Genomic DNA, 144,179 nt, shown 5'->3' on the forward strand with positions numbered 1-144,179 from the left:
AGTACAGAGGCATCAAACTCCTACCACTTTGCATGAAAGTTCTGGAGAGGGTGATTGATAAATGAATATGCAGAGTAGTAGAATGTAAGATGGGAGATGAGCAGTTTGGATTCAGATCAGGATGCAGCACAACTGGCCTGATGTTTGCAGTGAGACAGATACTTGAGCAGAAGCTAGAGATGAGAAAGTCCAACTGGGCATTCCTAGATTTGGAGAAAGCATATCACAGGGTCTCAAGAAAGCTGATCTGGGCAGTACTGTGGTGGTTCAAAGTCCCAGAAACATTGGTAGAATTAGTGCAGGCTATGTACAAGGACCCAGTGACTCAAGTACAAACAGTGTTCGGCATCACAGAGGGGTTCCCAGTGGGAGTGGGCGTATACCAGGGTTCAGCTCTGAGCCCACTGCTGTTGATACTGGTGATGGACTACAGTAGCAAACAGGTTGGAGGGAACAGATCAACAAAGCTGCTGTATGCAAACAATGTGGCATTACAGGCAGACTCTGAGCTAGACCTTCAGCAAAGGATAGGAGAATGGAATGCAAAACTGAAGGCACATGGGATGGAACTAAGTACAGATAAGACTATGGTAATGTCAGGAAATTAGGGAAATTAGAACAAGCTGAGAATAGAGATAGAAGGGTAGATAGTGGAACAGGTAAACATTTTCAAGTATCTGTGAGTGGTGGTTGAGGAGAAGGGTAGTCTGAATGAAGCGGTGAAAGCTAGAATAAGAGGGGCTGCAGCCAACTGGCATAGAGTATCAGGTGTAGTCTATGACAGAAAAATGCAAAAGAAGCTGAAAAGTATGGTGTACAAGACAGTGGTGAGACCAGTACTACTGTATGGTACAGAAACCTGGGCAGTAAAGGCAGAATAGTTGAAGAAGCTAGAGGTGATTGAAATGCAGTGTCTGACAAAGGTGGTAGGATGCACACTGTGGGACAGATGAAGAAAAGAGGACATAAGAGCAGAAGCCAAAGTAGCTCCAATTGCAGAAAAGATCAAAGAAAACAGATTATGGTGGCTTGGGCATGTGTGAAGAAAAGCAGAAGACAATATGGTGAGGAAGATTTGTGACAGACAGGAAGAAGGCAAGAGGAAACAAGGATGTCCAGCAAAGAGGTGGATGGATTGTGTGAAAGAAGATCTGTGACAGTCTGGGATGAGTGTTGTAAAAGGCAAGAGTGTGGCACTGAATCAAGAGAGTTGACAACAGTTAACACGATACCCAGACCCCATGTATCAAAAATGTGAAAAAGGGGGCTGATGATGTTGATGATAAATAATAACCCTTCAAGTAAATATGATAAAAACGCTAATACTCCAATCTTCAAAACAAACTACTTCATCACTAAGGTAGAGGATATTGCCTTGGAAGTTCTTACACAGAACCTTTATCACACCACATAAAGTTGAATTGATGTATAATAAAGACACAGGATGCTGGAGATATAAACTAAATGTTAAAGCTGACTGGCAGCATATGTTTTATAACTGTATAAAACTTAAAATGTATTGGGATAATATGAATTCTCTCTTACAGTCTGTTTTTAAAGATAAATGTATGCTGACTAAATTTAATACAACTCTTCCCGCTTGTGTCATAAAAATAAAATACCCTATCCTGTGGAGTATCTTAACATTAGCAAGAAAAGTCATCACCAAGAACTGGTAGACTCAGACTACCCCTACTATGAAGGTATTTGTACACTGGGCAACTGAAGTCTGTCATCCTGAACTTATCATGATCAAGACAAGAACATGTAGAGTCACCTCTTCATATAATATATTGTTGAAAATATGAAATTCAAAGAACTGATGGGTAAACAGACTTTAATAATTAACTCACAACTACCTATCACATTTCTTTTTCAATTTAAAATCTTTGTTTTATAGTAGACACCAATGTAGTTATTTGAGTTGTTGTGTATTATTGTTTTTTTAGATGTGCATATTTGTTTTATAATATTTCTGTTATCATATATTAATGCTTTGTTGTTAAAATGTTCAATAAAAACAATTGAGAAACTAATGGTATCCTGTTCTAAGCTAATATATTTGACTTGGTCGATTACAGTTAAAAGCTTTGCAGTTAACCTCCAGATGTTCTTGCAAGTAAAAAATAAGAATAAATTACTGAAAACAAAGTTCTGGTAGTTAGAATAATCATTTTCGACTCATATCAAATTGTTTATATTGAGCACTCCTGGAGAGATAACCTCCTTCTCCAAAAACTTTATAAATTGACAGAGAGCCAGCAGTCAGATGGTCCTGAAGCTCAGAATCTCCTGCTGAAAATTATAGTGTATCAAACATTTCTGATGCACTATGTGTTTGAAGGGCACCTAATATGTTTTATTTATTTATTTATTTATTTATTTTACATTTGTTGAATGGGAGAGTCTGTCTGGGTGTGAGCCCATTTTCAGTAGAGGCCCAGGGAGAAAAGCTCCAATAAAACAAGAACAACATTAACAGGTACAGTGTCATTTTTAAATAGAATTTAGCAGAAATATCTAGAGACAATAAAGTATAATATACAATAGGCACTTAGTGAAAAGGAGAAAGTTATTACAATATTGCAAAGTTTTATATATATGTATATATATATATATGTATATATATATATATATATATATATATATATATATATATATATATATATATATATATATTTTTTTTTTTTTTTTTTTTTGAGGGCAGGGGTCCATCTTTAGTTGATCATTTGAGTATGTTGATCATTTGAGTATCCTTTAATACGTGTACATATGTATACCCTTACAAAAAAAAAAAGGAATTATACTTTTATTGTAGGTAGCTGATAGGTGGTGTTAACAAGTGGGAGTGGGGTATACATGGAGACTATAAAATTTAGGGGATGAAATTTGACATGGGCTTATGTGGTATTAGCTTAGCTTGGTGCAGGAGCAGAGCTAGTTGTTAGTGAGGTGGTCTTTAAACAGAGTTTTGAATGTGCTCTAGAAACTACCCTGTACAGTCACACACAAATTGCAGCATATTCCTACCAGGGACAAAGTACATTTAACAATTGTATCAGACCCAGTGATATACCAACTTCTTTCTAATGCTGTGAACTCTCATCTAATTTCAATGTAATAAGTGGTTGTGAGATTTAATGATGCACCCTAAGAACTTTAATTTATAACAAATTCTGATATGATTTAGCACAGCAGTTGAAATTTAGGGTGAGGGGCTTATTGGTGAACTTGATGAATTCTAATCGTACCTCACAAACTCTTATTGCAAGAAATCTGGGCAAAGCCTAAATTAATGGGCTGATGAAGACCCAAAAATAGGGACAGATTTTAATTATTGCTCTTATAAACTTAGAAAATTGCTAAAATTACAAATTTGAGTTAGCATGTATTTTCTGAAAATTATAAAGTGTGAAATTCAAATGTATTCCATTATTTAGTGGCTTCAATCATCAGTGATTTCCCAGAAACCCACATGTTTTATGAGGAACAGACTAAAAAAATGAGGCAAAAATCTAAACATTCTGCAAAAATCTGGACAGTTGAGAGGTATAATTCTAGTCCATATATGGACATTGAGCTGTCTAAATCCTACCCATTAACTTCTGTTTGGTGAACTTTGCAAAAAAGCAAACATTGTACCCAACACATCTTCAATGCATACTACTCAGCTTCAGTATTCAAAACGTATTCTTCATGCTTCAACAATGTAAAAGCATAAGCTTCTTACTTATTAACCAGTGACAGAATCAAGAGTCACTTGAGATTTATCTATCTTTTTTTGAATATGCTGAACGTCTGTGTAAACATGGAGCACAATCTAATGACACTAGTGGTCTCTTTATCTGGTATGGCAACCTCAAGACAGCATGCCTAACGAAGAGATCTACCTCCAATTCCAAAATGAGGTAAGCTTTACGCAAAATGCTACACAGACCTGCTCTCACTGTAAGAATTCTGACAATTTTGTTCTAGGCATTTGTCTTTTTTCAGTCTGGTGCTAATATTCTGAAGTACTTTCACTTCAAGTCTGTTCACCTAGCTAATAATGATACAGCTTGCACTCTGCCTTTGTTTTCTTTCTGCCTCTCCTATGTATGTTTACAGCCATCAAGCTATCTGTGAAACAAAAGTAAGATGGGTCAGCATACTTATGTGTTGTTGAATCCAGGCTAAAATTAAAATGGCTGTTCTGCAGGAGCTCCTTTTGTTGAAGTAACATTTAAAACTGCAAAGCTGGCAAAACAATTGTCACCTCATGAGTTATACATTAATTTTAAAACTATCAGAGAAAAACTCAAGAATAGAAAACTTGATATAAATCTGTCAGGTTCTTTACTGAACTTTTGCTTATTATTAAGATCCATATTTAATGACGTAGTTGTCTATTTCAGCAAGCTTCTCTGACTATTGTTATTAATACACAGACCTTCATCAGCTTCTTCTCTGACTGTCACATTGCTGAGCAGATGGAAATTAATTTCACTAGTTTGTTTTAATTCTTCATATTAAAGTTTTGAAAATAATTTCCATAATGAGCATTTAAATATATTAAACATTTAAAAAGAAAATGGAACCTTGAAGTTAAATTCATATGCACTCAGAAATTCAGATTTTTGCTAAGGATAACCTACAAAATGAGGCATGCATTCCATCCAATAAAATACCCACTACTAATTGTTAATTAATTACTACTAATCTGTAACAGTTCATGATATTACATTGCTTCACACAAAATTTCTTGTTTTGTATCTCTTGAACTTTGCTTTTCATGCTTTTATCTTTTATAATCCTTGAAAACAGTACGATGCATTTCAATTTAAAAGTTACACAGATTCTGGAGCAGTATGATAATTTATTCATATCACAGCACAAGATTCTGTGATGGCAGTTAATGTGATAAGTTGTAAAATAAAATAAATAGCTCCAGAACAGATGAATAAGTCTGACAGATGGATGTTGAGAGGCTTATACAATACATCCAATGGAAAATGGATCATATCCTAGACAGAGACGGTAACTGAGAGGGACTGTGGGAAGGTCCTGCACAGCAGGGAAAGAGAGAGAGAGAGAAAAATGAAGAGAATGTTGTAAGGGTATTGTATGAGGTGATGAATATTTTCCATACAATTAATGAGGTATCAGGCCTAGTATATAATATAATTAAGTCATCATAGAGGCCTTAGGGATCCATTCTTTGCCAAAACCCTGATATCTGGGTTTGCAGCTTAGTTATTTGCTATCTGCTACAATGGATGCACATCTAAAAAACCTTATGACTACTATAGTTGGTTTGCTTCTCAAGGCACAACTGCTTAATACCAATTCAGGGAAAACAAAAGCTACCCATGTCATGATAATGCCTCATGTATTGAACATTTGTCAAGGTATTCCTATTACAGTTAATAACCCAGTGGTGATCTGAATGCAGGAGTTGATAGTCACAAGTGTGCTGGGAGAAGGGGATAGAAGAATTTCTTCCAATGTGACATATTTAACAAGTTGCATGAGAGGATTGGGCTTACCAAATATAACTAGATATGTTGTGTTTTTTAAAATAAACCACATATGGTCTATTTAATTTAACAAAAGTGAATGTTCCATTTGGAAGGTCAAGGATGTAACTTTGCTTCCCCAGGATTGGGTTATTCAGGAGAGTTTGGAGATGGGAAGCGCTGCATGGGGTAAAGGATGTACAACCTCTATATGGTTATACCCAAAGGCAACAGAGATAATAAGGATATTGTGCGTATTGTTGGTGGGGCTAGAGAGAAGTGCAGATGGATTAGATTGTAGTAGAGGAGAGGACTGATTGAATGCACTGTGTGTTGAATTGGGTGGCTATGGGGTCTGTGTCATTGTTTGTGGTTGCAGATGGGGTTGTATTTTGATCAGGGTGTGATGCCCCAGCACTGACCCAGTAATCAAGGAGCCTCAATCCTCACCATTGGCAACAGTGGGTAATGTACACACTGGGAGGATGACAAGTACACACATAGCAAAGTGCAATTTCCCTTAAGAGAACACAGAGATCAGAGTCAGTCTGGGGCTGGTTTCTCCCTCTTTCTCCAGATCCCCAATAAGACTCCCTACTGGCACAACAATAGGGTTGAGATCTCAGCCAAATGGCCAAACCAAAATCTCCAGTACCCTCTCTGTCCAACCAGTGCTTTGTCCCTGCCCAAGCAGCTGACACACACTATCTGAGATTTTATTTATACACACACACACACACACACACACACACACACACACACACACACACACACACCTGGGAAAGGCTGGCACAGGTTTACTAGCTATCCCCCCTTCTGCCCAGACTATAAGGTAGTTCCAGCTGCCACCAGCCACTACTTATCAGCTACTTTAAGGCCCATAACAAAGGGTGTCCAATCCTACTGTTTAATATTACTATTAATCCGAATGGTAGTCTGAGCAAGAGCAAGGCCATTTAGGAGTGGCCTGTACAGTGTCACCATATAAATATGTGTGAAACCCCTGCACTGGTCCAGTAATCAAGGAGCCTCAATCCTCACCACTAACACCAGTGAGAGACAGGAACATTGGTGGGATGACAAGTACACACACAGTAAAGTACAATTTCCCTTAAAAGCACACAGAGATCAGAGTCAGTCTGGGGCTGGTTTCTCTTTCTCTCACCAGATCCCCAATAAGACTCCCCACTGGCACAACTATAAGGTTAAGATCTCAGACGAGTATCACACCAAAACCTCCAGCACCCTCTCTGTCCAACCAGTGGTTCGTGTCTCTGCCCAAGTAGCTGACACAGACACACACACACACACACACACACACACACACACACACACACACACACACACACAGTTTGAGATTTGATTTATATACAAACACACAGATACTCCTGGGGAAGTCTGACATAGGTTCACTAGCTATGCCTCCTTCTGCCCAGACTATATGGTAGTACCACCTGCCACCAACTATTACTTATCAGCTACCATAAGGCCCTTACAAAGAGTGACCAATTCTACTGTGCAATGTAACTATTATCCAAATGGTAAATGTGTCCAAGACTTGAAGGCTATTTAGGAGTGGCCATTACAGTGTTACCAAATACATGCAAGTACTCTAGGAGCTTAAATATCTCTAAACAAAACCAGCCACAATTAACACTTTTAAATGTATTTAATAATAAATAATAAAAGAACAAGACAATACTTAATAACTCAACACAGTGACAGCAGAGCTCAAAATCACAGGAAATACTTTAAAACAACATTGCAAGACATTCTCACATAAATACAGAAAACATCTAGACTGATCTTATTATTTTCCTGTCTATCTCTAAGAGAGATACTATGATCTAAATCTTACTTACAGAGCAAAAATAAGTGCTGGTGAGAGGATGTTTACAGGTCCAGAACAAAGATACAAAATACACAGACTTTCTTTCTGAGATAGTTGGGTTAGCTAGATGGCATCACTTATTGACACCTGCAACTAGTTCCCAGGCTAAACAGATACCAACAGAATTTAACATCTCTCTATGAAAAATACTTATCTCTTAGAAGCTGACACTTATCTCTTAGAAGCTTGCCTGAAACTGGAAGTCATAAAACAATTAAGACCTTTACAATTTAAACCTAGTAATTATTTCTGTATTAAGAAAATAGAAAGAAACTCTAGCTGCAGCTGTTCTGTCTTCTAGCTGTGGCAAACACAAACATAAAACTCTTTACTTATTTTCATAGAGTTTGCAAGTTAACTCTGTATGTTCCAACTTCTACTATGAAAACATGCATTGCACAGGCATATAGTCCATATATATTTCTGATCTTTGCTGATCTTTTTCAGCAGGGTGCATTGTGATTACATTTTTATAACTCAGCACATAACATAGTTTAACACACATAACATATAGTTGTCTTACATTTGTAAAACAAGCCTGTGGATCATATTCATATTTACAAATGGCATATAATTATTTACAAAATTCTAGCTAGCTGGGCTGGCAGCCTTCACAATATGCAAGTACTCTAAGTGCTTAAATATGTCTCACAGATATCAGCCACAAAGATAGGTTTAAATATATTTAATAATTAATAAAAGAACAAGACACTACTCAGTAAGTAATCAGTCACATCAGAGTTCAAAATCACAGTAAATATTTAAAATAACGTTGCAGGACAGTCTCAAATAGATAAAGAAACATATAAGCTATACTTTACTATATTCCTATCTGTATCTAAAAGAGTTACTATGCCCTAAATATATACTTACCACAAGGCAAGTGCAGATGTGGTGATGAGTGGATGTTCTTGTTAGGCCAAAGACAAAATATAAAATGCCCAGTCTCTCTGAGAGAGTTCTTAAATTAATATCAAATATTACTGCTGGGTTAGCTTGGATGGCATCCCCTTTTGTCACCTGACATTAGTTACCAAGCTAAACCCCCAGTGTCAGAAACTACCCACATTTAACATCTCTCTGTGAAAAAACATAGCCTTTAGATCTTTGCAACTGCTGGAAGACATAAATCAATTAAAAACTTACAAAACAACACAGAGAGTCCCCTAGTGTAGACATCCTGTCGTCTGTTGACTGAAAGTGAATGATAACATTTACAGCACAATCATAAGACAATTTAATTTCAACTTAGTTTCTTGAAGGTTTGCAAGGTAACCCTCTATGTCCTAGTTTATATTAAACATATACATCTAGACAGTCACAATAGCACAGGCACATTCCTGTTCTATTCCAAAAAGGCCTGCTATAGTTAGATTTTAGCTCAGTACTTTACACACACTTCTGTATAAATCATATCAATGTTCACAAATTACATAGAATTATTTACAAAATTCCAGATAGCTGAGCTGGCAATATTTCCTTTTGTGACATTTCTCAACCCCCCCCCAAAAAAAAAAAACTCAAGCTAGTTTTTCAAGTGACGCTTGAGAAACTCTGCTTGAGAGGGTTGAGCCTATCTGGGAATACCTTACCCCATTCCTTGTCTTGAGAGCCCATCTGCATTGGCATTGCTAACTCCACTGCAGTGCTGCATAGTAACTTGAAATTTTTCTGGCTGGCTCAATGTAGCCTTGTTAAGGGATTGTGGTCTGTAACTACAGTGAATTTTCTTCCATACAGACAAGACTGACGTTTCTGCAGTGCCCACACTATAGCTAGACATTTCTTTTCTACACCTTAATAGCATTACTTCCTGTGCTGAAGCATACAACTGAGATATACCACTGGGTGCTCTTCTCCCTCTGAGAAGACCTGCCAGAGTACAGCCCCCATCCCAAGGTTTGAAGCACCCACCTGCACAGCAAATTATTTGTTGTAATCTGGACTTGCTAACACAGGAGGGTCCTCCCAAAGCTCCTTTAAGCTTCTGGAATGTCTGCTCACATGCTGGGGTCCACATTACCTTATCTGGCTTGTTTTCCCTTGTCAGGTCTGTGAGGGGAGCAGCTATGGTACTATAATTGGGAACAAACTTTCTGTAGTACCCTGCTGTCCCTAAACATGCCCTCACCTTCTTTTTGGTAACAGGGGCAGGCCATGCTTGAATGGCTTCCACTTTGGCAGGTTCTGGCCTGATCTTACCACTCCCTACTCTATGTCTCATGTAGGAGACCTCTGCCATACCCACCTGACATTTGCTGGGCTTAATGGTCAACCCTGTCCTCTGTAGTCTGCCAAGCACCTCCCTGACATGTTGAAAGTTCTCTTGCCAGGAATAGCTGTAGATGACAATATCATCCAGGTAAGCAAGGGCAAAATCTCCTGCTCCTACTAGGATGTGATTTACCAACCTGTGGAAAGTCATTGGGGTATTTTTCATCCCAAAGGGCACCTTTGTGACTCATACATCCCAAAAGGAGTCACAAAAGCTGATTTATCTCTAGTGCTGGGAGTGAAAGGCACCTGCCAGCAACCCTTGGTAAGATCAATAGTGGCAAGATACTTAGCCCCACCCAGCTGTTCTATGGCTTCATCTGTTCTAGGCATGGGGTAAGCATCTGACTCTGTATGACTATTTAATTTCCTTTAGTCCACAAAGAACCTGGTGCTGCCATCCTTCTTTAGTACCATCACCCCTGGGGAGGCCCAAGGACTGCTGGACTCCTGGATTACCCCTAGTTCCAACATTTCCTGTATCTCCTCACTCAGTGTCCATTTGACTCTCTCAGGTACCCTATAAGGGGTCTGCTTAATAGGCCTTTGGGGTTCTGTATCCATATGGTGCTGCACCAGGTGGGAGCACCCTGGTTTCCCCATGAACATGTCCCCAAACTCTTGTAACACTCCTCAGATTTCTTGAACCTGGGTAGGGGATAGCAGTTGGGACATTGCTACCCCTTCCACTTAGGTGTTAGTCCGAGCCACACTGATGAGATCAGTCACCAGATACTCCTCAGACTCCTCCTGCCATCCACTGCAAATACTTATCATAAGGCCCTCCTTATCATGGTAACGTTTCATCATGTTAACATGGTACAGTTTATGCCCCTGCCTCCTACCTAGCAGTTCTACCATGTAATTAACATCACTGACCTTCCTTACCACCTTGTAGGGTCTCTCCCAGGCCGCCTGCAGCTTTTTCTGTCTGACAGGAATGAGAGTCATTACCTACTGCTCTACAGCACACTCTCTAGCGTGAGCATTCCTGTCATACCAGATATTTTTCTGCTGTTGGGCTTCTGCCAAGTTTTCCTAGGCCATACCAATGAGTTCTCTGAGCCTTGTCCTGAGGTTTAGGAAATATACCACTACAGACTTCTTGTGGGGTTCACACTCACCCTCCCACTCATCTCAAATCAAATCTAGGGGTCCCCTCACCCTATGACCGTAGAGCAACTCAAACAGTGAAAAACCTGTGGATTCCTGGTGAACCTCTCTGTAAGCAAACCACAGATGGGGCTAATATTTGTCCCAGTCACTATTGAACTGGTCTGTAAATGTCCATAGTATGGGCTTGCGAGTATAGTTTAACCTCTCAACAAGACCATTAGTCTGGGGATGGTAAGAGTGGCCTTTAGGTGCTTCACCTCACAGTGCTTCACCAGACAAGGTAGCAGGTATGACATGAAATTGGCACCTCTGTCAGTCAGTATTTATTTTGGGAAACTTGCCCTGCTGAAAATCTCTAACATAGCATTTGCCACCTTTTCTGCCTCAATAGAGGATAGAGCCACCACCACATAGTATCTGGTAGCACTAGGATATACTTTTTCCCTGTGGAACTTGGGGTACTCCGGGGTCGGACACTATACATAACTTCCCTCTGAAATGGCTCCTCAATCACAGGCAAAGGCATCAAAGGAGCTTTCACCTTGTCTCCTGCCATGCCTACCTTTTTGCACTGGTCGCAGGTCCTGCAGTACCCTGTTAACATCTCTGGAAATCCCAGGCCAATAAAAATTTTGCATAATATGTCTCTTTGTATGTTTTATGCCCATATGACCTGCAAAGGGAATATCATGGGCCATGGGTAGTAGTGCCAGATGGTAGGCTCTGGGCACTACCAACTGCTGTATTCTCTCACCCTCTAGCCTTCCCTCAGGGTTCCACTCTCTATATAGTAACCCTTTCTCCCAGTATACAGATTACCCCTTCCCTTGAAAATCAGGTGCCTCACTAGCTACCTTCGTTAGGTCTTGTAATGTAGAGTCTGAGAGCTGACCCTGTGTCAACTCTCTCTTAGTCACCCTTCCCAGCTCCCCTTCCACAGGAAGTCTGGTATCCTCTGACAGTGGTGCCTCACTGTCAGCCTGGGTACTACTACTCACCTCTGCCCTTGCAGTCACTCTGTCCAAGGGAACATCAGTACCCACAAGCAACTGTGGCTCACCTTCAGTCTCACTGCTGTAGAATAGCTCCCTCAATGATGTAACCACCTCACCAGTCCTGGCTGTAAGTGTGCAGTCTGTCTGGGTCTCTCCCAGGCTACCAGATGCTTGTCTCTGGGTCTATATCACATAATCAAAATTCCAAAATAAGCTCAAACATGGAATTTCGAACTGTGATAACATCGAACACTCAGAATAGCAATTTATTTCCCAGGGAAAAAAGTTGCTGTTCCGAGAAACATACACACAACACAAGCACACCAAAATAAATAATCCACACACATACACTTAACAAAACCCTACTTCTAACCCTAAACTAAACTGTACATACATTCCTATCTATCCACTAACCTTAATCCGCACTCTAACCCTAACGCCTGTAACTATCGCACACTTACCCTAAGAAACTATACACAAACAAACTAATTAATGCACACACATACACTTAACAAAACCCTACTTCTAACCCTACACTAAACCATACATACATTCCTACCTATCCACTTATCTTAACCCGCACCCTCACCCTCACCCTAAGGTCTGTAACTATTGCACCACAGTGGAGGAAATAGCGAAGCCACAGAACGGCCCACCGAAATCTTGCCCTAGGTAAGAATTCGATGTTCCATGGCTTCACTATTTTCAGCCTTCAATGTAGTTGTTTCGATATTATAACATTCTAAGTTTTGCAACTTCGATGTTATAATATAGATTCTTGTCTCCAAGCCTGACTGCATGTAACTGCATACACACAAGGTACTGCATTACCAAAACCATTCCCTATCAGGACATCTGCAGGGGTATCCTCAAACACACCTACTTGCTAACTTCCCTTTCTACCCTCCTAGTCAAAGTGAACCCTAGCCAAAGGTACTTGTAATGGGGTCCATCCTAAAGCTCTGACTGGAGTAGACTGCCCAGGCAAGTAGTGTTCCTCTTTAACTATTGCAGGCCTCACAATGGTTAGGACAGAGGCTGTGTCTCTCTTAACAATAGCCTCTTTCCCATTTACTAAGATAGGATATAATCAATTGTGGTAGTTTAGTACCCTTGTTATCTAGAGACAACTTACTGCTGGCATTTTGTCATTCCCACTTACTGGCTCTCCCATCTTTTGTTCCTTACTTTGCCTCTGTGGACATCTATAGGCTACATGGCCCCACTGGTTGCATTTAATAGATTAACCCTTGGCCTTGGTCATGTACCTGGACTAGTGGCTTCCCCTGCTACTTGTGGACTCTGTTGGTACAGTTTAGGCTGCCCACCATGGGTTTCCTTAGACTCATGAGCAGCACTGGGTATCTCTTTCATGTGCAGTGATGCCCTGCTTGCTAGGTATAGGTCTTTTTTCTTCTCCAACCCATCTGCAGTATTGCATTGCCTATCAGCTAAGCAGATTCTCATGTCCTCAGGGAAAGTGCTAAGGGCTTGTTCCCTCACCAGAAGGTCTGCCAGTCCTTCAAAAGTGGTGACCTGACATCCACTCACCCACCTATGAAAATAAGTGCTTAGCTCAGCAATATATTCACACACACTTTCATCTGCCTTGCATCTATACTCACAAAACTTTTTTCTATAAGCTTTAGGTATTAGCTTAAAACATTCTAAAAGACAATTGTTCACAGTATTATAATTTAAGCAATCAGTATCAGACAATTTAGAAATAGCAGTTACAGCTTTACCATGGAGTAAGGGGGTCAGGAACCGTACCCAGATCCCTTGGTCAGCATTATACTGTTTACATACCCTTTCAAACATATGAATGAAACTATCGAAATGATCACCCTCTGTAAATTGTGGAAGAAATGTATTGACCTTTGTTGCTTCTGGGGCTCAGTTAGTCCCTTCCACATTACCTCCATGACCCTGGCAAAGAGTCAGCATCTCGTTCATAGAGAGATGTTCATAGATTAGTACTAAGCTAACTGCCCTTGCGAACCATTTTAAGCCTAGCCAATTATCCCTTGTGAGACTCAAGCACTGCACCTTATGCTTGCAAGGCAAACACCTTAACCATTAAGCCATCCTCCCAACCCTTTAGGGCATCCTCCCAACCTTTCATGTTGCCTTTTCCACTCATTTTCCTCAGCCTCCAGATGTCGCAGTTTCTCATTTTCCTCAGCCTTCAGATGTCACAGTTTCTCTGCTGCTTCTGTTTCCAAATACTTGGCCTCCAGCTCAAGTCTCTTTAACTCCAGATGAATTTTTAAGTCCTCTGTGGAAGGGTTGAACTGTCCATTTTCTGAGAGTTGTACATCTCCAAGTCTATCCTGGTTGTCTTCCTGATTGCTGGTCTGCGATGCAGCTGTTCCTAAGGCTTCTTTTTCCAAATGCTTGGCCTCCAGCTCAAGTCTCTTTAACTCCAGATGGATTTTTTAGTCCTCTGTGGAAAGGTTGAACTGTCAATTTTCTGAGAGGTGTACATCTCTATGAACAGTCTGATTGTCCTCCTGGTTGCTATTCTGTAATGCAGCTGTGACTAAAGCTGCAATCATGTCTGCTTTAGTCAGGTTGTCATGCACCAGCCCTTTAGCCTGGCATATCCCAGTCAACTGGCTCCTTGTCACCTTGCCAGACTCCTTTGATGATATGCTTGTCTGCTCTCCCTGACTAAGTTAACAAAATAAATAAATAAATTGATTATGATATGAAACTCTGAATGTTCACTGTGTGGCTGATTCAGAGTACAAACACTTTCCTTAGTGACTACTCTTTACAGGCTACAGGAATTCAATATACACACCACTACAAGCCAATTAATATGTGATGTGGATATCCCACCACTGCCAACCAATTAATATGTGATGTCCCAGCACAGCCCAATTATCAAGGAGCCTCAATCCTCACCACTGATAACAGTGGTGAATGTAAACACTGGGAGGATGGCAAGTACACACACAGTAAAGTGCAATTTCCCTTAAGAGCACACATAGATCACAATCAGTCTGGGATTGGTTTCTCCTTCTTTCTCCATATCCCCAATAAGACTCCCCACTCACACAGCTATAGGGTTGAAATCTCAGCTGAGTGGCCAAGCCAAGATCTCCAGTACCCTCTCTGTCCAACCAGTGCTTCATGTCTCTGTCCAAGTAGCTGACACACACATTATGTGAGATTTGAGTTATATGCAAACACACACACACCTGGGAAAGACTGGCACAGGTTTACTAGCTATGCCCCTTTCTGCCCAGAATATAAGGTCATTCCAGCTGCCACCAGCCACTACTCATCAGCTACTTTAAGGCCCTTAACAAAGGGTGTCCATTCCTACTGTGTAATGTTACTATTAATCCAAATGGTAGTCTGAACAAGAGCAAGGCTATTTAGGAGTGGCCTGTACAGTGTCACCATATAGATATGCAAGTACTCTAACAGGTTAAATATGTTGCAGAAATATCAGCCACAAAGGTAGGTTTAAATATATTTAATAATAAATAATAAAAGAACAAAACAATACTCAGATCAGTTATATCAGAGTTCTGAATCACAGGAAATATTTAAAACAACATTGCAGGACAGTCTCAAATAAATAAAGAAAACATCTAAGCTATACTTTACTATATTCCTATCTGAATCTAAAAGAGTTAATATGCCCTAAAAACTTACTTACAGCAAGGCACGTGCAGATGTGATGAGTGGATGTTCTTGTTAGGTCAAAGACAAAATACAAAATGTCCAGTCTCTCTCTGAGAGAGTTCTTAAATTGATATCAAATATTACTACTGGGTTAGCTTGGATGACATCACCTTTTGCCACCTGAAATTAGTTCCCAAGCTAAACCCCCAGTGTCAGAAACTACCCACATTTAACATCTCTATGTGAAACTATATAGCTTTCAGATCTTTGCAAATGCTGGAAGACATAAAACAATAAAACACTTACAAAACAGCAAAGAGAGTCCCCTAGTGTACACATTCGGTCATCTGTTAACCAAAACTGAAAGATAACTTTTATAGCACAATCACAAAACAATTTAATTTCAACTTATTTTCTTGAAGTTTTGCAAGTTAACCCTCTATGTTCTAGTTTCTATTAAACGTATACATTTAAACAGTCACAATAGTGCATTAACATTCCTGTTCTATTCCAATAGGGCTTGTTGTGGTTGCATTTTAGCACAGTACTTTACACACACCTCAGTATAAATCATATCAATATTCACAAATGACATAGAATTATTTACAAAATTCCAGATAGCTGGGCTGGCAATAGTTCCTTTGTGACACAGGGTATAATATATATATATTTTTTATGGTTGTCCAGAATTGTTTGGGATCGTGGTAATATTTGCCTTGAAGTGAGTAAAAAAAATGCAGTTTTGTCTAGTTTTTCCTGTTGTTTACATTGATTTATAAGTTGTCTAAAAATGTTCCACTTTCGTTGTGTTTTATCTTTATACCATGTCTTCCAGACTTCATCTCTATTTAGGATGAGCTCTTTGGTTTCTTTGTTGAGCCATGGAACTTTTGGTTCTTTTTGTTCTTATGGGTGCCAACTCATTTAGTATGTTAAGGAATGTGTTACTGAAATGGGTAACAGTTTTTCTAGTGGTAGTTTTTTCAGAGTATTCCTGTTGTATTGGGAAAGGTAACAAAAATGTCTTTGTTATTAGAGAAGAGTCTATGTACTCATTTTAATATTGTATGTTTGGTGGTGTGATTAATTTGCCTTGTAATAAATGTGGTGAGATGGCCACTGATGTCTGGGAGACAGCCAAAGGTGTTTGAGGGGGAGGTGGTAAGGATGCAGTCTAGTGGTGAGCACTTGTTGTTATGTTTGTCAGTTCGAGTAGGTGAAGGGATTACATGAGTAAAACTGAATATGTTAATAGAGAGGGTAAGGGTGTCATTGTTTACAAGTAAATAGTCTATATTCACATCCCAAGTATAATAGTTTCTGCATTTTCATAACTAGAAAACCATTGAAGGATGTCTTTGAGAATGGAAATGGAACCTTGGGGAATATATATGGCAACAATGCAAATAGTTTTGTGCTTGTTCAGGTATAGGAGGGTAACAGATATTTCTGTTTTTAGATCGTTGGGGGGGATGACTCAATGGATATGAAAGAATTGATTGACACTGTACTATACTGGAATTAACTGGAAACAACTGAAATGAGACCAGAACGAAAGTCTTTATCTGTTAATTACCTAAATTTGTGCTGAACAGGTGCCAGTCTCTTTTATGGGCCTGGTCTTCTGTACTTTTTAGAATGAATTCTCCAAACACTGTAATTCATTTAATAAGGCTTTATTAGATGTTTACAATATCCAAATACTGCCTTCATTAACAGTGCTGATAAACAATAACAGTCTGTAGAAATGCTGGTTAGTAATAACAGTGCTACTAAATATATCCAAAGTTTCTGCACATATATTCTGACTGTCCTGAATGATGTAAACTGAAACAGTCTTTATTTGACCTGTCTTCTGTACTCAGGCCCAAGTGTCCGTATTGTAGCTTTCTTATTTAATCTTTTCTGTATGTCAGGCCACACTAACTAAATGACTTTCCTAACTGTATCTGAAGCCTATTTTAATAATACCAAAACCCTGTAATACTTTACACACCTCCTTAGCCTTGGTGCTCAAGCCTTATATTGTTTTGCAGCCTTGCAACATTCCCTTGATTCTTTCCTTGAGAAAGATAACAGAAAAAGAACAGTCTGTAGCCTTCCCTTGGGAACTGTTATCTCTCATGCTTGACCAGCAAGGTTGTTCTTTCCTTCTGCTTGACTGTCTTTTCTAAAATGTATGCATAAATGAAACACAATGCTGACACTACGTTTAATAACTACTTTAAAATGGAAGTCCCTAATCTTACAGTTGCCCTTGAAGTCCCTAATGAACATTTTACAGGGACCTACTTTTGCAGTTACTTTATATTTGTACTGCTAATTACAGTATACAGCTTTATGGTATTTGACTTATAATTTGAAAATATATTTTTTTATTTGGTAAATAAACTTGCAATTTTAATTTTGACCAGTAGGTGTTACTTGAGCATTTATGGCCTGTTTAGATTGAAAATGTTCAACTTTATGCCTTAATTATACTAGGCTTGAAGTTTGTTGATTTTATGATTTAATTTTTATATTACTTACTTACTTAGGTTATAGTCTTTAGAGATTTATACTCTTTAGAGTTTTTAAGTTTAAGTTTTGATGTATGAGTGATGTATTTAAAATCTGTACATTATTCTGAAAATGAGTGTTTTTTAATTTTGTGTTTTTTAAAGCTGCTTAGAAAATGTTTTTGTAAATTTTTATTTAAGTTAAACAGAGTAAGAACTGTTAACTTTGCCTGTTTTTTTTTTATTTTTGTATGCTGTAATTGTAAAATTACACTGTTTATTGCCTAAGTTTTTTACCTTATGAACTGCTGCCTTAGTGTATTATGATTTTTATAGCAAATTAAACCTTTTTCTGTTGTTTGTAGATTAAAATTTTTAAACATTGTATTGTTTTTTTATTGTATAGCTTATTAAGCATGATAGCTATTTTTTGAAGACTAATTGAAATTGGCACTAAAGACATTAACTTTATCACAGATTTTGAACTATAATTACTATATACTGTATTAACTTTTGTCTATAAAATGTTATTTATATTTGTTAATAATGTTATTTCCTTTTTTAACTTTTATGTGCTATAATAGACGTCTGCCTTTTAAATTTGTGTTTGAAATATTTTATAAATATTTATGAGCTATAATAGTTTACTACAACTTATGCTTTCTGTGTTTTAGGTTTATACGTTTTTATTTGCTGTTACCCCTGGATTTAACAAAATCTGTGCAAGAATAAGACTATTCTTGCACAAAGTGGTTCATGTCCATTTAGCACATCAGCGTGCCTTGAATATTCATGAAGACACGCTGCTGTACTCACTATATGGACATGGACCGTGAATGAGTGCAGGGGGTGTGTCCAAGTAGTGCGCAGACACTGAACATGTCCCCTGCACTCAGAAAGTGCCTTACTGCACTTTCTATGCTGAACTGGCATAATATTAGAAATTTACTCAATATTATTCCAGTATTTCAGTATCTGTGGGCATTGAAATGAGATAATGATCATTTCAGTGTCTGCAGACACTGAAAGAAACATCAGCATGAAGAAAGCAATGCAGGGGGTGTGTGACAGGTTCTGTGACACACCCTCTGCATTACTAAAGTGCCGTACAACACTTCTGCAACCTGCTAAAGCAGGAAATCTGTGCAAATGCACATGTGATGGGGGGGCGAATCCCCAAAAAGTGACAAAACACACATATAGCCCTCAAAGACAAAAAAGGTTGATAGAGAGAAGGTCATGCATTAGCTTGAATTACGGAAGGGTAGAAGTATGAAAGTAAATGTATGCCAATATGCCCTTACACCAGTGCATGTTGACAAAGGCACAAATGACAGGGTGAATAAATAATAATGAAAAAAACCATCGAACAGCAAATTCAAACCAACCAAAACAGAAACTGGAAAAGCTGCAACAATTTTATTCCGGTACCTTGGCTGAATGCCTAAAGGAATAAACACACAAGTACTTGCTGTATCTTATATACTATGCATCACACCAAACAATTAATTAATTAATCAATTACAAAAAGTTAATAGACCCAGAAAATTAAAGAAACATTACATGTATAAATGCATGTATAAATAAATACATATATAAATATATACATATAAATAAATACAGGAAAAGATTAACTAGAGGAACATCAAGAAACAATAATACTATACTTATTAATATTGCAGAAATAACTTAATCAAATGGTAAGATTCACTTCTAAATTCATACCCCTTGGTTTCAAAGTGCCAAATTTCAAACTTAATCTGCTTTCCAGATTTAACAGATTTTGTAAATAATTACCAGCATTACATGATTCAGGTTTGGCTAAGGCACAAAAAAATAAGGAATCTATCATTCCATTGTGAACTGTATTAAAATGTTCAGATATTGGGCTATCCATCCTGACATTACGAACATCGCCCATGTGTTCCAAAATTCGTATTTTTAATTGGCGTTTAGTTTGTCCTATGTAGTATTTAGGTGGAACACAATCACAGCCAATAATGTACACTACCCCACATGATTTACAATTAAAATTGTTATAGGTAGTATATTTTACCCCATTAATAATACTACCTGATAAATTTTTAACTTTTTGGCAAATTTTGCATTTGCCACACCTAAACATACCATGTGGCAAAGTGACACTACCAGAACTAGCAAAATCACAAAAGTTAAATTTAAATTTCAAAATTTCCTTAAGATTAGCATATCTTTCATAGGAAAAAGAAACACGATTTGGAAACAAATGACCTATCTCCTCATTTTTATAAACAATTGGCCATAAAAAAATTTTGGAACACATGGGCGATGTTCGTAATGTCAGGATGGATAGCCCGATCTCTGAACATTTTATTTACAAAATCTGTTAAATCTGGAAAGCAGATTAATTTATACATGTAATGTTTCTTTAATTTTCTGGGTCTATTAACTTTTTGTAATTGATTAATTAATTAATTGTTTGGTGTGATGCATAGTATATAAGATGCAGCAAGTACTTGTGTGTTTATTCCTTTGAAGGCATTCAGCCGAGGTACCGGAATAAAATTGTTGCAGCTTTTCCAGTTTCTGTTTTGGTTGGTTTGAATAAATAATAAATTAGGGACACACCTGAAAAATTGCCATCACACACTTAGAAATTTGATAAAAAACAGGATATGTATTAGCAGGGGTCCCTGAAGGATAGAAGCCTGAAAGCCAAAGGAATGCCATTATTTCATGATTGCAATCCTCAATGAGTTGTCAAAACACCACAAGACTCAATTATATAACATAATCATATAATAATAATATAAAATGTTTTTTTCTTCAAGCCTAAGGAATGTTTAAGAGTAGCTAAGTGGGTGTGTTGCTATGGCCATCCGCTTACCATAGCTTAAATACCCCAGAGGAGATAAATGCAAATATAAAAATGAAATTTCCAAGCTGAGATAGTGCAGTGGTTAGAGTCCTGGCTTTACATACAGACATTCACAGTTAAGTATCAAGACAGGCAACTTATTTTTCTATTGGAAAGTACTGTTAAAATTATTTTTGCAAACTTAAATTATGGAGCAACTGTTTTTTTTTTATCTCAACCAGGGTAGTGTAGCAGGTCCAAAAGTTAGATGTCAGTCTGAAAAAGATGTGAAACCCTGATATAAACACAAGTGCCCCATACAGTATAGTCACACAAGAATATAATTTAATGAAAGCACATAGGGGGGATGTCATGGAAGGTAAATATAAAATTATAATATGTCACTAATGATGAATCAATCAAGCACTTAGAACTGCTTAAAAGTGCCTTAATCACTCTGTATCCATCAGACTTTGTTCTGCCCAGAAACAAAATGGTCAGCTCTACCAAGTCTCACAGCCAGGATGCTGTGCTTTACCATCATAGCAACATACCTCTATACCATCTGAGCTATGAGGATCTGTAATGCTTTAGCAAACATATCATGCAATCTGGTCATTTAACATTAAGGGGAAAAAAAACATCTGTCCCAAGTCTCAAACACATGACCCTATACACTATAGTTAGGGAAATGTACTACTACATCATCTGAGCTATAGGAATTAATGATGCTTTTTTAAACATATCATGCAATAGAGGCATACAGCATTAGGGGGAAAGCTCCGTGGAATCATTCATGTTTTGTATATAGACATGTACACATATTTTATATATATATATATATATATATATATATATATATATATATATATATATATATAGATGTGTGTATATATATATATATATATATATATATATATATATATATATATATATATATATATATATATATGGGTCTACCTGATAACACCGATATGCTAAAACACTGACAACGAAATCACCGACATCACAAAACCAAAAGTTCAAAAACACGAAACTTCACATGCCTGACAAACTGCAATCCCGACAGTCAACAAACAAAACAAATCCCCTGTCCAGAAAGCACACCCACAACACAAGCACACCAAAAACCTTACAAACCTACACTAAACCTTACATACACAACTATCTATGCACTAACCTTAACCCAAACCCTAACCTTAAGATCCGTCACTATTGCACACTCACCTAACCCATGCCCTAACCCTAATTCACTTAACCCACCCCTAACCCTGCAGTCTGTCACTATCGCACACTCAACTGACCTGTGCCCTAACCCTAACTTACTTAATCCGCCTCTAACCCTACAGTCCATCACTATCTCACACTTAACTTAACATGTCGGTGTTCTCAGCATTGGGATTTTCAACTGTTGATCATCTCCGTTGTTGATCTTCCGGTGACGGTGTTGTCGTCATCAGCGTTGTGGACTTTTGCCGTTTTCAGGCAGGCCTATATATATATATATATATATATATATATATATATATATATATATATATATATATATATATATATATATATATATATATATATATATATATATATATATATATATATATATATATATATATATATATATATATATATATATATATATATATATATATATATATATATATATATATATATATATATATATATATATATATATATACACACACACACACACACACACACACACACACACACACACACACACACACACACACACACACACACACACACACACACATATATATATATATATATATATATATATATATATATATATATATATATATATATGTTGAAATATATATATATATATATGAAATAGTGGATAAATGATATAGATATACTTATATAAATATATAAAGAAAGGGAAATATATATATATATATATATATATATATATATATATATATATATATATATATATATGCGTGTGTGTGTGTGTACATAACATGCAGTGCGGTTAGACCTCAGAACCATCCCTCTCAACCTCTTAGTGCGAGACACCTGTACAAAGGCTGTAAAAGTGGGGGAAATGGGCCAGATATAGGGACATATTTCAACTATCACTGTTAGGAACCAATACATTTGCTACAGCAACAGGGTGCATTTCAGCAGACAATTACTGAAGGATATGAGGATGTAAACTGAAATGTTATGTCATTATTTACTGACATAAATCCTTGGATCATCACAGTGATTTACCAGACAAATACAAATAAATTGTGGAGCAGAACAAAAGTATGGGCCAAACATCTGGACATTCTGTGAAAATCATGCAGTGGAGAGGTATGCTCAGAACCCCTTAGTGCAATGAGTCTGGACCAAGCATGACAAAGTGGGGGGACAAAGGCATGAAATTAGGAACATATCCAAAATACGTGAGTAGATAAGCTGAGAAAGTTGATGTAGTAACACTGTATGTCCTAACATATATTGACTGAAATATCACAAGTCTGTGACTCAATTGATTCCCATTAGTTAGGGACCTCAATCTCCACATCATCCCACTGATGTGTCAGGAATACATAACAGTTATTGGGACCCGACCAATAATATCGGCCAGACAACAGGGCATCCCATGAATGTGGGGACATAACACAACATTAGGGAAACTACACTCTGCTAACAAGCAAAATCCAAACTACAGATAGAAAGGGCCCATGACACTCACATATACCCCGCTCCCTACACAGCCGAAATAATATGTACACATTACACTGCTACACAGTCCTGACAGTCTGTTAACAATCTGCAGATATACACAGACTTCTCAAATGTACAGTTTCCCACAGAATGTATAGGCACAGGACTCATATCTATGGTGACTTCCTTGTTACATGTCTGGGGGTCTATGACATCACTGGGATGGTAGCAGAAATGAAGGCAATACATAATGATATTACATACCTCTGAACCTCTTAGTACATGACATCTGAAAAAAGCCTGAAAGAATTGTGGGACAGAGGACCAAAGACAGGGGCATATTTGAAATATTGCTGTTATAAACTGAGAAAGTTGCTGATGTAACAGGGCTAGTTGTAGTATATCTTTTCTGAGAGATGTGAAGGCAGAAGCACAAATGGATGTTAGCAGTTATTGACTGCAATCCCCAGAGAATGCTACTGATTTTCCAAAGACAAAAAATGTCTGAGGAACACACCAAACATAGGAGTCCAAACTCTGGCCATTCTGCAGATAGCCCTACAGTTGAGAGTTATGTCAAACACATAACACTGTCAGAGTTAAACTCATGCAGAAACTTCATGTTCACACAAACCTTGTTAGACTAGGATTAATCCAAATGCATAACAGCAATACTTACACTCTGTCTCTATGTCTGGAGCATTCTCCCCCATTTTGTTGGCATTCTCCCCCTTTTTGTTGGCTTGTCTCCACAGTTTTGGTTGCAAGAGGTATTTCCAAATACCCTCTATGATGCTGTTGTTCACATCTCCATGAAGTCCTCCTCACTGGCAAGAAAAAGGGCCAATGCCCACATAAAGTATTCAATTATAGGAGTGTGTTGTCATGCCACTGACTATATGAATAACAACACAGCAGTTCTGCATGAAATTAGTAAGTGGGGAACATCAACTGGTGCACAGGCCATCCGCTGCTCATAAGCATTACCTGCAAAAGACAAGCTGCTGCCTATGCAAAACAGATGTACACCCTACATCCATGAGAGAGAAAGAGAGAGAGAGAAAGAGAGAAATAGTGAAAGAAAAAAAAAAACAACAGGATATAACCACCTACACTTGGGGAAAAAAGTTATATCAAACAAGTAAGCATGTAATGGACTGCAGTAGGTGGTATGTAAGAATGGGAAATAGGAAGTTTAACATATATGTGTCAATACTTGCTGTACTGATAAATTGCTGATCAGAACTGATGGCCATTGCATCTGGGTATGTCTGCAGTGACATAGATCATAGGTCATGCCCCTGAGTCACCCTAGAAAAGGATGCCTCACATATGACTACTACTGGAGTCTGTGTTGAACAATACTGACTGTGACAATGTTAGCGCAGGTCCTGGAATGTCATACATATCCATATCTTACTTGTGAATACAGGTATGATATACTTGTTTGTCTTAGATATGTGAGAGACCTGTACATGGTATCTGCATAGTAAAGTACTGTTGCAAATGTGTGTGTTGAACTGCATGTGATATACTGAGCTAATACCATGTACATGTCCAGTGTTATGCACACTGGCCATATGTGTGCGACATATTTGTAGTCATTTACTGATAGAGTTGTTTTATGTCTGGCAAATCCTTGGCAAATCTATGAAAGCTGACATTACATCTCATTCTTTTTCCTTTGGCTGTTCCCATTAGGGATCACCACAGTGGGATCATCTGTTGCCTTTTCTGCCTGTCCCCAGCATCTTGCTCTGTCACACCAACCACCTGCATGTCCTCTCTCACCACTTCCAGAACCTTATCTGAGGCCTTCCTCCTTTCTTCTTACCTGGCAGCTACATCCTTACCATCCTTTTCCCAATATATTCAGCATCCCTCCTCAGCACATGTCCAAACTGATGTGATCTTGCCTCTCCGGCTTTGCCTCAAAACCATCCAACATGGGCTGACCCTCTCATATAGACATTGCTAATCTTGTGCACTGTTGTCACACCCAGTGCAAATCCTAACATCTTAACTCTGCCACATCTAGCTCTGACTCCTGCCTTTTTGTCAATGCCATTGTCTCCAACCAATATAACATAGCTGGTCTCACTACCCTTTTGTAGACCTTCCCTTTCACTTTCACGTTTACTGGTACTCGTCTGTCACAAATCACTACTGACACTCTTCTCCACCCTCTCCATCCTGCCTGTACTCTGTTCTTCACCTGTCCTCCACAGTCATCATTACTCTGAAATGTTGATCCCAATCATTTCAACACATCCACCTTAGCCAACTCTATTCCCTGGATCCTCATCATTCCACTAACCTCCCTCTCATTCACACACAGATATGCTGTCATAGTCCTGCTGACCTTCATTCCTCTCCTCTCTAGTGCATATCCCCACCTCTCCAGGTTCTCTTAAATCTGTTCCCTACTTTCAATACAGTTCACAATGTCATCTGCAAACATCATAGTCAACAGGGATTCCTGTATGATCTTGTTTGTCAACCTGTACATCACCATTGCAAATAAGAAAGGGCTCACAGCTGATCCTGATGTCATCCCACCTCCACCTAAAATGCATCCATCACTCCCAATGCAGACCTCACCACTGTCACACCACCCTTGTACATATCCTATACTCCTCTTACATATATTTCTGCCACTCATGACTTCCTCATACAATACCACAATTCCTCTCTAGGCACCCTGTCTTACGCTTTCAATAAAAGTCCAGAAAGACACAAAGCAACTCCCGACCTCCTCTGTACTTCTCCATCAACACTCTTAGAGCAAACATCACATCTGTAGTGCTCTTTCCTGGTATGACACCATACTGCTGACCACTACTCATCACCTCCCTACTTAACCTACCTGCAACTACTCTTTCCCATAACTTCATGCTGTGACTGATCAATGTTATCATTCTGTAGTTACTACAGCTCTGCACATCAACCCCATTCTTAAAATGGTACCCAAATACTTTCTCTCCATTCCTCATGCAACCTCTCACTTTCCAATATATCAATAAACATCCTGGTTAAAAACACCACTGCTATTTCCCCTAAACACTTTCAGGCTTCCATAGGTATGTCATGTGGACCAACAGGCTTTCCAGCATTCATCCTTTCATAGCTATCCTTACTTCCTCCTTGGTAAGCCGTTACATTTTCGGATTCACCATACCCACATCATCCAACCTTCTCTGTCTCATTCTCTTCATTCATCAGCCTCTCAAAGTACTCTGTCCATCTGCTCAACACACTACCCTCCCTTGTGAGTATGTTTCCCTCATTATCATTTATCACCCTTATCTGCTGTACATCTTCCTTAGCTCAGGCCCTCTGTCTAGTCAATTGGTACAAGTCCTTTGATCCATCCTTAGTGTCCACCCTGTCATACAACTCTTCATATGCCTCATCCTTAGCATTTGCCATCTCTCTCTTTGCCATGCTCCTCATCTCCTTATACTCCTGTCTACTTTCCTCATCTTTCTGACAATCCCACTCCTTCTTCCTCTACCTCTTTTTCTGTATACTGTCCTGTACTTTCTCAGTCCACCACTAGGTCTCCTTGTACTCCTTCCTCCATTCACATGTCACACCAAGAACCTTTCTAGCTGTCTCCATTACTAGCTCTGCTATACTTACCCAGATATTTGGTAAATCACCACTGCCACCCAGTGCCTGTCTTAACTCTTCCCTGAACTCCACCTCATAAATACCCTTTTCCATTTCCCACCATTTGATCCTTGGTGCTGCTCTCACACTCCTCCTCTTCTTGATCACCAACGTCATCTTACAGACCAACATTCTATGCTGCCTAAATACACTTTCCACTGTCACCACTTTACAGTCTCTAATCTCCTTCAAACTGACCCTCTTACATTGGATAAATTGCACCTGTGTGCATCTTCCTCCACTCTTGTATGTCACCCTATGCTCCTACCTCATGTTATAATATGTATTCACCACAGCCATGTCCATCCTTTTTGCAAACTCCACTACCATCTCACCATCTGTATTCCTTTGCTTAACACCATACATAACCATCACTTCCTCATCCCCCCCTGTTCCCTTCACCAACATGCCCATTGAAATCTGCTGCAATCACCACTCTGTTACCCTTGGGTACAGTCATCACCATGTCATCCAACTGACTTCACATTTCACTCTCTCATCTGTTGCACAACCAACTTGCATAGCATATGCACTTACAACAGTCATTATTACACCATCAGTTTCCAGCTTCATAAACATCACTCTATCAAACACTCATTTCATCCTCCAAAAAACACTCTTGGCATACTGTTCCTTCAGGATAACCCCTACCCCCTTTCTCATCCCATCCACACCATGATAGCACAGTTGTGACCTGCCTCCCATACACCTTGCTGTACTCCCCCTCCATTTGGTATTTTGCACACACAATATATCAACCTTCCCCTGGCCATCATATCAGATACCTCTGTCCCTATACCAGTCTTACTGCCAACATTAAAAGTTTTTACTCTCACTACCACACTCCTAGCCTTTCTCCTCTCTTCCTGCCATATGAGTGTTGTACATCCTCCAGGGTATGCCTGTCAATGCAAAGGCTACTGTGCTATCGAATGACTCAAATGTTTTACAGCAATATTAAGACAGTATCACTAATTTTGTCCCAATGCCCCCCATGTATGTGTGGCATCCTACAGATGTCCTGCTCTAACTGGTTGAAAGGGATGACTGGGCAGCAAGAGTGTGAATACAGTGTCTCATACTGACATAAAACAGAAATGTATATCAGGTATTACCTGTGCAATTTCAGTATGAGTAGGTGTATGTGGCTGCCTCATAACAACAGACATGGGATGCAAGATGTCAGTTAATTAAGCTGCATATGTTGTACATGTGTGTAATCTTAGTTACCATACATCCAACAGAGTGACATGTCTACAGCTACTGGTTGTTGCATTACCCTGACACAGCCATTGGTACTCCAATAAGCATGATTATCAGTTTGAAATTGGAGAGTTGTCCAACTGTATTATGAATTTGTGTCCATGCCTACTACAAACAGCTATATGAACACCTACACAGCTGTATGGACTCAGCAGTACCTTACTTGGAAAACCTGCCTAAACCAAAGTAGAGTAATCTCCTTTGCTGGTCAGAAGCAATACACAAACCACAGACTTGGCCCCTATATTGGCTGTACAGGGCAAAGTAGGAGCAGGCACCAACCTGGCATTAAGTCAGCCGTTGTCTGAACAAGCATATAAGGTAACAGGTGGATTGCTGTAAGACTAACTATGAATACAAATTGGACACATCCACCAAGGCCATTTACAAGGTCATCTTCCCATATGTCTAAAATCTCAGAGGCAACAAGCCTACCCAACCTGTAATTGTGGTCAATCAGACCAACCACATACACACACAGCATAGCTATAGCCAACCTGCTGCAAATAGTTTTAGGGCAAACATCACCACCTTGGCTCAGCATCACTATAGGTGGACATGCACAGCACCCACACCCCTCTCCTCATTGCCAGTGAGCAGGTACATCTTGCCTAATGAAAGGCAACAAACGTGAGCATCCATGGGGCATGATAACATCCCTGTCTGCATCCTACATAAACTCAGACATATGCTCCCACCTCCATTACACATTGTAGTCACACCAAGCCTCTGCATCATCTGCACCCCATCCACATGGAAGATGGCCAATGTCATCTGTCTACACAGACCTGAATGAGAAATAGTGGATTATGCAATTAACTGGCCCTCATTTGGGGGAATATGATACATCAGGACCAGGAGTGCAATGCAAGCTGATACTGTGCTGATAGATGACAGGGGTATGGTGTGGTAGTGAGTGGTGGCTACTGGTATTCAATGCACATGTGCATGTTTTGTACATACTGTTGCCAAATGTATGAGGTCTTATGATGTGTTTCCCTGTTTATGTCTTCCAGGTGCAAAGTCACATCAGCGACAGGCAACATGTTCAGCAGCTGAAACAGCCATTATCATAGAAGCCATACTATAGCACTATGCAATAATGTTAGCCAAAGCCAGCAACATCTACAGGAGAGGACCACCCTGTAGGATGAACTTGTCCACATGGTAAATGATGTCGGCCTGCAAGCACATACATACGAGCAAGTTCGGCATCATGCAACCAACCTCATACACCATGCCCAGGAAAGGGCTACTGCTGTGGCCAGGGACCACACAGCCACAGGTGGAGGCCCAGACATGGAGCCTCCACTGACACCCACCAAGGAGCATGGGGCACACATCCCTGTACAACATCAGGGTACAGATCCCCACATGCTGGAGTTGAGTGGCACCCAGACAATGGATGAGGAGCGTGCAGGTCCCAGTGGAGATTACTAGACTAGTGTAGCAGACACACTTGTAGCTGTAGACTATTTATGTGCATGTATCAGGTCATATTGGAGTTGTGGATCGGGGATTTCTAATGGACAGAAGTGCACATCTATGGTGAAGGACAGAAAATTGCATAGTAATTGGGGGTTGTACTGTAAATGTGAAGACATTCTGCATCCATCCTGTACCAATGCCACATGTGAGTCTGCTGACAATACCTCTCTTCCACAACTATCTAGGTTCCTCGGGTCTGCATGTGGGAAACCAGCCTAAAGCTGGTGAGTATGGAATTGTTCTGTTGTGGTTTGCCAATACCCCAGGCACGTGAAGGCCATGCAATTTACCATGTGCACAACTGTCAGTCATAGTCATATTGCTTTATGCATGTTCACTTGTGGTGGGGTTAACTGCATTGCATCACAGTGGTCACCACAGGGGCCTACCCAAAGAGAATATAACATTCCTGTAGCATACCTCACAACCTGTCCATGCAAGACTTCTAGACAGAGACCAGCAACATTGGGAACAAATGGCCTAAGGTAGGGACATGTGTGATACATTACTGTTATACAGTGGATATAAACAGTTTACACACCCCTGTTACCATGCCAGGTGTGTGTGATATATACAAACTGAGACCACAATATGTCAGTCCACACATTTTCCAACCTGTAATGTGACCCATAACATGAACAATTCACTTGTAAAACCAACCAATCTGTTGGGTACCAAATATGGGGTGTACAAACCTTACAATAAGCTGAATGTATACGTGTCCACACCCCTCAGATAATATTTTATTGCAGCAGCTTGTGATTTACTGACAGCATTCAGTCTGCTTGGGTACACACCTGCCAGAAAGTAATGGCACTCTGAGTAACACCAAATAACAGTCTGCTGTCCAAGTAGGACATTCATGACATTTGCTCAGTTGCCTGCAACAGCAACAGCCATGGCTTGCAGACAGCTTACAAAGCAGCAAAGGGATCTCATATTTGAAAGGTATCACTCAGGAGTAGGGTACAACAACATTACCTCAGCATTGCATGCACCATGGAACACAGTGGAGACAGTCATCAAAAGGTTTATTGAATATGGGATGGCAGTGCTGCTGAAAAGAACTTGATGTCCCTCCAAAACTGATGAAAAGACATGTCCAAACCTGGTCAAAGGGCTGCCAGGAGATATACAGCAACACTGAGGGTGTTGCAGGAATCTCTTGCAAGTACTGGTGTTGTGTACTACATGTGAGTATAATCTCCCATATTCTGCATAAGTCTGGCCTATGGGGTAGGGTTAGAAGATGGAAGCCTTTCCCCATACCAAAAACATCCAGGGGTGGATACAACTTGCAATACAGCACATCAAGTCTCCCAACCGCATGTGTGAAAATGTGTTATAGTGTAATGAGACTATGGATCGACCTCACAGCCACAATACCAAAAGGCACATGTGGTGCACAAGCAACACCTCTATTCATCTGAAGACCACCATTACTATGGTGAATCACACTGGTGGCATTGACCTGCTGTGGGAATGCTGTTCTAAAGCCAGAACTGAGCATGTGATCACAGTGGCAATAATTCTGAACAGTTCAAAATAACACTCACATCTGGCCCACATCTATCAGGTGTCTGCAAGAATGCTGAGAATGGGGAGGGGTGTCAGCCTTCAACATGACAAAGACCGGAAGCATGCATCCAAAGCTACCTAAGAATGGCTCCAGCTGAACACACTCATGGTTATTGATTGGCCCAGCCAGAGCCTAGACCTAAACCCGATACCAAAACCCCAGTGTAACCTGATGTGTGCTGTGCACATGAGCTGCCCTTGCAATCTCACAGAGTTGGGGGACCTTTGCAAGGAAGAGTGGCCAAATAATGCCAAATCAAGATGTGCCATGCTGATAGACACCTTCCCCAAAAGAGTGAATGCTGTAAGTCACTTACTCGGTGCTTCAGAAAAGTATAATTTTAAGTGTGTGCACATTTATGTAACCACCATATTGTACATATTTCATTCATTATATTTTACACGTAATACATTTGTTTATTTATCGATTGGATTGCATGGGTCATACGTCACATAAAAGGTGGGTAAAATATTTGAATGCATTATTGTGGTCTCATCTTATATATTACAAGAACATGGCATGTTAACAGGGTTGTATACACTTATCATATCCACTGTAAGCTTAGTAGGTTGGTGGTGTAACATGATTTGTGTGACCATACATGTACTGCTGGTTTGGAGGTCTGACACTCAAATGTATGTCATTAATCAGTGATGTCACTCATCAGATCATCCCACATATGTATCAGACAAACACAGGAGTTATGAGAAATAGAGCAAACATATGAGCCAGACATCTACACATTCTGCAAGATCTGTACAGTTGTGAGGTATGTTCTGTACTAATTGCCACTGTGCCATACAGGTGAACAGCAATGATGCCGACATAGGTGCAGTCTGTGCTGGGGAAGGGCCATCACCAACTAACACTATTCACACATCCCAGAGCTCTATATTGTTAGTTACATGTAGTAAAACTGGCTGCAATGCATGATGTTGAGGGCTGTGTGTCATGCATGTCACCATGTGGGTAATGTGAAGTCTGTGTAACAGATTTGTGCCACCTCACCTGTAAGTGTGTGTGTGTGTGTGTGTGTGTGTGTGTGTGTGTGTGTGTGTGTGTGTGTGTGTGTGTGTGTGTGTGTGTGTGTGTGTGTGTGTGTGTGTGTGTGTGTGCGTGTGTGTACCAGCCAACCTCAAAGTGCAGGTATTAATGTACATATGTTGTCTTCCCCTCACAGGTGGTGATGGGGTTCGCGGTCCCTCCCACTTGGAAACTGATGTCATTGTCTCTGCAGTCTCTGACAATGATGATAGAAATAGTGAGGTACAGGTGGAGTTGTGGAGGGCTGAATCTGTGCCATTGGTTGGCATCCCACTTTTGTCCACACCATCCTCGCACACAGTGACAATGCCCACACATACCTCATCACCAGTGGCCACAGATGATGGACAGTTGGCCAGTGGTGGCATGGAAAAGGCTAGTGTGGTGACTATGGCAGGTGAGAGTGTAGACACTGGCCATAGCCAGAGTGCAGGTGAGGTCCCAAACAGGCGGATGGACAGAGCTGCTTGCATGTTCTTCAAGCCACTGTCACAAGTTCCACAGCAGGTATCACCAGATGCATGTTTCAAGCTGTCATGGATGCATAGATATGTAGTGAATGCCACACCAGACTAATAGTGTGGTGGATGCAGCTCTTTCTGATTTACGTGATGACATACAGGTCCTTGTTGAGGCCACACATCAAAATACTGAGGTCATAAATAGATGGTGGGGTGAGACCTTTGCAATCCTTGACCATGGCATGTCTGTGCTAGAATGTGTGATGGGAGATGAGCATTGGCCATGTGGATGTAGGTCAGCACCAACAGCTGAGACTCTACGGGGCCATGCACCTTCACACTCCCATAGTGGCAGTGACACCAGCACTACCAAAGGGGTTGCTGTCCACATCACACCAGAGCAGGTCATGGGCACATGGTCCTAGCCGTTCCCATCAGGGGCACAGATCCAGCAGACAGCAGTCACCATCAGGAAGCAGTACTGCATCTAGCCTTGGGCCTGGTGGTGCTAGTGATACCCCTGGTAGGACCAGTTCCCATGTTCATGGTCGGAGACAGTGAACTGGGCACCCTGCCATGTATGGTCCACATCTGTCCAACATACCCCTGTGTAGAGCAGCCACATGGCATGACTGTGTGCATACACACACACACACACACACACACACACACACACACACACACACACACACACACACACACACATCTGTATCACAGGCAAGTCACCTCCAGACACACACAACACCTCTGCACAGCCCATCTATTGGATACCCCTCAAAACACAAACACATGATGTCAACCGTATGGCCCAGCTTAGGCCTCAGGCACACTCACACCACATCCTGTGCATATGATGATACCTGTGTCACATCCCTGTCATCCATAACATTGATGCAGGGACATCCTAGTATGGGTCTGATGCACAAGGTGAATATAGTACAGTCTAGCTATGTAATGTTATATAATGTGCTGTCTGCTTCCATTTGTTATGGGTACACATACAGATGTATGTACCTTATTAGCCTTGATGCATCATTGGTGTTAGTACCACTGACAAATGTAGTATGACATGCTGTGATCTGTTTGCATTCCAGATGGCCGTGTGTCTGCAGGCTGTGGCCCTGCAGACATTCCCAAAAAGGAGTATGGCAGAGTGGGAATACACAGACTGTGTCATAGGCAAGGTACATCTTTATATGTACATGTACCAGGTTTGTTTACATGCAACAGTGTATGAGGGGCACTGTTGTCAGACAATGTGACCTTGCATACATACATACCCCTTGTCACAGACAGGTAGCCTTCAGACACATCACCTCAGTGTTGTGTAGTACCACAGGCTCATACATACAGAACAGGTTATTGCAGTACTGTCAGCAGATCCCTCACAGGCATAGCCATTACATTAACTGCAACAGATTCACCTGTCAAAACCTGTTGGCCTTGCCATTTCTTCCCCATACACTCAGCCCTGATGCAGTTGATGAGGGCATGCATGATACTCTGTATGACAGGTATGTGGTATGTATTTCTGAGTTCACCAGGTGGAACAGGGAGACAAAATGGTATATCCTTTGCATACTCGCAGTAAAAACTGACACAGAAGATGTGCATACACTAACACAAACAGATTTGCCAATAGACAGATTAGTAAAACTACATATCCACTTTGATGTACGGTAGTACTACATACTCATGACATGCCCCACATAGATTATATGCATGGGACATAACACACTACCTCTTACAACATGTACTGTTTTGAATGCCTTCATGGATGGTGGGATAACCCATCAGAAATAGCATGTGGAATGATGTATTTCTCCTACATGCCTGGACAAGTGATAGTGTAGCAGACGTTGTATCAGCATGATGTTTCAGTCAGGTATGATACCTGATGCTGACATGTGTGTCACTACTCTCACTGTGGCCAATTTGGCAACAGTAGCACATGCATGGGCATTGTTAAGGGACATAGACCATATATAGGTTGCAAACATCTGGATATTCCATAGACATCTGTACAGAGGACTGGTATGGCCTATACAATGGTTTGGTTTAACATGCTGCATGTGAGAGAGATGCAGTTATCACACTATATAAAGTAATGCCATTGGGATGTGGTAAACAGACATGGATGGAACACACATATTGATGGTGTCAGCCAAATAGGATATGATCTTCACACAGTTGGCAGTATTGAGATTTAGAACCTCTACCTATCTAGTTACTATTACTATAGTGCTAACCAGTTATCACACACGCCATGGAGCTTACATAATTTCAGCTACTCCCAAGGTACTTCTAAAGTGAATGACATCAGTAGGCCTAGTAAAGCAGGGTGATGGCAAGTGTATAGGGTGGTACACAACTAAAATGGTATAACCCACACAGTATATGATTCTCACACAAACACAAACAGTTTCCAGTATTGAGATTAGAGCCTCTACCTATCTAGTTATTTCTACTATAGTGTTACACAGTTATCAGATGTGCCACGGAGCCTATATGATTACATTTAGTCCCAAGGTACTTCTAAGGTGAATGACATCAGCAGGCACTTCTGAGGTGAATGACATCAGCAGGCCTAGTAAAGTAGGGTGATACGAAGTTTACAAAATGCTATAACGCATACACGCACACACTTACTCTAGAACCCCTACCTATCTAGTTATTTGTACTATAAAGTTACACAGTTATCGCACATGCTACAGAGCTTACTGGGCTGACAACTGGCCAAAGGAGCTGATAAGGGGCATGACATCAGCAGGACTGATAAAGTAAGGCAGATGGTGTGAAATGTATCAAAATACTTCTTCCTACAAACATACACTTACTCTCACACTTATGCCAGATCTGAGAGTAGAACCCCTGCCTATCTAGTTACTTGTACTATTATGTTATGCAGTTACCACGTGCACTACAGAGCTTACTGGACTGACAACTGGCCAAAGGTGCTGACAGCTGCGCATCTGAGGTAAACTATTACAGGTGCCAGAAAGACTGCCTTCGTTTTTTCTCTTAGATCTTGCTAGTTTTTTTCTCTCTTGCACTTCAAATAGTCTAATAGCTTTGGACTTCAACAGGTTTTTGTATCTGTTATTCTAGCAGACTTGAGAGCCGTCAGCAGTAGTCGTTCCTTACAGAATTAGCTCCAGTACTTAGTAGTTATGACCACCCCTACTAGCATGATTAAAGTGCAGTTCTCTGTGCTTTTGGCCATTAATCTGGTGCAATTGGGGATTCTGAGGCACTGTTGCAACTACTTAATGTATACACACAACCCTCTCCTCTAAACTCCCAACACTCAGACTTAGTGAGAGATACCCCTATATCACCAAATTGGAAGATATACACTCTCCAGCAAAAACCAGACTAGCTGGTCAAGAGGAGAAATGTCAATACCTGTATCACACCACATGGAACACATACCCCTCCAGAACACCCACTATCACAGCTCAGACATACAAACAAAAAACACGCAACCAACTTCACAGAGGCACTCAATAGACATTTACCCAAACAGCAGAGAGCATCAAGACAGACACCCACTAAACTACCATAACACAGCACAAACCACAGGACACAAATCTCACCTACACAGTGTGCCACTCAACCTAAGCCCCTAAGGCTAACCAATTTGCCCAATACAGTAATCATAGGTGACTCAATACTGAGGCACACAGATATCCCACTCACTAGGTTGAATATGGAGAAGGTAACAGTCAGATGTCTGTCAGGTGCCAGAATCCTGTGTGTGAATGACCTGAGATGCACCTCACTGGACTACATGAAAAGAGGCATGGAGGAGCTCTCAGATTATGTGGGCCAAGCAGGCATGATAGTAGCCCTGAGCAGTATACTACTGTCACCAGAATGATACTGCAGTACAAACAACAAATGATTGACTTCAACAATTGGCTTATGTGTCTGGTGTCAGTATCTGTCTGCTTGGGATTACATGATTGACAGACTACGATGGCTTGCCAGAGATGGCCTGCATCTGTCACCCCTAGGTTTCCAGGTACTGGCTAAGTGTCTTGTCACTCCATAGTGCCTTTTTAGGTGGTATTCCAAGTCAAATTACCACCATAACAGCTATACATAAGTGCAATCTGAGGGTCATGCCGCTTAACACTAGACATCTAAATTTCGAGATGCAGTCATTCGTAGCACTTCTCAAAATGACATTTGACATTTGTGCTGTACAGGAGACCTGGTTTACAGCAGCAGACAGCACCCCTGCACTACCAGGGTATAACTCATTCCACACCTGTCAGCCCCAAAACATGGACCACAGCTCCAAAATTGGTGGTGTCTCCATATTCATAAAGGATATGCACACCTCCAGACTAGTATCCCAGCATAATGCATCTGAGATACTTCAGGTACAACTGACATTAGGTAATAGTGTAATCCACGTCATAGCTTGCTATAGCTCCTGAGCCATGTTCCTAGACTCTCAATCCACATTCCTCAACACTCTGGAATCTATCAAGGTCCAACCCAACACTGTCATACTAGAAGATGTCAACTACCCCCATACATCAACTGGGAAAGATACTCTAGCACCAATAAACTGACCCAACTCTTCCTGGAATTCATCAGTTCCAATTCCCTAGACCAGCTCATTCTGACACCCAGTAGAAGAAGCAACATCCTTGACCTGTGTTGATTACTAACATATGGGACCGTTGCTTGACAACAGTAGTCGATCCTTACCTGGTCAGATCCAACCATAAAGTAATCACCATGGAAATCCACATCTAGCCCCCCCCCCCCGCAAAGGTAACCACCTTGAAAAACTTCTCCAAAGCTGACTTTGGACTCAAGAACAGAAGTAGCTGACTTCACAGCACCCTTGTCAATGAAAAATACCTGCATGACTGCCGAATCATGCAGACATACACTGTACAAACATGTACATAAATGCATGGAATTATCCATACCCAACAGAACCATGACACTCTCCTCCAAACACTGGAGGTCAACAGAACCATGGTACACTCCTCCAAACACAGGAGGCCAATCTGGTGGTTCCCTGCCATTAATAACCTGTACAACAGAAGGAAGAAACTGTTGCAGAAAAAGGTGGAGTCCCAAGAGTGGTAAAACCTGCTTAATAGCCTCAACAATAACTTGAGATCCCTCATGAAATCATCTAAAGCCAGTTATGATGGCAGAATTGCAGCAGACACTGACAACAATCACGATGCCTTTGATAGTTATATCAAGAACATTCACGGCAATACCTGGAAGTGCGATGAGTTACTGCACAATGCTACCTCCTATACTGTGCCAACAGATATTGCCAAGATTCTTGCCAACACATTCAGTGCCAGCTGTACCCCTCTCTCCCCCAAGGGAAAAGTCATAATGCCAGAAGAATGCCAGGCACCCAGGATTATTGCAGCCAAGGTTAAACCTGCATTGTCCATGGGCAACAATACAGCTTCCATGGGGTGCAAAAATATCCCTGGCTGTGTTCCACATGAAGTACAAAGATACTTGGCACCACATCTGTGTGTTCTGTTCATTCACAGCCTCACCTCAGCCTCTGTCCCTGCCAAATGGTGCACTGCTACAGTCATCCCTCTCCATAAAGGGGTAACAACTACAGACCCTGGGAATTGTCATCCCATTAAGCTGACGAGTCTGATATGTACAACTATGGAGTGCATCATCAGGGACCTGATCGACAAAGATATAGGTAATCTCCTTACTCTGGACCCCACACAGTTTGGCTTTGTGAAAGAGAGATCATGCCTGCTCAACATGATTGACTTCTTTGAGTCAGTCACCAGGGCTTTGTATGATGGTAAGGCATTGCTCACAGCCTACATCAATCTGGCCAAGGCTTTTGACACCATTCCTCAGTCAAGAATTATTGATAAGCCAACCAAACTAGGTATCAACCCCTATATCATAGGTGGGTTGCAAATTGGCTCACAGATAGAATACACAGTGTGAAAGTAATGAACTCCAAGTCAGACTGCCAACCAGTCATGAGTGAAGTCCCACTGGGATCACTCCTGGGTACTCTCCTGTTCAGCATCTACTTCTCAGGAGTCCAGGACAACACAAAGGAATGCTGGCTGACCAAGTTTACAGACAACTGCAAGCTGGAAGCCATCATTAACTCTGCAAGAGATGCAGACATCCTACACAAAGGCCTCACTGAGACCACTGACTGGTGTGGAAACCATGGCCTGAACGTAAAACCGCAAAATGCATCATCAGCTCCTTTGGTAAAAACTCAGTTCCCACTAAGTACCACTTTGATGGGACCCACTGAACACTGTGAGCATTATACGAGATCTGGGGACACAGGTTGACAGCACCCTTTCCTTCAAACACCACATTGCCAGTGTGGTCAGAAAATCTTTCTATGTGGCACATCTCATTGCAAAGGGTTTTGCATCCAGGAAGAAAGAGGTCATCGACTCTGTGTACTCTTCCCTCATTAGACCAATCATCAAGTATAATGGCCCATTTGGCATGTACCTCACTAGACACCTGCAACAGCTGGAGCGGCCACAGATGTACCTCTCAAAGAGGATCCTAGGCATTAAACACATGTCCTACACAGACAGAATCAAAAGACTCCAGCTATTCTCTGTTTCATACCGCATACTTAGAGGTGATATCTGCTTGACTTGCAAAGCCATGTCTGACCCAGCTCTTTTAGAAATGCTACATCTAAAAACATCCCAATCCCTCTGCATCACACACTGCAGGGACCTGGACATTACTACAATCAACACAACATGCTAGAGGGACAGGTTCTATAGTGTTATACAGTTATCACATGTGTGACAGAAATTACTAGGCTGACAACTGGCCAAACATGCTGATAAGGGGAATAACATCAGCAGGACTGATAGAGTAGGGCAGTGGGTGGGAAACTTATCAAAATACTTTTTCCTACAAACATACACACACATTTGCCAGATCTGAAAAAAGAACCCCTGCCTATCTAGCTATCTGTACTATAGTGTTACACAGTTATTGCACACATTACAGAGATCACTGGGCTGACAACTGGCCAAAGGTGCTGATAAGGGGAATTACATCAGCAGGACCGATAAAGTAGGGCAGTGGGTGGGACATTTATCAAAATACTTGAATTTACAAACATAAACACACACACACATACACACACACATACACACACACACACACACACACACACACACACACACACACACACACACACATACAACATGCAACACACATGCACACACACACGCACACACACACACACACAAACACACACACACACACACACACACACACACACACACACACACACACACACACACACACACACACACGCAGGTGATGTGATATTATAAACCCAACCACAGTACTGTTACACAATGGGGCTCACCTTGGCACATGCAACTGTTTACAACTGGCATGCCACTGCCCACAGCAGGACATCACTGTATGCTATTCACGGATACCTTGAATAGCATCATTGTTTGCTATTCAGGGCAACTGTGTGTGTGACTCACTCTGTCTTTGTCCCCCTGTGTCTCCCTCTCTCTCTATCACTGTCTGTCTCTGAGTTCCCCACATTTATGTGTGTGTATGACTGACATATGTTGCAAACTGTTGCCCAAATACAAGTGTGTGTATCTCATGCAACAGAAGCAGATATCTCACATATGGTCCACCTACAGCTAGCTGAGAGAAATCTTGTCTAATGTGTGTTTGTGTGTGGGGACAGTTGAGGTGTACATAGCTGTCTGTATGTACAGGCATATATACACAATGCAGTCATATATTCCAATGTGGGTACCGACATGTCTTCTGATTGTCTAAGTGTAGGAGCATGCCCAGTGTGACCTTCCATAGTTTGAGTGGGACTCCATTCCAGAGATAGGTGTACTCCAGTCCAGGGTTTTGTGTCCTACAGCCATACCTCTCAGGAGTACACAGGACTTTCCTCAAAATATTTGTTTTGCTTAGCAGACATTTTCTGACATATCTGTAGTGTTTAACTGCAATGCATTGAGTCATTACCTAGTGCCAGACATCTTTAGATCATCACAGTGCTTTACCAGAGGAATACTAGTCGTATGACACATAGACCAATATTATAAGGGCAGCTATGTAAATTCTTGCCCAACAAGGCCATTTGTGAGGTGTGGCTACAGCCAGTTTAGTAATGACATGGCTGTGTAAGCAGTCCAGCAACCGGTGATATACTGGCTGGGGATCTCCTGCTTGTGCGGTATATTTCTAACCTGAGATGTCATATCCTTGTGTGGGCATACCTTTCACCTGTACATTTTTTGGCAGGTTGTCCAGGTGTTTGGCTAGAGGTTTCATCCTTTCTATGTAAACGTGTGTTTTTATGGCAAGGTAGTTACATATAATTAAAGAGTGATGTTATAAAATAATGACAGACATTACTGTTTCGGACTACATAACCTTCAGACAATTTCTGCTACTGCAAACTCTTCACCCTACCAACTTTCTCAGAATGTAAGGGTGATATTTACAACACATGCCTATCATTGTGCCTTTGTTCCTTTTTTATTTTTGCCCTTGTCCTGACATCTTGCTGTCAGAGTTTGGGGGTTATGGGTGTGGGTACAGAGTGCATTGTACTGTGCAGGCATGTCCATCATATGTAAAGGCAAACATAAAAAAAAAATGATTATTGAAAACAACCACTGGCAACAGTTCCCGAAAGCACTATATTCACAAAAGCCTTAGCACCTTGGATACACAGCCTTCAAAAAGTCCATTATATGTATAGTATATTCCACATAGCACTGTGACTTCCATGTATGTCAGTGTGGCAGAGCAGTAGATGTCACTGACATGCATAATAGTTGGCACTGCAGTTATCTGCAAATGGCCCTGTCAAAGACAGCACTGTACCTAGGGCACTACAAGACAACAGCCAGCAGAATGTGCTGGCCAGATCCTGACAGTATTAACCACACATACAGATAGCTTAATGACCCCCTACATATTGTGAACAGGCAACGTGTTTTCATGTATATTGGTACAGCCCTGTCAATGTGTGTTATGCTGCTATTTCCCTGCAAACGTGCATGTTACTGCATTTGTGTGGATATATGGGGGGCACACCTGTCAACTGTGCATATTTGCACAGACTGTGCTGATATTTGCTTTACATTTTGGTTCCATTTACCACACTATTGTGCCCTGTCTTGGGGACTAGAGGCAGATAAGTAAAGGGCACAGGTCAGATTGTAATGGCATACATTTGAGTTTCAGACTTCTTATCCTTCATAGCCTTACTGCAACTGTGGGTCCTGCTGCGCTATCACTGTGTGAGTCTGTAAGTGGGTGATTCAACATTGCCAACATTTGTGTGCTTTTACCAGACATTTCTCTCTGGTGTTCTACAGCTGACTTGCTGTGTGGGTATGAGGGGTGGGTATGGGTATGGGACCCCAACACTGACATCCATGCCTGTGACCTATGACCCCCCCCCCAGTTAGTTGTCACCACACATATACTGCAGTGGAAGTTGCTACCTTGGGGTACTACTGGATAGTGTGAGGAAGCCAGTTTTGGCCAGACATTTCCTGGTGCCCCACATAGCTGTCAGTTGTGTGCTGCTATCCCAGTAGACCACCCCATTTCTTTGCATGCATGCAGCATTACCATAAATATGCTAGCAAAACATACTTCCCCATTCATTTATTGTTAAGAAGACTGACTTACCATGTGCCTGTGGGAGTTCTGAGGATGGTGCTTGAGGGCTGCCTATGTTCGATGCACACAGCACACTGCCTATACATAGTAAGTTATATGTAATGTGACATGTGTATCATCCATTTTACTGTGTGTGCATGTCAGAGAGAGGTGTCAGTCTGTGGGGTCCCTACAGTGTCAGTGTGTGTGCTATGCATTGCCTCTTTGCCAAGGCCAGGGCATACTGGGCACACCTCCATCTACCTACAGAAGCAGGCTCAGGGGCCTCCTCTTGTGAGTCTCTCTGTGCCTGTGGGGACCTTGTCAATGGTGGGGGGGGGGGCTGTGTGGCCCTTCTCCATGCTGTTCCTGCTGCAGCTGTTTCTGCAGGACCATATTGTGTAGCATGGTACATACTATGAACATGTGTGTACATGTGACTGGAGAGTACTACAAGGCTCCAGTGGGTATGTCAAGGCAGCAGAACCATGACTTGAGCATCCCAAACACATGCTCTATAATGTTCCTGGTTTGTGCGTGTGCCTCATTATGGCATTCTTGAGTGGGTGTGTGTGCATTTCTCATGGGTGTCATCATCCACGGCTCCAGTGCATAGCCAGCATCCCCCACCAGATGGCCATATGGAAAGTCCCCACTGGCAAATGCCTGGTACAGCTGTGACAAATGCCAGATGTGGGAGATGTGATAGCTTCCAGGGCTGCCAGCACACACATTCATGAAAATGCCCTGGACATTGCACACAACCTGGCAGTTGATGGAGGGGAAGCCCTTGTGGTTTATGTAGACCCTACCGTGTTCACCAAATGGTGTTTTGATGTGGATGTGCATGCAGTCTATGGCACCCAGTACCTCTGGGTATTCTGCTACATGGTGGAAGAGACGCATATTGCTGGTCCTCTCCTCATGGGTGTTGGGGAAGTAAATGTGCTCACCGGCGTGTGATAGCATGGCATCCAGGAACTGGTGGAGTACCCTGGATGCAGATGCCTGTGAGATCCTCATGATGTCCTCAGTAGATCGATGGAAAGTACCTTTAGCTAGAATTCTTAAGGCTACACATATCTTGGTATCCATTGGGATGGGTTCCCCACTGTTGGTTCTAGGTTTTAGTTGAGGCCAGCACAGCTCAATGATTTGCTAAAGGATGTCTTGGTGCATCCCTATAGCACTCTACTATTTCCAGATCATGTAGCCCCTGATAGGTAACCCTGGGTCTGAACACTCTTCTCCTCCTCCTTGGTCTGTAGTGGTTGTCAGCATTATCCTCCCCTCCGCCCTCAGCCTCTAGCACATACTGATGGATCAAAGCAATGGCAGCCCCTAACATTTTTCCAGTTAAAATTCCCCCACATGTGTACACCAATGGTGCAGAGTTTGTGGGAAAAAACAGACTGTAAGGTCTTTCCATACTTTATACTATTGTGCCACAAATGCTGCCTGTATTACTGGCTGACTATCATGCACTCCACATGCCAGCTATGTTATTTGTATTTGATTGCTTTAATTCTGCTATTTTTCCTTTTTTTTTCTTTTTCCCATTTCCTCCCCTTTTAAGCCCCAAGGCATGCCACACAAACCCAGTGTCCCACTGGGTGCGTGAAGTACAAATCTGTTTAGCTTATGTAAACAGGAAGAAATGGCCCTCCTCTGAGCACAAACACACTCCTCAGTTCATGGAATAAGACAATACAGCCTCAGACACATCCCCTTGCTTAGCTAAGCTTATCTCTGCTCCTTAGGGCTCCAATGTGCTTACAACATGCCTTACACACCCCCTTTTCATGTCTGTTGCTCCTCCTCATTACACAATTGTACTATAGCACCTACATGGTTAGGTGCAGTTTGGGACTTAAAAGATTTTTGTGATTCAGTAAATTTCCCCTCATTTGCATACCCCACTGCCTTAGTCCATAGTTACTGCACTTACACAGAGCCTTTCCCCTTGACAACCATGTTCCCTGGTATTGTTTACATCCTGCATGTAAACAAAGTCCAAAAAAGAGGCACTGGAAACACTCAGAGACTTTTATTAAAATTACAAGTTAAACTTCTGACAAAAAGTCAAAACTTTCACCATCAAGGCTTCCTCAGGTGAATACAAATCAGTTAAAAAACACACAGCTTAAATGCTTAATGTCACATGACAATCATTTAAGCCTTCTGAGGTAACACTTTCAAGTAGGGTTTTACAGTAAAATAATCATTGAGTCCAGGGAGTATGTGGGCTCTCATATGTAATATCCACTTCATCTCTTCATTTTCTGTTAAAAGTTTCATATCCCCTCCCCTCAAGGGCTTATAAATTACTTTTATGATCATAAATTTAAAACTATGTTCCTCACCTTTTTCTAATATATGCTTACTAAGTATGTTAATGGTGACTTTGTGTTTAATTTCACTAAGATGACCAGCTATATGTTCCTTGAATTTTCTGTTTGTAATTCCTACATAATAACACTCACACAATACGCACTTCACCATATAAACTAAGTTGCTTGTATTGCAATTCCCATAAGCATGTAAAATAAAATCTTTTCCTGTTACTGGATGCTTTATTGATTTATCTGTATATAGATGCGTACAATAAACACAATTATTACATCTATAAGTACAATGCTTATTCCCTATGCCATTAAAAAAATTTTTTGGTTGTTCTTTATGGCATAATGTTTGTTTCAACGTACTATTGCTTTTATAACCAAACAAAGGGGTTGTTTCAACTATATCACCTAGTCCTTGAACATCTTGTAAAATTGTCCAGTGCTTACGAATTATATTTTTAACTGCTTCAGTGTTCCTATTATATGTTAACAAACATCTTGTCTTGTTTGTTTTAAATTGTGCACTTGTATTAGACTGGTGTGTCTCACTAAAATAGGGCTACACCTCTCCTTTTAAGCTTGACTGCTTAACTTCTCTTCGTGCACTGTATACATCTCTTTTAGAGTACCCTCTATATACAAAATCTGTACTCATACGATCTAATTGATAATCTAATCTATTTTCAGTGGTATTTAATTTTGCCACCCATTGCATCTGATTTCTCACAATGTTGTTAAACATTAAAGGGGGGGTGCATACTGTTATGATGTAAATAGCTGTTACGCTTAACTTCTTTCTTATACATCTGTCTGTATTTCTCCATTCTCATGTTTGTACAATAAAACATCTAAAAATGCAATCTGATGACTTGAAACTTCATTCTTGAATTTCATAAATGAAAATGTATCATAAATAAATGAAGTGCTATTATTTATTTATGTATAGAAGTTACAAAAAGTCTCTTGACTACCTTCCCAAATTATAAAAAGGTCATCTACAAAACCCTTTTAAAATTTAATATGTTGTCTAAAGATATTAAGTACAGATAGCACATATCTCTCTTCCCACATGTACATCATGATGTTTGCATATGCATTTGCGACGGGAGTACCCATCGCTACTCCTTTCTCTTGGTGATATAACTTGATGTCAAAAATAAAAAAATTTGTTAGTTAATACTAACATCAATAAATCACATAGCTTGATTTTTTTCTGTACTATAATTAGAAAAACGTTCTAAAAAACGTTTCATACTATTCATTCCGTTATCATGGGGTATAGTGGTAAACAATGAATCTACATCCAGCATTATAAAATAAGCCCCTTTAGGCAATTTACCTGATGACTATTCATAAAGTTGCTTAAGGAAGGTTAGTATCTTTCAAAATAGTAGTAGCTTTTTCCAAAATTTGTTTTAGTTATTTTTCCAAATACTTAGACAGTGGCTCAGTGACCCACCCCCTAGCTAAGACTGTAGGTCTCATTGGTGGGTCACTGACACTTTTGTGTTACTTCGATATACCATAAATCATAGGTAATTTAGGATTTTCAACATACACATAATTAAAATATCACTCAGTGATCCACTGTCATGCATATCACATAACAACTTATTTAAATTTAAACAGAAATTATTAATCTCATTCCTCGTAGTCATTAAATATTCTCCTCCCTGTAACATAGATTGTATCTTACCAATATAAAATTCTTTATGCATTACAGCTATGCCCCCACCTTTGTCTGCACCTTTAATCACTAAATCTTATATTACTAATTATTTACTAATGAGCGTATAACTTCATATTCTTCTCTAGTCAGGTTATAGAATTTATCTACCTTGTTGTTCTCATATAAAACAATACAAATCATGCTCAACAACCTTCTCAAATATTTGCAAAGCACGACTACTTTGTGGAATGTAAATACTGCTCCATTTTAAATCATTGACCACATGTTGTATCAGCACTAGAAAAACATGCTTTCATACACAAATTTCTTATAACATATTTGACCTCAGTAAGTGTCTTAGAAATGTCTATTGTCTTTGAGGGCACAAAAGTCAAGCCCTTGTTTAAAAAAGACAATTCAAATTCACTTAAAATATAGTTAGATAAATTAAATACAAGATTTACTTGTTGATTTGGCTCCTGGTGAATGGGGGTTTGGTCATTATCTCACCACTGTGTTTCTCGGTTAAACTCTGCATCCATTTCTGCGATTTTGGCATTGGAAGTGGCTGGTTCATCAAGAAGGGAAAATCCACAGGGTCCAATGCGTGTATTTGTGTCGCATCTGCCCTCACTGTTCTCTCTCCAAAGAACCGGGTTTCTTTGCTTGTTGTTGGCGTTGATGTTACTGAAATACACTTGTTGCCCACTCGTATCGCTTGAGTTTTCGACTCAGTTGCTAACAGCTCTGCATGTCATAGACTATAATGGCAGAATGCAGATTTCCCTTAAAAGTGAGTTTTCACCTTTTTTTTTTTTTATATATTTTCCACCCTATCCCATTTGTGTGTCGCTGCCCAATGCTTAAACAACAGAGAAAGGCCAAAATAAAGTTAGATTTTTATAAAAAAGAAACAGTTTTCCATGACAATGGCCATATATTTGGCCATTGGCATGCCTAACCACTGAAATACATGCTTTTTTGAGAACTGTCATGCCTCTGTTTTGTTATTTGAAGAAATGTATTTGGTTAGAAACCAAATACATTTCTATGAATAACACTGTTCCTGCATAGATACCTGGCTGCGTTGTGAATTGCTAATTCACCTCATTTGTATGGTTTTCATCAGCGAATGAGGTAATTAGCATTCTGCAGCCATACCCATGCAGAAACAGTGTAGGCACACTTGTGCTTGCCAGATCAGCTGTTTGCTGGATCACACAGTGGCCATATTCCATACAGGAATGGCTACACAGTTCCTGCACAGAGATTTCAGCTTCCTGAATCCTGGGGCTAGTGGGTTTTTTTTCAATTTTTTGACTAACGTACAACAATTATGTAAAGTGCACTGCAATCTGTAAATTAATTAAAAAATTAAGTCTGCCTTGTTATGCCTTGAGTATATTGAATAATTATTACTACTTATTATTTAGATAAATTATTTTAATAAGCCTGTAATACATAATTCTGTCACTTTACCCTTAACTAATGACTGAATAATGTGAAGGATGATGTAGTAGAAATGTATGATGCAATAAGCCTGTTACAAATAAGTCTGTTATTTCACCCTTAACTAAAGACTAAATAATGTAATTTTGTTACTTTACTTTTAAAACTAATTGAATAATGTGAAGCAACTGAATATTATTTTATATTTTGAAATTTAACTGAAATGTACTGTACTGAACATGTATAACTGAGTATGAATGTTATATTCTGAATTTTAACTGACATTTATTTTAGTGTGATACATATTTATATTGAACATTTAAAATAGCTGTGTATATTCTGGAAATTAACTAAACTAATATTAAAAGAATGTGTTTTGCCAGTGTTAACTGAACACAGATAAAAGCATAACTGAAAATGGTAAATGTTATCTTTTGAAAATTAAACTATTAGTACCTTTTTCTGTTAGTATTGTTTGAACATAGATAAACTAAAAATGAATACTGTTGTATAATTGTCTGAAAACATGAGAACATTTTGACAGTGTTACCTGAACACAGATAAAAATGAATTTAAATTTGTATTGTTATATTCTGGAGACTAAACTATTAATATTTTTTGTCAGTATTGTCTGAACATAGATAAAAACAAACTGAAACTAGTACTGTTATATAACTGAAATATACATACTTGCTTTAACTTATACATTTTAACTTTAAACAAACATTGAAGAAATAACTGAAACACATAGACAGTCAAATTCTGCACCACAGGTCTTGTCAAATTTTACTTTGCATTGTTCTAGTCACTGATGAGGTATCGGAAGGCCTGCTTTAATGTTTAAGTGTAGTTAGGCATTTTAAACTTTCTTTGTACAAGGCTGGGTGCCTAAAGTTTTTGATTGTATTTAGTATCAGGTCTTTAAAATAAAATTTGCATTTTAACAATTATAAATGGATAGCATTGCTTGTTGCCTTGACTTTATTTACATTTTTCTGCAGGAAATAAACATTTGCAGCTTTAACAATTATAAACTGATAACATTGCTTGTTGCCCTGACTTTATTTGCACTTTTCTGCATGAAAAAACATTTGTACCTTTAATAATTTTACAGTGATAGCACTGCTTGTTGCCTTAACTTTATTTACATTTTTCTACATGAAACAAATATTTGCTGCTAATAAACATTTGCAAGTGTGAAATGTGCAACATCGACTTGGAAAGGCTGTAACTTTATTATTAAATTAAACTGAAATTTTAGTGACTTTTTTGTTATAACCCTAAATGAAATTAAAGTAGTAATTTAACACTGTGAATTTTTGCACTTGTATAAAATTATTTACTTTTGTGACCCTTAGATTTTAACATAGTGTTCTGTGAGTGAAACTCTACCTACTGTCTCACTATAACCATTTTTTAGCTGATTTCACTTAACCTTTTAGTACTACTGAATGCTGCAAGAATTTATTATTACTGTTTACAATGTTTTGGATAAATAGTAAAAACTGTAAATCCATTAAATTGATTTTACCATACTGCCTTACGGCATATAGTATTGTTTTTAATTCAGTTTGCTAACCTGGCTGTAATTTGATTTGATATGCTTGGTAAACTGCAATTTCTGTATGAAATGTATACAATGTTAAACTGATTACATAAATACATTTATTACCAGATTTAAACTGATTAGATTTTGGAAGTTTATTTGTTTACTTTTTATGACATAAGAGTTGAAACTGTGGCTTTATTGACACATAATATTTATGATGTACTGTTTTTAAAATGTAGCATTGACTTTTACATTCTGTAAACTAACAAAACATTATTTAATATTTGTGAATGTTTTTTTGTATCTGTCTGTATTAAGATATCATTTATGCATTGCAATACTTTAATACAAAGCTGATATATGGGTATGGTCATTCTGCTTGATGTAGCTGTAACTGAAGAGTGCCTGATTTCCTTAGTACCTACCTATGAACCTAGTACCTACTTATGAACCTATACATAATTCTCTTGGGTGGCAAAAGCCAGGGTGCCTTTTTGGCTGGGCTTGTATAGGCCCTAGGGTTGATAGCCTAGTACCTACCTATGAACATATAAACCTATGAGACTGTGTAATTTTGCAGTTGATGGGTGGGTGTTTGTTGACTAGAGTTTTTGAAGAAAATAGATTGATGGGGAGGGGAGTGTGGTAGGATGTGGCAATGGTGAGTATGCTTAGTATAATTGTGAGAGTCGACTAGAGGAGTAGCATATTATACTTAAGTAAGGGGAAGGTAGAGTTAGCTGGGTGGAAGTGTTATGCTATTTATGTTGGAGTAGACTGGGAAAAGTGAGTTAGGTGGATCTGTGATATGAACTTGCAAGTTGTAAAACTAGGCCAATTGAATGTCTCAGTGACTTTGGTTGGTTGTTTTGTTGTAGGGTGTGGGGATAGAATATTATAAGTTTAGATTAAGTAGTGGTTGTAATAGGGCATAGGGTAGGGTAGCAGAATTCACCCAAATGTAGCAAAGGTGAAGGGAGTGGGCTGAGAAGGTGGTACAGCTACTATGATGAAAAGAAAAAAACTGCCTGTAAGGGTGAAAGTTATATGGGAATGGGCAATACAACTGTATTAAAGTATTGAGGTGAAAGAAGAGATTTAAATAGGTGTCTGAGATAAGCAGTAGACTGAAATTGGAAAAAGAAAGTTTGGAAAAATGAGAAAATAACTTTTGCTTAACTACTTTTAAAGCTAACCACGTTTAATCCTCAAAGCAGAAGTTGTTTGTTCATTAGTTAGCAACAACATCATGGCAGGGAAGAGGGAAGATGCAGAGCAACACAGAAAGTACAGTTGTGTAAAATGTTACCATACCAGCATAGGTCCTTATCTTCACTGTTGCAGTTTTCTTGAAAGAAGGGATGTCCTGTCCTGGGCAGCCCATTGCACGACCAGTATTGAAAAGCTTGAAAAGGATCTTGTTTGTGCTGTATGCCCTATTTATGCTCTTTGCACAAAATAGAATCCAGCTGAAACTTCTTGGCCTTCTTCTTATCACGCAGAAGTTAAAGGATTCTGCCATGCTGCTCTGGGCTAACTGTCTAAGCTATAGATTTTCAAGATAAATGGCCAGGGAAGACAAACATGCTCTGAGTTTCTTAAGCACAAATGCCTTACATATATTACAGGACGTATGGTTGTGGGAAGCAAAAGACACTGATTATAATAATCCTTATGGGGAATCTGCCTCTCACATTGACATTTTCCCCTCTTGGATGACATGAACTTTGGGTAGAGATAAAAATCCAAGATCATGAAGGAAAATTTTAAAAATTAAAATAAAAAGAAAAAATAACCCAAACAGGGCACTTATCTGGAGTACTAAGAGGTCAAAACAGCAACAAAACATTCAAAACAACTGGCAACGACTGTGTTAGAAATGGCAGCAAAAGAAGTTCTGAGTAATTGCATCTGTATGTCCTTTTTATGCCTTATGAGTTGTGAGAGGATCGTAAATAGGATGTATTTTTGTAAACAAGATCCTTTTCAAGTTTTTCAATACTGGCCGGATGACAGGCTGCCCAGGACAAAACATCCCTTCTTTTAAGAATACTGCAACAATGATATAGAAGGACATCTGCCTATGCAGGCAAACAGGGAGAGTCTCAAATGCCATAGCTGGAAAGAGAAATTAAGAAAGTGCAGGCTGCCAGCAGGAGTAGGGTGCAGCTCATCAAATAGAAGGAAGGGGAGGGGAAAGATTAAGGGGTAGTGGAGGCTATTTTTGACTCTAGTTAAAACAGCCAGAAACAGACCACTAAGTACTGGGCAATAAGAGAAGAGACATTAAACTTGGTACCATTTTGAACAGAGCATGACTAGGATTACAGAGCAAACAAGTAAATTCTCCTTGCACTGAATAAAAGACAAGTCTGTATGCTGTATTTATTCTGCTGTAGTCTTTGGGGTGGGGGAGGTGCAGTCCACAATGATATTCTTTAATCCAGGAGCATTCTACCTAATTTCTCACAAGAATGGGAAATCCTCTTCAAGCAGCCGTGAACATGTAGGATAGCTGTAGAATACTTTTGTTTACAGGTGACAGACCCATATGGAACAGTTCACAAGATATTTCAGCACTGCTGGACTGTATAGTAGTATTGGGGTGGCTGATGGCAAAGGGTTTATAGAAAGGGTATGTTGGTGCAGTTTCTTTTTTTCTCTTTGTTTTGCTTGTTCACATAGTAATTGTGAGTGTTGTGTCAGTTGTTGGTTTATGTACTGTTTCTGTTTTTCTTTCAATAAAAGAAATGGAATACAGTTGAATAAAAGAGAGAAATTAAAGTCACGGAGTGAGAAACAGGAAGTGAGAGAGAGAGAGAGAGAGAGACAGAGAGAGAGTGGAAACAAAGCTGTGGTAGTTGGGGGTGGGGGGTAGGGAAAGGCAAAAAACAGAACGAGATGTGAGCAGCTGAACATACTAAGCTTGACAGATGATAGGAAATGTAAAGGTATGGAGAGTTCAGGTAACATGAGAAAAGCAAATGCAGGTGGATCTTACCAAACAACCAATTGCAAGTCAGAAAAAGGAGGTGAAGAAAGTAGAAATATGAAGATAAGGTAACAGATGGCAGAGCACAATAGTGGGTTATGGTGCAATGCGCAGAGCAGTAGACATGACAAGTCAAGAAGAATGCAAAATACCTGCTCTACCTCAAGTATACCCTACCTCCACTCTCCACATGGGGAAGTCATTAAACAAATAAAATACATATTATATTACAACTTGTACAACCAACACTTATAACCTTAACTGAATTACACTCTAATCCTCATAATGTTTAATTAAATCATGCTTGCCCTGCAATGCCTCTACCAAAAGCCACCATATTCTCTTTACTCATGCTCCTAGATCTTACTCGTTTAGTACAAAGCACAAACTATCACACACCACTAAACAAATCTTTAATTTCAACTCACGTAACACCCCAAGAATGATGCTTACAAGTATCACCATAACCTTGGTGACCAACACATTTCTTGTAATATTATTGCCAACCATTTCATAATCAAACTTGCATACATAAATTATGTCTTAAGGAAAAAGGAATTAAAGCTACTAGAAAATCTAAGATCATCACTATTGCATAAACTCTCATCAACACACATTGATCTACTCCTGTGTGGTGACCTCCAATCAAATCCAACTCCATATTTCCAAAACTCATCCTGGTATAATATTGACCTTTAAATAGAAATAAAAAATATGCCACATAAATGCCAGGAGTATCTGCAATAATATCACTAAACCTCAAAGGGTCTGTTACAGAGTCTCACATTTTTGAGGTTAGAACTTGATGATCCTTAACAAAACATTCAGAATGCCTAAAGACAAACTACATGGATGGAATGGCAAGGTTGCTGAGATTCAGAAATGGGTAAGTATAGAATAAATGATGCCATGACATTGTTTGCACTCTTTAATTTTCTGCAGAACAGTGACTACATGTTGGAATTTTGCCAAACTGGTGGCTAGCCTGTTGAAGAATATTCATCAGAACTATCACTGGACATAGGATAGGAGGCAGGTTCTAGAGAACCTGCCCATATGGTCATAGCTTCTGTACAAGTAGAATGAGGAATCTTTCTAGCAAGATCATTGGATAACTAGTAGAGCTGTAAACAGATGCAGCTAGAGCAATGAGGGTAGGAGAATACTTTAGTAGGTAATGATGGCTGAGTTCTGGGGTAGTGTAGTTTGTTGGAATCTGACTTTCCCTGAGAGTATGCCAATTTGAGGAGTTACATTGTTCTGGGTGCTTGACATTTCTAACAAGAGAATTACATTTTACTCTAAAAATGTATTGCTGTTACATTGACCTAAAGGACCACAAACTGAGAAAAAGCATAGGACTTGTTGATAGCTTTATTTTTCCATGTTTTCAAGACTAAAGTCTTTTTTAAGATTAAAAAGGTGGCTGGTAGCCTTTCCCAATTACATCTACATGAATTCCAAGCACTGGCTCCAGCAATATTGCTGTATTAAAGAAGATACCAAATTAAGTCTGGAAAATCAAAGGCTAGCACATTAATTGATGAGGGAGTCTTTAGCTCCTAGTAAGAGGATGGGTTACACTGAAGCTTGTAGAGCATTTGAGTCCTCTCTAAGATCTTTTACCATTTAAGATAGATCCCCTAATGTCAGTTTGGTACTAAGATCTGCAGCACACAGGTGAAAGTTAGTGGATGCCATTACAACCATTAGGATTCATATGGTGGTATTACAAGTTAGTTGCCAGAGGTGTGGACATCCTGAATTTGCCAAACACTGGGTATTTAGGAGGTTGCTTAAGGGATGTGGAACAACTGAGGTGTACAGGGCAAATCAAAGACTGTCATTATGCATGGAGGTAATGCCTATGTTTATAAAAGGGTGGCAAAAGGTTAGCCTCAGCTATGTGATGCATGCTATCTTTGGATGGGATAGCACTATTTTTGTACTAAGGTGCATTTAGAATTGAAGCAGTGTTAGACAATGTGTGTGGTGGAGTCTAGTGGTGTTTCACTCAGGAGAACATTTGTATTACAAACAACTTGTTCTACAGTGCAAAGGAGCAAAGACTGATCATATGTTTAGGGGATACGAGGTGCAAGTAAAGGAGGCAAAGTTACCAACATCCATAGAGTAGGAGATCATAGCATTCGTTGTGTTAAAACTCCATCAATTTTGTCACCTTTATCAAGCCCCTTGCAAAGTACCGGTCTAGCAACATTTTGCTTCTGTAACTGGGTGCCATCCAGAAAAAAAGTCAGTTCTGTAGCTGGGTGCCTTCCAGAAAAAGATTATTTCTATTATTCATGCTCTCCATACTGTTTAAAATATAGTGTAAGATTTGAAAATACTGTAATGTACCTTAATTTGCTGGAAACACTGTATGCAATGAGACTGAGAAATGAAAGTCTTAATTACCCAAGCTTGTGCTTCAATAGGTGTCAGTCTCTTCCTTATGAACCAAGTCTTGTGCACTGTTCAGCATAAAGTTTCCAAACACTGTAGTTCATTTAATAAGGTTTTATTAGATGTTTACAATATCCAAAATACTGTCTCCATTAACAGTTCTGATAAACAATTCAAGTTGCTGTACAGCATTCTGATTGTCCTGAACAATGTAAACTTACCTAGTCTCTAGATGACCTGCCTTCTGTACTCATGCTTGAGTGTTAGACATCTTCTCTGAAGTAACAGGTCAAAATGAACTTATTAACCTTAACTGCCTGCTATCCTGTACACAGCATATTATATTCTCCTTTTCAGTAATTTTCCTCTATTGACTATATCCATCCATAAACATTGATCCTTAGACTACGTCTTGTTTTTAGCTTAACTTAACTCTTGATTCTTTCCTTGAGAAAAGAACATAACAAGTACTCTCTGCAATCTTCCCTTGACAAACTGTTATTTCAGCAAGGTCAGCATTCAGTGGAGGAGTCTTTGTTTTTGCTTTTTAAAATGTATACATAAATAAAACACTACTTCCTAATCAGCAAGGTCAGTGAAAGATTCTTTGTTTCTGCTTTCTAAAATGTATGCACAAATGAAACACCATTTTTAGCTTATTTTATTCTTTAGCCTGTCTGTAAAATGAAAATGACCAATCTAACAGTTGTCCCTGAGGTCCCTTGATGAAAGTCTACTGGGACCTACTTCGGTAGTTACCTTACATTTATATTTCTAACTACTGTATTTAGCATTTATGCTGCTTGATTTATAATCTGAAAATAAAATAAAATTAAAAAAAATTGGTAAACCTGCAATTTTAATTTTGACCACCAAGTGTCACTTGATTATTTATGCCCTGTTTGGATTGAAGTCTTTTAACTTTATGATTTGAATAAACTTGCAGTTTTAAATTTGACCACTAGGTGTCACGTGAGCATCTATGGCCTGTTTGGATTGAAGTGTCTTATCTTTATGATTTGATCTCATATTACCTAGATTTATAGTCTGTAGGATGAGGTCTTGAAAAATTTATTTGTATTCTGTACCATGCTTTTTTCTGAAACTGGCCCCTCTCTTTAACTGAGGTTTTCTTAACATAGGGTTAGTCTGCAGAAATATTATACAGTCCTCTTGAATTTTTTTTACTTTTACTTACTTTTTTTATTTAAAACTTATACTTAAGGGCCCCTTGTAATGTATTATACACATACAGCCTTACTCCAGGGACTGGACTGGTAACTTTGCATTGTGCCCTTTTATTAGCATTTTTCTGCATGTCTTAGATCTTTGCCAGATTTGCTTCAACTGTTGAGCCCACTTGGCTCACCTTTGTTATACCTTTTTACCTTAATCTTTTTTTACTGCATTGGATGTATAGGAATCCCCTCCTTGGCAGTTTTTTCTGCCACATATTGTATAGCCTATCAAGCATGATGGCTATTATCTGAAGACTAATTGAAATCTGCACTAAAACGATAACTTTATAAATGGTCTTGAAGCATCATAACCATATTCTGTATTAACTTGTGACTATACATTTTATTTAAATTTATTTTATAATTCTACTTACCATTTTTAACTTTTATGAATATTTATAAGCTATAATAGTTTACTAAAACCTATACTTTCTGTATTTTAAGTCTATACCTTTGCATTGTCTGTTAGTGTCCTTAATTCCTGACTAATGTAAAGTGCACTGTAATCTGCAAACTAATTAACATATTAAGCCTGCCCTGTTATCTCTTGAGTGCATTGAATAACTATAATAAGCCTGTAAAAACAATTCTGTTACTTTACCCTTAACTAATGACTTAATAATGTGAAGTATTTTGAAATTTGACTGAAATGTACAATGGCTTGACTATTGCTATTACTATCTATTATTTAAATAATAAGCCTTTAACAAAAATAATTCTGTTACTTTACCCTTAACTGATGATTGAATAATGTACAAATAAGTCTGTCACGTTACCCTTAACTAATGACTGAATAACGTGAAGTATTTTGAGATTTGACTGAAATGTACTATACTGAACACTTAGCTGAATATGAATGCCATATTCTGAAACTTGACTAATATTTACATTAGCATTTACTGAACATTTAAAAATACCTGTGCATATTCTAGAAACTAACTAAACCAAAAGAATATCTTTTGCCACTGTTAGCTAAACACAGATAAAAACATAACTGAATCTGGTACGTGCTATATCCTAACTAATAATATTGTTTGAAACATGGGAACTTTTTGACAGCGTTACCTGAACACAAATAAACTGAAATCCATTTTAACACAGGCTGAAAACTATTACTAAAACATGAGAACATTGTCTAAAAACATAACACAATGTCTGAAACATAAAAACATTTTTAAAAGGCATTGAAAAAATAAATGAAACATAGACAGTCAATTTCTGTCTCACGGTTCTTTGCCAAATTTTGCTTTGCATTGTTCCAGTCATTGATGAAGTGAAGCAAAGCCTGCTTTAATGCTGAAGTGTCCTTTTTACAGTTAGGCCTTTTAAACCTCTTCTTTTCATTTCTTGTTTGATTGTATTTAGTATCAGGTCCTTAAAATAAGATTTGCATCTTTAACAATTATAATCTGATAGCATTGCTTATTGCCCTAACTATATTTACATTTTCTGCATGAAATGCAGCTTTAACAACTATAAACTGGCAGCATTGCTTGTTGTGCTAACTTTAATTACATTTTTTCTGCATGAAAATAAACATTTGTTGCTAATAAGCTCTTGCAAGTCTGTAAATACAGCACTTAATTTTGACAATGTCAAAATGGTACTGTCACAATGGGAATGTAACAAAAATTCTGCGGTTATTTTCTTCCCAGGCTGATTGGTTTTACTTAAAATTCCAAACTCCAAAGGCTTGCTATTATCTGCAGTCACCTTTGACCTTTTGAACACTGATAGCATGAAAACGGTCATGAGTAATGAACTGTATGGTCTGCCATCCTTTTTATTAACCTGAGCTACAGCGTATTTTTGTCTTATCTTTTGGGCTTGAACTTTGTACATTACTTATGCCATTTGCCCAGTCATCAACCATAGTGGGTTGCCTTGTATTTGAAAAACTAATAATACTTAAATCAGTAACATGTTTTGCTTTATTGGAAACAACTGGAACTAAGTATCATCTTTTATATGCTTGTGTTTTCATGTCCAGTATTAACTGCTGGGATTTACTGCTGCAAAATCAGTATTCAAATCTGTTTCTGTCTCATCACTAGAATGGACAGCTTTTCTAAGGTCTTGGCTGTAGCAATTGCATGTAACTTGATAGTTATAAATGAAAATAATTTAACACTGTGCAGTTTGCACCTATACAATCAGTTTTAGCTGTTGAACTTTTTTACATTTTGTCTTGTGACCCTTAGATTTTAACATACTGTTTGGTGAGTGAAACTCCACCCACTGTTTCACCATAACCGTTTCTTTAGGTGACGTCATTTAACTTTTTCTTACTACTGAATGCTGCAAGAATGTGTTATCAAAATGAAGGCCATATAACATAATTCAGCTTGCTAGCTGACTGTAATCTGAACTCATGCTTGGCAAGCTGCCATTACTGTATGAAACATACAGTCTGAAACTGATTACACAATGTACTCTTTTATACATAGGATCTGAATTTTTAACTGTGTTGGTATTTTTACAATGTAAATTTAAATTTTACATTTTGTATATTAGCAAACATTACGTTGTCTCTGTCTATATTACAATGTTGTTTATGCATTGCAACACTTTAATACAAAGCTCTTAAACAAAACAATAATACAAAAAAAAATTATTTGATAACTGTAACTGCAATACCCTTTACTTTGCTAATTAATTTGACTGTTATATACCTTAAAACATTTACCCTTTTTCCTTGACTGACCACACCCAATATGTCGGGTGACACTATGCCAGGGTAATACTATGGTTAGACTTGTAAAGACCCCAGGGCCATTAGCCTAGTACACACTTATGAACCTATGAACACTTCTACTGCATAAGCTGAACTGGAATTTATTTTATCTTTAACCCATAAATCTGCATGTTTCTGTCATAACCAATTCTTTAAAATCTGTACATTTACACATATCTCTTTACTCAAATTTACACCAGTATATACAGACCCTTTACACCTTGAACTGTTAGCTGCCATAATCGTTGACTTTTTAAATTGTGAACTTGTATCTTTTATATGCTGAGCTGAATTTGATCTGTCTGTAAATAATGAAATAAACTTAAACCATGACAGATTAATGCTCTGATCTTTACAGCTAGCTATGGAATGCATTTTTTTACTTAGCACTAAAGTCTGTTTTTCAGTTTGTCTGAAATATACTTTATTTAAATATGTACTCTGATTCCTTTCATCTCCCTGTAGTGCAGCATTGCAGTAATTGAAGTAATGTGAACTGGAGACATTGCTTGCATGTTATGTATGCTGACTGTGTTGACATTTGTATGTTGACTTGCATGTGCTGAATTATGTACATTTAAAGTGGCATTAGCCCGCTTGTGTGACATAAACCTTTTACATAACATTTTTGAACTAATAACCTTTAACTTTAAGAGAACAGTCTTAAACTTAAACCAGAAATTTACTGACATTTTAACTGCACCAGCATTATTTGACATGTTTACATGCAAATAAATAAATAATTAAGTAACTTAAACTTTGGTGAACATTAACTAAAAGGTGCATATAAAGTCTTACATAACTGTATGGCTTGGAAGGAATGAGAGTTGTCTGTTGCTTATAAAGCTTTCTGTTGCTTTTTGACCTGTATGTCATCAGTCTAGAAACATGAAAGTCCATGGAGAATGTCTTTTATGTTTTGAAAGAAACTGGTCTGTTGAAGTTGTGTGAGGCTTTACTGGTATGCTGCTTGAAAAGTCTGTTATGAAACAGTTGCTGTCACTTTAAACTGTTAATGAAACTTAGAAGTCATTGCCATAAAACTGTACTTGAAAAAATTACTTACTGCAGCTGTTTTGTTGAAGTTTGATGAAACACGGAGTGCTGCACTTTAATGAAATCAGTGTTATTTATAGTCTGTAGAACACGAGTTGAATGACACACTGCTATTTTGTAGATTTCTGTAGAACACACGTAGTGTAACCAGTTCTGGAAATAAACAATACTTTCACTGAAAGGGTGGAGTGACCGGTCTGCTGGTATACTTCTGCTGTTATAAACAGTCACTGTGAACTTAAGAAAACATGCTTGTACTGGAAAATGGATGTGAAAAGGTTCATCTGCTTTGCTGGGTTATGAGAAGTATATATCTCTCCCCAGACAGCAGTCCACGTCGGGTGCCATTGTAAGATTTGAAAATACTGTACTGTACCTTAATTAGCTGGAAACACTATATGCCATGAGACTGAGAAACAAAAGTCTTAATTACCCAGGCTCATGCTTCAATAGGTGTCAGTCTCTCCCTTATGAACCAAGTGCTGTGCACTGTTTAGCATGAATTCTCCAAACACTGTAGTTCATTTAATAAAGGTTTTATTAGATGTTCACAATATCCGAAATACTGTCTCCATTAACAGTTCTGATAAACCAATCAAGTTGCTGTACATCATTCTGATTGTCCTGAACAACGTAAGCTGACATAGTCTCTAGATGACCTGTTTTCTATACTCATGCTCTAGTGTTAGACATATTCTCCGAAGTAACAGGTCAAAATGAACTTATTAACCTTAACTGCCTGCTACCCTGCACACATCATATTATATTCTCCTTTTCAGTAATTTTCCTCTATTGACTATATCCACCCCCTAATCCTTCATCCTTAGACTACGTCTTGTTTTTAGCATAACTCATCTCTTGATTCTTTCCTTGAGAAAAGACATAACAAGTACTCTCTGCAATCTTCCCTTGACAAACTGTTATTTCAGCAAGGTCAACATTCAGTGGAGGAGTCTTTGTTTCTGCTTTCTAAAATGTATGCATAAATGAAACACCATTTCTAATGTATTTCATTCTTTAGCCTGTCTGTCTGTAAAAAGAAAAACCCTGCTCTAGCATATAGGAGTACAAGTACAAGTGTAGTGCAAACCCATGAAACAAACCCACATGGTGGAACCATCATATCAACAAGCCTCGCAATAAAAGGAAAATAATTTTGACCAAAACTAAGAACAGTAATTCTCAGGACATTTGAGCCCTTGTCACTGAAATAAACAAATGACTCAGAAGCTTAATAAAATCCACCAAAGCTACATTTGAGGCTAAAATGGCTACTCAAGCCAAAGAGAATCATAATGCTTTTTAGTTATGTTCATAATTTCAAAAGCACAATGCAGTAATGCTGAGCTGATTGTGGATTATGTTAACTACACTGAGGTTGAAGATATAGTGAACCTACTGGCTGATAAATTTAATTCTACCCATCCATCCTCTCCATTTGTCACTCAAAACATACCTGAAACTGTCTTGCCTCCAGCTATCACATAACACCAAGTTCTAAAAGTGCTATAAAAGCTGAAAATACTGCATCAGTGGGTCCTGACAGTATACCTGGATGCATCTTAAATAGCATGAAGCAGGATTTAGCCACATCCCTAACAACACTGTTCAATCTCAGCTTCTAAAGATTTTTTGTACCAAGTGACTGGAGAATAGTTGCAGTCATTCTCCTGCATAAGGGACGACCTTCCACAGATTCAGGCAATTACAGACCCAAAAATCTGGCCAGCCTAATATGCAATACCAGGGAAAGACTTATCAAGGAACTAATCAGTTAGGACATAGAGAACTTCCAAACACTGAACCAGTCTCAGTTTGGATTTGTCATGTGCTGGTCATGCTTACTCAACCTGGTAGATCTTTTGGAAGGGTCAACAAAGCAGTGGATGGAGGCAAAATAATACACACCCCATACCTAAATCTGGCACATGCTATTGACACAATTCCCCACTCAGATATAGTAGAAAAGCTAAATAAATTGTCAATAAACATCCTCACTGGATTGCCAACTGGCTCACAGATAGGATGCAGAAATCAAAATAGGGGAAGTTACCACCACAAAGAGACCAGTAACCAGTGGAGTTGCCCATGGGTCTGTTCTGGGACCTTTCCTGTTTGCCATCTGCTTTTCTGAAGTAAAAGCCAACACCAAAGGGGTCTTACTGACTAAGTTTGCCAATGACTACAAGCTAGGAGTAGTCATTGAATCCCCAGATGACTTTGCTATCATGGAGGAAGGTGTGTCTCAAATAAATAACTCATGCCAAAATCATGAACTGAAACTAAATTGTAAAAAAATGTGTTATTGTATTCGTTTTGAAGTCATCTACCTCAGGGAAATACAACAATGACAATATGCCCCTAAGAGTTTACGTAGTTGTTCAGGACTGAGGAACTTCTGGGGACAGTGACTTAACTTTTGACCAACATGTATCCATTGTTGTAAGAAAGTCCTTCAATAGTGCACAGCTTATAAACAAAAGGATTGTATCTAGATCTAGGGATGTTGTTGTTCCCATTACAAAGCCCCCATTAGGCCAATCATTGAGTATAACACCCCCTTTGGCATTTATGTGTACAGGTACAACTGGAATCCCCACAGAGATACTAAAATGATACAAGGCCTAAATGACATGTCCTACATGGACCAACTCAAATCCATGTCACTATACTCAGTATCCTACACATTGCTAAGAGGAGACCTGTATGTGGCATACAAAGCATCCTCTGACCCATTACAGATGGATTTTACTACATATCAGTAAGTCAAATGACATCAAAAATACTTAGTCTAGGGATCAAAACCTCTTCTGCAACATCAGCCGAACAGTTTGGCGAGACAGGTATATCTCTCAGTTCAGTCCATGCCTCTAGAACAGACTCCCCATCCACATAAAACAAAGTTCAACCCTGTCCATATTCAAATGTAGCATAGATCTATGGATGGGAAACAGAAAATGTACCCCAGGACTGTCACCTAAACTACTAATGGACATAGGCAGCTTCTAAATGCTTTATCCCTTGCATGCGTCCCCTCAAAGTACCTATGGTATGATCCCAGTTATTCTCATTAAGGGTAAAATACAATTATCAACCATGGAATAGATAAGGTCAATCTCTAACCAAATGGGATAGGTTATTTTGAACACCAAAATGGAAACTGACCAGGCATATAAATGGTCCACAAGGATAGCTAGCTTTACCTATGACTCTATGGATATCGGGCATGAGTTTCACTAATCTCCAGGTTCTTGTTAGAAAAAAAACTTATCTGCACAAAGACTGAAAATATTAATAGCTGGGTAAAAAAATATATATTTGTTGTAAGAGCTTCTTATTTGTGAAATAAACTTCTTGAGGTTAGGAACACATCTTCCATCACAAGTTTAAACTCTAGGGTGGTATTCTCAGTTCCAGCTCCGTTTCTGTGTAGCATTAATCCACAAAGTGCAGTGTTGCATTGTTATGCAAAGAAGGTCAGTAGAGGTCATTCATGTTGACTACAGAAATGCAGAGACATTTTGGTAAACACACCTCTATATGGCAAAAGCATTAAGTATGTAAGGTTAAGCATTAAGGAGAAAACTAATATGTGGATAAAACACTTTAGATGTAGGTTTATCACTATGATTCATACAGATAAATGTAAAAGGGCCACATTTGCATACAGACATGAAAAGGACCCTGTACTTAATTTAAATCACCATATTAAGTTGGGATAATTTGAATTACATGGCAAATTATTTAGGAAACCATGGACTTAAGACTAAGGAATTTACTTCAAAATTTGCTTGCTTTATTCATATGATGGGCATAATATATTGGTTTAACTGAACATTGTGAAGTTGCCATTTGTAAGTGGAAAATCATTACAGCAGCAGTGGAAATAATTATTCTGTCAATTTATTTTGGTGTCATTTAGTGTTTGTGCACACATGTCAGGAGTACTGAAGTGACAAGGAGGTTAGCATTACCAAGAGATACTTAAATATTGAGGTACGGTTATTGAGTTCACTTCAAGATGTATTTTATTCATATGATGAGCATATTTACTGTAATACTGTAAGCTGTCATTTGTAAATAGAAAATCATTATAACTCGCATGGAAATGATCAATGATCACTTGGAAAATATATATTTTGTTAGCTTTTGGCAATTGTGCATACATGGTGGAAGTACTGAAGGGACAAGGATGTTTTGTTGGGAGATACTTAGCCACTGCAGCTGGCAACTGGGTGCAGGGGCTAATGAAAGGATGGCTATGTTAATAAACTGCTTTCTTCAATTGGATGAACTCGGTATGTGTGGGGACTGTGTCACGTAACATTTTTCTGAGGATGGCAGGTGTTGTTTGACTGCTTTATTCCCTTGGCTGGACTCTGAATGCATATATAATTATGGGGGTTGTGTCACATAGGATTGGTTTTCACAATATGGTAAGTTCATGGATTGTAAAGTAGATATAATAGTCTCGAGTATGTTTTTAAAAACGAATGGGCAGATGTTGCGAACATTTGACTTTAACTGACTCCACTCCACACAATTTCTCATTTACATCTCATTACAGTTACTTTGCATACAGTAGTGTGTGGATGTTGCACTTTAATGTAAATGGCCTCTATGAATTGTTGCCTAGTTATACATATTCCCACATATCATGGACACCCATAATGCATTTGAGCAACAGCTATGAACACCGGCCCTAATGTTGTTAGTTGGTCTAACATTTGACCAAAGTTTTTTTTTTCTTTTTTTCAGCTAGAGCTTCCATGATAAACTCACCTAATGGTCTGAGTCTGAAAAATAAAAATAACACACTAAATATTGAAATATTCAGACATACTGCAACTATTATTGATTTCTGTACTACAGACAGCAGGCTGACTTATCAAGTTAGTCTCTAGTTCTGCACATAACCTAGTTAAGCTGCAGCAGTAATCATACCATTATTACGGCTTGTGAGTTACAAGTGGTTGCACGTCTGTATTATTTTATGAACACTATTTATGTAATTCTTTGGATAGTTGCTGCTGTTGTATGGCTTGGGTTGTGGCTGAAAAGGGTAACTGACCCAGTCACTCACCCAGTTAACAAACAAATTGTAATACTGCCTGGAGACATCAGTGTGAAGCATAATTATCTGTAAAATGACATAGTCATTACTCTTGGCTTTGTCTTCATACCTTTTAAAAACAAGGAGACAGTACTGGGTATGTTGGGATGGGGTCTACATTATTAACAACCTTGGGCTTACAAGCACCACACAATTAATCAATATTGCACTTTGAAATTTTCTCAGTAATAATTTCATGAATGTTGTTTCTCCTTTCTTTCAACAGAGCCAATAGTCCGGATATTTTAAAGGCAAGAACATTATACATTTGAAGTCATCTATGCTCATAAATATTACTGTATAAATAATATCTATTATAATGACTTCAATATGAGGAATGTACCTGTAAAACAGACATTTTAAAATTCTGTAAAAGTGCTGCCAGAGTCCTTCATTCTGCATGCTTTGTGGAGAAGTGAAGTAGAAATACATTCCCCTAGGCTACAGAGAAGGAGGCCTGATTTAGCAGCATATGACTGCAGGTGCTGGAAATGTTGTGAGTGTTTGTTTTACAGTCAGTGAATGACAACCATTCTTCACACACATAACTAATATGTACACATTTTAAAGCAGGACTTCTTCAATGAGAATAACAAAGCTCAAAAACGCAAAGAAAAACATTTATTATTTGCAAAGCAGATAATAAAAAGGAACTGCCCTAGTCACTCACAGAAATAAGAATTTGATTAAGTAGTAGGACAGGGCTCTAATTAAGAATTACCAGCTATGCAACACAAAGAATATGTACTGACATAGGTCAAATGTAATTCACAGTAGATTTACATTTGATATTGCATCTCAAAATAAGGATTTTAAAGGCATGCTGCACTTTGTACATGTGTCTCACTAAAAGCACTGTTCTGATGTATTCCAGAGCAGGTATTCAACACAAAATATTTTGTATTCTGACATTATTTGCAATGTACACCTCAACAGGTTTCATTAACTAAGTGGATATAGAAAGCAACCAATAATATTACATCCATTTAGTCTGACAATGTCAAACTTGAAGCTCTCAGAAATACATTAATGCATTATTTATTAGTAACATTTTTATAGCTTTTTGTTCATCTTTTCCTGACAGAATGCATACTTAATTGAGATAAGATGTTTATTAAAGATCATTAATTATGACAGCTCAGAAATTTGATAGGAAAACAACATTATGTTTTTCTTAATAAATGCCAGTCATTAAAATATAATCCATCACTGAATATTAAAAAAAAAGCTCTAAAAGAATTAATTAAGCCTGAAGGTCTGCTGACTAAATTACATTTTCTAATGCAAATATGCTTTCAAAAAGCAATGTTTTTCAAAGTGATTAAAAAGAAATGTTTCCATGCGCGTCATAACAAATTGCATGTTAATATGATCCCTAGATTGCTTTTGCAGGAAAAGTGGCCACAGTAGAAAATCATTGCAATGTTTAGATTGCAGCTTAGAAAATCATTGGAATGTTTGGATTGTAGCTACGTATATACACAGGTATAACATGCATCAGATATCTTTATTTTTTAAGCATTCATTATTAAGTTTTACTGTTATCTATACTCTTAATTTATCACAGGTATGTAACTTTGCTACAGATTTTTTAATTTGTTACATATTTTGGTGTAATAGAGTCATATCCCAACATACCCTTATCTCTGGGACAAACTTTCATCACATTTCAAGAAGAATTGCATCCTTTTCACGTTCCAGGTAAAGCTAGATGATTAGATGAGCAGCATCTTGTGGACTATCGTGTGTTGTCCACCTTGAGGCTGAAGGGAAATTTTTAATAGAGGTCATTAGCTAGGCTTGTAATGGTCCCTATAAATGCACAACTGAGATATCTATTATTTCACTTGCAATTCTAGTGTTCATCATAACAGTAGCAAAACAAACAAAAAATATATACAACTTTTTATTTTATACTTCAGTGGTGCTAAATAAATGTTTCTGTTCTATGGCCATCAATAACTGATTTAAAAAAGAAAGCAAATCATAATAACATAGATAAATTAGAGTTCCAAACAAAAGTGCTTTTTCACTAAAATGTCACAGAGAATTACAAATAACATCTCTCTGCATTTTTTAACTGCCAAGTGATTTGCTGCTACTCTTACCTTCATGGCTATTTTATTGTTGTAATGTCTTATGTGGTTTAACCATAATTGTTTCATGGTTTGCAAATATTTTCCTTTGTTTTCATGTTTTTTATTGTGCGATGCTCCTTCTCCAAGTAATTCTCTGTGGAATGCCCTCTGACTTTTAATTTCATATGGAAGGGATTCTACTAAGGCTGTCAGTTCAGTTCATGAAAGCGGTTCTGTTGGCTGAGGTATTATTATTACAAGTGACAGCAGTGGTGTCCAGTTTGCTGGCTTAACTTCTAATGTTGGAGTTCTTACTCCTTACAAAGATGACCCTTATTTGAGTTCAGCCGGGAGTTCAGATGACAGTGATGTTGATGTAGATGAGGCTGTGTGACCTCCTCCATATCATAGTGAAAGCAATTTTGAGAAATCACAAATAATGTAATATGGGTTCTGATAGTATATATTGAATTTAGTTTGTTGTCAATTACTAAATTTTATACATATAATTTTATATTTATATTTATAAAATCGAACGTATGGTTCATCGAACCGTACTTCCCCGAACTTACTTCCGCGAAAGTGCATTCCATCGAAAATGCACTTTTGCGGAATAAAAAAACAAAACCTAACTAAAAAAGAAAAATAACACACTGAACAGTGTTATGCAGGGGGGCAAGCCCCCCTGCACCCCCCTACTTTAATATTCTCACTCCGAGATCGCACTACAGTGGGGAAAAGGGAATATTCCCTTACCCCCAGTATACTACGATCTCAACAAAACTTTCCTTAGTTGTACATCAACAGTATACATTGATGTACAACTAAGGCAACATGCAAACTGCATGTTTTTCTTTTTATTTGTTTACTTTAGCAAAAGTGCATTTTCGACAAAATGCACTTTTGCTAAAGTAATTTAGACAAAGTACGGTTCGATGAACCGTACTGTCGATAAAACAAATAGGACCCATATATATCTATATATCTATCTATATAAATATATATATATATATATATATATATATATATATATATATATATATATATATATATATATATATTTATATATACACACGCACACTTTTTCTTTTTAATGGTGGCTGCATTATTTTCATTTTGTGGTTATACTTATTGTTATTACTGTTAGTTCATAGTGCTACACTTGTTTTTGTTAATATTTAGAGGGGCATTAGTATATTTGTGGGTAAAGAGATTTATTTTGGTATGTCACACAGGAAGTTAGTAAACAGCGTGTCTCTTTTTGAAAATTAGTCATGAATATGAAATTAGTAAACAAGCCAAATAATGATCCTCACAGAAGCTGTGTTTAACACATTGTTACGCACACATGCACAGAAGGGTGGGCACATACACACACACACACACACACACACACACACACACACACACACACATATGCATGGACATCCTTATGAATGTGCATGCACACACACACACACACACACACACACACACACACACACACACACATGCACATGCACATAAACACAGATATCCATGCATATGCCAATACACACACAGACACACACACAGGCATATACACACAAACACAAATTTTCTCTTAGGGAAGGAAGTGAAATTTGGTTAATTATTTAAATTCTTCTGTATACAATGAGAGCTATACATTTTTTTTTATTCTGAAGAAGACATAGTATGAAATTGTGGGATAGGTATTTAGTGTAATTTACAAGGGAACAAAGGCTTGTTCCAGAAAAAATATGGAGGAGAGAAAGAGGGTGAAATGGTGATAGTTCTAGAGGTAGATCATGGAGATTGTGGTGTTCACATGGGAGTCATGAATAAGTATGATGCAATAGTGTACCAAACTTCCATGTGTGTATGTGAAAATTCAGTCAGGGACATTCTGCAATATGGTACCTCGGCCATTCATCTCTAAACCTCTGAATACTGCATTATAGAACTCTTTCCTCTAGGGGTTTAAATCAGGAAGTTAATGTTATTTATTAAAAGATTTAGTATATTTATTATTGATGCTGTGTGACTTGTATTTATGTATTTATGAATTTGTATTTTGTATTTGGTTATCTTTAATCATCTAATCATCTGAAGTATATTGTTGAAGTAATTAATTAATTGTTTAATTATTTGATTGGATTTGTACCTGAATATAAGCACTGTATTTTGATACATCATTAGATCCTTGAAGGTGAATGGTTAAATTCTTCTGTATACAATGAGAGCTATACATTTTTTTTTAATTCTGAAGAAAACATAGTATGAAATTGTGGGATAGGTATTTAGTGTAATTTACAAGAGAACAAAGGCTTGTTCCAGAAAAAAATATGGAGGAGAGAAAGAGGGAGGAATGGTGATAGTTCTAGAGGTAGATCATGGAGACTGTGATGTGCACATAGGAGTCATGAATAAGTATGATGCGATAGTGTACTAAAGTTCCATGTGTGTATTCAGTCAGGGACATTCTGCAATATGGTACCTCGGCCATTCACCTCTAAACCCCATCTGTGTTGAATGCTGGTATATAGTGATTTAACATCAACTGTAACCCAATAATAACCATCCTGCCAAACTAGTCCCTTAACACTTTCTAGGAAATCACTAGTATACCTAATATATCCAGGAACCATTTCCATAATTTTTTTAAACTGAAAGTCTAAAACATAAAGTTAAGGTAGACATTTTGGAACATTTGGGGGACATTAGAACATCTAAACCTCTGAATACTGCATTATAGAACTCTTTCCCCTAGGGGTTTAAATCAGGAAGTTAATGTTTGTTATTAAAATATTTAGTATATTTCTTATTGATGCTGTGTGACTTGTATTTATGTATTTATGAATTTGTATTTTAAATTTGATTATCTTTAATCATCTAATCATCTGAAGTATATTGTTGAAGTAATTAATTAATTGTTTAATTATTTGATTGGATGTATACCTGAATATAAGCACTGTATTTTGATACATCATTAGATCCTTGAAGGTGAATGGTTGAGGTAGCAGACTGTAAAAAATTGAAAAGTTTGTGTGTTAAATTATTTTTTTTTCCTGATATAGTTTTGTTTGTGTATTATTACATTCTACAGTATTCAGAACACTAGGGAGTTATGCACAGCTAACATCATCATCAGGATTCAATAAACGCAGTGTAGACTTCGCATGAAGCCAACATGGAGTTTACGTATTTGTGCTGTGAGCAGCAGTGCTAATTATATATTCATGCCATCATGCACCTCATTTAAATGTAAGCAATCACATTTTCATGGCTGGCAACAGATTTGCCAGCCAGGAAATCATGTAAAGCAACATGGATAGCAGACCTGTTTACCTATGAGCAAACTGGGTTACCTGGATTGCACAGAATGCCACAGTGATTACCAGGGTTTATCATATAGCAATGTATATGGTCTAAACATATTACAGGACAGTGTATGCAGTGCAGAGTATTGTGGAATCCCATTCCAGGAATTCTGTAAAAACGTTGTGTAAATGATCTGTAATGGTACACAGACTGCCATTTAAAATAAACAGTCTGGGGAAGTGTGTTTTTTAAATATGGATACACAAATGAACTGTAGGAATGAACACAGGGAAAGAGGAAAGGTGAAACATCGTAATGTGCAGCAGATGAGGGCATATAAATGAAACACGGTTGTAGCAGGGACACTAATCACGTATTGTCATGGTACAGTATGGACTACACAGTGAAAATGTGTATTATGTGACTGTCAAACAAGATAACATAACAATAGAGAAGATGTCTTTGTGATATAAGCTTCCTGACATGAACAATGAAGAGGACATCTATCAGCAATGTTATATACAATCAGGGTTGGATGCATAATGTAAAGCTGTGCAAACTTATTTGCCTGAATATGACTGTAATATCAACATAGGTCTCATACAAGTGGGACACTGTTGCAGGCTCATGGAAAACAGTAAAGAGAAGCATGCACAATCATGGAGAATATCAGAATAATACCAGCAGTAATCCCATGTCTCTGACATAACAAATGTGATTCTGAGTGATCATAGATGGTTCTGCACAAACACACTTGTATAACTGTTATGACTTTAGCAATCTATGAGGATAATCAAGCACCCCGTCCTGACACTGTAACATCTGCCGGAGGTGTTAGGAGGGACACTCCTATACCTGAGCACACTGTCCTGACACTGTAACATCTGCCGGAGGTGTTAGGAGGGACACTCCTATACCTGAGCACACTGTCCTGACACTGTAACATCTGCCGGAGGTGTTAGGAGGGACACTCCTATACCTGAGCACACTGTCCTGACACTGTAACATCTGCCGGAGGTGTTAGGAGGGACACTCCTATACCTGAATGTCACATTATGATCAATACAGGCTAATTGATTGGTGTGCATGGCATAAATATATGGTACAATCCACACTGTTACAAATGTAACCAGTGCCATAAATTTGTCAAACAGTTGTGTTTGTACTGTGTGTATCACTGGAACAAGTATCATACAGGGATCTTGCATAACACCTAGATGGGGGTTCTGCACCATCAGACAGTAATGTTTATGCAGCAAAAAGAATAAATAGGTATGGCCAATAAGATATGTGAGCGCTCACTGTAGCAAAGATGGTACACTTCAGTTACACATCACTGATCACTCACCCAATGATTCCTTGACTTCATCAGTTCTAATGTACTAGACCAGCTCATCTCATTCCCCACAAGGGGAGATAACATTCTGGTCTTGGTTTTCACCAACATGGGTGACTGCTGCACCCCTCCCATAGTATATTCTTCCCTGGTGAGATCAGATCATCGGTCTGTCTTATTCGAAGTTTCTATCCCACCCAACCCGCATATACACACACACACAGCCTTAACCAGGCTAAAATACTTTTCAGACGCTGACTACAACCTCCTAAGGGAGGGAATCAGCAGTTTCACACCACTGTCCCCCTCAGAGAATGCAGACAACTCTGCTGAACAGTATACCAATGCAATATACAAGCACCTGTACAACTGCATGGACTCAGCCATACCTAAAAGAACTAAAACTTTCTCCTCAAGGAAACACAGACCTATCTGGTGAATATCCTCTATCAACAGGCTTTACAACAAAAGGAAGAAACTGTTGTCCAAGGGTAAAAAGGAACAAATTCCAAATTGGAAAAACTCCCTCCTCAGCCTCAACAAGCAAATTAGATCACTAGTGAAAACTTCCAAACCCAATTATGAATTGAAACTAGCCTCCAAAACAAAGGGAAACCACAAAGACTTCTTCAGTTACATCAGGCACCTTCATGGCAAAGCCCAGGCTTGTTCCAAATTAGTACTTAACAGTACCACTTACACTGATCCTGTTGATGTAGCCAACCTGCTAGCAGATAGGTTCAGTGCAAACTTCACCCCCTATCCCCCCAAAGGCCCATTCGACATCCCCGATACTTGTGCCACACATCACATCTCTATAGATCAAGTGTTAAAGGGCCTATCCAAGGCAAAGAACACAGTTTCCATGGGACCTGATAGTATCCCAAGCTATATTCTGCACCATCTCCAGCAAGAACTAGCTTCGCCATTGAGCACCCTCTTCAACCACAGCCTAATTCCAGTAGAGTGGAGAACTGCCATTGTCATCTCCTTGCACAAAGGTGGTGCCACTACTGACCCTGGAAACTATCGCCCCATTAGCATGACAATTCTGATCTGTAAAGCCATGGAGAATATTATTATGGATCTCATAAACAAGGGCATGGTTAATCTCAAAGCACCTGACCCCACCCAGTTCAGATTAATCATGGGCAGATCTTGCCTGTTGAACCTGGTTGACTTCTTTGAGATGTCACCAAGGCCCTGGATGAGGGAAAGTCAGTACAAACAACTTACCTTGACATGACCAAGGCCTATGATGCAATTCCCTGCTTGGGCATCTTTGAAAAGCTAACACAACTTGGTGTAAATCCCTATCTCATCAGATGGGTGGTGAACTGGCTCTCTGATAGGAACCCACAAGGTCAAAATTGGTGCCTCCACCTCCAACAGCAGACCTGCCAGTAGTGGTGTACCCAGGGATTTGTCCTGGGACTCCTACTGTTTTGCTTCTACTTCTCAAAGGTCCAGGCAATGACAAAAGGCCTGTGGCTGACCAAGTTTGTAGATGACTGTAAGTTGGGTGCTGTCATTGACTCCCCAAATGATGTTAACATACTGCAAGAGGGTCTCACAACAACAAATGACTGGTGCCAAAGTCATGGCCTTAAGTTAAATGCAAAACAATGTATTATCATACCATTCAGCAAAAACATGACCCCTTCTGGTTACCACATCAATGGCAACTCCCTAAGCACACAACCTGTGGAGAGAAACCTGGCTAATCAGGTTGACAACGATCTCACATTCGACTATCATGTAGCAGCAGTGGTCAGAAAAGCTTTTATTTGCTTCATCTCATAAGTAAAGGGATTGCATCCAGAAAAAAGGAGGTTATTACCTCTCTGTACTCCTCCTTCATTAGACCAACAATTGAGTATAACGGCCTGTTTCGTATGTACCTCATGAAACACCTGCAACAGCTGGAAAAGCCACAGAAATACCTCACAAACAGAATCCATGGCCTCCAACACCTCTCCTGTGTGGACAGGCTCAAATCACTATCACTTTACTCAGTATCATACAGATTGCTCAGAGGTGATCTGTGTCTTGCCTGCAAGGTAATATCGGACCCTGCCCTACTAGAGATGCTTCATATCTGTAAGTCTAACTCTTCACGCATTACCCACTCAAAAGGCCTAAAAGTAATATGCGACATCAACAAAACCTGATGGAGAGACAGATTTGTCTCTCAGAGGCTGTCCCATCTCTGGAATAGACTTCCCATACATGTCAAACAGAGTACTTCACTGACCCTCTTCAAGCACAGCCTTGATGAGTGGATGGAAAACCACAAATTTGTCCCACAGGTTCTACCTCTGCCCCTCATTGATGGAGGTGACAGGTGCTCACTGAGGTTTCTTTTTTTGGGATAATCTCTTGGCTAGACTTGTAAGTGCCCCAGAGCCATTAGCCTGGTAACCTCCTATGATCCTATGAATGGTGTGTAGGGAGGTACATGAAGAAGGGTGCATTGTACTCGGTTATTGGTGTGATGAAGGCTATGCACTATGGAGAAATGATGGCCTTTGATGTGGATGTTCTGCAGATACTCAGTAGTTGTGTTACATACAAGGGAGTTGTCACCACTGTGGCCACATGCTGGTAGATGTTCCGCATTCCATCTACCCTAGGACACAGGTCACATACCACTTGGTCTGCTTATAGGGTGTGATGCCTACACTATCATTGGGTTGTGTGATTGTTTTTATAACTTAACAAATCCCACCATGATTTTGTTTCATTTTTTGTGTTGTCATGGCTGTGGCAGCAATATTTGGTGCATGTTGATACTGTCTGTGTTATACTAATATCACAATTCTATAGTCCTTCAGACAGCTGTTTGGATATAGGATTTTATTTATTTTTTATGTCTGTGACTTAAATAATGGACAGGAAAGGGGCTAGCAGACTGCCCTGATGTACGAACCCAATCACTGGACTTGATATATAGGTAACTTCACACATTTCAACATACCTAAATGCCACATAGGTGAGATAGTGGTCTATCCACTTGGTGATATAGGTGTTTGTGGCCAATTTTGACAGGGTTGAGTGAATACCTCAGTGCAGGTTTGTGTCAAATGCCTTGGCCTGGTCAAGTTCCACAGGATGATAGTGTCATCATGCATGCCCTCAATTACCTCTTTGAGGACATGTAACAGATGTAACAGACATGGATGTATCATTAACAACTCACACATTTGTATTATTACCAGTGTCCATTTAGAAAAGGCCCTTGATTACATGTTGGTCTACCTCACAGATGAGGAGAGTCAGGATGTGTCTATACATGCATGCATCAGTGCTGTCCCTCCCCACACTCAGATGGATGCATGTTTATGTACACCCTTCTATGGAAATGTATTCCACCTCGAGGGAGTGTTGATGTGCGGATCCAACTATGTCAGGTAGGTATATGTTCTGAGTCATGCGATAGATGATCTGTGATGTTGTCACAGCCCATTGAGTCTGTGTGATAGGCCTGGATGAAGGCAAGACAATGCATACTGCCTGTTTCGATCTAGCCTACAATTTGGACAGAATCCCCCACATGGGTATCATTGAGAAACTCTTCCAGGTGGGCAATAACCCTTATGTCACTAGATGATTAACCAATTGGCTCACTGACAAAACATGTACTGTGAAAGTCAGTGAATCAACCTTGATCATTAGAGATGTCACCATTGGCATACTCCAAGGATCTGTGATGGGTCCTTTACTGTTTGGAATCTAACAGTTCAGGCTAAAGTATACAGTGTTTGGCTTACTAAGTTTGCTGATTATTGCATATTGGGTGCAATCATTGAGTCCACCAATAATGTTAACATATTACAGGAGGGGCTAAAAAATGACTGGTGCCAAAACCACATGGTCTCCAAATAAATGCAAAAAAAAATGTGTCATTATTTTTGCCTTCTGCAAAGTGGAATTCCTACTAATTACAGCATTGACAACATTCACCCTGTGCTTAAACCCAGTGTTGCAAGACCTGGAAACATAGGTAGATAACAATCTGAACTTCAACCACCAAGTTTCCACAGTGGTATGGAAAGGCTACATTGTATACCTCATAAGTCAGGCCATTGTATCCAGATCTGAGGATATTATAATAGCACTGTACCCTTGACCCTCATCAGAGCACTAATACAGCATAATGCTCCGTTTTGCCTCCAGAGACACCTGCAGCAGCTGGAGAGACCACAGGTGTTTCTCACCAAGAAAATACAGGGCTTACAAGCCACAGCTTATATTGGATGACATCAGCAGTGGATGTTTGAGAGAAGATGTTGGGAGGCCTGCATGAAATGGATGTGTAGGCATGTGCAAGTGTAAAATATTGTCATTCCATGGGACTGGAATGGCAACTGTCAGATACACACTTATGCTCCTCTGACTAGATAGACACACACACACACACACACACACACACACACACACACACACACACACACACACACACACACGCGCACACACACACACACACACACACACACACACACACACACACACACACACACACACACACACCTCATAGATGACTGAAGTGAGAACAAAACCCCTACCTATCTAAGTACACAGACAAGAGAACGCTGCATTTTATACAAGCCTCATGGCACAAGTCTGACTTTTACAAGGTTGTAGGACAACTTATAATGGATGACATCAGCAGTGGATGTTGGAGTGAAGATGCTGGGAGGCCAGCATGAAATAGATAGTTAGCCATGTCCAAATGCCAAGATTTTAAACTTCTGCATGTTACCAAATTGATGAGTCTGCTGTATGTAGTATTCAGAGGCCAAAAACTGAAGGGCTTCATTGTTTTTTTTTTTTTTTTTTTTTTTTTTTGGTACTTATGTTTGTTGTGTATGATTCTATTTTTTTTTACCAGATTATAGGTGTTAAAGTGAAATAGATAGGAAAGTGGTGAAATGGGGGGAGCAGGAGGAAGAACAAAGGAAAATCAATACAGGAATGTGCAGGAGGGAGGGAAGAAAGAACCATAGTCATCTATTTCTTCAGCAGTGTAAAATGAAGATATATACAGAATATTAGCTGAATTTGGACTATCACCTCCATAAAGAGAGTGACCCTGACAATTCAATCATGTTGTATAGCCAAATGGACCATATCAAGTGTGTCAAGAAGACAAATGTAGTAAATGGAGATGATATTTTTGTGGGACAGGTGCTATTTTTATTTACTTCAGTAAGAGAAGAATACTTGGAAAGGAACACTGGTATTTCTGGGTCAGATAAGTTGGGTAGGTGATGAAGCAAATTGAAACAATCAGTACAAACAAGACAAGACACAGGGATGGTGAGCAACACAAAAGGTTGGTGTACCCCATGATAGGGTTGAGGGAGGGGACAACATAAGACCATGCCCCTCAAACATGGGGACAGTGAGAATCTAGTCCTCACCCACAGGACTCTCATCACTGTCCCCTTACTCCACTGGCTGCTGGAGTGCTTGATGTCTCCTCCTCCTATGGACCATGAGGGAGAACAGTTTTTCTATCCACTGTAAGTGTACACCAATGGTGCAGTGCATAACCATATGCGCAAACCCTGGCAATTTTTGGTGGGTGATGAAATCCCCATATCTGCCAGTACTTCTGTAGGGTATAACAGCACTAGCTGCCAGAGTAGTGCTACCTGATGGTGCAGGGGGATAGAGGCAGTACTGCCAGATTGGGCCTAGATGTGCTGGGCATTGGTGCTGGAGCTGGAGTTGTGAGGGTAGGCTGAGCCACTTGGGTTGGCCTACCTTCCTGTTTTGGGAAAAAAATTGTGATATGTTACAGACAGATGATATGGAGACATTTTGACAACACACAATAGAAAAATGAGATAAGGGTTGGGGTGAGAGAAAACAAAGAGATGAAATTAGTACCATTATATGTGACATATAATGCATTTATGACCCTAATACAACTAGTGTATCTGAAGTTTTACAAGTAAGTATACTTCCTAAAACTACAAACTATAATTACAGATTACTCAAAGTAATCATTGCAATACAAAGATATTGCACATAGGCTTGGTCCAATTATACAGATTAAAGTTAACACCGGGTCATTTAGGTCACTTGTGTAGAATTTAATTTCTGTAATATTATTAAAGAATTGCAGGATTTTATATGTGTTACTCATGGTATATGAGCCCATAACTTCTGACTACTGTCTTACACTTGACTCCTACATTTGGTTTGTGCTACAGACTGATGTTGCTTTCTTTCTTTTACAGTTAGGATATGCATGCTTACTGTGCTACTGCTATATAGAAAATAACATTTTTCTTTAAATATTAAAGCTACAATAATACTTCTCTTGTGCTGCATACATACCACTTGCTTTCCTTAGTCTGTCTAGGTGTTCAGCATGGGCTTGCCTATTCACATCTATTTCAGAATTAGCTAAGAAAAGAAAATAATAGAAGAGCATTATGCATGCCAGTCTTGCCTATATTTAGCTTTTTTAGGTATTATACATTGTCTTTATTAGCATACTTACATAAATGTACGATGTTGCTAGTTTAGAACTCATCCAACCACTGGTTTAATGTATCCCTCTGGCACCTTTTTAGGTCATTGAAGTGATGCCTACACTATTTTCCGATGTGTAGGATGCCAGTCACACTGGATATAGCCTTTGCCAGAATTTTCTGTACTGGGAACCAGAATAATCCCCCTGCAGAAGCCTTTGTATGTGGTGCTTCACCAGAAGTCCAATAAATATTCTTGACTCCTGAAAACCCCATCTCTGTGCCCTAAATTGGGTACCTTCCCCTCTAACATCAGATATGTCTAATCCCAAAGCAGTGTAATAGCAAATAGTGATTTCCCATCAATTCCTGTTATCACATTTACTGTAAGTGCACAAACCCAAGCAGTGATGCCAACAGAGTTTGTGCGATGTTAAGTGGACAGCAACAGTGCCAAACAGAGAGGAAAGTGATTTTTGAAATTGGAAAGTTAATCTGACACTTGAGTTTAGTTTGAGGGATGTCTGCTGTTGTTAACTGTTAGGTGAATTAACTTTGCAGACATGCAATGGAGCAATACATTTTGTGACCTGGCACATGTTTGTTTGGCTTTATACACTGTTAAAATTGAGTTTTTACAGCATGGGATTCAAACCTATTAATAAGGGACAAAACATTTTCTTTTGCAATGGTCCTTTCTATCTTTCCCACAGAAGAAGTGCTTCTCAGACATAGTTATGAATAATTTATAAATACAGATGACAGAATGAGGTGTTAACCATGTATGTGTGTGACCTGACAAGGTCCTTGTATATACATTAATATATGTGTATGTGTCTCATTTAGGTGTGAAGGTCATTCAAGTCCAGATAGCAGAATTATACTTACAAAACATAGTAGACAGTATACCCTTAGTCATATATCTGAACTTTCAAAACACAGTAAGGGTGCCTTATTCCTCATACATATAATTCATAGCAGCTCTACTATTTATAATTATGCATAAATTGCTATAAGTGACATTTAATATAATGGGAAATGAAGCAATGGTAAAAATGTCTGAAATTTCCTGTATTAGAACCCGGAACCTTGTCTGTGACAGCCCTACACTTACACATGTTCCCACTGGAATATTCAAATGACTAGTAGCTAAACATGACATTTATTGTGTTTCTCTGTTTCCCCTATTTGTGCTATGCCAATCATCACACAAATACTAGCATTAAAAAAAGAAAGAAAACTACGAGAAGGGAAGAAAACAAATGTATTACACAAACAACACTGCAAAAAATGTTGGTACAGATGAAATATTTTTACACAGGTCTGAATTTGAACTCCCACTCCGATGACCCCTCAAAACAAAAGAATGGTGTCTTATCCCTCTTTACAAAAGAAACAGCTTTACAGCAGAGAATGAAAATCATTGCACATACAAGCAACTGCAACATTATCCACAGTACTAACAAACCATATGACAGTTGTTTGTACATGCATTAATTTCATATGTACGCACTGAGTAATCACACAACCATTTATGAGTATTGCTTGCATAAATGCAACTCTGTCTTATCTCTATGTGTTTGTGGCTCATTTTTGCCTTACACAACCAATAATCTGAGAAATGCAGTCTGTAAGGCATTCTGTATCATTGTCCTTAAAATGTGTAGGGATATTAAATGGCAATAATATACAGTTGTCAAGAAATGAAGGGGAGACTGGATGTTACTGAACATAAACTGTGAAATGTGTACTGCTTACTTACTTTTAAAGCCTTTATACAATAGATTTTACACATTGTAAGTCTAACCTGGCTGGCACACCCACTGGAAGTAAAAGAATCTGAACTGTTGTTGTGTTATCCTTCTGTTTTCCTTCTCCCTACCAGTAATCATTCACACTTGCAATCCATTACTAACAAACACTGAAGGAGTGTCTGCACTATGTTTACATCTGAAACACGGAGCCTAGCATTTTGGAGTCAGCAATTCTAATGAGTTCACACCTCATTTGCATCTTCACTGAGCTTGCAACACTGAATTTAAAGTATTTAACGGTAACTATGTAGCTAGGAAACCTGTAGGTGAGGAGACTTGTTTATGTGGATAACACAGAAGAAGATACTACTTTGGGATTTATCAGCATAGAAGACTACTGTTCTTGGTAATGTATTCTCAAATGTCATTAAGAAAAATGTTTTATATATAGATATGTGTGTGTATGTATGTATATATATATATATATATATATATATATATATATATATATATATATATATGTATAGTTCCACATTATAATCTCGAAATTCTGAAATCTCAAATTTCAGAATCTCAAGACCATACACCACAATACCCACACTATAAAAAAAATGCACAAAAACATAACACCACACATCCACAAACCTACACTACAAATAAGCAGGGGGTGGGCAATCCTCCTGCACCCCACACATCCTACTTATATATACTAACTCCAAGATCGCACAAACAGAAAAAGATAGTAAACTCACACCCAGACATTCTACAGTCCCTCACTCACACACATACACACACACGCACACACACGCACACACACACACACACACACACACACACACACACACACACACACACACACACACATCACACACACACGCACACATCACACATATGCAAACACCATCAAATCTAACATTTAAACACTCATACTTTCACCTGCCTACCCTAACCCACACATACAACTTACAAGCACACTCACATACACTCAAACTCCTACCCAAAAATCTTGCAACACACTCACTTACACACTCACATACACTCAAACTCCTACCCAAAACCCTTACAAAACACTCACTTACCTTAAATTCCACCTAAATCCACACACTACACTGGACACCATCCACACAAAACACTACACATCACATAGTGTATAGCCATAACCGCAAGTTCGACATATTCGGATTCACGATTATGCACTTTCGCTATTTTGAAGATTCAACTTTATGGTCTCGAGATACTGAAATTCGACCTGTCAGTATTTTGAGATTATAAAGTGAATCCATATATATATATATATATATATATATATATATATATATATATACACACACATATATATTTTATATATGGATCTACTTCGATTCACAGAATTTACACATTATCAAAAGTCACACAACCACTCTCACTTAAGTGAAAGTGTGTTTAAATGAAAATGCACTTTTTTGAAACTCATTTCACTGAATTAAAAAAAAAATAAAAACAAAAAAAATCCAACAAAGCATTTATGCAGGGGGGCAAGCCTCCCTGCACCCTCATGTGGGAGGAAGGCTGCACCCCATACACCCCTGCTACTTATATGTACAAATTCCAAGATCGCACTACAGTGGTGGAAAGGGAATATTCCGTTATCCTCACAGTACCACAATCTAGCAAAACTACTCGGTGGAATGATTTTCGCAAAAGTGTGTTTTCATTTAAATGCACTTTCGCTTAAGTTGGAGTGGTTAAGTGAGTTTCAATAATGTGTAAATTCAATGGGTCAAAGAAAGTAGTCCCATATATATATATATATATATATATATATATATATATATATATATATATATGGATCTACTTCATATGATCGAAAGTTCATATGAACAAAAAACTTTTCAGAGAGACCAAAACACCTAAAGCTCAAAACACCGAAAACTCATTTGGTCGAAACTCATAACATTGACACATGACATTCAAATCATTATGCCCTTTCCCCACTGTAGCGTGACCCTGGAGTTAGAATAAATAGATAGGGGTGTGTGGGGGGCACAGCCCCCCACAATGGTGGGGTGTGGGGGGCATAGCCCCCCACATACATAGTAAATTTCACAGATACATGTGGATAGTTATAACAGAGATGACAACATTTATCTGAATAATGTGGGGGGATGCACCCCCCACACCCCCCATTGTGGGGGGCTGCACCCCCACACCCCCCTATCTATTTATTCTAACTCCAGGGTCGTGCTACAGTGGGGAAAGGGCATAATGCTTTAAATGTCATGTGTCGATGTTATGAGTTTCGTCCAGATGAGTTTTCAGTGTTTTGAGCTTTAGGTGTTTTGGTCTCTCTGAAAATTCATTTGATCATATGAACTTTCGATCATATGAAGTAGACCCATATATATATATATATATATATATATATATATATATATTAGCAAATGGCACTTTTATCTGTATGTACATCTTAGAAGTTTACTGATGGCATAGGCATTTTGTCAGGGTGTTTTACTTTCTCAGATGCACAGTCTATACACTCTTTTTTTTGTTATTTCAGTGAAATGTAAATATTCTATATTGTAAGTGACAGGGGTGTTAGCCTTCTAGGATGGCCCGCAGACACCTCTAGGGGATTGCTGGCCACAGACTGACATGACTGGGAATTGCATAAAATTGAATGTTCTGTGGTAAATGTGTCCTCATGTTTTTGGGGCATTTTATTTGATAGCCCTTTAGCAATTCACAGATGGTGTGTTAGCAAAACTTGTAAATTGCCTGTTATTTTGGGGGTGGGGGAGCCAAATTCCATTTCTGTGTTGGTGCAAACAAAATTTGCTATTGTTACTCTCCTTGTTTTGGATTCAGCCTTGCTTGAGTGTGATTGCAATATGCTACAACCACATAATTCCTTTTTTATATTTCAGTATCTTAACTGTTTTTTGATTCTCCAGTGGATAATATTGAAATACTACCTTTTATGTGTTATATCTAAGCAGGACTTTTATTTCTGTGATACTTATGCATATTATCATTCTTTTGTGTTTTATGTCACCTAGATCTATGGCACCCAGGTGTCCTATACTCTGCAACACCCCCTTCAGTGACCCTGAGAATGAAGTCATTCTGGAAGCATTTAGGTAACATTGTGCCTTTCTGCTTGAGAGGAGACATGGGTCTGGCAGAATGCAAATTAGGCAGAATAGAGTGGCTGATGTAAACTCAGTAGGTGGCCAGAGCAGGACATATGATCAGGTGTGCCATAGGGCCACTGACATGATTTCATGGGCCTGGAGGACAACAGCTGCAGTGGTCCTTGAATGGATGACTATGGGAAGCCTGCTACAGAGCCACCACTGACACCAAATGAATAGTTCCTGTCCACTGTCAGGGATCCAGATAGCTCAGTGGAAAGTGCACAACAGCATGTGACTGATGTTGATGCTTCTGTTTCAGGGAGGAAAAGTATGTCCAAGGAGGAGCTTCCAGGTAGGCTTACCTATCCCAATTGTTAATTACTTCTTGTATAGTAAAATATTGACAGCAATACTTAAGTTCTATTTAAGATACATTTTTTTTGGGGGGGGGGGTGGAATAGATGTAGATTGCTACAGTTAACACATTCTGGTTGATTGCACGTAGGCTTGGGAGGATGTATCATTCAAGTTCTTGTTAAAAAATATCATTAATGGGCATATAAAGGGTATAAATGTTAACCCCCTGTGTTACTGTTAATTGTGATGATGGTGTCCTTACCTTTTGCATGACTTTTTTCAGGACCGTTCTCCACAGGGTGCCTACAATCATCTGCACATGGTAAGCCAAACATTTTTATGTCAGTACTGATGAGCAGTGTCAGGACTGTTGTGTGTATTGCTGTACTGTCTGTAATAGTGGCACCACTGTTAGTTTGTTAGGCTATATTGGACTATAGTAGTGTAGGTATTCATTTCTTTCCTGTGTTTTTTGCTTATTATCACAGGTGATCCTGAGAGTGGAAGTGTAGGACTCTTACTACCTGATGTCAGGGAATCAGCAGACTCTGGTGATGATGGTGGTGGTTGAACAGAGGCACAGTCAGGGGGGTGCAGAAGTTGAATATGATACTGAGGTTGACATTCAACCCTCCCCTGTAATTCCAATGGACACAGCCGATAGGCCTGTGCCAATCTATTCCAGTGAGCCTTCAGATATCAGACAGGTCGAGGGTGACACTAGGTCATAGTTGTGTGGTTACTGAAGCATCAGTGCCTGTTGACTCTGGCCATAGCCAAACTGTGGGTGAGGCGCCACATAGGACGGTTATTAGGGATGCTCTGAGGAGGCCTGCTGTCCATCCCTCACCTGATCAGGAGTGCCTTTCCATGCCACTTGAAGCATGTTTAGGGCCAACATGGAGGTGCAGGCATGTTCCAATAGATCCTACAGAGAAATGCTTAGGGTTGCAGATGTAGCACAGGCTGAGATGCGTGACTGCCTCCACCATGTTGCCGATTCAATGGATTGGATGAATGACATGTTAGAACAGGTGGTGTATGTGATGGAACGTCTGCTGGGATGGGGACAGCATCCATGTGGGCATAGGTCAGCCACATTATCTGATGTTAGATGATGTGGCTGTGCCTGATCATGCTCCTATAATGGCACTACTTCCACTGCTCTGTCAGTAGTTGAGGTGTCCACACTCAGATGTGGCAGGCCATAGGCTTGTGGCCCTGCGCATTCATGAGGAGAACTCATCCACCAGACATCAGTCACATTCAAGTAGCAGCAGTGCATTTGACTGTGGGCATGGACATGCCAGTGCAACTCCTGGCAGAGCCAGTTCTCATCGTCGGGTATGATAATGATGAACTGCCACCTCTACCATGCAGAGCTCACACCTGTCCAACATACCAGGACATAGAGTTAGCACAGAGCTTGGCTGTGTTCATAGACACTCACACAGCAATTTCATCTGGAGTGTCCAGACTGACACACACACACACACACACACACACACACACACACACACACACACACACACACACACACACACACACACACACACACACACACAGCAGTTACGTGGTTCAGCTGTGAGGCTTAAAGCTCACTCAGTCTCAGGACCATTCATTACTTTATCCCAAATGTCTGCCTGCTACTCTTTCTTACTCACAAACACACTCAGTTTCCTTTTGTGTCAGCCTCGGCTTCTTGTCCACCACAAGACCCCCTGTGCAAGTGATGATAACTGTGCCTTATCCTTGTTTTCTATCTTTTGGATTCAGGGATACATAAGCTTTGTGTCTCATGCTCAGGTCGCATAGCTGACTTACTGCTTAGTATATCTGTGCTTGTGATGTTGTTTTGCTAATTGTATTTTTGGCATATTTTGGTCTTACAAAGTAGACAGTTGATAGAATCAAAACAGTTTTTACAACAGTATTTTAAGAACCTTCTGATAGTTATGAAGTCTGAAATTGAAATGTGTCACATTACTTTAGTTCTCTCTTTAATGATTTTCCAGTACAAATGTAAGAGGCCAAATTGAGGACATTCAGTGACCATCGGTACTTTTGGGAGGTATGAATGTGAGTTCTTGATGCCTGAGGCCTACTACTTGATAGAGGACACATGTATACATATAAATCTCTGCTTTCACTTGTTGAAGTCATTGCTGTACAAATCACCCACCTTTTACTTACTTACATAACCAAGTAAACATGCAAGGATATGCCATTCATTTGTACTATTTCACAATTCTGTTTTAACACTGTATGTTCAACACTTACCTTGTAAATCTGGTAGTCGCTACAGTTTTACTTCAGGGCTGAGTCTGCTGTTTGAAGTACACAGCCATTACATGGGTAGGAAAAGGTTGTGTTTCCTGGCATCAATGTTACTATATGCATGTGTGTAGGATGAAGGTTTTAGCCCTTTAGGTGGTTAGTGAGTGTGCTATATGTTGCCTCTTAGCCAGTGCGAGGGCCTATTGAGCACACTTACATCTGACTACATCCACAGCAGCTGCTGGTCCCCCTCTGACTCCTTACCTGCGTGTGGCTGTGGTGACCTTGGCATTGGTGGTGAGATGTGTGCCTCTTGCCCTTGTTGATCCTGCTGAAGCTGTTTACATAGAATGATGTTGTGATGCATGACACAGACAGTAAATATTTCAGTACAGGTACATGGATTGTACTGCAGGACTCCCTCAGATGTATCTAGGCAGTGGAATTATGACTTCAGTAGCCCAAACACACACTCTATGATATTTCTGGTTTGGACTTGTACCTAATTATGGTGTTCTTCAGCAGGTGTTTGGGCATTTCTGATGGGCGTTGTCAGCCACAGCTCCAGTGCATAACCTGCATCCCCCATTAAATGACCCTGTGAGATATCTCCCCTAGTGAACATCTGATACAGTTGGGAGGTGTGCTAGATATGTGAGTCATGGTAACTGTCTGGGTTGCTAGCACACACATTCAAGATGATTTCCTTAGCATTACACATGACTTGGCAGTTGATGGAGTGAAGCCCTTCCTATTTTTGTAGACCTTTCCCTGTTCTCCTGATGGTGCCTTGATTTCTATATGTGTACAATCTATGGCACCCGGTACTTCAGGGTAGTGTGCTACAGGGTAGAACTCCTGCATATTTGTGGCCCTGTCCTCAGGAATATGGGAAAAATAAATGTGGTCTCTAGCATGTTAGAGCTTGGCATTCAGGAATTCATGGAGGATCCTGGATATTGATGCCTGTGAGACCCCCCAGCACGTCCCCTGTTGGTCTCTAGAAAGTTCCTATATCTAAAATTCTACGTGCTACACATACCTTTGTCTCAACTGGTATTGATTCCCATTGGTTTGCCCAGGGCCTGAGTCTAGGGTGATAGAGTTTGCAGAGTTCCTGTTATTAGTGTGTCTCTAGCCACCCTGTAGTGCTCTACAATTTACTTCTCATGTAGATTGCGATAAGTTAACTGGGATCTGAAAACTCTTCTTCTTGGCCATGGTCTATTAGCAGCAGCAGCATAGACTTCATCCTGTTGCACAAATATATGAATTAATGCAACAGCAGCCCCAACATTCTTTCTGTGTAGACTCCTTTCCATGGCTGTATTCCAATAGGTTTTGGAATTTGCAGGGAAAATCAGCACTGAGTCTACATGGCTGCTTTATAGCTTGTTGAATAGCTCCTCCATCTTGGATTAGTTGATTAGCATACAATTCAGCTGCTTATGTTGTAATTAGCATACCACATTGTTTACTGTAGTTACACAGCTCTACACACCATGTAGAGCCACTTACTGAATACAAAATGTGCTACCATGTGTGTGTTGTTAGCAGACCATGAAGGGTTTTTTGAATCTGCCAGTATATCTTGGCTTAGACATCTGAAAACAATAATTTATGGGTAGTGCCAGAGCTGTTATAGGAAGAATGTTCAGAGTCAGTGAATGTGTGGAACATGCAAGGGGCTATAGTGATGTGTGTGTGTGTGTGTGTGTGTGTGTGCGTGTGTGTCTTTGCAGGGACACAGCATCAGCATTTGATGCAGCACTGCATCTCAGCCTACCCGACAGGACTATGACATGATTGATAGATGTTTTAACTTTCCATCCATGCCTCTGCCCATGAGCGGTAGTTTTGTCTGGAGTTGCACTGGCTGTACGATGCCTTTGGTTAGATGTTGATGTGCTAGGTGACCTTGACAGATATCTGATGAAAGTTGCATTAGCATGACCATGGCCACTATCACAAGGTCACCCTTTCCTAAGTGAGCAAATGCCCACAATCGATGCTGCTGTGGAAGTACTAGCACTGTGACCACTGAACAGCTTTGAGGATGAACCCTTGCCCCTGCCAGATGACCCGGCGAAGACACTGCATGGTCCAGTGTATGATTCACTCTATTCATGGAATCATACATACAGGTTATGGCCTCCCATTAGCTCATCATGCATAGCTTAGATCATTCTCAGTATCTCTGCCATAGCTGTGGTGGAACTATGCTGGGCCTTAATGATGGTCCTGCACATATTCTGGGTTATAGCCACTAACACACCAGTCTCAGGAGGAAGGCAGTGGCCATATCTTTGGTGAGCACCATTACCAACTCCCCTGTGTACACCTCCCTACACATGAGTGCTAGTGACAGATTCAGGCATCTGTTTACTGGGGGCCACTACGTTTTCCTGAGCTCTAGTGTCCCCATCAACCCATCCTCTCTTAGATGTTTCTTAATCCTGGGTATCCGCAGACAGAGAGACTGCATATAAGGTAAGTGTAGTGGATGCAGTGGTCACACTTCCTGTGTCAGGCTCATACACTGCAGCCCCTGACTGTGTCAGGTCCCCACTTCTATCATTATAAGAGGCTACAGATCCTCTGACATCATACATGAGTAGTTCCACAGTGCTGGTGTCAGATAATGATTCAGCTGTGAACACATCAAAAGCAAAACAATATCTAGTTAAGTATGACCCAGCACCACAACTAAGCATGCAACTAAAACCTTTACAATTACAAACATGAGAAAAAGTAGTACTCCAAGCCATAACTTGTGCAGATGGATGGCTTTCTGATGCTCCGATGTACATGTATACCATAAGTTAGACAGATTTAATTAAGTGTAGAGAAATTGCAGGTTATAAGGACTTAAGACTGTTGATACAATGAACTAGGACAGTATACCTGGGGCATCTGCAGTCAAAAGTCACTGGGGCCCGCCCAGCCACACTCAGGCATCTGCAGTTGAAAGTCACTGGGGCCTGTCCAGTTGCACTCCAACATCTGTCCAGCTGCACTCCAGCATCCAGCACTGAATAGTGGGATTCTGTGGAGGTGCTATCAACAGCCATAAGAAAGACAAACTGGAGGCTAAGGTCTCTCCACCCAAGACTGGAACAGACAGTCATGAGGAGAAGGTTAACACTTGCACCACACCTCCAGCCTCACATAGACCTACTAAACCAGCACTGGCAAAAAATGCACATAAATACACAAAATCATACTCAGAGGCTCTAAATAAAAACCTGCAAAAGCATCAGAGAGCTCCAAAGCAGACACCCACAAAACCTGCACCTCCCATCAAAAACCAGACAACATATAAAACACAAAATCAATGTGCTGCACAATCACAGCACTTAAGACAAAACAACATACCTAACACACTAGTAGTAGGTGACTCAATAGTCAGGCACACTGACGCACCACTCACTAGGCTGGACAAAGAGAAGGTTACTGTTAGCTGCCTGTCAGGAGCCAGAATCCACCACATAACACAAGCACTCAGGTCACTCCAGAACAAGTACAAATATGACTCTGCATTGTTCATGTTGGTGCGAATGACCTGAGACGTACCTCCCTGGACTACATGAAAAGAGACATGGAAGAGCTCTCTGATCATGTAGCCCAGGCGGGTATGACCCTGACCCTGAGTAGCATCCTGCCATCACCAAGAATGATACCTCAGTATAAAGAAAAAATGATAAATTTCAACAATTGGCTAAGCTTTTGGTGTCATTCAAAGGGGATCCAGTGTCTGTCAGCCTGGGATGACATGCTCGACAAGCTGCATTGCTTCGCAAAAGATGGCTTGCACCTGTCACCCCTTGGCTTTCGAATACTGGCCAAGGCTCTTGCTGCCCCCATATTGCCTTTTTTAGGCAAGGCTCAAAATTCAAACCCACCTCCGTAAACAGCACAAGTAAAAAAATGAGGGTTATGCTACTCAACGCCAGGAGTTTAAATCTCAAAATGCATGCTCTCGAAGCACTCCTAAGTATGGAGAACGTTAACATCTGTGCAGTAACTGAAACCTGGTTCAAGGCTCCACAGAGCACTCCAGCACTACTGGGCTATAACTCATACCACACATTTCGGCCACAGAACATGGACCGAAATACAAAAGGAGGGGGTGTATCCATATTCATCAAGGATACCCACACCTCCAGGTTAGTGGCACAGCATGATACCTCCGAGATCATCCATGTGTAACTAACATCGGGAAAATCTGCAATACAAATTGTGACCTGCTACAGATCATCCTCCATGACCCAGGACCACCACTTTAACTTTCTGGAGACACTGGAAAAGATGAAGGTCCTACCAAACACCCTGATATTGGGCAATTTCAATTACCCTACCATTAACTGGGAAACCTACTTGAGTACAAACTCCTAGGCTCAGCACTTCCTGGAATTTATCAACTCAAATGCCCTGGATCAGCTGGTAAACTCCCCTACCAGAAGCCACAACATATTGGACCTGGTCATCATCAACATGGGCGACAGGTGTTCTGTACCGGAGGTCAACCCATCTCTGGCTAGATCAGACCATAAACTAATCACCCTAGGTGTCCACACCCCACCACCACCCCCAACCAAGGAAACCACAGTGAAAAACTTTTCTAAAGCAAACTTCACCTTGCTTAAGGCAGAGGTGGTAAGTTTCACAGCCCCCACGCTAAAGGATAACACTGCCCAAGATGCAGAATCCTTTACAATTGCACTCTATGAGCAGCTACAAGGATGCATGGATCGTGCCATCCCTAGCAAAACCAAGACTCACTCCCTTAAGAGAAGGAAACCAGTCTAGTGGACCCCTGCCATAAACAGGTTATACAACAGAAGGAGGAAACTAGTTGAGAAAAAAAGCAAATCCCAAGAAGGAAAGACATCCCTGTTCAGTATCAGTAAGAAACTAAGGTCCCTCATAAAATCATCCAAGGCTAAATTCGAAAGAAAAATAGCCAAGGATTCGAAAGATAACCACAAAGCCTTCTTTAGCTATATCAAGAATCTAAGTGGCAACTAGCAGATATGCTCTGAGCTAGTGCAAAATAGCACAAAATATACTGAACCTACTGATATTGCCAACAACCTGGCAGATAGATTCAGTGCAAACTTCACCTCCCTCTCACCTTCAAAAGGGCCCACAACAATACGGGAAAAGTGTAGTGTCCCGGAAATCACAGAAGCACAGGTGAAAACAGCCCTTTCAAAAGCCAAAAACACAGCATCAATGGGGCCAGATGGTGTCCCAGGCTGTGTCTTGCATGAACTACAGAACAAACTAATCCCCCACCTAAATACGCTGTTCAACCTCAGCCTCTCCACAGGCTACATGCCCATAGAATGGTGCACAGCAACAGTTATTCCACTCCACAAAGGAGGGGCCACATCTGATCCTGGTAACTATCGCCCCATAAGCCTGACTAGCCTGGTCTGCAAGGCTATGGAGCGCATCATCATGGAACTCATTAACAAAGACATTGGGAACCTCCAAACACTTGACCTGACCCAGTTCAGCTTCATTAAGGGCAGATCATGCCTACTAAACCTGGTTGACTTCTTCAAGACAGTCACCAAGGCCATAGACGAGGGAAAGGTGGTTCACACAGCCTACCTTGCTCTCGCCAAGGCATTCGACACCATTCCTTACTCATGTATTATAGAAAAACTCACTAGCCTGAACATAAACCCCCACATCACAACATGGGTTGCCAACTGGCTTACAGACAGAACTCACACGGTAAGAATAGCGGGCTCCAGGTCCGACTCTAAACTAGTCACAAGTGGTGTCCCGCAAGGCTCAGTTCTGAGACCCCTACTGTTCGGCATATATTTCTCAGAAGTACAGGCAAACACAGGAGGACTATGGCTAACCAAGTTCACCGATGACTGCAAACTGGGAGCCATAATTGACTCTCCTGCTGACACGGACATCCTTCAAAAAGGCCTTACTGAGACAGACACCTGGTGTCAAAGTCATGGCCTTAAGCTAAATGCCAAAAAATGCACAGTCATCCCATTTGGGAAAAACAAAACACCCACGAATTACCACATAGGCGGTAGCCCCCTTAATACAGAAGAAGTGATAAGAGATCTGGGGACCCAGGTAGATAGTAATCTCTCCTTTGACAATCATATTACCAAAGTAGTTAGGAAGTCCTTCTATTTGGCCCATCTAATTACTAAGGGGGTCGCATCTAGAAATAAAGAGGTTATAGTGCCCCTCTACTCGTCACTCATCAGACCCATCATAGAGTACAATGCCTCATTTGAGATGTACCTCACAAGACACTTCCAACAGCTGGAAAGACCACAAAAGCACCTAACCAAGAGGATTACTGGCCTCAAACATATGTCCTATGCAGCCTGACTGAAAAAACTCCGACTGTACTCAGTGACATATCGGTTACTCAGAGGTGATCTCTGTCTGACTTACAAAGCTATGTCCAACTCAGAATTGATGTACATGCTCCACCTAAAGAAATCCAAGTCACTGTGAGCCACGCGCTCTAGTGAGCTAAACCTCGCCACAACAATAAATAGAACATGCTGGAGGGATAGATTCCTGTCACAGAGACTCCCCATGCTTTGGAACAAAAGTCCTAACTACATTAGGCAGAGCCCCTCACTAACACTCTCCAAGAGAAGCCTTGACGAGTGGATGGGTAACAGAAAATACACCCCTGGGATCTCTTCATTGGCTCTTCTTGACAGAGGCTCAGTTACTTAATCAATGGGGCAGCGAAAGCTGATACACTCTGGCTAGGCTTATAAATGCCCTCAGGCAGATAGCCCAGTACCTACCTATGAACCTATATTGGCGAGTCCTGTAATGTGGAGTTTAATGTGCTGAAAATCCATATTTGCATATATTAATTCCTAGATTGACATTTCTCAAAATATTCTCCTTTCTCTGAGGTATGGTAATCTCAGAGTTGGTAAATATAAGGCTGGTTGATATGCAGCATTGTCCCACACATCAGGGTACCCTCCAGGGTCAAAAATTAAGTTTAAATGAGAAGAGCGTTGTTTGATATTTGTCTTCTTCTTCTTCTGCATTTTTGGACAATTTGTTTTGGCATGTTTGGACTCAACATCTTGATTTCCAACATTTCAGTAGTAAGCTAGTTGTACCAACTTTAAGTGAGACCAAGAATTTCTCCACCTCTGTAAGGAGTGGTTAAAATGATGGCTACCACCTGTTGCCGTACATTCCTGTGCCAGCGATTTTGTTCTGTGGCTATGACAGCATGGATCATATCTGTGGATCTCTGTCAGACCACTTCATAGCATTGGCCCTGACTACACAGAGCATTAATATTTCTGAAAATTTCAGCCCAGGCGTCACAGGACAGGCAAGTGGAATGGACAGTAAGCAACCATTGCCACATTGACGGTCAGCCCTTAATACCACCTCATTCTTAACTTCGGTAAACATGGGTTTGCAGTTGGATATGGAAAAACCAACAGATGCACTAGTTTTCTTTGGGCTCTGTTTTTAGGCATAGCTCTGTTGGTATGGAAAGCAGTGGAATTAACAGCCTTATCCCAACATGGGTATTAATAATTCTTACTTTGCTACTAATATCCTACTAGGCAACACGGTATGGTGCAATTCTGCCTGACAGTTAGATATCTGTATCCACAATCTTTGAGTAGAGATTATTAACATTAAAACAGATGCTAGAGTGGATGCAAATGAATATAGGAGGGCCTTTTATCATGATGATTTTAAAATAATTACAAAGAATTAAAGAAATGGAGGTGAAAAGAATAAATGTAAAAGGAAAATATAGTAGTTGGTTGGGAAAATGTTTTGTTCCTTTCTTTTTTGCATTAGTAGATACATATGTTCCACGTGTGAAGGATGGTGGTAAACAGGTTGATTCAACATATTTATAATGGAATAATAAGTTAGACAAACTAAAAAGGTGAAATAATTATATATGTAGAATTTTGAAAAAGGAACTCCATTTTACATAATGTGATATCAAAAACCGAAAGGTGCTTTTAAAATAAGAACTAAAGTTGGATAGTAACACAATAAATAATAAAAGAGCTTTGCACAAACATTTCAGAAAGTACAGTGGTTGTAATGGTTCTAATATTAGTTTTTTACTTAACAAAGTTTTGATTTTGACCAACAATAATTATAAATATATTTGATGAAATGTTTCTAGAGGTTTCAAGACACTACCAGAAAGATGAAGGGAATCGGGGTATGAAAGTGTCGAGTAATTCTCCAATAATATGAGAAAAGCAGACAATTGGAGCATTAAATACCAAAAGGCCTCATACTACAGCTTGGCCAGATGTTCTAAAGGGTTAATTTCTTGAAAAAAAAATAAAGGCTAAAATAACTTGTCTTAAATATTTATTTCACAAACCACTCTGTATTGGTTTTGCTCCACCAATATGGGAAGAAAGAGTTTTATACATATACTGACAGGAGATAATTTACTTCACTGGATTATTACTCTCCTACTAGCCTTACTTGCATATTACATAAGTGTTTCGAAAGGGAAGTGTAAGATAAAATTACAGTTGGAATGGGACTTTATCATTATCAGAATCAGTATGGATTTGCTGTAGGGTATTCTTGCTATCGAATACAGCAAGCTTGTCAGTTGACGTGAAGTGTTTGGATCTGCCAAGGGCTTTTGATACTGTACCATATAGAGGAATTATCAGAGTCATGTCAAAACTTAATGTTAATGGCTTTCTCACTAAATGGATAGAAAGCTGGTTGGAAGGGAGAAGCTGTAGAGTTAAGGTACTGTCGCCCCTTTCCAGTAAGGAAGCTGTGAATAGAGGGGTCCCCAAAGAGTCAGTGCTCAGGTCAAAATTGTTTGCAATGTTTGCAATAGAATGTCAGATTTCCCAGAACAGAAGGAAGTATAAGTTCTGTAGACAATACCAAGCTCTAGGCTGTTGTTACAATGATGAATTATCAAGCAATTCTACAGGAGTATCTGGATAAAACTAAGGACTGGACTAGGAAATACAAGATGGATTTTAATATTAAGAAATCTAAGATTCTTCATTTTGCAAGTAATAATCACATGCATACCCATATACCCACAAGCTATAGGCAGAAGCTTGAGCTAATGATAGAGTTAGGGACCTTGGACTCATTCTTGATAGGTATTTGAGTACTGAGGGCAATTAATTGAAAATTATAAGGAGCACTTATGCTGCTGTCAAAGGCATTCTTTGCAGCATCTCAATCAGGGATGCCTCTGTCTTATTGCTGCTGCATAAGACAGAGGAGAGACTAAATATTGAATGCCATCTGGTAGCTTGTTGATGTAACATAGGGCAAATTTGGAGGTTGGAATGCATTCCAAATATTTTTAATAAACAAATAGTATAAAGGAGACACGAGTTATCTGATTAGGTTACAAAAGTTGGGTTTTTTACAATTAGTTATAGAGCTGTAAGTGATTTTGTTTTAAGTTTTAAGTAAGAACAATGACATAATGGCATCAACAATGGCTGTAGACTTTGATAATAATTCCTAAGAAAACAATAAACAATGGGAACAGGTGAAAGTGCCCACATTTAGAAAGGAACTAATTAAACATTCTTCCTATGCAAGAGCAGGAATATTGTGGAATGCTATTTGTCTATGACTAAGGAGATTGGCCAGCTTGCAAGTTTTTCAGAGGGAATTAGATGAAATGGTTGAAAATAAGACTTATGATCATAAATTAGTAGGAGGCAAACTCAAAGAAGGTCTCAGATGAGGCTAAAGAGTTTGAACTTTGAAATAAATGTTGGGCATATACTGTGTACAGGGGGTCTATATTACAACATTGAACTCAAAGTAGTTCGAACATTGTAATATCGAACCCAAACGTTCAAAATACGAAAACAGCAAAGACACGGCACACCGATCTTTTTCCCAGGGAAAAAAATGGGTGGGCCATTTTTGGGGCTTTGCTATTTCCTCCACTGTGGTGCGATCTCGGAGTTGGTATATTTAAGTAGGGGGTGTGGGGGGCACAGCCCCCCACATTGGGGGGTGTGGGGGCAAAGCCCCCCACTTTAAGTTTAAAGTGTAATTTTTTTTTTGTCACGGAACAGAGTTTTTTTTCCCCTGGAAAAATCACTGTTCTGTGTTTTTGTTATCATTGGATTTCAAAGCTTATGGTTCGATATTGCAACATTTAAACTCCTGTGAGTTTGACGTTGTAATATAGACCCGTGTACAGAGCACATATTCTCAACAATTCAAGCACATGACTGCAACTGAAAAACATCTGACCATTACAACAACACCGCTAAAAAAGTTGTGACTAATTACATATGTACAAGGCATACAACACGAATGGGGAAGCTACTGTCTACCCTAACAATTCTGCATGCTACCACAGTTAGTACACTTCCAATGTAATCCTTACCACACATTTGTTAAACATGTACAAGTACTGGTAAACTGACACCCTCATAAGCCTTACAGTTATTAGACAAAAAAGTTGTAATTGTAGAAATATAGATGTGTAAAATGTAGCACCTACCTTATTCAAGTGATTATCTTCTTGAGAAGAATATTTTTTGAAAAACACCCTTAACAGAATTCAGGCTGCAATTTCATTTTGTAGTGTTGCATATATGATGATTATGTTAATGAGGGCTTGTCTCATTTTTTTTCTGAATCATTCAATTTGGATGACGAGCAAACCTGATAAACATCATGGAGATTTCTACATGTTGCCAACAGCGGTCATCTCCACACATGCACTGGCAGACAATTTGGGATGGGGTAATTGTCATCCCATAAAGTAACCATCATCAAATGGTGTAGCTACAGTTATGCATTCTCAAGCATACACAGGATGGAGGGCTGCCAAGTTTCATACCTAAACCTGCCAGTGGAAAGAGTAATATAGCACCCATTTTTTTGAGTTATCTGCCCATCCCATAAATGAGCTTCCTGTCAATGTTCATTGTTGTACAGATGTTGGGACATGCAAGAACTGCCATTTCCTCCAAAGATTCATAAAGGTAAGACATCAATGCTGGAGAAGGAGGAGTCACTCCTCCTTTGGAGCACACTGGTGATATGTGGAACAGTTCAAGATTGTTCTGGACATCCTCAGTAAGGAGTACAGCTGAAGGTTCCTGCAAAAGGGCTATACTGGATCACAGTATAAGAACAATGTCTGGAATAGTTTGGCCAGAGCTGTCACTTGCGCTATTGTCAAACCACACATGGGGGCTTTAGTGCCACCATCATTACAGTGGAGGAAGTCAAGAGGGTATCCCTGCCTCTGTACTGTAAGTGGTTATAATGCCTTTCACATCTTTAGACCAGCTACTGTACAGGAGGGAAATGAAGCTGGAGAAATCACAGTCTATTTTAAAAGGAAACTCATATCCAGGCTCGTTGAAGTCTAGTTAAAATGTATGATCCACCAGAACTCATACATGCTCAGCTCATTATAAATAGGGTCTTGTACCATGCCATTGGAACCTATAGGTCCCCCTACATGTCCTAGGAAACCCATGCTACCTATATCAATGCACTAGAGTCCCTTACCATTCAATCCAATATGTTATTCATGGGGAATCTCAACTACCCCTCAATATATTGGGAATCCTAAACAGCTTCTAATGCACAAGTCCAGTGATTCCTAAACTTCTTTAATACCAACATCCTGGAACAGTTGGTCCATTCCCCTACGAGGGGACAAATATCCTTCACCTTGCACTCGTGAACATGGAAGAGCAATGTTCCTCACCTAATGTAATGTCCTCATTCATCAGATCTGATCATAAAGCAGTATTGCTTGAAATAAAAATTAAATCTTGGGACCCAGCAAAACCAGAAACCTTTAGGAACTATTCCAAGGCTAACTTCTCTCGATTAAGTGACACCTTGTCTAAATTCCAAGCACCCCCCCAAACCCAGTAAACTGCATAGCATATGCTGAGCTACTTGCAAAATCCCTGTACAGCCATATTGATAGCTGTGTAAAGCAATCATAGGATCATAGAATCACAAGAAGTTACTAAGCTAATGGCCCTAGGGCCCTTACAAGCCTAACCAAGTTTTACCCTTATTTTTATGATCTGCACCTATTGCCCCTGTCCAAGAGGGATACAGGTGGAACCCCGAGGTGAATTTACTGTTACCCATCTAATCGTCCAGATTGCGTTTGAAGTTTGCCAATGAGATGCTGTGTTTGACATGAAGTGGAAGTCTGTTCCAAAGGTGTGGTAACCTCTGGGAGACATTGTCCCTCCAGCAGGTTCTATTAATGTCACATGCCACGTTAAGTTCTTTAGAGCAAGTAACTGTGTACTATTTGACTTGCAGATATGCAACATTTCCAATAAAGCAGGGTCAGAGATTGCCTTATATGCAAGGCAGAGATCACCTCTGAGTAGCCTATAGGAAACAGAATAAAGTGACAGTGATTTTAGATGATCCACATAGGACAAATGGTGAAGACCTTGAATTTTCCTTGTGAGGAACCTTTGTGGATTCTTCATTTGCTGCAAGTGTTTTGGAAAGGTATATACCAAAAGGGGCATTGTACTCAATTATTGGCCTGATGAGGGAAGAGCATGAGGAGGTTACAGCTTCTTTTTTTCTGGAGGCAATGCCCTTACTTATGAGATGAGCAATATAGAATGCCCTTCTTACCACTGTGGAGACATGGTGATCAAAGGTAAGGTTGCTGTCAACCTGTGTGCCAGGTCTCTCACCAGAGAGTGCATACTTAGGGTGTTGTTATTGATGTGGTAGTTAGCAGGAACATCACTCTTACTGAAAGGGATGATAATATATTTTTTGTACTGATATTAAGGCCATGACTTTGGCACCAATCATTTTTTTTTGTGTAAGAACCTCTTAAAGGATGCTGACATCATTTGGATATTCTATGATCGCTCCCAGTTTCCAGTCATCAGCAAACTTTGTCAGCCACAGACATTTAGTTTTTGCTTGTACTTCGGATAAATATATTCCAAACAGTAGAGGTCCCAGGACTGATCCCTATGGAAAACCACTGGTTACAGGTCTGCTGTTGGAGGTGGAGTCCCTTATTTTGACTATATGGGTTCTATCAGTGACCCAGTTAGTGACACATCTAATGATATAAGGGTTGGTACCTAGCTGGATACACAAGGTGCATAGTTTGATTCTTACATGGGGCAATTGGCTAGGCTTAGAATGGCCCACAAGTGCAGTTAACCTAGAACTAATCTATGAACTTAATAGCCTTGGCTAAGTCTAGGTAGGTTGTATGCACAAATGTTCCTTTATCCAGATCCTTGCTGACTGTCTTGAAGACTTCCAAGGAGAGGACTGCTTCCAGTGAGTGCAGTTTCATGTTAAGAATCCTAGCATTTAGCAGCATAACCTTGCAGTTGTTTTTAGATGGAGTTTTTACATCGGGAATTTTGTCCTTGAGACACTGCCTAAAAAAGGCACTATGGAGGTGGCAAGAGCCTTAACCAGTAGCCAAAATCCCAGGGGTGACAGATGAAGACCATCTCTGGTGAAGTATCGAGGTCTGTCGATCATGTCATCCCAGGCTGATGGATACTGGATCCCCTTATAATGACACCAGAAACTAAGCCAATTATTGAAGTCAGTCATTTCTGTTTGTATTGAAGTATCATCCTAGGTGCAGGTAAAATGCTGCTTAAGGCTAGTGAAATATCTGCCTGAGACACTTAGTCCAAGAGCTCTGTCATATCTCTCTTCATATAGTCCAGAGACATACATCTCAAGTCGTTCGTACCAACATGGACTATGATGGAGTCATAATAGTACCTGTTGTTGAGAGACTTGAGTGAATGTGTGATATGGCAGATCGTGGCACCTGACAGACAGCTGACTGTGACCTTTTTCTTATCCAGCCTGGTAAGAGGGACATATGTGTGTCTCACTATGGAATCACCTATGAATAATATGTTTGGTTTTGTGTTTTGCCCTAATGGCTTGGCAGGTGAGACACTGGTATGTAAGCTATTATGTGTATTGTGTTCTGCAGAGGAAGTATTATGTGTAGCATGCTTGTGTTTGTGTATGGGAGGTCTCTGGTGTTTAGGTATGTTTCTGGTGAGGACCTCCGCATATGTAGGTGTGTGTGATGTGGGTTTGGGCAGAGTAGGAGATGAGATGTGCATGCAATCATATGTACTGACTAGTGTAAAAAAGACTATGGATTCAGGGTTCTTAATATAGCTCCATCTCTCACATATTGAGTTTGTGTGAACTAGGAGTAGAGGGTTGTCGGTGAACATGAGGCAGTTGCTACACTGCCTCAGGACGCCCATGTCGACCAAACTCTCTGTAGAAACTGTGGGAAACTGTCTGTCCATAGTGTTAGGTAAATTTTTATGGCCAGGAAAAGAAGTCACACTTAGGAATGGCTAGTGGGTGAGAGGTGTGTTGCTATTTCTGAGGCTAGGCTTAGTGTTCCACCTGACAGTAGAGCAGGGCCGTGAAAAACCTCTGGAGGACCACAAGCAAAGTGCTAAGGGAAAATTTAACAAGCAAAACATGTGAGTCTATAACCACTATTGGTAACCACCGCTACACAGCAGTGCATGATGATGCACTACACACAAACAAGTGCAAACCCAGGGCTTAAATAAAACAAGAAATAACCCTTTTAACTCAAACTAGGCAATAAGGGCACTCTCTCTGAAGTCTAGTCCAATCACCCTTGATTAGATGGGACCCAGACAGCACTCTCCTTCCACAAGGGTGCAGAAGTATTCACCAACAAAGATGGCTTGAATCTGATGCTCAGAAGTTACAAAATAGACCCAGAAACAGCAAACCTGGGACTGGGCTATGCTACAGCTGACCTAGTACAGTATACAGTAGAGTTTGGCAAAAAATAGTTCAGACCATTCAGACAGACAGAAGAATGCAAATACAAATTAAAAGTGCAACTTAAGTGCAAAAACAGGCACTTATAGTTAGCTGGTAGTAATGGATGCCTCAGATATTTCAGTATCTCAGTGAAGAGCTGGTTTTAGTGCTCAAGTGATACCAAAAATTCTAGATTCAGCAAGTCTGAATCTAGCCTATGCTATAAAATGCAGAAGTACTAGAAATTCAAAGTGCATAAAATCAGTCACAACAGCAAAAACAGTTTAAATAAAGCAGCAATTCACCAGCATTTCCCAGCTTAGAAGGGTGTAGACCACACTCTCCCGCTACAAAAGTCTAATCCACAAACCCTCCGAATGTAAAATAACTGCTTCTGGAGATCTCAAAGGACAAGCCTCCTGGTGAAATCACAGTATCAATTGGTTATACAACAAAAGAAAAGAAAATCTTGGCCAAGGATAGGAGGAACAAAGCCCGACACACAAATCTAAACAGGCAGATAAGAAGGTTAATTAATACTTCAAAGGTTAAATTTGAAGAAAAAAATAGTTTCTCAGGCAAATGGCAATCACAAAACTTTCTACAGTTATATCTGTAACTTCAAGAGAAATACACAGCAATGCACACCACTTATTGTAAATGCCATCAGCCACACTGTACTGGATGCCATTGACAACCTTTTGGCTGGCAGGTTCAACTCAGATTTCTACTCCCACTGCTCCCCCAATACTCCAAAGAAAATACTACATACCACAATCCCCCCAACCATTACTAGGAAACAGGTCATCAATGCACTTTTCAAGGCCAAAAGCACTACATCAGTGGGCCCTATAAAAATGAAGAATGCTTAATAAATGGAATTAAACATGATCTCTCTAGTCCACTTGAATGATTTTTCAACTGGATCTTACTGTTAGGTATTGTGACCAAGGAATGGAAGATGGTTACAGTCATTCCGCTACACATAAGAGTTGCAACCACTGATCCAGGTAACTACAGGCCCATGAGTCTGACCAGCCTCATATGTAAGAAAATGGAAAGAATCATCATTTACATGATCAATGAGGACATAGTGAACCTACAGATCATTTACATGATCACTGAGGACATAGGGAACCTACAGATCATTTACATGATAAATGAGGACATAGGGAACCTACAGATCATTTACATGATAAATGAGGACATACGGAACCTACAGATCATTTACATGATAAATGAGGTCATACAGAACCTACAGATCATTTACATGATAAATGAGGACATACCGAACCTACAGATCATTTACATGATAAATGAGGTCATACGGAACCTACAGATCATTTACATGATAAATGAGGACATAGGGAACCTACAAATGCTGGACTCATCACAATATGGCTTTGTTAAAGGAAGGTTGTGCCTATTAAATCTAGTGGACTTCTTTGAGAGAGTCACCAAAACAAAGCATGAGAGCAATACTGCACACAGCTTACCTCCACCTGGCCAAGGCTTTTGATACAATACCCCACTCAGGCATTATAGACAAGCTCACTAAATTAGGTATAAACCCTTTTATCATCCACTGGATAATCAACTGCCTCACTGATAGGGCCCAGGAAGTCAAAATAGGTGAGGCCACCTCCACCAAGAGGCCAATTGCTAGTGGAGTCAACCAGGGCTCAGTACTGGATCTGCAACTTTTTGGCATCTGTTTTTATGAAGTGGAAGTAAATGCTGAAGGTTTATGACTACGTTTACAGATGATTGCAAGTTGGGGATCACCACAGACTGTTGCATTCTTCAAGAAGGCCTATCTAACAAGTGCTGATAAAGCCATGGTCTTAAACTCAATGGAAAGAAATGCATAATTGTGCCCTTTATAGGTTCATAGGTTGGTACTAGGCTATCGGCCTTAGGGCCTATACAAGCCTAGCCATAACAATTCACTGGATATTTCTTCCCACAATATTTACTTCCCTGGACTTCTGTCTAGCAGGGCGACTGTCATGATCCCCGGGGTGAATTTCCTATCTCCCATCCAATCGTCAAGGTTCCTTTTGAAGAGGGACAAGGAGGCGCTCTACTTAACATGCATGGGCAGTCCATTCCAGAGTATGGGGAGTCTGTGGTTCAGGAACCTATCCCTTCAGCATGTTTTGTTCATTGTGATGACAAGGTTTAGATCCCTGGAGCATGTGGCTCTGAGGAATTAGGATTTTTTTTAAGTGGAGCATGTCCAACAGCTCAGGGTTTGACATGGCCTTGTATGTTAAGCAGAGATCACCTCTGAGTAGACGATATGCCACAGAGTATAGCTGGAGTTATTTTAGCAAGTCAACCATCCCGACTAATTACCATGTCAATAATATGCCCCTAAGAGTCGTCCCAGTGGTTGGAAATCTAGGTACTCACATAGACAGTAGCCTTACCTTTGACCACCATGTGACTACAGTGGTGAGGAAATCCTTTTATGTTGCACAACTTATGAGTAAAAGGCATAGCATCTAGGTCCAAATAGGTCATTATCCCACTGTATTCTGCCATTATCAGACCAATAATAGTGTCCAATGCTCTTTTAGGTATGAACCTGGCCAGGCATATGCAGCAGCTAGAGTAACCTCAGAGGTTCCTTACAAAAATGAATACAAGGAATAACAAACCTGCCATATGCAGAGCACCATAAAGCCCTTCCCCTCTATTCAGTCTATAGGTTCATAGGTTCATAGGTTCATACTAGGCTATCTGCCCAAGGGCATTTATAAGCCTAGCCAGAGTGTGTATGGCTTTCGCCACCCATTTTAAATTAATTTTGCTATGCCCTTTTTCGAGGTTAGTATACTGTGCCTATGTCTAACAGTGACACAGAAGTGATACCCGGGGTAAACCTACGATCTCCCATCCACTCATCAAGATTCCTCTTGAAGAGAGTCAATGAGGGACTCTGCCTAACCTGGACTGGGATTTTATTCCAGAGTGAAGGGAGCCTCTGGGTTATGAATCTGTCCCTCCAGCATGTCCTATTTATTTCAGTGCTGAGGTTTAAGTCCCTCGAGCGCGTAGCTCGATGGGATTTGGATTTTCTGAGGTGCAGCATGTCCACTAATTCTGGGTTGGACATGGGTTTATACGTCAGGCACAGATCGCCTCTGAGCAGGCGGTATGCCACTGAGTGGAGCTGGAGTTTCTTTAACCGGGCAGCATACGGCATCTGTTTGAGCCCCTTGATCCTCTTGGTGAGGTACTTTTGGGGTCTTTCCAGTTGCTGCAGGTGTCTGGTAAGGTACATCCCAAAAGGGGCATTGTACTCAATTATGGGCCTGATGAGGGATGAGTAAAGAGGCACGATGACCTCCCCTGATCCAGATGTGAATCCCTTCATGATTAGGTGGGCTATATAAAATATTTTTCTAACCACTTTGGCCACGTGGTTGTCAGATGAGAGATTGCTATCAACTTGGGTCCCCAGGTCCCTAATTACTTCTTCTGTACTTAATGGATTACCACCTATGTGGTAATTTGGGGGCACTTTGTTTTTGCCAAAGGGGATGACTATACACTTTTTGGTGTTTAGCTTGAGGCCATGGCTCTGGCACCAGTTGTCTGTTTCTATGAGGCCCTTTTGGAGGATGCTTGTGTCAGCTGGAGAGTCTATTATGGCGCCCAGTTTGCAGTCATCTGCGAACTTGGTCAGCCACAGTCCTTCCATGTTGGCCTGTACCTCCGAGAAATATATACCGAACAAGAGGTCCCAAGACTGAGCCTTGTGGGATGCCACTTGTAACTGGTTTGGAGTCTGACATGGCTCCAGCTATTCTAACCATGTGGGTTCTGTCCTTGAGCCAGTTTGCAACCCATCTAGTGACATAGGGGTTTATATTTAAGCTGGTGAGCTTATCTATAATGCTCGAGTGGGGTATTGTATCGAAGGCTTTTGCGAGGTCCAGGTAGGCTGTGTGGACCACCTTCCCCTTGTCAATGGCATTGGTGACTGTTTCAAAGAAATCGACCAGGTTTAAGATGCAGGATCTGCCCTTAACAAAGCCGAACTGGGTAGGATCCAGTGTCTGTAGGTCCCCAATATCTTTATTTATAAGGTCCATGATGATCCTTTCCATAGCTTTGCAGACCAAGCTAGTGAGACTTATGGGGCAATAGTTTCCAGGATCTGTTGAGGCACCACCTTTGTGGAGAGGGACCACTGTTGCTGTGCACCACTCTTTGGGTACATATCCTGTAGTAAGGCTGAGATTGAACAGTAGTTTTAGGTTTGGGTTTAGCTCTTTTTGGAGTTCATGTAGGACACAGCCCGGGACACCGTCTGGTCCCATTGATGCTGTGTTTCTTGCTTTGGAGAGGGCAGCTCTTACCTGAGCATCTGAGATGTCAGGGGGGCAGCACTCTGCTGGGATAGATATTAGCCCTTTTGGTGGGGAGGGGGGGAGAAGTTTGCGCTGAACCTGTCAGCTAGGATGTTGGCAATGTCTGTGGGTTTGGTGTATTTTTGTCATTTTGGGCTAATTCTGAGCATATCTGGGAATTCCCACCCAGGTTCCTAACATAACTAAAGAAAGCCTTGTGATTATCCTTAGTGTCCTGTGCAATTTTTCTCTCGAAGCTGGCCTTAGACGATTTTATGAGTGCCTGTAGTTTTTTGCTAATACTGATCAGAGATGCCTTCCCTTTTCGGGATTTTGCTCTGTCATGTAGTAGCTTCCTCCTTCTATTGTATAGTTTGTTTATGGCTGGGGTCCACCAGACAGGACGTCTGCCTTTGGAGGATTGGGTCTTGGTTTTATTTGGGATTGCATGATCCATGCATTCCTGAAGGTGTTCATAGAATGCGTTTATAAAGGATTTTGTGGTCTGGGCCGTATTACCCACAGGCCCGGGGGCTTTGAAGGATTCCACCTAGGTTTTGAGGAGTGTGAAATTTGCTTTTGAGAAGTTTTTCACTGTGGTTTTCTGGGCATGGGGTGGGGTCTGGATGTGAATATCCAGTGAGATTAGTTTATGGTCTGATCTTACCAGTGAGGGATACACTTCTGGTCTGGAGCATAGAGTCCCCATGTTGGTGATGATCAGGTCCAGTATGTTTTCCCCTCTTGTGGGAGTGGTAACAAGTTGTTCCATAGCATTTGAGTTTATAAATTCTAGGAACCTTTGGGCTAGGGTGTTGGAGCTAGAGTAAATCTCCCAGTCTATGGTTGGGTAGTTGAATTCACCCAATATAATGGTGTTTGGAGAGATCTCCATATTTTCCAGTGTTCTCAGGAAGGCCGAGTGGGGTTCCTGGGTTTGGGAGGGTGGTCTGTAGCAGGCTATAAACTGGAAGGCAGTTTTACCCACTGTAAGTTGCACATGGATAGTCTCTGATGCTTCGTGCTGTGCCACCAACCTGGAGGTGTGGGTATCTTTGACGAATATTGATACTCCCCCTCCTTTAGTGGTTCGGGTTTTGGGGCTGAAAAGCATCGTATGAGGTATAACTTGGTAGTGCTGGGGTGCTCTCTGGAGCCTTGAACCAGGTTTCTGTTACTGCACAGATATCGATGTTCTCCATGCTAAGGAGAGTTTCGAGTACGTGCATCTTGAGGTTTAGACTTCTGGCGTTGAGTAGCATTACTCTTAGTTTCTTATCCCTTGTGATACCTATGGAGGTGGGTTTGTCTTTTGAGCCTTGCCTAAAAAAGGCACTATGGGGGTAGCAAGAGCCTTTGCCAATATCCGAAAGCCCAGGGGTGACAGGTGCAAGCCGTCCCTAGCAAAGCATCATGGCTTGTCGAGCATGTCATCCCAGGCTGACAGGCATTGGTTCCCCTTTGAATGACACCAATACTTAAGCCAATTGTTGAAATTGATAATCTTGTCTTCATACTGTGGCATCATTCTTGGTGAGGGTAAGATGCTACTCAAGGTCAGGGTCATACCGGCCTGGGCTACATGCTCAGAGAGCTCCTCTATGTCTCTTTTTATGTAGTCCAGGGAGGTACGTCTCAGGTCATTCACACCAGCATGGACAATGACTGAGTCATATTTGTACTTGCCTTGGAGTGACCTGAGTGCTTGTGTTATGTGGCGGATCCTAGCGCCTGACAGGCAGCTCACCGTGACCTTCTCCTCTAATAGATTGCTGAGGGGTGATCTATGTCTGTCTTAGAAGGCATCTGCAAACTCCACACTTATGAATTTCCTGCATATTTGTTACCAGAAGGACAAGGTCTATGGACCAGAATTTTGTCTGTGACTAAACAGAACATACAGGAGAGATAGATATGTATTCCAGAGACAATCCCTTCTATGGAACAGGCTTCCCATCTACGTGAAGCTCTGTTTGAGTATTACCCAATTGAAGTACAACCTAGACCAGTAGATGGGGAACATAGCTCTCAACCTCTTAGCATAAAAAAAATCTGGACAAAGCCAAAAATAATGGGGACAAAGCCCCCAAAATATTGACAATTTAAATATTGCTCTTATAAATTTAGAAGGCTGCTAGAATAAAAAGTCATGTGTTGCCATCGATTTTCATTATTAGTCATTATTTAGTGAACTCAGCCCCCATTGATTTGCCTCATAAGTCCAGAAAATCACAAATTTTATGAGGAACAGACCAAACATATAAGGCAAAAGTCTGGACATTCTGCGAAAATCTGGACAGCTGAGAGACATGATGGGGAATAAGAAATTTACACTGAGCTTGGCACCCATGTCCCTTATGAGCAAAGGTAGCTTACACATGTCTGACCTTCAATGTCCTGTTTGGATACAGGCTATCATTATTCTTTCAGGAAAACTTGGCTAGGCTTAGAAAGACCCCCCCCCCCCAGGTTCCCTGGGTTATTAGCCTAGTAACAGTCCATGAATCTATGAATAGGCAGCTGTACAGAAGCAGACTGGAGTGCCTAAGACAGTGTCAATGTGAGTATACATGGTATCATAAAAATGTCTGATTTTTAGTGGTAACAGTAGTAGGTATTAAAAAATAATGTATAACCTTCATACACTAGTGCCACATCTGTCAGTGGTTAAAGGTATAAGTATGACCATGGAATGTTAGCAGTGTTTCTTCATGCCTCCTCTTGTGACAAATGGATCTTCATGTTATGTGAAATTGTTCTCTCATTGATGTGGGTGACAGTGGGTTCAATTTATATGCACACACACTGTTGTGATCATGAAAAACATTTCATGAATATTTTTCCTGGCCAGTAATATAACTGCAGGAGTACATGGTCCATATTGTCTATTGGTTAAAGCTTGGAGTGCTCACTACTATGGTCTGTGTTCCATTACTCTGGAATCATCTTCCTCACCATGTAAAACAAAGTAAGTCTCTTACTCTATTTAAACATAATTTGGGTGAGTGGATGGGAAACCTCAGTTTACCCCTGGATTGGCACTCTTGCCCTATATGGACAGGAGTAACATGCAGATATCTTCCTGCCTTAAGTTATTTGTACTTAAAACACAAAGGGATCATGCAAAGGACTCTGGTTTAGTCATACTTAAAATACTAAGGCTAGAAACTTATTTGGAGTGCTTGGCTAGACTTCTGAAGATCCTCAAGGATCATTAGCCTAATATTGTACCTTTGAACCTATGGACCTATATATGAAGATGACTATTATTAGCTTCCTGGACATTTCACAACTTACATTAGGATTGGCTGTTAATTGGCTATCATCAGTAATTGAAATATGTCCTTCTGAAGGTCATGTTTGCTTTTCATATGTATAGTATTCTCAGATATCAAAATGCATTTCTGACCACATGGTCACATTGGTCTGGATAAATAGCAATTCTGTCTTTAATACTGCATGTGAAGCTGGTTTGTTGATTTAGGCGTCCTATGCATGCATCTATATCTCTATCTACATCCACATCTGCATCTATATCTATATCTATATCTATCTAACAGTCTATGGGTTCCTATCACGTGATTGAAAATTGTAAATGGTGAACGCATATAGAGCAAACCCGATTGGTTGAAACGTCGAAACATCACGCGTAACACGGAAATCGCCATAGGGAATATTTTCCCTTTACTTCAATGCAGTGTGATCTCAGAGTAGGAATATTTAAGTAGCAGGGGTGTGTGGTGCAGGGGAGCTTACCCCTCTGCCTACAGCGTTTAGGTAAGTATAGTTTTTTTTATTTTTATTTTTTATTATATTTTCAAAATTTCAAACATCGCTCATATGGTGTCGACCATATGGTGTTCGATGTTTGAAACTTTCGAAAATATAATATAGACCCCCAGTCTATACATATAGATACATAGACAGATAGGTAAAGTTTTCTGACATCCATGATTACTTAATACTTTGTAAGGTGTTCTCTGTTTAACTGTATCATTAGCAATAATAGGAAAATGCATTTTTTATTGCATTTGTCTTCCTCCACCCTCATTGGGGTTATCTTTTATCTTACATACATTTTTGTGGATTATTTTTTGTTTGTTTCTTTTTACTTTGCTATTATACACAGCAGCACAGCAACTGCAATTGGATCACCTGCAAGAACTGTTGCCCCCTAAAGGTGGCAGCAGCACCACCGCCATCTCCATCACTAGCTGAAGCAGCCAGCATATCTGAATCCCAGCCTGCAGCATTTGCTTCTACACCTCCTAGCCTATCTGTGCCACCTGCATCAGGTGCCCCTGTATAGGAATCTACCTGCTCCACCTGCATCAGGTACAGCTGTACAGGAAGCTGGCTGCACCACCTGCATCAGGTACCCTTACACCACCTGTATCAGGTACCCCTGCACAGGAAGCTGATGCACTTCTTCCTGCCAGTAATAATGTAAATTGACATGACACATTTGTCAGCCATCATCAGCTGGCAGACGAAATACCATCAAGTCGGCATCTGGCATATGGTGACTATGCTCCTGGGACTTGCTGAGTCACATCTCTGCCATGCACTGGCTGTACCTTCTGAGTCAAGACACAAAGGTGACAGTATCCAGGGTGATGATTAATCTGGCACTGTGCTTCAGCTGCCAGAGACTGCATTTGTACTACCCAATCCTGTCCACCAACCAGGTGTTCCCCTTCCTATTATGTCCATGCCCCCACTGGTTTAACAATTCCCCCTCATCGTTGTCTTCTCTCTTTTTGTTTGATGCCCACTTCAACATTGTGTTCTCCTTCACTCATTGTGTTACTGCACAGCCTGCCAGTCTTGTGTCTCTTTCCATGTTTAACTCATCCCTTTTACCTTCAAACTACTTCCCTTACTTCCTTCCCCAACATCCCTGTGTCATAATATATATATATATACACGCATAGGGGCATGTGTCCCATTAAAACTGTAATTCTTCATAACCCTCCTCCATACTCCTGCTTTTTTGCTCATTTTACCCTTGGTTTTCTTCCTCATCTTCTCTCTTCTATTCTCCCATGTCAAACCTCAAAACTAGTCAGAAAAGAAGCATATTATACACATTGTGGTTGAACAATGTGCGACAAGCCACATACAGCACTCTTAATGTCCATATATAACCAAAACGAAATGGTGCTTCTCATTCTGTAGCAAAATGAAATCAAATGTATGTAATGCACTACAAATAGTTCCATCAGCTGAGCAAATGAGTTGAGCATTGTTGCCCAGTAGCTGCCATTTATGTAATGGAGTAAATCATATACTGACTGTTGCCATGCCTTGTCTTTCTAATGAATTGCTATGAAGACCATCAATGCACAGAGTGGGGTTTCCAGTCTTTTCATGGTTATGTTTGTAATTTTACATCTCTGCCTCAGTTCTGTCCATGTGTAACATTGCCCTGATATGTGTGCCCCTGACCTCCTCAGGGCACCTGCTGCAATACTTTATTTATTCAATACTGCATGTAAGAGACTCTCAGTGCACCTGCTGCAATACTTTAATTAGTCAATACTGCATGTAAGAGACTCTCAGTGCACCTGCTTCAATACTTTAATTAGTCGATACTGCATGTAAGAGACTCTCAGTGCACCTGCTGCAATACTTTAATTAGTCGATACTGCATGTAAGAGACTCTCAGTGCACCTGCTGCAATACTTTAATTAGTCAATACTGCATGTAAGAGACTCTCGGTGCATCTGCTGCAATACTTTAATTAGTCAATACTGCATGTAAGAGACTCTCAGTGCACCTGCTGCAATACTTTAATTAGTCAATACTGCATGTAAGAGACTCTCAGTGCACCTGCTTCAATACTTTAATTAGTCGATACTGCATGTAAGAGACTCTCAGTGCACCTGCTGCAGTACTTTAATTAGTCAATACTGCATGTAAGAGACTCTCAGTGCACCTGCTGCAATACTTTAATTAGTCAATACTGCATGTAAGAGACTCTCAGTGCACCTGCTGCAATACTTTAATTAGTCAATACTGCATGTAAGAGACTCTCAGTGCACCTGCTGCAATACTTTAATTAGTCAATACTGCATGTAAGAGACTCTCAGTGCACCTGCTGCAATACTTTAATTAGTCGATACTGCATGTAAGAGACTCTCAGTGCACCTGCTGCAGTACTTTAATTAGTCAATACTGCATGTAAGAGACTCTCAGTGCACCTGCTGCAGTACTTTAATTAGTCAATACTGCATGTAAGAGACTCTCAGTGCACCTGCTGCAGTACTTTAATTAGTCAATACTGCATGTAAGAGACTCTCTGTGCCATTTTGGATCAATTCTAAACTCCTTGATCTGTCTCTCTTAAAACCAGGCTGCCTCATGGTTTTGGCGTCTTTTCAGGCTTGGTAGTTGTTGCTGAAGCACCTACCAAGGGGAGAAAACGCTGAGAGAAGAAAAGGAGCCACTTTTGTGATTTTAAGTATTTTCTTCAGATTTTTTGTTAAGTTTTACTGCTTTGCCGCCTACTTTCTGGCATTTTCCAGTTTGCTAAAGTTTATATCTGTAACAGTAACAGTACTTGGAACACATCTAGAGCCTGTTTACTGCATTTCCTGTGTTGCACTTAATTTAAAATCGTTTTTTTCTCTAAAAACTGCATTTTACCTGATTTTGGCCTAGCACTCAAGTGTGAGGTCATTTATTGCACTGTTGTGATTATTTTGCTGCTTGTGTACCTCTGCTACCTTTAAACTACAACAAAAAGAAAAAAAAACAAAAAAAATGTTGCTTTTTTTCCCACTTTCTGAAAGTTAAGAAAGTTCAGTTACAGATTTGCTGTTCTGAACTGTTTGGAAGTTTCGAGAAGGCCAGTGCTTGCTTGGGCTAAAGGGAAGTCTCTGTGTTCACCAGTGGGAGTGGTTAATACTGAACAGCCTGCCTGTCCTGGAGGAGTTGTTACTACCTAGAAGCTGTAGCTTTATTGGCCATTTTGGGTCATTTCTAAACTCCTTGATCTGTCTCTCTTAAAACCAGACTGCCTCATGGTTTTGGCGTCTTTTCAGGCTTGCTAGTTGTTACTGAAGCACCTACCAAGGGGAGAAAATGCTGAGAGAAGAAAAGGAGCCACTTTTGTGATTTTAAGTATTTTCTTCTGATTTTTTGTTAAGTTTTACTGCTTTGCCGCCTACTTTTTGGCATTTTCCGGTTTGCTAAAGTTTATATCTGTAACAGTAACAGTACTTGGAACACATCTAGAGCCTGTTTACTGCATTTCCTGTGTTGCACTTAATTTAAAATTGTTTTTTCTCTAAAAACTGCATTTTACCTGATTTTGGCCTAGCACTCAAGTGTGGGGTCATTTATTGCACTGTTGTGATTATTTTGCTGCTTGTGTATCTCCGCTACCTTTAAACTACAACAAAAAGAAAAAAAAATCTTGCTTTTTTCCCACTTTCTGAAAGTTAAGAAAGTTCAGTTACAGATTTGCTGTTCTGAACTGTTTGGAAGTTTCTAGAAGGCTAGTGCTTGCTTGGGCTAAAGGGAAGTCTCTGTGTTCACCAGTGGGAGTGGTTAACACTGAACAGCCTGCTTGTCTCTGAAGGAGTGGTTACTACCTAGAAGCTGTAGTTTTATTGGCCATTTTGGGTCAATTCTAAACTCCTTGATCTGGCTCTCTCTCTCTTAACACCCTACAACTCTCTTTTTGCGCGGTTTTGCACACTGAGCAGCGTCGGGCAGCGCCGCCTAAACAGGTTTAAACTATTCCAGGCTCCACAAAGTCTGCTCTTCACTTTTTCCCTTAGAACTGTTCAAACTCTCAAAGTAATCACTCTATTCTCTTTCTAAAGCCCTGCACTTGCTCAGCTCTTATAAGGAAACACTAACTAACTAAAGCACTACACCCTCCTTGACTTCTCATAACTATTAGACTCCCGATTGGTCCTTCCTGATCAAGTGAAAAATCAGTTCCCTTTCCTAATCATCTGATCAGTAAAAAAACAGTTCCTTATACTAATCTGGTATGTCCAAGGGTCAGTTTCAAGGCTACTCTCCAGTCCAGCTGGTGAATCTGGGAATTTTGAGGCAATGTTACAATTGCCTTATGTACACAGACAACCCTCTCCTCCTTCCAACAAATTCTAATACATGTGAGAGATGCAGTTACACAGCCAAACTGGAGGCAGAGCTCTCTCAACCCAAGACTGGCACAGTCAGTCAGGAGGAAAAGGTAACCACCCACACCACAAATCCAGTCTCACACAGACCTATTGCATCTGCATACCCAACACATAAACACACAAAAACATACTCGGAGGCTCTAAATAAAAATCTGCCTAAACAGCAAAGACCTCCTAAGCAGATATCCAAGCAACAGCCACCCCTCAACAATACCCACAAATCACATATCTCACAAAATCAGTGTGCCTCACAACCACAGCCCTTAAGGCCAAACAACACACCGAATACACGTTATAGGGGACTCTATTGTCTGGCACACTGACATCCCACTCACCAGACTGAACAAGGAGAAGGTCACTGTAAGCTGCCTGTCAGGTGCCAGGATCCGCCACATAACACAAGCACTCAGGTCACTCCAAAGCAAGTACAAGTATGACTCTGTCATTGTCCATGCTGGTGTGAATTACCTGAGATGTACCTCCCTGGACTACATGAAAAGAGACATAGACGAGCTCTCTGACCATGTAGCCCAGGCTGGTATGACCCTGACCTTGAGTAGCATCTTGCCCTCACCAAGAATGATGCCACAGTATAAAGACAAAATGATCAGTTTCAACAATTGGCTAAAGTATTGGTGTCATTCAAAGGGGATCCAATGTCTGTCAGCCTGGGATGACATGCTCGACAAGCCACGTTGCTTTGCTAGGGACGGCTTGCACCTGTCACCCTTAGGCTTTCGTATACTGGCCAAGGCTCTTGCCAGCCCCATAGTGCCTTTTTTAGGCAAGGCTCAAAGGACAAACCCACCTCCATAGACAACCCAAGGATAAAAAACTAAAGGTAATGCTACTCAATGCCAGAAGTCTAAACCTCAAGATGCATGGACTCGAGGCTCTCCTCAGTATGGAGAAAATCGATGTCTGTGCAGTAACAGAAACCTGGTTCAAGGCTCCTGAGAGCACTCCAGCACTACCAGGTTATAACTCATACCATGCATTTCAGCCCCAAAACTCGGACCGAAGCACAAAAGGAGGTGGAGTATCTATATTCATCAACGATACCTACACCTCCAGGTTAGTGGCACTGCACGAAGCATTGGAAACCATCCATGTGCAACTAACAGCAGGCAAAACTGCCTTTCAGTTTGTAGCCTGCTACAGAACACCCTCCCTATTACAGGAACCCCACTTGGCATTCCTGAGAACACTGGAGAATATGAAGGTCTCTCCAAACACTATGTTATTGGGTGACTTCAACTACCCAAACATTGACTGGGAAAACTACTCAAGCCCAAACACCCTCGCCCAACGGTTCCTTGAATTTATAAACTCTAATGCAATGGAACAACTGGTCACCACTCCCACAAGAGGGAACAACATATTGGACCTGGTCATCACCAACATGGGGACTCTATGTTCCACACCAGAGGTAAACCCCTCATTGGTAAGATCAGACCATAAACAAATTTCCCTGGACATCCATATCCTGTCCCCACCCCCAGCCAAGGAAATCACTGTAAAGAATTTCTCAAAAGCCAACTTTGCACTTCTCAAGACTGAGGTGGAATCCTTCAAAGCCCCTGGGCCAGAGGATAATACAGCCCAATCCGCAGAATCCTTTACAAATGCATTTTATGAGCACCTGCAGGAATGCATGGATCTTGCTATCCCAAATAAAACCAAAACTCACTCCTCCAAAAACAGGAGACCGGTCTGGTAGACCTCGGCCATAAATAAGCTATACAACGGAAGGAGGAAGCTACTACATGACAGAGCAAAATCCCAAAAAGGGAAGGCATCTCTGATCAGTATTAGCAAGAAACTTCAATCCCTCATAAAATCATCAAAGGCCAGTTTCGAAAGAAAAATTGCCCTAGACACTAAAGATAATCACAAGGCCTTCTTTAGTTATGTCAGGAACATGGGCGGAAACTCCCAGATATGCTCTGAATTGTTGCATAAGGGTACAAAATATACCAAACCTACAGACATAGCCAACATCCTGGCAGACAGATTCAGAGCAAACTTCTCCCCCCTTCCCCCCCAAAGGAGCAAATGCCTATCCTAACTGAATGTAACCTCCCTGACATCACAGATGCACAGGTGAAAGCTGCCCTCTCCAAAGCAAAAAACACAGCATCTATGGGACCGGACGGTGTCCCAGGCTGTGTCTTACACGAGCTACAAGAAGAACTGAACCCTCACATTAAGTCACTGTTCAAACTTAGCCTTACTACAGGATATGTACCCAAAGAATGGCGTACAGCTACAGTGGTCCTACTCCACAAAGGTGGTGCCACAACGGACCCCGGAAACTATCGCCCCATAAGCCTGACTAATCTGGTCTGTAAAGCTAGGGAGCGTATTATCATGGAACTCATAAACAAAGACATTGGGAGCCTCCAGACACTGGACCCTACCCAGTTTGGCTTTGTTAAGGGCAGATCTTGCCTCTTAAACCTAGTTGATTTCTTTGAAACAGTTACCAAAGCCATAGATGAGGGCAAGGTAGTCCACACAGTCTACCTGGACCTCGCAAAAGCCTTCGACAGAATACCCCACTCGGGTATCATAAATAAGCTTACCAGCTTAAATATCAACCCCTATATCACAAGATGGGTTGCAAACTGGCTCAGAGATAGAACCCACATGGTCAGAATCGCAGGTGCCATGTCCAAATCCAAACCAGTTACAAGTGGCATCCCACAGGGCTCAGTTCTGGGACCTCTCTTGTTTGGCATATACTTCTCTGAGGTTCAGGCTAATACAGGGGGATTATGGCTGACAAAGTTCGCAGATGACTGCAAACTGGGGGCCATAATTGAATCTCCAGCTGACACAAGCATCCTCCAAAAGGGTCTCACAGAGATGGATGCTTGGTGCCAGAGCCACGGCCTCAAGCTAAATGCTAAAAAGTGCATAGTCATCCCCTTTGGGAAAAACAAGGTGCCCACAAATTACCACATAGGTGGTAATCTATTAAGTACGGAAGAAGTAATTTGAGATTTGGGGACCAACGTAGATAGTAATCTCTCCTTTGATAGTCACATTGCCAAAGTGGTTAGAAAGACCTTCTATATAGCCCACCTTATCACGAAAGGGTTCACATCTAGATCAAGAGAGGTCATTGTGCCCCTCTACTCGTCACTCATCAGGCCCATAATTGAATACAATGCCCCTTTTGGGATGTACCTTACCCGACACCTGCAGCAACTAGAGAGACCCCAAAAGTACCTCACCAAGAGGATCATGGGCTACAGACAGATGTCCTATGCAGCTCGACTAAAGAAACTCCAGCTCTACTCAGTTGCTTACCGCCTACTCAGAGGCGATCTATGCCTGACGTACAAAGCCATGTCAAACCCAGAATTAATGGACATGCTCCACCTCAACAAATCCAATTCCCTTAGAGCTACACGCTCCAAGGACCTAAACCTCAACACAAAAATAAATAGGACATGCTGGAGGGACATATTCATTTCCCAGAGGCTCCCCTCACTCTGGAATAGAATCCTAATTCATGTTAGACATAGCCCCTCGCTGACCCTCTTCAAGCGAAATTTGGACGCGTGGATGGGAAATTGCAAATTCACCCCTGGGATCTCCCCAGTGTCCCTGCTAGACAGAGGCACAGTAAACTAATCTTAAAAGGGTACCTTCTGTGACCTAATTTACAGAGGCACAGTAGGCTAATCTAATAGGGAGGCGGAAGCCAAATACACTCTGGCTAGGCTTATAAATGCCCTAGGGCAGATAGCCTAGTATCTACCTATGAACCTATGAACCTGCTGCAATACTCTAATTAGTCAATACTGCATGTAAGACACTCTCGGTGCACCTGCTGCAGTACTTTAATTAGTCGATACTGCAGGTAAGACTCTCAGTGCACCTGCTTCAATAATTTAATTAGTCAATACTGCATGTAAGAGACTGTCAGTGCACCTGCTGCAATACTTTAATTAGTCAATACTGCATGTAAGAGACTCTCAGTGCACCTGCTGCAGTACTTTAATTAGTCAATACTGCATGTAAGAGACTCTCAGTGCACCTGCTGCAGTACTTTAATTAGTCAATACTGCATGTAAGAGACTCTCAGTGCACCTGCTGCAGTACTTTAGTTAGTCAATACTGCATGTAAGAGACTCAGTGCACCTGCTGCAGTACTTTAATTAGTCGATACTGCATGTAAGAGACTCTCAGTGCACCTGCTTCAATACTTTAGTTAGTTAATACTGCATGTAAGAGACTCTCAGTGCACCTGCTGCAGTACTTTAATTAGTCGATACTGCAGGTAAGAGACTCTCAGTGCACCTGCTTCAATAATTTAATTAGTTAATACTGTGTGTACGAGACTCACTCTGCAGAATGCTGAGTCCCCCTTGAGGCCTATCTTCTGATTACTGCTTCTATCCTTTTCTTGTGTAACATTCCACTGATATGTGCCAGGATATGTGCCTGTGTTATTAAGAAACCTTGTACCGTCCCGCTTATATATGCTATGGTATGATACCTGGGTTATTATGAAACCTTGTAGCCCCCCACCCCACAATGTCCAGTAGTAAACCTTGGCCAGACCCCGCCCACTACCACTATATCAATGATGTGTCTGAATGCTTTATGAATATTCATATGGATCTCCTCACTAGCCTCATCAAGATTGATTAAGTATTCAGCAAGTCAGTATAGCATTACTTAAGCAGGATTTACATTAACCCTGCTCTGTGCAATGCAATTGTTACAGAAGTGTTTGAACCCAATCCCCTTACAAATTTAAAAATGCAGCAAAGCAAAAAATAAATACAAAGTTTAAGAACAGATTGGTAAATGACAAAATATGGGGCAATGCTGGCAACAGCATAACAAATACTTTTTAACACTTTGTGGTATAAAACTTGCTTTTAATCTTACACATAAACAGACTTTTTGTAATGCTCTCCATCTCTTCAGTCACCTCTACCTTAACCATTAACTCGAGTTTAAAGGGGCATGATTGCATCCCCCTTCTTGGCGTCCATTACTGCAATCTGCAACCAACAAGGTATACTGCATGCAGATTTTAGCACTAAAAAGTCTGCTGTTGTCAAATTCATTAACAGAAATGGTTAACAACAGATCATTGTCATTCCCTTGAAAATTATGTATAACATTACCTTGAAGCATTCTATATGGGGCAAGGTTTGGCTATCATTATAAAGGATAGCTCAGTAAAGTCAAAGGAAAAAAATGCATGTCACACAGATGATATGTATATTTTATTTGGCTTACATGGATGAAAGTTACAAATGTTGGTAGTTCTCAAAAGTTGAAAGTAGCCAATAATAGAGACTTAAAATGCAGGATAATTTGCTTTGAACTAAATGACCATGAGAGTTTTGGACATGTGCCCTGCAAAGCTCCATAAACATTCTCTGCACTTCAAAATGTATACACTATTAATCTATATTGCAGGCTGTCTTTCCTATAACAGATTGAACAGCACAACAAACATGCTTTAACCCTTCTAATTTCCACTGAATAGCAATTTTTAGAAAGCACTCACAGTTTTGATAACAATAGAGAACTGTACCCTTCTGACAAGTGACCATCCGCTGAAAGCTGATTTACACACAACACTGTTATAAATTGTGTCCAGTGTTTATTTGTTTATGAGTCAATCAGCAGCTGATATATGCATGATGCCATCGACAAATTTGCAAGCCTGTCAGTTGTGCATGATTTGGATATGTTGCCACACACATTCCTCATGTCAATCATGCTAGCCATGCCCACACCTGTGCAGTTCCACCTGGGGGGGGGGGGTGTGTTACAAGACTTCACAATAACCAGTTCCTACTATAGCTTAATTTGTTAATGCTGTGTTTAAGAGACTAACTGGAGAAAGTCTTGGGTTCAGTTACCTTGACGTCTTCATTTTGATTGCTGAAGCATTTCTGTTCTGTAACGTTCCCTGAGATGTATTTCTCTGGCACCTTCAGTAGGGCTCCTGTAGTACTTCACCTAGTTAATGCAGTACACATGAGAATATCACTGGACTGGATAATGAGGTCAAGCCCACTCGGGGTCAATATATTTTCTTTCATTACACTTGCATTCTAGTACATGTACACTGATAAATATGTGATGATGTCAATAGTGGTGCAACTCTGTATATTACTTTGCATTACTGTATGCCCCTGTTCCTGACTGAGTTTCATATTTTGTCTATGCTCAGGTATTTCAGATGGATATCTGTGCATGTTCCATAACACCTTCTCCATGGTATTCTGCATTTCACCTATATTCACTGGTTCCTACACACACACACACACATATATATACACATATATATATATATATATATATATATATATATATATATATAGAGTTCCCCTTCACAAGATCGAATGGATGGAAGCTCGAAATTCATAATTTCGAGACCAGAATCTCGAACTTCCATTCACTCAAAATTGTGAATGGGAGCCTGAGGTTTAGAAAAATAAAAAGTTAACTTACCTTATTGCAGGGGGCCAGGTCCCCCTTTACCTTAGCAGTTTAAATTTGAATGTTCCGTGACCGCACTATAGCGGAGGAATTGAAAATCTTCCATTTTGCACTTACGCATATAGCACGGAATGGGAGATTTCCCTTTCCTTCACTATAGTGCAATCTCGGAGTAGGTATATTTAAGTAAGGGGTGTGTGGGGGGGTGCAGGGCTTCTCCCCCCTGCAAAAACATTTTAAAGGTGTTAATTTTCTTTTTTTGTCCCCTTCATATGCTCGAGTTTCTCTTAATTCAAGATTCTGGTTTCAAGTTTATGACTTTCGAGTTTAGAGAACTTCGATCATATGAAGGGGAACCAGATATATATATATATATATATATAGATATATATATATATATATATATATATAGATATATATATATATATATATATATATATATATATATAGATATATACATATATAGATATATACATATATAGATATATACACATATAGATATACACATATATAGATATATACATATATAGATATATACACATATAGATATACACATATATAGATATATACATATATAGATATATACATATATAGATATATACATATATAGATATATACACATATAGATATACACATATATAGATATATACATATATAGATATATACACATATAGATATACACATATATAGATATATACATATATAGATATATACATATATAGATATATACATATATAGATATACACATATATAGATATATACATATATAGATATATACACATATAGATATACACATATATAGATATATACATATATAGATATATACATATATAGATATATACATATATAGATATATACACATATAGATATACACATATATAGATATATACATATATAGATATATACACATATAGATATACACATATATAGATATATACATATATAGATATATACATATATAGATATATACATATATAGATATATACACATATAGATATACACATATATAGATATATACATATATAGATATATACACATATAGATATACACATATATAGATATATACATATATAGATATACACATATATAGATATATACATATATAGATATATACATATATAGATATATGCACATATACATATAATGATGTGCATGAAGGGAGAAGGTGCAGACTTTCCTTCCTGCAAAAAAAAAAAGATCTATTATGAATTCAGTTGGCTTCATAGATTGTTTTTAATTTTTTTAATGTTTTGCATTTCAATGTACTGAATCTTGATGTAGTGCTACATTGCTAAATCAGATTAGATCCCAAATGTTTCCTATGAAACATAATATTCTGCAAAATCAACACTGAAAATTTTCAACCAAGAAGTCTAACTTCAAAATGTAGTATCTATCCAAATAAGTGGCAGAAGCAGGACCACAAAACACCAAAAGTCTTTTCTGGAGAAGATGCAAACCCTCAGAATCTAATATATACATATATACAGGCACACTTCATTCTGTTGATTTGTCAGTTCACTGACAAGAGTATGTGTTTGTTAAATTTGTCAAAAGCACTTTGTCAAGTGTTGGCAATGTCAAAAGGAGAAAGATACTTGTGCGTAAGGTAACTGTAGGTTTGTAGTTTTAGTGATGACCTTTCAGATAGATATATATAGAAAGTATCAACATTATTAGTGAGAATTTATCTGTGTGGGTTATAGGAATTATAAGAAATAGAAGGCAACGGAGTATTTTAACCATGTATGCCTTTGCAGTACCTAGTCTTGGACCATATCTGCTTTTTTCTAGGATGACTACTGCAGTCAAGCCAAGGGGTGAATTTATAAATACCCATCCAATCTTCCAGGTTCCAGTTTGAAGGAAGATAATCTATTACATTGCTTAATTTTTAGTGGGAGAGTGTTCCAGAGGCGGGAAAGCTAATATATAATTAACTTTTATCTCCCAACCATGTTTTATTTATTTGCTGATGAAAATTTAGATTCTTGGTTCTGGTATTTCTGGGACTATTTGATTTATGGAGATACAAATAATGACAGCAGAAAGAACTCTCCCCTCAGTGCTGTAGAAGACTGAATAAATTGACATTGTTTTTAGGCTTTTCTGGGAGCTTAGGCATTTTAAGCATGTGATTTTCTTAATCTGAAACCTCTGTGTCATTCTAGCTGTTTATATGTCAAGAGAAATACAGTCCGAAGGAGCGATTGTATTCAACAACTGGTCTGGGGCAATGACCTAATTAGATTCAAAACATATTCCTTTGGCAACTAGCTGCACTGAGTAGAATAATTTCTGAGTACTGTCCTTATATGATGATCAAAGGAGATGGCATTAACAACCCAGGTTCCAAGACCTTTAGCAGCATTCTGATTTTGGAGTGGGGTGTCATCTACTCATTTAATAGATATTATATACTCTATTCATGGGAGAGAAGTTGCTCATCAAATGTGTCAATACTGCTCTATTTAGCATTGTATTTGAGCCCACATTTAATATACTAAGTATTAACGAGTGTACATTCTTGTCTTAGGGCTTGGGCATCAGAGGTGGTCTTGACAATGACTTCCAGTTTACAATTATCTGCATATTTCTTGGTCTTGGCAATGATTTCCAGTTTACAATTATCTGCAAAGCTGATTAGCCAGAGGTCTTGGTTTATCATCTGAAAATCACAAAAATAATTGCCAAATAAAAGAGGTCCCAACACTGAGCCCTGTGGGATACCACCAGTCAACATTATTCTCTCTAACACTACCCTGCCACCACGTGGGTCCTGCCTTTTAGCCAGTTTGCTATGCATGTTACTACATAGGGATCTATGTGTAATGCATTAAGCTTACAGACTATGGAAGCACTGGGGATGGTTTCAATCTCCCTGGCCAGGTCAAAATACACTGTGTGTACAGCATATCCACTGTCAGCAACCTGTGTTACCCTTTCAAAGACTTTAACCAGATTCATTAGACAGGATAGAACTTTGACAAAGACAAACTGCTGTGGGTTTGTTCTGATTAGATTTTTAATATCATAGTTTATCAGGTCAGTTATAATACGTTAGCCCATTAATTCATGTATAATCACCAAACCTTCCAACCTTTTTAACTCGTAAACCTCTTCAAAGTATTGCTCTTCTTCAGCTCTCATCTCCATCTCTAATGTCACACCTCATGAAAGAACTGCATACACTATGAACTCATTTCACTGTTTATTGAAAATGCTTGTATCAAATCATTTCTCTTATGTAAGCTTATTATGTTTTTTCCACTATTATTTTTCTGATAAAATGTATTTCATTGTATGTATACATTGTAACCCACTGACACTTAACACTAAAATTGTACAACTGTGGAGCTTTTCTCCCCGGGCTGCCACTGAAAAAGGGCTACTTAGCTCAGTGGGACTAACCCGGTCAACTAATCTAAAATAAAATAATAAATAAAAATGTACCGTGGTTTTACAAATAAGACTGATCAGGCTGACTGGCCTATAATTCCCAGGGTCATTTGGGGGCTGCCCTTGTGATGGTTTATCACTACTCCTTTGCATCAAAATTCAGGAACAAAGCCAATGTCTAAACTCATGTTAAGTAGTTTAAGGAGTGTCTCTCCGGGGCACGTTTAATGTTGTTTATTAAATAGCCTGGTATATTGTCAGGTCCCATGAGGAAAGTGTTGTTAGTTTTGAATAACACTTCCTGTACATGTTCTTTAGTGACGATGGAGGGTATGACAAATTCAGGCCTAAGTGGGCTTTGGATAGTCATCTCTAGATTAAAATGTGGGCTGAATGTGTTTGATTATATATTGGCAATTTCTACTAGATATGATTAAGTGGTTTCATTATGAATACGTTTACAGCACAGCTGGGTGTTTTTTTCTTAGTTTCCAAATGTAGCTAAAGAAGGATTTGTAACCGTTTTCAGCGTCAAAGGTTAACCTAAGTTCATTTGCTGCTTTAGTAGACTTTATAGTATTTCTACGTTTTTGATAGATTCTCTGATATTACTCTTGATTATGAGGGTCTTTTGATCTGCTGCATAATTTATGGAATGTTCTTTTTTTACTGTAGGGTTTATGCCAGGGCAGATTATTTTTAAATTTCTCAGTTTATTTAGATCTGTTGGGGACTGCCAGTTCTGTGACAGATGCCTGTTGTCAGAGGCATGGCCTCAAGCTCAATGCCAAAAAGTGCATTGTCATCCCCTTGGGTAAATACTCTGTAGCCATGAACTACCACATAAACGGCAGTCTACTTAATGCTGAATGTGTGATAAGAGACCTTGGGACCCAGGTGGACAGTAGTCTCTCCTCTGATAATCACATCGCCACAGTAGTCAGGGAATCCTTCTATGTGGCACCCCTCATTACAAAAGGGCTTTCATTCAGGAAAAAAGAGGTCATTGTTCCCCTCTACTCGGTACTCATTAGACCCATTATAGAGTACAACACCCCTTTTAGAATGTACCTCACAGTACATCTGCAACAGCTGGAAAGGCCACAGAAGTACCTCACAAAGAGAATTACTGGCCTCAAACAGATGCCCTACACTGACCACCTCAAAAAACTCCAGCTTTACTCTGTAGCATATCTCCTACTCCAAGGAGATCTCTGCCTAACATATAAAGCTATGTTAAACCCAGAGCTGTTGGACATGCTACACCTAAGGAAATCCTAAGAGACCTAAACCTTGTCACCACGATAAACAGGACATGCTGGAGGGATAGATTGCTGTTCCAGAGACTTACTATTCTCTGGAACAAGCTACCCATCTATGTCAAGCAAAGTTCCTCATTAGCACTGTTCAAGAAAAATCTTGATGAGTGGATGGGAAATAGGAAATACACCCTGATGATCACTTCTGTGGCTCTGCTCAACAAGGGCACAGGAAATTAACTTTCTTGGATGGCATAAGCCAGGGAACCTTGTTGGCTAGGCTTACCTAGGCCCATAGGCTGATAGCCTAGTACCTACCTATGAACCTATTGTTGTTGTGTCTTTTGGCTTTTCCTGGTTAGGGGTCGCCACAGCAGAACTCCAGTCTGCTAATGATTGGCAGTAGATTTTTACATGCCGAGTTGCCGGCCCTGACGCACAACCTTCAACGAAGGTATGCCCATTCACGCATGTCTCCACACAGAAGACGCTCTAACTGAGAATCGAACGGGACAACGTCTTACTGTGAGGCAACAATGCTACCGCAGCACCACCACCGCAGTCTAACCTATGAACCTGTTCATTTATCTAATTAAGCATAGACTTACTTTGTGAAGCTACCTGCTATGGAAATGTCTGAGATCTACTGTTACTGGTGAATTTTGTAACACCATCATAGAAATCGATGAGACTGGTATAGTTAAAATTCTTGAATTCGGAGATATTAATTTCAGTAGGTTTAAAGATGTGGAAGGAAAAGATAGCAACTAATCCGGGGAATGAGAGAGCATTGGAATAATATATAAAGACGTGTCTTTGTAAGGACCAGGTGAAGAAGATGATGCTGTCTAATTGATTTGATAGGAATCTATTTTATTTAGTTACCAGGAAAGACCAACTTGAAACAAAGCCAATTTTCAGCAGAGGCCCAGGGAGAAACACTCTAGATGCATGCCTTTGAAACATGGGAGGAAACTTACAGGGATGACATGCAGACTGATTCCAGGGAATGAGAGAGCATTGGAATAATATATAAAGACATGTCTTTGTAAGGACCAGGTAAAGAATATCATGCTGTCTAATGGATTTGATAAGAATCTATTTTATTTAGTTACCAGGAAAATCCAACTTGAAACAAAGCCAATTTTCAGCAGAGGCCTGGAGAGAAACACTCCAGATGCATGCCTTTGAAATGTGGGAGGAAACCTACGCAAACACAGGGAGGACATGGAGACTCTACACAGAAGGCAGCCTGGCTGAAAATCGAACCAGAGAACCTCTTATTGTGAAATGACAATGCTACCTCTGTACCACTGCACCGATCCTGGAAGTTTTTGCTTATAAAATCTCAGAACATTTTCAGCATATTTTCCATTATAGGTATAGGTATAGGTACTCCAGTTTATTTGGAGGTAGCTAAAGTGTCTCAAAGTAATGGAGTTCTTGTTTACATAGAGTTCATCAAAAATATTTTGGAACATTGCCTGATTCTCACTAGACACAAAGGGCATCTTGTAACAGATTATAAACTGATAATCTCTCCTCTTTAATATGGTTTGGAATTCGGTTACTGTGGGGTCTTTAGGAATCAAACTAAAGGTGATATGGTCCCTAATAAACAAGGGGACACCACCACAGTTGTCATTAGATCTGAAGGTATAGAAAGGACAAAACTCAGGTATGGAGGGAGTATTTTCTCAGCATATAAACCAAGTTTCAGTAATTACATGGAAATGGATGTGTTCAAAATGGAAGAAAGCTTCAATGCCTGGCTGTTTGTTGCTTAGACTTTTGGCATTAAGCAAAACCACATTAATGTGATGCTGTTTTACCACATTAATGTGATGCTGTTTTACCACATTACAGTGATGCTGTTTTATCACATTAATGTGATGCTGTTTTACCACATTAATGTGATGCTGTTTTGGATGTGATATGTTAGTTACATTGTGATGTCCATTAGCTGATCTCTGTCTAAAAATAGATACTATGTGGTAGCCAGTATGCCAAAGCATTGGAATGACAGGTACAGACCATGCTTTGCAAGTAGGATTGTTGACCATGTAGTGAATCACCCTGAAATGACACCAGCTGTTTAGCCTGTTGTTGAAGCCAACATCTTTTCTTTGCATGTCGGCATCGTTCTTGGGAAAGAAGGATTCCAGTCAGGAGTAGACCCTTGCCTGCATTTATAAAATTCATAGAGTTCTGACATGTCTTTCTGGATATCCCTCAGGGTTTAATGTCCTAAACCAATTCGCCTCCACATGGACCTCCATCACATCATAGTCATATTTCTTAGTGAAAGAGTCTTAACAGCTTTGAGATATCAGAGATCCTAGCAACTGAAAGACATCTCACTGTTACCCTTTCTTGGTCCAGTCTATTGGCAGACAATTTAGTGTGCCTGAATATAGGGTCACTGATTTGTAAAATATTACAATGTGCAGAGTGGTCTGGAACACTGAATTTGAGATCATTTAACTCCTGGTGATTCTTTGTTGCAAATCTGCCTGATGTGGTTATAGATTTTTGATAAGACCTAGTCTCCATGGGTTTGGGAGGCTTTGAAAATGATTTGTAAAGAATCAACATTAGTCATTGTTGTTTGTGTTGGTGCAGAGTGTGACATTTGCTTGTGTTGCTCAAAGGTTCATAGGATCACAGGTGTGTACTAGGTTAACAACCACTAAGACCCTTAAAAGCCTAGCTGTGCAACCCAAATGTGGATGATTTACTGACTGTCTCTGTCCATCAGAGAAACAGAATACAGACCAGGGGTGAATTTCTCATTGCATTTAAATATGGATAGGGAGGTACTCTGCATCACATGGATGGGGAGCTTCTTCCAGAGAACATGAATTCTCTGAGAAACATATCTTTAGCTTCAACATGTCTTATTTATGTTGCAAACAAAATTTAGAAATTTAGGTCCTTAGTCTAGTAATTCAGATGCTATTTGTTTTGTGGATGTGCAAAAAATTCATCAAAACAGGGTCCAATGATGCCTTGTATGCCAGGCAAAGATTACCTGTCAGAAATCTATATGATTATAAGTAAAGAGACAAGACTTAGAGGTGATCAGCATAGCACATTATGTTTTCTCCCTGTATTCCTTTTGTAAGGAACCTTTGTGGACATTCCAGTTGCTACATGTGTCTGGCCAGATGTGCGTTGAAGGGGGCATTATACTCTATGATGGGCCTGATGAGGGCCGCCAAGTACAGTAGTATGATGACCTCTCTGGACCTAGAGGCCATACACTTCCTTATAGGTTGAGCAGCATAGAAAGATTTTCTTACTACCTTGGACACATGTTGGTCGAAGGCTTCATTACTATCTACTTCAGTTCTCTGATCCTTGACTAGTTAGTCAACGTTTAAGGGTGTTGTATTGATGACATAGTTACCCAGGGTGCCAGACTTCCCAAAATGTACTGCAATGCATTTCTTGGTATTGATTTTAAGCCATAGCTTTGGCACCAAGAGTTTATCTGTATTACATCTTTCTGTATGGTGTCCTCATCTTGGGGGGGGGGGGGGATTATTGACTGCTCCCAATTTGCAATCATCTGCAAACTTGGTTAGCCAAAAGCCTTTGACTTTGGCTTTGACATTTGAGAAGTAGATGCCAAAGAGGAGTGGAACTAGCACAGAGCCCTGGGGGACTCCACTGGTGAGTGACCTCGTTGTAGAGGAGGCCTCACCATCTCTAACCTCCTGATTCCTATCAGTGAGACAGCTAGCTATCCAACATGTTATAAAAGGGCTTATACCTAGTTCTGTAAGTCTGTTGACAATGCCTGAGTAGGTTATTGTATCACATGCTTTAGCCAGATCTAGGCAGGCAGGATTCAACATTTTCCCCTCATCCACAGTCCTTTTTTGTGAAAGTGTGGCATTGATATTTGTTAAATATTTGATATTTGCATCTTTCACAAACAGAATTTATTGTGTTTAGTAAAACTCAGAGATAGGGTTATAGTAAGGTCTTTGCAATGGGTGCTTAAATCTCAAAAGTGTAGAATACAAACTCATGTTTAGTATAAAATGTAAGCATTCTAAAATATGTATGGATTGATGAAAATCATACAATATAATACAAAAATATGCACTTGTTGTTTATATAATCCTATCAAATTAAACAAACCACACATGATCTTTATCCTTATTAAATATAATGGGGAAAATGTTATATTTAATGGAAAATTTGCCCCATATAATACAATAGCAAAGACAATAAGTACAGCAAAAATAAACAAATAAATAAATGAAAACACAACTGTGCAGTCACAAAACAAAGCATGTGTGCATAACAAATATAAAAAAAAAAAATCTCCAGCACTGATATAAATTGATATAGCATAAAGTACAGTTGAGTAAGTTGTGCTTACTTGTAACAGTAGATGCTTGAATTCCTCACTGCTGCCGTAACACTTCGGCAATATCAGTTGCTTCCTGCCCAGGAAACAATGACCAGCCAGCTTCAAAAAGCTCTATCATCCCTTGCTCCTTCACTCTGACTGCTGATTGGCTAATTTAGTGGAGGCAAATCAACAGTCAAAGTGAAGCTTTCTTCAGAGCATTCATGTACACACTGTGAGAGAATTGCCCTACATCCAGAAATAACTAAATAATGTTAACAATAGAACATATAAAGTAGAAATCAAACACAATCCTACCTTATATCACGTCTACAACTATACATAAGATTGAAGGGATGGAGGGTGGGTGCGGTTATTAAATTAGTGAGGAATTCAAACATCTACTGTTATGCGCAAGTGCAACTTACAGAACTGTACTATGTTCATCATTCCCACGGCTGCAGTAGCCTTTAGGCTTTATGAGCTGACTCCTGAAGTCCATCCATGCTGACAGGGTGGGTATGAATTCAGGACCCCCTAGAGAATGGTCATAGCAAAGTTCAACCTGGACCTAGAAAAGGAATCCAGGTTCTAATGCTTTGTAGAAGTATGTACAGAGGACCATGTTGCCATCTCTACAATGCATCCAGAATCCACCCTTCCAGAATGCCATCAAAGAAGATAAGGTTCTAGTGCAATGTGCCTTGATACTGCCTAAAATGGATTACCCATGATGGGAATAACAAAAAACAATAGCTAAGGACAACCCTCTGGACATTATCTGTTTAACCACCGGGTGTCGCTTTCTTGTCCCTTAATAAGAAGTAAATAGCTGGTCATCTTTTTTAAAGGACTTAGTTTTGTCAAGATAGTATTTGAGTTGCCTATGCATGTCCAGAGTATGTAGAATCTGTTCTCCCTGTTTTTATTGCAGGTTCTGTGTAGAAAATGGGGAGACGGATGCCTTCATTCAAAGTAAATTTTGAAACTCTATTGGGCTTGGTATGAGAGGTTTGTTCTTAAAGATACCCCCTCGCTATTGAAAATCATCTAGAGTTCACCCACCATGAGAACTTGCAGCTCACATATTCTTCTTGCAGATGTCAGTGCAATCAAGAATACAGTTTTCCAAGTCAAAAACCTTAAATTAGCTTGATGAACAGATTCAAAAGGTAACAGTCAATTTTTCTGACACATAGTTGAGATCCCAAGGAAAAGCAACATGTTTATGAGGAGGTCTCAGGAATAAAACCCCTTTAAGGAACTGTTTGACAACAATCAGAGAAGTAAAAGGATGAGCCATGGGCAGATGTGCTAAAATGGCTGCAATTTGAACCTTTATAGAGATAGAAGTGAGGCCAGAGGAAAGTAACTCACACAAATATTTGAGCAGCAGTTGTACAAATTCCCTAATGGACCTCTGGTTATTGGCTAGCCACCAAGTAGAAAACTATTTCCACTTACCAACATCAGATTTTTAGTAGCAGGGCTTCTTTGCCTCATTTAGTGCCTGCTGCATGCCCTCATGAAATAAGTGTCTAAAAGGTATTAAAATTGAATTAACTAGGCAGTCAGTTGAAACTGATTAATATTGGGGTGTATCAAACTCCCCTTGTTTTGTGTGCATAGATCCAGTCTGTGAGGAAGCGTGTGATAATTACCCTCGCACAATTCCATAGGAAGGGATAACCAATGCTGAATGGTCCAAAGGAGGTAACCACAATGATGTTTGGCTTATCCTTTTGAATCTTCAAAATTACCCTGGAAATCAGTGGAAAGGATGGAAACACGTAACGGAACATTCAATTTCAAGGGAATAAAAATGCATCTATTTTCCAAGATTGCTTGCAGGGAGCTCTGGAACAAAACTTGTCTAGTTGTCTAATTTGAAAGAAGGCAACCAGATCTATTTGAGGTGTTCCCCACAAATGGATCAATTCCTAGAAGACCCCTTCATACAATTTTCATTCATGAGGGGCTGTCCTGTTCCTGTTCAGCTTACCATGTTTTAGCTCTGACAGAATGTAAGATGCTTGGAGGGTTAAACAATGTTGAAGAGATAACTCCAAGCTGTCATTGCCAGCCTGCAGAGGGGATATGACTTTGAACCTTCCTGCTTGTTTACACGCCACATGACTATAGTATTGTCTGTAATCACTTGGAGTTGTCCTGGAGACCAAAGGTGATGAAGAGATGCCAAGGCAAGGATTACAGCCAGCATCTCATTTAAACTGATATGAATTTGCCTTTCAGAAGGATTCCATACGCCTTGTATGTTTACCGTTCTGGATTCTGCTCACCAAGCAAAATCTGATGTGCCTGTGGTGACAGATTGATTTGTGGTCTGAGGAGAGAATGAGAGACCTGAGTTCAGTTCAATCTGTTATGTCCACCAAAACAGTTCCATTTTTATAAATCCCAAAACTGAAATTCCATACTTCAGAGAATGCCGATACTGGGTCCATGTATTTTTTAGAAACCAAATTATCTTTCTCATGCGTAATCTTACAAGAGGTATCTGAGAACAAAGAAACCATGAACTCTTGGATCCTGACAATTCTCTTGCAGAAGTCTGGGACTTACTGGAGAAGCACAGGACACATTCCAGAAGATATCCACCTTGTCATGTATTAAAAAGGCCTTTTGAATAAATAATCTATAAGGCATCCCAGAAACACAATCCTGAGAGACAGAGATTAGGGGGATTTTGGAAAATGTATCTAGAACTCTAGATTGGGCAAACGAGACATAACCCATGTCAATACCTCTTGACATTTGGATAAAGACTCTGCAAAAATAATTCACTCATCAAAATAAGGAAAGATGTGAATGTCATTCAGTCTTCAAGAAGGTATTGCTGAGGTTAGGCATTTTGTGAATACCCTTGGGGCTGTAAATAAACCAAAGGGTAAGACAGAAAACTGATAATGTGACCCAGAAACAGAGAACCTTCGAAATTTCTTGAAACCTATGGCTATGAGAATGTGGTAGTAAGGATCGTTTAGGTCTAGAGTTAACAAGTAACTCATATGAGGTAACAGGTTATGTAAGGTCAACATGCTGAACTTTGGAACTTTCACAAAAAGATGTAGAAATGAAAGATCTTGTATTGACCTCAAAGAGGCCTTTTTCTTTGCTACTAGAAACATTCTGGAATAGAAGCTTTTGCCCCTTTGAGTAAAGGCACAGGTTCTAGGGCTTCATGGCTGTGTAAGGACCGAAGAACCAGAAGAAAAAATGTTGATTTCGTAGGTATTCCCTGAAAATGGGTTTCTGTACCTGTGTCATCTGTAGCCCGCCTGCACCACTTTTAATGCCCAGGTGTCTGAGACCATCTTTTGCTAAACAGGAATGCTGGGAGGTACTTTTTTGGACAGATTTCAAGAGATATTTGCCGGGGGAGAGAGATGAGGGCAAGGAGTACTGACATAGACAGTCCGTACTGTTGGTCTGTCTCTTTTTGTCTCTCTCTAATTCTTTTTTTTTTCTTTTTTTGCCTTTGGTTTTCCAGAAGAGGACTGGTTTTGTTTATTTGACTTTTTGACTTTTTAATGTAAGAGACAGGCCTATAAGATTCATGTTGGGATACATGTAATAGTTTAGAAATTTCCTGAATTAATTTTACTCTTTCATTTTATATTTTGAGAAGATGAGTAACAGAGGAGACAAAAAGTATCTCCTTATCTAAGGCAGAATCCAATATTTCAACCTTTACCTCATCAGCATATGTTTGGTAATGTATCCAAGCAAACCTTCTCAACACCATAGCAGACACAGTGGTTCTAGACACAGGATATGCACAATAATGCACACTCTTCAAAACATGTTTAGATGCCTGAGAAAGGGTAGAAACAGTTTGGTTCAGGAAGGAAGAATTTAATTCCCTCACACTGTCTATATGACATGGTATAAATTTCCGGGATCTGGACACATGCTCGACTAGCATATGTCCAAATCACAAAACATTGAACACACATACACAAAAGCGCTTAACATCGAAAAGTGCTTCCGTGTATGTGTGCCTGTTTCGTTGATCGAACTACAGTATGGGTAAGGAAAAATTCCCTTTTCCCCACTGTAGTGCAATCTCGGAGTGAGAATATTAAAGTAGGGGGGTGTGGGGGGTGCAGGGGGCAAAGCCCCCCTGCAGAAATGTAGATTTTTTTTTTTAACTATACATACATGGAAGTGTTTTCAATGTTAAGCACTTTCATGTATGTTTGTTCAAAGTTTTGTGATTCGGACATATGCTAGTCGAGCATGTGTCCTAGACCCAAATTTCCACATGTATTCCTGGTAATTTACAATTCTGAAACCTAAGAAGAAAACATTATCTCACCTATACAAGTTTAACATTTTACTCTCCTTAATACCAGGAAAAGGACTGGTATGGAGTGCCAGCCTGTTACTAGTATAACACAGTGGAAATGGCAGTCTGGTCTTATGTAATTGAGAGAAAAGACATTTATTAACCTGAGGTACCTTATATAGCTTATTTGCTTTCTAAGGACAGATGGCTGTGTATCAGGATGACTACAGGCAACATTCAACACATCCTCCAGAGCTGGCAATATAGGAGGGACGGGAGAGGAATGAGGTATATCCATTAGTAACACATCATAAAACCTCTTCAATTCAGGGAAAACATCTATTTGTTCCCATAAAAATATATAATTAATTCTGGCAATGATCTGTTTACATGAAAATTCTTCCGCAGAGGATAGGAATTACATTTTCCTCACAGTTACAGAGCTGGTCTTGGGATTCTGCAAGAGAACAATCCCTGTTTCTGTCAGAATCGGAATCATCAGATCCTGTTTTGTTAGGAGAAACTTGACAGAGAATGCCCATCTGTGAAGGCTTTTGCTTACTAGGATTTATGGCCTGTAATGCCTGTCAGCTAAGACAAGGAACTCATCTTTTTTAATAGAAAGACCTTCATCAGAAGAAGAATGTTTAATTTTTTTGTTTTTTCTTAATAAAAGTTCAGCAGAAGAAGACTGAATTGAAGGCAGGATTTCTGCCTGGTCTAATGGTCTCATGCCCTGGTTACTATGAAAAGAATTTCCTGGAGTGTCTTCTAAACCCAGAGAAGATGGTTCTTTCATGCCTATAATGGGCACTTGAATAGCCAAAATGGATGTAGCTGACTCCTAGTTCATGCTGGCCAAAACACAACAGCGGAAGCAGGAGAGGAAAGTGAGAGGCCGGAAGAACAACCCATGACCACTGCAGGTTCACTCGCTATTGGCTGAGGTGCTAACTGAGTTCACAGTAAAAGCAGGGACTCTGGTAAGTGATTGATTTTCTAGGTATTGTGGAAGAAGCGGCAGCCAGACCTGAGTGGGTTGTAAGTGTTGCTGAAGTGAGTCGGTTGAAAAGTAAATTGACATTGAGCCTTCAGCAGCAGTATACATATACTCAAACCACATTCTCTAGTCCCTTAGGTTATAGAAATAAAAGAAAACCAGAATTTCCCTGTCAGTACTCTTCTAGCACTCATGCATGTTGACAGAATCAAAATGGCAAGTAGGTTGTCATGTAGTCTTAGTCTATTTGGAGCTCTGAACACAGTAATCCTGGAAACGGGTATTGTTATGGTAAAAGCTGTCTAAATAAGCACTTAGTCTCTTGGCAGTATAAAGTACAAACTCTTTATTCAAATAGAAAACCACACGTGTGGGAGACAGTACTCAAAAGGTCATGTCTCCCAGAACAAAGACAATCAGAACATTTTATAGACAATCTTATCATGATAATAACTTTTATCTCTGAAACTATTGTTAACATCCAACAGAAATATAACAGAAAGGTGCATTTCATACATTAGACCACTACTCTATATCCAATAGAAAAATGCCAAACTGGGAGAAATTACACTTCATACGTATCTATATTTTGTCATAATAGGGAATAACTTTCCATTCTGCTACTTGCCTGCAAGGAGAGCAGGGCCTCAGGCTAAAGTACTAGAAACTATGAGCAGTTTCTTTCCAGCACTGTTCCATAGTTTCAGGATATTCTTACAGTGATGTGCAATAACCTGTTAACATACACATGCATTTCAATTCATGGTTTCTCCCTTTACAGTATGTATGTAGCAGAAATATGAAGGTCACACTCACTCACCCATGTCATCAAAAGTAACCTATTACAACATACTGATGTTTCTATCATGACTGCCAAAATTCACTAAAGAAGTCAATAAATTGTTGTAGGTGACTTCCTGGAGCTACAAATATCACAGCTACAAAAAGAAGAGAAAAGAAAAAGAAATAATCCAAAATGACATGGTAAAAACCAACTTTAGAAAAGAAAGGACTGAAAATATGAAAAAAAGCAGCAATAATGAACTGACAGAAAATTTAGATAGAAAGAATAACAATAAACAATGAAGAGAAGCAAGAAGATAGACTTGAAACAAACAAAAAAGACGATCTTAAAAAATAGAGTGAAAGAAATTGAGCATGGTGATACACGCAAAAAAAAGAAAAGGAAACCAGCAAAAGGAAACAAACCATGACTACCAGCAGTAAACCTGAGAAAGAACCTTCTAAAATAAATGAATAGCAATAACTGTAATAGAATACAATTTAACGTTCACGCAGTGACATAAGTATCAGCAATGACTGTAGCATATGTTCATCAACAGATCATTTTTGCAGTAGTCTAAGCTATATGTGTTTATATCCTGCCCAGGATTTGTCTACCAGCCAGAATTTAAAGCATCAGGATACCTTCCACATGCTCTGACAGGGCCTCAAGCAGAGCCACATAAAATGTGTGCATCTGTATTAAAAGTTTCAGATCTTCCTTGCCATCGATGTGCATTCATCCTGCAGGCTTTGTGGAACTGGCAGTCAGCTATCGGCTGGGCAGATAATTATCCTTCTAGGGAAAGCATTCCACTTATTCAATTTCTAAGTAAAAATATTGTTTCTATAAAAATAAATATTTTATAGTAGGTCAAGTGTTTTGATGGCATGTCATGAATTGTAGGGACGTTTTTATCAGTCTATACTTGTGTGACAAAACTGTGCAAAAGTGTCTTTTTTATGTTCTTATTCTTGTTCATTTCTCCGTTTCCCTATTGAGGTAGAGTTTTAGGGGTAGAATGTTGTTCTTGTTGGGACTGTCATTTATTTTTTACCTCAACCTCTTTATTTTTCTGTCAGGAGGTTTAGCAACATGCACAGGTTCTGCTGCCCAAATTTCAGGCTTCTTTTTTGGATGGACTGTGGGGCTGTTACTGGTCTCTTTGGTTCTTTCTTACCCCATATACAAGGAGAAGAAAACTGATAGGCAGTCTTCGAGTGTCAGTCTGGCTTTGTCATTGCCTCAGCCATGGGTGGTTGATACTGTTTTCAACAGAATTGGACTGATCATCGATGTCTCTTGTTTTCCCTGTAGATCCTCATGAAGTCACTAAAGCAGGAGTTACACATGTCCCCTACAGCTGTAGGGTTTCCTCAACTGGCAAAGGATAACCGTTCTTGTTATTTCAGAGGAAGGAAGAAAGTAAGGGTCTACTCCATAGCAGGGTTTGGATGCCTGGTCATTGGGATATTGTCCCTACCATGAGTTGGACTTTTTCCAGGAGGTTTCCCAGGAAAAGAAAGCAGTAAACTACTATCGACAGGAAAGGCTTGCTGTGGTTTGCTAAGGAATTCATTTCTACTTTTAACAATTTAAATTATGTTTCTTCACTTCAAATAGAAAATGAAAATAAATTTATTCTCATTATGACACTGGTTATCAGTCAGAAAATAGAATGGGGGAAGACTTTTCTGCAGCAATTTGTCCATAAGCTGAAGATTCTGATTCTGAGGAAAGGATTACATCAAATTTCCCTCTAGAACTATTTTTTCCTGAGACCTTATCTAAAATGAAAGATGCATTTCAGTGGAAACAGAATGGATTTCTTATTTCCTAACAAAAGAATTACGAATTGATAAAATTGGATTTTCCACAGCCTCCAGATGTCCTTGTTTTATCAGCTTTAGAGGATTTTTAAAATAGCCTGCAGTATACCTGACAAGCAGTCTCCTGTTTAGTAAAAGACTGATAGGTTTTGTAAAGTCGCTAAAACTCATAAATACCTCTTTTCTCATCCTAAAGCAGATCCTGCAGTTATTTCCTTATCTAAAACTTCTGCTGCTAAACAGATTATTAATGCTAATCCCATTCTCCCTGACAAAGATGGAAAAGCTTTTCATAGATCTGGAAAGAAAGTTTATTCTTTTGTTACTTTAAGAATTTTGAACTACCAGGATCACATGTTAAAATTCTGATTGGCCCCTTCTGAGAACACGAGCAAGGTAACTGTTAACATCTCCTCTTGTGAGTACAGAGTAAATTGAATGCCTTAACTATATCTGCTTCTCATGTAACTAAACACTCCTTAACGTGGTCTTATGATTCTGCTTGATACCATCTCCAGAACTGCTGTTAATGGGTCAGATATGAGAATATATATTTTATTTAATAATGATATTTATATCATTAATTCATTTATTTATTGATATATTTATTTACTATGTGGTGGACTTGTCTATTGACTATTTTCAGCTATGCCCCAAGCTCAAAGAGCAGAAATCTTTCTAATCAATAATATATACAAAATTAGTACAAAGCAAAATTCTGAACACAGTAAGATTGAATTCAAACAGGTAACAGTAAAAGATCCAGTCAAAGTATATATCTAAGATTTGCATAAAACACAGTGCATTGATATATATAATACACAAACTCCTGTTCGCATGGAAAATATCTGTGTATAAAATGTCACATTAAGAGGCTGGGAAAAGTTTATTACATGTAACCTAGTATTCAGGATACGAGATGATGAGTTACATAATCATTATCATGGAAACAGTTGCGGGTAAATTCAGTAACAATATCCACTTTAAGTGCATTTTTGAAGCTTTTGTTTTGAATTTTTGATGCATGTAGGCAGGTGGCTCCAGGTAGCAGGTCCCAGTCTAGAGAAGGCTGTCTTACCTACAGCAGTTTTAAAAGGAGGGCATGATTGGGGAAAAAAACTGTTATCCTGTGTACTTCTAACTACATAAAGGTTGTCTTTTAAAGATAGTTTCACTCCTAAGGGGGGGGGGGGCAGTGATCATGTTTTAGCACCTTGGATAGATTCTTAAAACTTATCAGAAGATGTGAAAACTGAGATTTTCTATTTTCCCCTTGACAAGGATGTTCTGTTCAGCCTTTCTGCTGCTGAGGTTCTTAAAAGATTTGATGAAAGGAGAAAATTGTTTCAAGAAATGGTCCAAGTTGTCCAATCTTACTTTCCTAAGTTTAATAAAAAAGTTCTTTCTGACTCCGTACCCCTTTTTCAAAAAGCAGTTTAAGCAGCAAAATGCTAATAAACACAATTTTAAAAAGCTATGGCAAGTAGGCTCTATGAAGAAAGAGAAGCCCTCCCAAAACCAAGAAGAGTCCCGTAAATAAGACTGACTACGCCCCTTCCAACCACACCCCTTGACCACCCTGGCAGTCTATCCTTCAGTATCGGTCTTTATCTTCCCCAATGGCATCTGATTATTTCAGACAAAGGGTTTCAGAAAATCATCCAGAAGGGGTTACAGATACAGTATCATCTTCCTCCTTACCGGAGGTTCTTCCTCCTCCTCAGCTTATGAACCAAACATCCCTGTTTCCTTCAGTTTGGAGCTAATGCATCTCAGGCAGTTATAGAGGCAGTGCCCCTGGATTAGGTGGGCAAATGTGTTTATTCACGGATAGTTCTGGTGCCAATGAAAAGAGGGAAATGTCAAACCAATTTTAGACCACTCATTTCTCATTTTGTTTTGTCAAGGTCCCAAAGTTCAAAATAATATCACCCCGACCCTGTTACACATCATTCATTCACTCAGATTCATAGTAAATACTTAAAAATGTTTACCATCACATTCTTACTGATAAATATTTCACATTTCTGTTATCTTGCTTATACTATTAATTCTTTGTTTTACTCTTTGGTCTCTCTATTGCACCAGAGGTGTTTACAAGGTGCATGGCTCCAGTGAGTCCTTACTACAGACTTCAAGGTGTTCATATATTTCCACATTTGCATGAATGCTTTACATTTACAGATTATTTTTCCATTTGTCAAGATTATCCAATAAATGTCAGAAAACATTTAGTCAGTCTGCGGTTTCAAGTAAACTTACAAAACTCTTTTTTATCATTCGTTCACACTGAATAGTTTTTCTGTAAAGTCTTCTGGATGTTTCTTTAGAAAGAGACATTCTTCTACCTGACAAAAATACAGAACTGTATAAAGAAATCTTACTGAGCTTTTCCAAACAATCCCTCATAAATGCCAATAAATTACTTAGGATTTTGGATTTCATGGTTTCTAGGATTACCATCATTCCCTTGGACAGACTTCATATGAAAATATTTTAGTGGTATCTTAGGTCAGTCAGAATCAACATCTTTTCTTTTCAGATTAATGTGCTGTAGTTTGTGAGAGTTTTGTGGTGGATGGACCAGTTCACTGTCAACCCAGGTGTCCTGTTCACCCTAGTGCCTTCTCTTCAATCTACTACAACAGATGCTTCAGACTGCTTGGGGGTTGGGGGCTGTAACCAAAGGAGTGAATGTCTAAATTCTTTAGAGCAAACAGGATACACAAAAGCACAGCAATGTAAAAGAGATGTTATCAGCAATTTATACTTTGAAATCCTTAAATAATCTCAGGTCCCCAGGGACTCTTCATGTTATCACAGACAACACCAGAGTGGTGTGATGCATAAAAAACAAGGGGGTACCAGATCTTATTTCTTTGCAGACTTGCCTGCATGGTCTGGGAGGTCGCAATTTTCTCTGGTTGTCTTTTCAAGCCACATACAATCTGTCAGAGCAAGATATTGTAGTAAACAAGCTGAGCAGAATGAATAGAGACCCTCATGAATGAAAATTACAACCAGGGGCCTTTCAGAAATTGATCCAACTGTGGGGAACACCTCAAACAGACAGTTAAAGAGATTTTACTCCAAGATTCCTTGTAAACAGATCTGGAAGACAAGTGAGTTTTCATTTCCAAGGACATGAATGTTCCTGTATGCTTTTCCACTCTTTTCACCATCACTAAGGGTTCCTCTAAAGATCCAGAAGGGCTCTTCAAAGATAATGATGATGATGACATTTTAGACTAGGCAAAAGTGATTTTCCATTCTTTTAAAACTGGCCAAGGGCAATTACCACAAGCTTCCTCAGAGACTGAATTTATTCACACAAGGCAGGAGTTGGTTGATGTACACCAACCTACAAACGCTTGAATTAATTGCTTGGATGATAATATTTTGATTCCGTTTAGACTCTTTTATTCTGAGGATGTGCACATGTACTACAGGAAGCTGAAAAACTGCCGCTAGAAAATCGTACATGTGTGAGTAGAAGAGAGTTTCTAGTTGGCACCATTCTAAGAACCAAGACACATTTAAGGCCAGATGTCTCTGGTTCCTGATTATTTGTGTGGGTAATCACCTTCTGTTTTTTTTTTTCTTGCTCATCTATCAAGATTCTTCTTTCAGCTATTTCTGCATGTCTGTCCTTAGACACTCTCCTTTCTACCTGTTCCCATGGTAAGCAGTTTTTGAAAGACGTTTTACATAGATGTCCTAGAAAACAGGCAGCTTTTCCTTGGGATCTTAACTTTGTGCTTGAATAGCTAACACTTCTTCTATTTAACCAGCTCACCTAGCTGACTTGATGTTCTTTACATGGAAAACTGTGTTACTCATTGCTTTGACTTCTGCAAGAAATGTATCTGAGTTAGAAGCATCTATGGTGAGTCAAGCCTACTGCATTTCCAGAAGGATCATGTTTCTTTGATATCAAATCTTTCTTGTATGCCTAAAGTGGTTTGAAAACTTACCTTGAGTCAATCTATTAATTTCCCTGTATTCTTCAAAGAACCTAAAAATGATGGAGAGAGACTCCTATATACTCTGTACATCCTCAGGCAGCTCAGGTACTACTGAGGCAGAAGTAATACCTTCATAAAAGCTGATCAGCTATCTGTATCCTGTGAATGTAAGAAATAAAAGGAAAACCAGGGCCAGAACAGACAATATTTAGATGGTTGTCTCTTGCTTTTTATTTATTTATTTATTTTTTTTTTTTGCTATTCTCACCATAGCAAGCTAATTCTGACAGAGTTAGGGCTCACTTTATCAATGCATTGGCTTCTTCTCTGGATTTCTGACAGTGGGTGGACTCTAGAAGTATTTTAGAGGCAGGAAGATAGCCCCCTGTGCATATGTTTACAAAGCATTACAAACTGGATTCCTTTTACAGGTCCAGAAAAAAAACTTTGCTAGAACAATCTTGCAGGGGCTCATGGACTCTTAATTTTTTTTTATTTTTCCCTGTATGTTTCAAATATATGGTAATATATCCAAATAGCTTAGGTTACCATAACAATGATCTAATGCAGAACATAATACAGTTGTATAAGTAAACTTACAATAACAGTAGATGTTCTAATATTATTACATTCTAATAAAATAATAATAATTATATACAATTCACTGTTGTAGTAGCAGTCCCCTCTGTGATGATGTGAGGTATTGCCAGCCATACCAGGGGAAGTAAGGCTGTGGATATGTAACAAATGCCAGCACAGCTAGCTGGAATTTTGTAAATAATTATATGTCATTTGTATATCAAACTGATTTGTACAGGTGCTTGTGTTGAAAAATGTTTGTAAAGCTATTGGCGTTAAAAATGTACCAGCAGTATGCCCTGCTGGACAGAAAAAGAAATACACATGTATTATTGCAACTGTTTAAATTTATATGTTTTAACAGAGGATATGGGAAGAGAAGAGGTTAATCTCAATCTACCTAACTTTGAAAATAGCTTGAAATTAAATTACCTAACTTAGACCACAAATATTGTGTCTTACTGTTCTCATTGCAGCCAGAGACAGAAAGTCTGTACTAGGAAGCTTTCTGCATTGTCTTTGGGGTGAACTAATTGCTACTCTTCAAGGGTGGAGGTTTGAAATTGCTTTTGACTTCCAGGAGCTGCAGCAGATCTTAGCAAGAATCTCTGTTTGTGTATTATTGACACATATGTGCTAAATCCTGACAGCTTCTAGCCAAGGGTGTAGCATGGGACCCAGAAGTCAGATGACCAGATGTATGTGATGTCATTCTGTAATTCATCACTAAAAATGATATTTTAACACTTGGTCAGACTGAAGTCTGTTTGTAGTCTGTTTTTGGAACCTGACAAAGAAGGACCCCTAATCTACTTTATCTTGTCTTCATCTAGTAAGTAACCAAGGAATAGTAATTATTTAGATCAGTCAGGAAAATATAGCAAGATTAGTTAAGTACTGTTTTTCCTGTATCTGTGTGAACCTATTCATCTGTGTTATTTTAATATTTCCTGCTCGAAAACTCTAGTGTTTATTGTAAATAGCTATTTAGTATTTTCATGTTCTTTAATTATTTATTATTAAATATATTTAAACTGTTCATTGTGGTGGGTCCTTTAGAGACTATTTTAACCTTTGAGAGTACTTATATTTATTCAGTGACACTGCGGCCACTCCTGAAAGCCTTGCTTTTTGGTCAACATTACCATTTATATTAATATTAATTTCACTCAATATAATTGGGTACCTTTGCAAAAGCCTTAAACTAGCTGGCTTTGGAGTGTCTGGTGGTGGTGTAACTACCTTACAGTCTGTGCAGAAGGGTACATAACTAGTAAATCTGTGCCAGCCTTTCCCAGGTGAGTGTGTGTGTATGTGTGTGTGTGTGTGTGTGTGTGTGTGTGTGTGTGTGTGTGTGTGTGTGTGTGTGTGTGTGTGTGTGTGTGCGCGCGTGTGTGAAAATCAAATCTCAAAGACTGTGTGTGTGTTAGCTGTTTGGAGCAGGGGCACAAAGCACTGGTTTCACAGAGAGACTGGTGGAGAACTTGGCTTGGACACTTAGCTGAGGTCTCAGCTCTATAGCTGTGCCAGTGTGGAGTCTTACTCGGGACCTGAAACGAGACAGAGAAATCCAGACCCTGGACTGAGTGTGTTCTCTGTGTGCTCTTAAGGTAAATTGTGCTTGATGCAGAGAGCTACATCTGAAAATACTGGGAGTATTCATTTCTGTTCCAAGTGAACATCCCTCTCCAGTGTCATTGGTGTCAGTGGTGAGGATTCAGGCTCCTTGATTACTGGACAAGAGAGGGGATGTCAGATATTGGTGAGCAGTGGTGTTGATATTAATCGAACTTTTGTAGCCTGTAAGCAGTTGTCACTAAAGGTGTGTGTATCCTTCACAGCCACAAGGTAAACATGCTGAGTTTCATTTTCACAACAGCTTTATTTATTTATTTATTTATTTTTTGTTTAGTTTATTTAGGAAAAGCAGGCAAACATGTCAGCAGAGTTATGGCAAGCTGACAAAGAATCAGCTGGCCAACTTGTGTGAAGCCAAAAGACTGGTGTAATCCAACTTGACTAAAGGGAAAATTATTTCAGCCTTAGAAGCAGCTCAGACCAGCAACCAGGATGACAGCCAGTTTGGTAGTGGGGATGTACAGCCCTTAGGAAACATGACAGTTCACCTTTTCCTCAGAGGGCTTAAAAATCCATTTGTAGTTAAAGAGACTCAAACTGGAGGTCAAACGTTTTGAATTAAAATCAGCATTGAGACTGAGGTGTTTGGAGGTTGAAGTAGAATCAGCAGAGAGACTGTGTTGTTTAGAGGCTGAAGAAAATGAGAAGCAGTGTCAACATGAGAAGGAGATGCTGACTCTTCACCAGGGTCATGGAGATCATGGGGACCCTTCACCAGGGTCATGGAGGTAATCTGGAAGGGAATAACCAAACACCTGAAGCAGTAAAGGTTAGTAACATTTCTTCCATAGTTTACAGGGGTGATCATTTTGATAGTTTTATTTATATATTTGAAAGGATATGTAAATAGTATAATATTGACCAAGGGCTCTGGGTAAGGTTCCTGACCCGCTTACTCCATGCTCGTTTTGAATTGCCTGATATTGATTGTTTAATCTATGATAAAGTAAAGAAATGATTACTTGATTGTTTTAAGTTAACACCTGAAGCTTACAGAAAAAAAAGTTTTGTGAACATAGATTCGAGGAAGATAAGAATGTGTTATTATTGAGTTAATCACTTATTTTCATAGGTGGGTGAGTGTGTATCTTTTGAAGGACTGGCAGACCTTTTGTTGAAGGGAACAAGCCCTTAGAATTTTGCTTGAGGACATGAGAATCTGCTAGCAGACCAGGGACGTAGCTCTGCAGATAAGCTGTGGAAAAATGGGGATCCCTACTCAGCAAGTAGGGTGTCACTGCACAGGAAGGGGATACCCAGTGCTGCACATGGATACAAGAGAGCCCAATGTGGGCAGCCTAAGCCACCACAACAGAGTCCACCAGTAACAGAGGAACCAATTGGTTCAGGT

The sequence above is a fragment of the Protopterus annectens genome, chromosome 15.part0, assembly GCF_019279795.1.
Source record: "Protopterus annectens isolate FY-2018-M chromosome 15.part0, PAN1.0, whole genome shotgun sequence".
Classification (NCBI taxonomy): domain Eukaryota; kingdom Metazoa; phylum Chordata; order Ceratodontiformes; family Protopteridae; genus Protopterus; species Protopterus annectens.